Source organism: Hippopotamus amphibius, chromosome 4 (assembly GCF_030028045.1).
Source record: "Hippopotamus amphibius kiboko isolate mHipAmp2 chromosome 4, mHipAmp2.hap2, whole genome shotgun sequence".
Classification (NCBI taxonomy): domain Eukaryota; kingdom Metazoa; phylum Chordata; class Mammalia; order Artiodactyla; family Hippopotamidae; genus Hippopotamus; species Hippopotamus amphibius.
The window spans coordinates 6,961,422-7,104,119 of record NC_080189.1 but is presented as its reverse complement, the minus strand read 5'-3'; the positions used below and the strand labels follow the sequence as shown (position 1 = coordinate 7,104,119).

Genomic DNA, 142,698 nt, shown 5'->3' with positions numbered 1-142,698 from the left:
CGTGGGATCTTCCCAGCCCAGGGATCAAACCCATGTCGCCTGCATTGGCAGGCAGATTCATAACCACTGCACCACCAGGGTAGCCCCTCTGTTTGTTTTTTAATTTTGTAACATTTTAGTCCTGAGAGGTAACCCCTTATTGAGTGTTTACTTTGTTCCAGGTACTTCTAAGTGCCCTATTTCATTTAATATTCACACAACCACAGGAACAGGCACTACTGTTTCCTCCACCTTAAAGATATGGAAATAGAAGCTCAAAGAGGTTAAAGGACTTAATGACTTACATGTGATCCCACTGCTAGTAAGTGGTAAAAGCGTGACTGAAACCCAGGTCTGGAGTCCCCAGTCCTCTCTGACTCCAGGGCCCTAGCTGCTGCTGCTGCCGTTATTATTATTATTATTGTTACAATCCACTCACTTTGTTCTCTTGTTAGGCGTCCACTTTGTTTTCACACAATAACTCGGGTCCCCGAGACCAGAACTCACAGCAGCTGCACCCCCACTGTCCTCCCCACTGTCCTGGTGTCCTTCCCCAAACAGGATGACAGAGGTGGCTTGAGAGGGCAGAGAGCTGACCAAAGGTCAGCAGAGGGAGATTTGGGGAGGGCCAGAGGGTGGCCAGAGGGTGCGCTCCTTGTGGGGTGCCTTCCAAGGTCAAAGGCACCCCATGAGATCTGGACATTGGGGTGCATACCTTGGCACAAGGAGAGGTCTCTGATTCTAGAGCAGGCTCATGTGAAGCTGGGCCCCAGAAGAGGGGTTACCAATGACTAACCCTGGGTGCCTCACCCCTAGAAGGAAGACAGGGAGCCTGATAAATTGTGGGCTGAGGTTCCACCCGGGAGGAGGGGTAACCCAACAGGTACGTATTGGGTTCTATAAGGGGGGCGGGGGGCTCTGTTTTACACCGAGGGCCCATTTTGGAGGTTCAGGAACATTGAGGGAAGACAGGAGTCCTGGGTGTGACTGTCATGATCAACAGGTGAGTAGACTGAGCGACTGCACAGTGGGTGGAGGTGGGTGGCCCACCTTGGCATCCATATTGGGTGGGAAGGTGAAAGGAGGCCAGGAAGAGCTGAGCACCTGCAGGAAAGAGAGGGAGGAGCACAGGGGGGTGGGAGGTGAGGGCGGTGGAGGAGTAGAGACTGCAGTGAGGGGGAACCTTCAGAGGTCACAGTTTGGGAGGGGGGCAGTTTCTAGCAATGACCCGTCCCAGCCGTGTCCTCTGGCCAATGAGAAGCTGAGGTCAAGGCACTGAGGAACCAGGGATGGGGGAAGCTCACCAACATGGGTGCAGAGGTCACCCAGCACAACCAGAGATGCAGGCCTGGAGCAGGAGAGTGGAGGAGCAGAGGCCCACATCATCTGGGCTGGGGCGGGGGAGCCTCTAGGGGCCGCACAGCGACAGCAGTGGGGCTAGGAAGTGAGTTGTGCCAGTAGGAAGTGCGAACGTTTGAAAAGAAGTTCTTGAAAGACAGAATGGCAGCTGGAAGGAAATGAGCAGGTGGGGACCACGTCTTGGAGTAAGGGATAGTGAAGACTGGCAAATAGCTTGACAGTCAGAAGAGAGGGAGGCTAATGTCGACGGCTCAGCTGGCCTCAGGGAGCTGGGACGGCCTCCCAGGGAGGCTCAGGGAGATGAGAAGGGGTGAGTCACCCGGATGCCCAGAGCCAGGCACTGTGCATCCCAGAACCGCCGATGACTCCAAGGAATCCCTTCTGCTTTCTTCCGTTTCCCCATAAGGAGATGAGTGGACCAGGAGCAGCCAATGCCCCTTCCAGGTGTGGAAGCAAATGCTCTACCTGGTGCTGGCAGCTGCTGATGGAAGGCAAGGGGGTGGGAGGCCGCAGAGCTTAGGGGAAGGGAGGCAGTGGGAGAGATGAACCGGCCTGTGTGTCCAAAGCAGAGCCCAGAACCTCCCACCCTCTGCTTTTTCTCTCCAGGTAAAATACTAGTTCCTTATACTATTGCCAACACCCCAGGCAACCACCAATCTCTCCACAGATTTGTTTGATTTTTTTCAGATTAATTTTCTAGAATTTCATATAAATGGAATAGAACCATATGCACTCTTTGTGTGTGAGTGTGTGTGTGTGTTCTTTTTCTTTTCTGGTCTTGTTTCTTTCACTCAAGACAATTATTTGTGATCTATGCCTATTGTAGTAGGTATTGATAGTTCATTCATTGTTACTGACGAAAAGTATTCCCTTTATGCATGCACCACAATTTGTTTATTCCCTCACCTTTTGAGGAACATTTCAGTTTGGGGCTTTAACAGAAATGTTGCTGTGATGTTTGTGCGCAAGCGTGTGGATAAATGCTTTCATTTGTCTCCTCTAAATACTTAGGCATGGAACAGCTGGATCATATGCTAGCAGCATGTTTCACTTTTTAAGAAACTGCCAAACTGTTTTCCAAAGTGGTTGTACCATTGTACGTTTGCACAGCCGTGTGTGAATGTCCCAGCTGCCCCACATCTTCACCAACAATGTTATGGTCAGTCTTTCTGATTTACATTCTAGCGTAATATAGTAGTACCTCACCGTGGTTTTAATGTGTGTTCCTCTAATTATTAATGATGCTGAGTGCACTTTTAGGTGCTTACTGCAATCATATATCTTCTGGGTTGTTTGTTTTCTTATGACTGAGTTGTGAGCGTTCTTTATATGTTACCGTGCAAGGCCCGTATCAGCCGTGGCTTGCAGATACTTTCTCCCAGACTGACTTTTCTTTTCATTCTCTTAACAGTGTCTTTCAAAGAGCATAGTTTTGATGACGTCCAATTTATCAGTTGAGCTTTTGGCATCATATCTAAGAAATTCTTGCCTAACTAAAAGCCATACCACCAGCCCTTGATCTCAGAAAGAAACCAGTTTCCTTTCACTGTTGAAAATATGATATAACAATGAAACATTTTATGAAATTTGCTATGCAAAGTCAAAATATTTCTGTTTTATGGTATGACAACGTGAAAATCGCCAGTTTTTCCTCAACATAAAGTAGCGGTAACAGCATCCTTTGGACATTTTTGCAACAAACAGGTGGAGGACCCTCCGACCCCATCCTCTCACTCACCTCTCCCACCACAGGAACAGTTCCTGGGATCGCTGCTTAGAGAGAACTCTCCTCACCCGGCTGAAAAGCCCTAGTTCTTACTTTCCTGAGTAACTGAAACGTTTGACTGTGTTCGGTTATGACTTCTTTCTTGGTAACGACAGTTAACTAAAACAACATGGAAGAGCGGTCCCTTTCCCATCCCAGTGTCTTGGTGGCTTGGTCTTTCCCACAGACTGTCCTCAGCGTGTCTTCTCTTGGGGTCTTCCTTTCCACCCTACCTCCCAGGGCCGAGCCCAAGCAGAGGCGTCTCTCCCCTGGGCCTGTCCCTCCGAGCCCGGGGCGCACGCCCTTGGCTACTTCAGCCCCTCAAGCCCGTTTCCTAGCAGAGCTGCTGAAACACATCCTCTTCCCCGGGGGTCCTGGAGTTGCATCCGGCGTCATGCGGTGGAGACTGCGGCCAGGGGGCTCTGACATGGAGCAGGAGCTGGCTAGCAACCTCCAGCCAGGTCTCTGCCAGGGATGGTACCCACCAAGCTGGGCTGACCTGGGCTTGCCTGGCGAGAAAGAGGGTCCATATAGGCAGGTGTGGGGCCCCAGGACACCTGGTCAGGGGCCAGTTTCAGCTCCATCAGCTGTGCTGGGGGGCTAGTTGCCACCCTTTCCCCCCATGGTAGCTGAAACTGAAAATGTCACCCCTTAGGTCAATGAAGGGAGGCAGGGCACAGTGACCTCGAGAGAAAAGGAAGGCGCAGTAAGTGTGCAGTCAGCTTAGGTGCCAGGGAAGCTTGCCACCAACCAGCCCATGGGAACCAGGACCCTGCTCGGTATTTCTGGACAAAATAGCTACTGCCCCAAAGACTGTGAGCCTCATAGAAGTTTCTGGAGACTGCTTCCATGGGGAGAGGAAGGGTTGATGGGGGACCTGAAACCTGTTTTGGCTTCTCCATCAGTGGCTGGGGCATGGGCGCTCTGACTGCATCCCACGCCAGCTCCCGGCCCTTCCAATGACAGGACCGCCTCCTCCCTGACCGCCTCCTCCCTGACCGCCTCCCTGCTCCCGCTGCTCATGCAGAGATGCCTGCCCTCTGCTGTGGAGTTTGCAACCCACTGTCTTCCATGACCCAGGGGCTCACAAGCAAGTTATCATGGTGTTCTACCCCCTCCCCAAATCAGTTTTCTCCTCAAGACGAAATTTGGAGCTGGTTCAACTTATTTCTCCACGATATTTGCAGGTTGAGTGGATGAAGGGGGTTGAGTGAAGGAAGTGCATGGGGAAGGGAGAAGGGGGGTCGTCTGTGTCTCGGGGGTAGTGTCCTGGCTAGGTTCTTGTCCCCGCTCCCCTGCCTGTGCAGAGCCCTCTCTGCTCCTCAGGAGGGGAGGTGGGACCACCTTTCTCCGTTAGGTGGAGAAAGCCGACGACGGGCCATTGCAGGGCAGACGGAACTGGGGTGGCAGAGGTAAGCAGAGCCAGAGAAAATGGGAGGAGAGGGAAGGACGTGTCTGGCACACCGAAGCTGCTTAGTAGGTGTTTGGAGGTGGGTAAGTGAGTGAGTGAGTGATGGTCATGAGAGGATGGCTGTCGTGGGGCTGTCGTGGGGCAGGCTGCCTGCTCCCAGAGCTGGGCTGTAAGAGGCCAGAAACAGCAGTCAGGTGAACAGGTCAACAAGCGCAATTAACAGTGGAGGCAGGCTTGGGGGTACAGCTCAGGGGTAGAGCATTTGACTGCAGATCAAGAGGTCCCCAGTTCAAATACGGGTGCCCCCTTGCTAAGCTCACTTTTAACTGTGATAAGAAGTAAATATAAATAAATAAGAAATCAAATAAGAAGGAGGCAACTGTCACCCACAGCCCTGGGGCACCCCACCACTGAGTTCTAGTACACACGGTGTCCTTGATGTTATCTGGGCAAACCTGTGTGCATCCTCACGTCTAGAATTCGACAATGGGGGTTTTATTGAATTGCGGTTAGGGCTGGTTGTGGCATGTGTCACAGGCCTTCCTCCAATGACAGTCGTGGTGGGTGAGTCCCACTCATTAGCAGGAATCCAGACTCCCAAAGTGTCTCCTAGGTCGATGAGCACACTTTCTGTGTGACATCAGTTCCAAGCCTCTCTGAGTTCCAGACACACCTGACCCACTTACTCATCTGTGGTTTTACTCCTCCCTTGGCCGGAAATCCTCTCCAGCTGTTTCTTCCAGCACACTCCTTGCCCATCGCCTCCAGACCCATCACCTCCAGACGCCCCTCCTGACTTCCCAGGCAGGGTAGCTGGGACTCCATGCTGCCTCAGCTCTCTGCTTGGGCTTCTGCCTCTCTTTGGAAATACTTTAGTTCATGGGCTCGTCTCCTATTTGGACTAAGAAGAACAGGGACAATGCATTACTTGTCTCTGTGTCCTCAGCAAGGATGATAGGGGCCTGGCACCTAACATGCTCCTGTTTGCGGAGTGAATGAATGAATGAATGAATGAGTGAGGGAAACAGCGGCACCCTCTGTGAGGCCCCGGAGTGTGGAGGAGACTCTCCCGGCGCTGAGTCTAAAGACCTGGCACCAACCGCTCTTCTTAAATTAATTAATGTATTTATTTTTAGGCCGCGCAGCATGCCGGGATCTTAGTTCCCCAAGCAGGGATTGAATCCTTAGTCCCTGCGGTGGAAGCGCCGAGCGTTAACCACTGGGCAGCCGCGGGAGTCCCTTTTGTCTCCCCCCCCCCCGCCCCCCAACCGCTCTCGTCTTGATAACCACGTGCCGGCTGAGGTAGAAACACGTATAGACTCAAATGACTTTTCCAGGTGTAAAGGGTGGTACCATTACCACGAGCTGAGGAAGAGGAGGGCTGGAGAGGGGAAAACGCGACAGCGGAGAGGACTTGCCATCTCCTGGGATGTGCAGAGAAAGCAGTGAAGAACAGGCTCAGAGAAAGCCTGGGTGCAGCACCATGGGTGAAAAGGTGCTCGTGGAACACTGAGAGTGTATGGGGGTATAGCTCAGCGGTAGAGCATTTGACTGCAGATCAAGAGGTCCCCGGTTCAAATCCGGGTGCCCCCTACTTTGCTCACATTTTCAAAGACTGAAGCAGGGGCTGTCATTTCAGCCCTTTCCTCCCAGATTTGAACATGAAATTAATGTGCTATGTCTTGTTATAAAAATTTCAGACTAGGACCAGCTCCAAGTATCCTCCCCTGAACATCATGCAGGCAATAGGTACTGGGGTCGCGTCTCTCTGAAGAGGCTGATGGGGTTATCCCAGCCCACCCCCACCTCCCCCTGGGGACCCTTGTCCTCCCTGGCTGTTGTGGAGACTTCAGTGTCTCATTTCCTCAGCCTCGCTGTGATCTCCAGAAAGAAGGCTGTCTCTTTGCTTTTGCTGCTACCACTGCAGAAGCATGTATATACATCTTCCTCATTTCCAGAGGTGACTGTAAAGATCTGAAAACCACGTTAAATGTAAAACTTTCCTCTCCCTGGGAATTTCTCAGGGTTTTACCTCTACAACGGATTTGGACCACTGGATTTTCCCTTCTCCCTCCTTTCTCTCCTACCACTTTTACTTTTTTTTTTCTTTTAATTTTTTTGGCTATGCCCCAGGCCATGTGGGATCTTGTTTCCCTCACCAAGAATCGAACCCTCACCCCTTGCAATGGAAGTGCAGTCTTAACCACTGGGCTGCCAGGGAAGTCCGCCCTTTTACTTTTTGTAACCTCAATCAGTAGTTCCTTAGTGAGAATGCCTATAAGTAGACCCTACTTTATATGATAATATCTAAAAATCCAGATAAAATATTTAACAGCTATAAATGGTATAAAGAATCCTGCAAAAGAATCTCCACATTCTTTAATGCACAAGGTAATTTTAAACACTCTTTCCTATGAAAACAAATTAAAAAGCTGGAAAACTATTGAAAGTATCTCATTAAAAGAATCAAGGGCTTCCTAGGTGATGCAGTGGTTAAGAATCTTTCTGCCAATGCAGAGGACAAGGGTTCGATCCCTGCTCCAGGAGGATCCCACATGCTGTGGAGCAACTAAGCTCATGCGCCACAACTATGGAGCCCATGTGCTTCAATTACTGAAGCCCACATGCCTAGAGCCCATGCTCCACTACAAGAGAAGCCACGGCAATAAGGAGCCCACGCACCACAATGAAGAGTAGGTCCCGTTCACAACAAAAAAAGATCCAACATGGCCTATAAAATAAATAAATTTAAAAAAAATTTTTTTAAAAAGCATCAAAGAGCTAACTTTAGACAGAAAATACTAGGTGGAGATTTGAAAAGGATGGGAAACAGAAAGTTAAATTCCATACTACAGGCTGCTTTGGCCCTGAGTGTGTTTTTCAACCCAAAAGAGACAACTGAGAGGTTAAGCAGGACTCTTGGAAATCTCTCAGGACTAGTGGGATAAAGTCAGAATTCTGGGCCCACCTGGAGTGGGGACACTGGTAAAACTATCTCTGACTTTTGGCTAGGATCCCCAGGAGTAAGGGTGAACTGAAAGAAAACAGCCACTGCAAGAATTTGTGACGGGTCTCTGTGATATCTGAATGGCCCCAGAAAACTCAAGCCTTGACATTATGTTGAGGGTCCTTGACTGCCAGAGTCACTCGGGTCCCTGGAAAAAGCAAATGAAGGGGGATATTATTATCCCTGGCCCCAAATTAGTTCTACAAATAAATTTTTGAATACAATGTTCAACACATAGTCAAGGGTAACTACGTGTACAGGGAAGCAAAATGCCATGAGTGAGAATCGATAGAAACAATACACATGACCAAACACAGGGACTTCTTTTATTAGACCTGCCAGAAACACACGGTAGAATGACAGTGCTTGCTGTGTTCAAGGAGAGAAAAGCCAAGCTTGAACATTTCAGTAGAAAACTGGAAAGCATCAGAAGTGATTAAGAAGATTTTAAAAGAGAACAACATAGAAATTTTACATCAAAAAATCAATAACTAAAATGAAGCACTCAATGAATATGTCTAGTTCTACCCAGTGAATAGATTCAGCTAAAGAGAAAATCAATGAATTGGAACATTGGAAAGAAAAACTATCTGTAATAAAGCATGGAGAGACAAAAGTGTGGCAAACACAGAATAGAGAGTAGAAGATACAGAGGCTACAAAGAGATGGTCTAATGTCATGTAAATGGAGTCCTGGAAGAAATGAGTGAGATGCAGGAAGAAAGAGGCAAAGAAATCGTAAAAATATGAATAAATCTAAGTGAACATTGATTGTATAAAACAGCAACAATAATGAGGTTAAAATAACACACAGAATAATGTAAGAAACAGAAATGTATGTAAGATGGCAGGAAAGTAATTGGAGCTGAAGTGTTTGTATTACCTAAGAGGAGGATGTTATTGGTTAACTACAGACTTTGAAAAATAACCATGCATATTGAGTTTCTAGCATAAGCACTAAAATAGAACAAACAACATTTATATTTTTCAAACTAACAGGGGGGAAATAATGGCATTACAAAAATCTCAATCAATCAAACAAAAAAAAAGGAAGAAGGAGAGAAAAACATAAATAAGTGATACATATTGAAGCACAAAATAAGGTGGTAGGTTTGACTACAAACACATCAGCAATTACATTCAAAGTAAAGACATTAAATGCCCCAGGTTAAAAGATAACAATTATCATACTGAGTTCAAACAACCAACTAAATATGTTGTATTTACAAAAGACACATCTAACACTTAGGCATACAGAAAGATTGAAAGTAAAAGAATGAAAAAAATTCATGACTTGTAGAACATTAACAAAAAGAAAGTGGGTATATATTATTATCAGATAAAATAGACTAGAAGACATGAAATATTAGAGATGAAAAGGTCACTACTTAACAATAAAAGGCTGAATTTACCAAGAAGATATAAGAATTTTTAATTGTTATGTTTCTAATAATATAGCTTCAAAATATGCAAGGCAAAAACTTGATAGGATAACAAAGAAAACAAATCTAGAATTAGAATGGGAAATTTTCCCATACTTTTCTCACTAACCAACAGAATCAGACAAAAACATTATGAATAATTTAGAATTTCTTTGTTTAGTTTCTTTTCCCCCTCAGCTTTATTGAGGAATAGTGGCAAATAAAATTGTAATGTATTTAATGTGTACAATGTGATGATACGATGATATGATATAAATATACATTGTGAAATGATTCCCACGATCAAGTTAATCAATACCATCACCTCACCTTTGCTTCTGAGGGGGTGATGGGAGTGCTTAAGATCTACTCTCATAGCAACTTTCAAGTATATAATACAGTATTATTAACTGTAGTCACCATGCTGTACAACAGATTCTCAGAACTTCATCTTATAACTGAAAATTTGTATCTTTTGATCAATATCTCCCTATTTCCCCCTCCCCTTAGCCCCTGGTAACCACCAATCTACTCTCTGTTTCTATGAGTTTGACATTTTTTTTTAGATTCCACATATGATACCATTCAGTATTTGCCTTTTTCCATCTGGCTTATTTCACTTAGCACAATGCCCTCCAGTTCCATTCCTGTTCTCACAGATGGCAGGATTTCCTTCTTTCTAATGGCTGAATAATATTCCATTGGGTATATATATATATATATATATATATATATATATATATATATATACACCACATTTTCTTTATCCATCATCCATTGACAGATACTAAATCACTATTTAGAGGAATACTTATAGCTTTGAGCAATAGTACTAGAAAAGAGGAATAAATATAAATGAACTGAGAATCCATCTCAAAAGTCAGGGGAAAAAATTGGTTAAAAGAACACTATGAGAAATGAAGGAAATACAAGGAAGGGCAGAAATCAATGAAATGGAAAACAAAGACACAACAGAGATGACTAACAAAGCCAAAAGTTGGCCTTTGAAAAACCAAAGAAGTTTGATTAACTTTTGGTGAAAATGATAAGAAAAATAAGACAGTGGACAAAAATAACCAAAGGCAGAAATTAAAAAGGAAACCTGCAGAGTCTTTAGACTTTAAAATAATAATCACAGAACATTATGAAAAATAATGTACAAAAATTTAAATCTATTTAACAAACCTGTACAAAGAACTTAGCATGTGGCAGCCATCATTCTGTATACTTTTAAAATACTAATTTATTTATCTTCACAACAACTCCACAAACTAGGCACTATTATTTTTCTCATTTCTATTATCATGCCCATTTTATATATGGCAAAACTAAGGCTGTGAGGGTTAAACAACTTTGCCAAGTTCACTCCATTACGATCTAGAATTTGAATCCATGCATCATGTTTTAAGAGTCTGAGGATTTTACGACTATGTTATATGGAAATTTCTCAAGACCTTTAAAAACACTGCAACTTACCAAAGCTGACACAAGAAGAAACAGAAAAGATGAATAGTCTTCTAAGTTTTAAATAGTACTTTTATTAAAACAGTTACTTGAAACTTTGCCTGCAAAATTCAGATAAGATGGTTTCACTGGTGACTTTTATCACATACTTAATGCAAAATAACTCTATTTTCACATAAAAATCCAAGAATAGAAAAGATATATACATTCTACAACTTCTTTTGTGAGGCTAGCACAACCTTCACACCAAAACCCAACAAGGACAGTATAAAAAAATGTATAGGCCAATCTATTCATAAACATAGGTACACAAAATTAAATAATTATCTAATTGAACCCACAAATATATGAAAAAGATAGCATTTCATGACCAAGCTAGTTTTATATCTGGAATGCAAAGTGTGTTTAATTTTACAAAAAGCAATTAAGTGTAATTCATTATGTTAATAGACTAAAGGAGAAAAATTAAACGATTATCTTAATAGATGCAAAAAAGGAGTGGTTTTGAGAAAATTCTACATTGATCCATGATAATTTTTTTTTGCAAACCAGAAATAGAAGGAAAATTCCTTAATTTGATAAAGACCATTTATAAAAAGTGCAGTCTACATGTACTTAATGGTAAAATGTTGAAAGCTTTTCACTTGAAATCAGAATAAAACAAGATATCTACCTTTATTCAGCACAACACTTGTGGTCCTAGCCATTACCATAGGGTAAGAAAAAGAGAAAATAAGAATTGGAAAGAAGAAATAAAAATGTCAAATTTCTTAGATGACATGGTCGTCTGTGGAGGACATCTAAGAGAACCAACAAATAAATTATTAGAATTAATGAGTGTTTAGCAAGACTATCAGCAGATACCTTCCATTCCTGTATCCCCTTTTGCCTGGCAAAACTACAACTTTTAGAATGACACACTAGAAATTTCTGCATGCAAATTTTCAAACTCTACAGTTAATCAATATCTTCACCTTCTTTTCAAACTACAGAAAGACATTTTAACTCTTATTGGCCCTTTCCTAAAATATTGTTGTTAGCCAGTATTTTAGTTCTATCATTTTAAAAAAAAAACCTTATAAATTAGACATTAACACTATTATATGGACCAAAACTTTTAGATCTACTTGCATATCTACCAATTTCTTTGTTCAAAATTCATTTTATTTTATTTTATTTTTTAACCTTTTTATTGATCAACATTCTTTCTTGCATCTCAGATTCCTATATGGAATCATTTTACTTTACTCTAAAGTATACATTTTAGAATTTGCTTTAGTGAACGTCTTTTGGCCGTAAACTCTTCGACAGCTTGTGTCTGTTCTTGAAGGATGGTTTGGCTGGGGATAGAATTCTAAGCTGGGTGTTATCTTCTCTCAGCATGTTGCTTGTGTTACTGCACTATCTTCTGGCTTCCTTTACAACTGTTGAGAAGTCAGCCAGTAGTTCAACTATTCTTACTCTGTAGGTGATCTCAGACTTCTCTCTGGCTACCTTCAAAGGACAAAGTCCTCATTCTCAGCCAGGAGAATGGATTGCACGGTAGGCCAGAGGAGGGGAGAGTGGGACAAACACATCATCTGAGCAGAGCTGACTTGCTAGGGTCAGCAGGGTCTCCTCTGACTCTTCACCTGCTCCAGAAGCCAGATGCAGCAAGAGGAGAGGAAATTGGAACTCTTTACTACCACTTTTAGTGACTAAAAGGGTAGGGGGCACCCAGATTTGAACTGGGGACCTCTTGATCTGCAGTCAAATGCTCTACCCCTGAGCTATACCCCCAGCCATGCCAACATTGTCCAATGAACACATTTCCCTGTGCTGCCACACCCTGAGCTGCCCCAGATGCCGCTGCAGAACGAGTTGGCTGAGTTGCCAGACCTGCCCTATTGCTTCCTCATCTCCCTGCCTTAGTAGAAGCAGCAGGTTCCTTTCTCCCACAGCTCACAACCTCACTACTGTCAGTCATGGAGGAGGGCATCACCTGGGGAGCCTTCCCCCGACAGCTGGAAGGATCTATAATGACATCTCCATTGTGGTTTTTGTGCTGAGCACCTGAGACTCAAAGTTCCCACTGGCCTGGCCAAGCATGCAACCCCTCGAAGACCGAACACACATGGACTAGATATGGGTCAGAGCTCTCTGCGTAACGCCACACCCTAGCACGCAGGCTGGCCTCTCTCCCGTTGCCCCAAATCTCCATAGAGTCGACCCTTTCCCTGTTGGGTGAGATGAACTGTCCGAAGAGATGATTATGTCCAAGCTCCCAGTCTGCCTTTCTGTGCTCTGCCCTGTGATACTGTGTCTGGGACTCTGCAAACCTCACTTGTCCTTTGCCAGGTGGCTTCCTTGTTGGTCCTGCCAGCAGGGCTCTGGGGGGACACTGCTGGGCAGGAGCAGGAAGAAGCTCTGTCCTTCCTGCCTGCTGGGTTCCTGGCCGTGTCACCTGGCCGTGACAGTCCATCCCTGCGGCTTGGTGCTCACAGGGCCAGCTTTGTCATGTCACCTCAGGGACACTAGCACCATTTAGGGGTCAGGGTCCCAGATCCACAGAGACCCTCCCCAGGCTTGTAAGACTGAACAAGTTCATCCTCCTCCAGTTGTGTCCACAGCCCAGGAATAGGAGGGGCTTCTTGCAGGAACTCCCTCCCTGATACTTAGTCTTCCCTTCGCCCTTTCAGTTCTCTCTGATTTCTGATTGTTGTGGGTTAAATTGTGCCCCTCCTCCCAAAAAAAAAATGTTGAATCCTAGCCCCCACTACCTTAGAATGTGACCTTACTTGAAGAGGGGCATCAAAGATGTAATTGGTTAAGATGAGATCACAATGGAGTCGGGTGGACCCTTAATCCAATATGATGGAACCCTTATAAGAAGAGGAGAGACACAGGAGGAGAACGCGGCCACGTGAACACGGAGGCAGAGATTGGAGTGAGGCCTCTACAAGCCAAGGGACGTCGAGGATGGCCAGCAACCGCCAGAAGTTGGGAAGAGGTAAGAAGGACCCTCTCCCCGAGAGCCTTCAGAGGGAGCCCGGCCCTGCCCACACCTGGATTCCAGCCTGCAGAACTGTGAGACAATAAATGTCTGTTGCTTTAAGCCATCTGTTTTGTGGCACTTTGTTACAGCAGCGCTAGGAAACTGACACACAGATTAACAATTATTTACATTGTGTTCTCTGTTAAAATGACCACTGCAATTTTTGTCTCTGGAATGGACCCTGGATAATACATAAATTGGTACCATTGGGATCCCAGGAAAGAGACTCTCAAAGAGGGTTCTGGGGATGGATTTGGTCTTGCCTTGGTCTCCAAGGCAGGGCCCAACGTCTGACTGGATCCTGAATCGTAAGGGGTGGCCATTTAAGGTGCTGTAGGCTCCAGCCAGGCTCTCCTTTTGAGGGTGGTCTCTGTAAGATACAATATTGTCAATTCAGCTCAAGGAGGAAAAGGTAGCTTTCACAGGGGGCACCTGGACTTGAACCAGGGACCTCTTGATCTGCAGTCAAATGCTCTGCCACTGAGCTATACCCCCAATCAGTGGCTATGCTGTGTAATTAACAAACTTCTTTACACTTCCATTCACACACAGGCTACCCATTCTGCCTCAGTGGAGAGCTGTTAGTCCTGCTCAATTGTACATGTAGCCCTTTATGCCATAACTATCCTTTTCCAAAAAGCGCCGTCATTTCTTGGCACCAGCTTGGAAGGTCACTGAAGGTTGCATTTGAGACAACAAAGTCTGTACCTGACTTGAAATACAGGCAGAAGATGAAGCCCAGAGGTTCATAGGCAGCTTTTCAGTTGAGATCACTTTCACATAACCTATAATGTGGGACCAAGATGACCTTCTCTTCCAGCTCACCTCCAAATTCAGGAGGCACTTGAACTTTCAAATTGTTTAAGGTACTTGAACTTTCAAACTGTTGTTTTAGCCTTCTGCCTCATATATCCTTCCCCACACTGCTCACTTCTTCCTGTCTTTCCTTTAGCCAGCCCCTGCCCTCCACGCCGGCATCAATTTTCTAATTTTTTTTTTTTTTTTTGATTTCTCTCTCACCACCCAATCACTATGTTTTGTGTCATTTCCCAAAGTGGTCCAGAGGCTTGGTTGATTCTAGGGCAGGTGTCAGGTTGATGGCAGAAGGACTCAGCATTAGTTAGATGTTGGTGCATAACAACATACCCCTAAACTCAGCAGCTTAGAACAGTAAATCTTTATCATATGGTGCAGTTTCAGAGATTCTGGAATCTGGGGATGGCTTAGTTGGGTGGCTCTGGGGCAGGGTCTCTCCTGAGGCTGTGGATAAGATGTCAGCTGGGGACTTCCCTGGCGGTCGTGGTCCAGTGGCTAAGACTCTGCCTTCTAATGCAGTGGGATCCCTGGTGGAGAAACTGCCACAAGCTGCGCACCCTGCAGCCAAAAGGAAAAAGATGTCAGCTGGGGCGGCAACATCTGAAGGTTTACCTGGGGCAGGAGGAGCCACTCCAAGCTGGCTCACTCGCAGAGCTGTTGGCAGGAGGCCTCTATTCCCTGCTTAATGTATTCTTATGACATGGCAGCCAGCTTCCCCCAGTGTCAGTCTCATCCAAGAACACCCTCACGGACCCACCCAGAATGATGTTTGACCAAGTATCCCGGCACCCCGTGGCCCAGTCCAGTCGGCACACAAAATTAACCATCACATATATAGGCATGTATTTAGTTTTGTAAACTCTTACCAAACTGTTTTCCAGATTGGTTGTACCATTTTACATTCCTGGCTGCAATCTGCAAGTGATCCAGTTTTCCTGTACCCTCACTGACATCTGGTGTCATCACCTTTTTTATTTTGCTCATGCTGATAGGTGTGTAGTGACATTCCACTGTGGTTTTAATTTGCATTTCCCTAATGGGTAATGATATTGACATCTTTTCAAGTGCTTGTCATTTGTATATCCTTTTGCTGAAATATGTGTTCCTATGTTGTGTCCATTTTCTAATTGGATTTTTTGGGTTGAATTTTGACAGCTTTTTGTATTCTAGATACAAGTCCCATTTTTAATACTTCTACATTCAGCAACAATAATTTAGTATTGTTCTCTGTATCTTTTAAAAATCCAAATGGCATAATGCAGAATGTATAGCTCTGCAGGGATCTTAGTTCCCCCAACAGGGATCAACTCCCCGCCCCCAACCCCTCACAGTGGAAGCGTGGAGTCCTAACCACTGGACTGCCAGGGAATTCCTGCATCTTAAATTCTTTTGCACATGACATCATATTTTTGAGAGCTATCTTTGTCACTCTTGTCTTTGGTACATTGAACTTATAGGACTCAAGAGGTAATAATAAAAGCAACTTCATTTTTGCTTTTACTGTCCCTTTAAACTTTCTCAGTGAGCTATTTCTCTTGCCCAAGTGACTTTAATGATCACAGGTAGGTAACAGAAAGTCCTATGGTTGCTGTCTAAATTTTTAATTAAATTGTCCAGTCTCAGGAATTCCCTGGTGGCCTAGTGGTTGGAATTCCAGGCTTTCAGTGCTGTGGCTCAGGTTCAGTGAGACCCTACAAGCTGCGCAGTGCAGGCAAAAAAAAAAGAAAAAAAAAAAATCCAGTCTCATGTAATAATCAATACTCTGAAATTGACTTTATTTTTTTTCTTTGGCCACATGGCTCCCCAACCAGGGATAGAACCCAGGCCTTCAGCAGTGAGAGAGCAGAGTCTTAGCCACTGGACCACCAGGGAAGTCCTATGAAATTGACTTCAACTTCCCTCCACCCCTAGGAGTGGAAGAGTTGGGACATGGTCCTTCCTCTTTCTCCCCCACGAGCGTTCATTCCTAGTACTTAGGGTGGGGAGGAGGGAGGGAGGAGAAGACGAGAATAGAAAGCTCTTCCTTGGTCAGCACTGTAGTAAGACAGATTTGCTTTCCCTGGGCCTGGCGAGTGTTTGAAATTACTCCAGGGCCATTTCCACGGGATTCCTCCGAGGTCTCCACTGGGCACATTCGGCTGCTCCCGTGACAGAGAAGCATTTTTCTCCCAGCTTTCCGGGATCTGTGTCACACAGACTCCCGCTGTTGGGGTCCATGACCCATCCTCTTGTGCAGAGTTTGATTTGCTCCAAAGTGGCCGTGTGGCCTGCGGGAAATACTCATGTGCCCTTTATTCCCACCCACTCTGGTAGCACAGGCCGATTGCAAACAGCGGCCGGCTCCCCTCCACCTGCAGAGCTCCGTGCCGGACACACCTCACTGCATCCCCAATTCCAGGGCAAGTGGACCAAGTGGACTCCAGGATGCCCCTTAGCTAGACTTGAGTTAAGAGTGATATTCACAACACATCTCTCCAGAAATGTATTCCTCACTCATACTCTGATCCTCTTTTACCCTCAAGGTGCTAACTCATCTCGTCATCAGACCTGACTTTCACATTTCACAGGGCACATTTCATGCCTGCCTTTGGTATCTGATACCTATTTTATCTTGGACACTCAGTTAAAACTTCCTTTTAACTGCTTTACTTTATACATCATAAGAATCCAGGAAGTTTTATTTATCTAGTCCACTGTTAATGGAGATACTGAGAATGTTTCCTGTTTTTTGCAAATTAACAGTAGTGCTGCAACGAACATCTTTGTACATACCTCCTGACTCATTTATGCTAGGATTTCTCAAGGGAATGTACCCAGAGATGAAATATCTGGGTTATATGCACACTTTTAATTTTACAATTACAGTTTTATATAATTTTCATACTTATTTTACTATTTTTATTGCCAAGATTTTCTCCATAGTGAGTGTACCAATTATACTCCCATTGTTACCAAATGAAAATACTTTCAATCTAGTTAAACCTCAACTTAACTTTTGAAAGAGGGGTGAAAATGATGCCTCTTTATTATTTTCATTTACTTGGTTTCTAGCAAAGTTGAGCATCTTTTCATATTTATTTGTCATAAAAATAACCTCTTCTGTAAATTGCTTATTCTGTCTTTGTCCATTTTTTTCTGTTGGGTTAATTATTTTTTTTTTCTGATTGCTCTCTAGGAATTCTTATATTCTAAAGAATTAAAAATTTTAATTGTGGTAAAAAAAACACATAACACAAATTTTGCCATCTTGGCCATTTTTAAGTGGACAGTTCAATAGTGTTACGTATGTTCACGATGTTTTGCGACCCATCTCCAGAAACTTTTCATCTTGCTTATATCTGGTGCAAACCTATTCTCCACCATATGTGTTGCAAAATTCAGAGTCTTTGGCTTAAGGAACTTTTTGTCATATAAAACTTTCAATTTTGATACAATCAAATTTATCTTTTATAGTTTGTGACGTCGGAGTCGTGTTTAAGAAAGACTTCCCTGAGTTATACATATTCGACAGACAATGTTTGTGCCCTCACGCAAATTCATACATTGAAACCTAATCCCTAACATCATGATATTTGAACGTGGGGCCTTTGGGGGGAATCAGGTCATGAGGGTAGAGCCCTCATGAATGGGATTTGTTGCCCTTATTAAAGAGACCCAAGAGAGCGCTCTTGTCGCTTCTGCCACATGGGGACGCAGCAAGAAAGTGGGTTATCACCAGACACAAATGCGCCAGCACCTTCATCTTGGGCTCCGCAGCCTCCAGAACTGTGAGAAATGAATTTCTACTGTTTATGAGCCGCTGGGTCTGCAGTATTGGGTTATAGCACCGCAATGGACTAAGACAATTTTATTTTGTATATTCTTCTAAAAGTTCGAGTTTATATTTAGGTCTTTAATCCATCTGGAATTTTTTTGTAGTGGAGTGAAGTAGGGATGTTATGTGATTTATTTAGGAGCCAATTATCCCAGCACCATTTATTGTATAGTCCACCTTTTCCACATTGGTGACACTATCTAGGTCTTATAGTCTAAGGTCACACTTCATCTAGAGCAGCACTGTCCAATACAAATATAATGCGAGCCCCAAATGTAATTATATATTTTCTAGTAGCCACATTAAAAAGCAAAATAATTATTTTTTAAAAATTTATTTGTTTATTTATTTTTGGCTGTGTTGGGTCTTCCTTGCTGCACACGGGCTTTCTCTAGTTGCAGCGAGTGGGGGCTACTTTTCGTTGCAGTGTGCGGGCTTCTCATTGCAGTGGCTTCTCTTGTTGCAGGGCATGGGCTCTAGGCGTGTGGGCTTCAGCAATTGTGGCACATGGGCTCAGTAGTTGTGGCTTGGGGGCTCTAGAGCTCAGGCTCAGTAGTTGTGGCTTGCAGGCTCTAGAGCTCAGGCTCAGTAGTTGTGGCGCACAGGCTTAGTTGCTCTGTGGCATGTGGGATCTTCCTGGACCAGGGCTAGAAACCATGTCTCCTGTATTGTCAGGAGGATTCTTAACCACTGTGCCACCAGGGAAGTCCCAAAATAATTATGAAAGTTAATTTTAATGATCTATTTATTTAACCCAAAGTATCTAAAATATTATCACTACAACGTGTAATTAACACACAAAATTAATAACGAAATTGTTTGCATTCTTATTTTTGGTACTAAGTATTCAAACATCTAATGTGATTGCAAAGGACACTTCCATGTTTTCTGACTATGCAGAAACTTTTGAATGCCCTTGTTGTGCATGGAGAATTTCTTTCCTTGCAAGACCAGCACCCTCAAAAGAGGAGCTAGAAAACTCTGTTCTCCAGGCTCCTTTGAGTTTCTGGAATAGGTCCAGGCTCCAATAATGAGATGTACTTGTATAAGGTTTGAAGAGGGAAGAGGGAGGTATAGAGTCCATTTTGCTTGCAAGGATGGTGTCATTATCCAGCGTTTGGGGCTTGAGTATTTGGTACAGATGTGGTGCACGTACTGGTTTTCTGGTGGGAACAGAAACTGGCATCTCCAGCTAGGTGGCACCAGTGTGGTGGTGGTGGTTCTTCGTCAGGCCAGTTCTGCAGCTTAGCTTGGGGTACTGCTCCTGGAAGTTTAGTCTGAAATCTCATTTTCCACCACTCGTACCTAGTGAGATATATATATTTAATAAACATTTACAGCTTAGTCCACCTTCTGTGACTGGCACCTAAGGGTCCTGATGGCCACAGCAAGCTAAAGCCGAAGTGCTTTACTGCTCCAGCCCAAGGATGCTGAGAAACACACCGCCGAGGGTGTGAAAAAAAGCAGCAAGTTTCCACCTATCTTTGGTCAAGGACCAGCTTTATTTTTGTTTTCTTAAAAAGCTGTCACAGTTCAATACTAGTACATTAGACTTGCAGACTTTGAGACCCACCACAACCAGAGCTGGCCAGTGTCAGACTGTAGAATTTCTAAGCATCGACAAAGAAGTCTTGGGCTGGCCCTGGTCCCTGGACCTCACTTTGAGTAGCACCAGCCTGAGCGCCATGCTGACCCCGAATTCCTCTGGAATCCAGGGATGGCTTTATCACTCTGCTAAGTTAGTTATGCAAGAATTCTGTAGAATTGCCTTTTCCAACTGCTGGAAGGATCATACTCCACCAGTTAGGAACTTCATTCAGCTGCTGGTGACCCATTAGAAATGAGTGGCTATTGTGCTCCTGGGTATAGACTCACTCACCGTAGTACCGTGCATTTCTTTCTTTTTTTTTTTAATAAGTTGATTGATTGGCTGCATTGGGTCTTCATTGCTGCATGAGGGCTTTATCTGGTTGTGGCAAGCGGGGGCTACTCTTTGTTGAGGTGCGAGTTAGTGCAGTGGCTTCTCTTGTTGCAGAGCATGGGCTCTAAGCACACAGGCTTCAGTAGTTGCAGTGCGTGGGCTCTGTAGTTGTGGCTGGCGGGCTCTAGAGTGCAGTCTCAGTAGTTGTGGCACACGGGCTTAGTTGCTCCACAGCATGTGGGATCTTCCCAGACCGGGGCTCGAATCCATGTCCCCTGCATTGGCAGGAGGATTCTTAACCGCTGCACCACCAGGGAACTCCCTGTGCATTTCTTTTTTTTTAAACTTATTTTTAAATTTTATTGAAGTATAGTTGATATACAATGTTGTGTTAATTTCTGCTGTACAGAAAAGTGACTCAGTTATACATATATAACTGAGTAATATTCCACTGTATATATGTACCACATCTTCTTTATCCATTCATCTGTCAATGGACATTTAAGTTACTTCCATGTCTTGACTATTGTGAATAGTGAACATAGGGGTGCATGTATCTTTCAGAGTTTTAGTTTTGTCTGGGTAAATGCCCAGGAGTGGGATTGCTGGATCATATGACAACTCTATTTTCAGTTTTTTAAGAAAGATCCATACTGTTTTCCATAGCGGCTGCACCAATTTACATTCCCACCCACAGTGTAGAGGGTTCCCTTTTCTCCATACCGTCTCCAGCATTTATTATTTGTAGACTTTTTAATGATGCCGTGAGGTGGTACCTCATTGTTGTTTTGATTTGTATTTCTCTAATAATTGCTGATGATGCGCATCTTTTCATGTGCTTGTTGGCCATCCGTATGTTTTCTTTACAAGAAATGTCTATTTAGGTCTTCTGCCCATTTTTAGATTTTTTTTTTTTATTGAATTGTATGAGCTGTTTGTATATTTTGGGAATTAAACCCTTGTTGGTTGCATCACTTGCAAATATTTTCTCCCAATCTGTATGTTGTCTTGTACCATGCATTTCTGACCTGAAGGAAAGGAAGTTCCTGGTGGAACTTACAGGCAAGGAAGCAGCTAAATGCAAATGGTCCCCTGGGCCCTATCCCACAGAGAGGTGGGCTTGGACCAGGCAGACCTGGACGCACCATGGAACGTGCATCCGAAGAAGGACTTTTCTCAGGCACCGCTTTACCTTGTTACAAGGGAGCTGAGATGGCCTCGGGGCACCTGGTTGACTGTAACAATGGGAGGTTCCTGATGTAGGAAATGGCCTTGTTAGAAAAGCCTTTTTAAAATGAGTAACTCAGATCAACTGAGCCAGGTGCTTGATAAGTGGTTGATGGGGAAAGGGCAAGAGCCTCAGAATCGTCTGGATTTGCATCTTCTCTGAGGTATAAACAAGCTAGAAATGTCTCTTTCTTTCGAAAAAGAGTATGTGGAGGTGAGCAGACCAGGGCTGGCATGGCCACACCAGGACAGATGTTCTTCTTATCTCTCTGATCAGCCTTCCTTTAAATGTGGGTCTCCTTCTCTAGGTCGACTCATGGTCCAAGTTGGCAGCTGGCACTCCAGCCATCACATCTATGCTCCAAGTAGGAAGCATGAGTTAAGGCCAAAAAGGGGACATGTCATGTTTGTCTTTCTTTCAAGTTTTCCCAGAAATCTTGTCTGCTGACTGCTTCTTACCACTCATTTGCCTTCCCAAGCTAAAGAGAGGCCAGGAAATGCTCAGTATAAAATCAGAGTTCTATTACTATGGAAGAGCGAAGAATGTATTTTGGGTAGTTAACTACTGGGCTCTGCCTGCTATACACACACATATATACTTATACACATATGTGTGTGTAGCACAGTTTATGCTTTTTTTTGTAAAGGGGATAAAATATGGCCAATATCTAGGGTCTATATGTTGCATAACTCCAGGGACTATGTGACTGGTGGAATTGTGTAATACACAACCTGTGTGACTATACTTGGCTTCCCTGGCAATAACCATCACCTCTCCGACCTTCTGTCTGTAAACACCTCTCATGTGAATGCCTGCTGCTTTTCAGAGTTAATACAATATTTTGCTCAGTTGATGAACTGGTATGTTTTCACTTCTGTTTGATAACCAGGAAGCTCAGAGATACGTTCTATAATCAGCAGCAGTAGTTTCTCCTAACCTGGGCTCTTGGGAATGATAATTTACATCCTTTCCCAAATGTTCAGTTCTTGCCTTATATTTTCCCTTCCATTTTTAAAATTGTGGTGAAATATACATAGCATAAAATTTATCATGTTGTCTATGTTTAAGTATATAGTTAAGTGGTATTAAGTACATTCATACTGTTGTACAACAATCACCACTATCCATCTCCAGAACTTTTTCATTTGCCAGACTGAAACTCTGTCCCCATTCATCAATAACTCCCCATTCTCCCCTCCGCCAGCCCCCGGTACCTACCAGTCTCCTTGCTGTCTCTGTGATTTTGACTACCTCATATAAGTCAGCTCTTGCCTTTTAATACTTGCTCCATTGGTGGACTTTTATTGCATCTTTTATTGCAAGCTGCCTCAGATCCTATTTTTTTGAAGCTAGCTTGGTATAAACAAGTAAAATCAGGATGGTAATAATTTGGCACAAGGGAAGCACAGAGAAAGCTTAGGGCAGACTTCATCTATCCCTCTAGGAAATAAGTATGGCTGAGGATGTGAAAAAGTAGCTCATGAGAAATGTCGCAGGAGGAACACTGAAGTCTTTACAGCTTGTTGCGAATTTAGATTAGAAGGAGGGCCTCTGTATAAGAAGGAGGTATAACTTCAACTGGAGTGAAAAAAAGAAAAAAAAAAAAAAAAAAAGGCCCAATACAGGGGCATCTGGATTTGAACCCAGGACCTCTTGATCTGCAGTCAAATGCTCTCCCCCTCAGCTATACCCCTATAAACCTACTTGTTCTTCCTAAAATGCTTCCATAACTGCAGGTTTTCACAAGCTGTGCTCTCACCGTCCTGTGTCTCCCTGAGGAGCCACCTGAGCTGCTTCCCTGGGCACCTACCTCCACACCTGTCAAAGCTGCTCCCCTTCCTCAGTCTGTGCACCTGTGCCCACCCAAACATCCCTTTTCTCAGAGCACTTCTTACCCCCCCATTATTATTATTATTATTATTATTATTATTATTATTATTACTGCATGCAAGAGGAACTCTACCCAGCCCCTTAGCATCTAAGATACTTCATTTCTTTTTTCTTTTTTTTCCATCTCCCACTCTCTGTTTTGGGTTCCTTTCACAGAGACCAAGGTCTGGAAGCTATCGGAGGCTGTCAGCATCTTGGCTTACCCCAGGAGAGGCGCCTGGCCAAGAAAGCTGCAGCCCCAGCTTTCCGGGGGAGGACGAGTGGGAGGGGTGAGCCCAGATGTCAGCACAGCTACAGGGCCTGGGGTGGGGCTCCGGGCCTACTTCTTCTGGAACCCAAAGAGCCCCTGCTGTACAGTCATGTATTTTCTAGTATTGAGCCATCGTTGCGTTTCTGTTTGAGTCTTTCTTGGTTATATTGTACTATACAACTGGAAATGATTTTCTACTATTTCATTCTGATTATTCTGAAGTGAAATTGCCCTTCCCTGATAGAGGAGGGTGGTTCTTTGGTCAGGGGTATGGGAGTAGCTGCGCCCCTGCTAGACCCTCCGAACAAGCTCTCAAGTTTGTAGGAAAATGTAGGCTCCTGAAGCTTCCAAGAATCCAGACACATCCAATGAGGCACTGCATGTGGCAGTCTGCCTTTCTTAGAAAAAAAAAAAAAAAAATTTAAGAGTGTTGGCAAGGGGATGATTTTTTCCAGGATTAGAAAACAACACTGTTTGAACATGAACTTATATCTTGGCCCACTTCTAGGGTGATTTCCCCAGGACTGATTTCCAAGAGTGAAGATGCAGGGCTCCGAGAAGCTGGCTGGGTGCTGCGGCTTACAGCCGCGATCAGCAGTCACAAGTCCCCCGGGGTCCTCCTGCGCTCTGCCCTTCACTTTCCATCCCCCATGGTCCTGCCCTTCGCTGGAGTCCTAACCTGGCAGCACCTCGGTGTGGTCAGTAGGTATGGAGTGCGGCTCCCAGACCTGCAGCACCAGACCCCTGACTTTGTGGATGCAACCCAGTTCGACCCGGCTCTCAAGACCTCCCTAATCAGGCTCTGAGAGACGGATGCATAATAAGCTGGAATGCCCTCGACGTTACCCGGGAAACCAAATTAGCTATCAGAAGGTTGCTTCCTGAGGCTGCAATCAGAGCAAAGGGGAATTGAATGCTCTTGAGGGTTTCTCAGGCCACGGAAAATTATTATGCATTATTCCAGTTCCAAAGTCCCGTTCCTTCTTTAGAGGCCAGAATACTCAGTCACCGAGCCGGGAACCGCAGTGTGTCCTCAGGCATCCTTCCTAGATCTCTGCGCCCCCTCATCCCGCCTCCTGAACTCGCCTGGCTCTCTTCTCCTTCTAGCCTCTCAGCCCTTCGATCTGCTCAATGTGGATAGATCTTAATCCACAGATTGAGAGATAGAGGATAACTATATTTTCCTACACAACAACTTGATCTCTATTTTGTGTCCCATCCTACTGAGTGGCAGAAAATTAATCCGTCCACCTCAGGACTCCCCCAAACCCCACTGGCCCCCCGTGTCACACCCAAGATCTGAAAGGGCTTTCTGAGGGGGTGTGGGGGTGGGGTGGACATCTGGTCCTCTATGGCGTCTTGATCACGTTGTGACCTTCTGATCCCATGCGGGTCCCCGCTGTCCCTGGCTCTCCTGGCCACGCCCATGCAGCCCCGCCCCCCACCAAGGCACAGAGTGGGTGCCAATCTTTATTCCCCGAATCCCCCAGCACCCACACTGTTGGAATTTGACAGCTGAGCACTGACAACTTGCATTCTACAGGGTCAACCCTTCCCTGTGTTATAAAACGCACAAGACCTACCCGGCGGGATGGGGGAGAGGGGAGCGCAGCCTTCGAGGGCAGGCAACCTTGGTTACCAGCTCCAGGAAGACTCAGCTTCCTAACTGGTCTCTCTGTCTCCCCTCCATGTTCCCATTACTCTCCATCCTTCCAAGACAGCTCTTGCAGGCGTCTACCTAGGACATGGTACTTAACGCTTTTGTGAATCGTGGCCTTTCATCTTCACATCAACCCTATGAGATGTGTGTAACTATTATCCCCAATTTACAGATAAAGAAACAAAAGCTTAGAGAAATTCAGTGACTCAGATGGTCTAACTCTGGAAATAAAACTGGTGACCATATTGCAAGAATTCTTTCTAAAAACACAGATTGAATTGGGTCTCTGCCTGGCAGTGCTAGATAAAACATCAGTCAGTTCCTTACTGTTTGATTTCCTTCTAGACTATTTGGGAGGTAACAGCTCATCACCCACTGCTTTGGGCTGTTAGGTTGTGATACCTGCGGATTAGGTCAGAGCTCACTATTAGTGATACCCCAGCCTGAAGAGGTCACTGGGCCCCCTTCTCGTAGACACGCCTCTCAGGGGCAGTCCTGCTGGCTCTAGTTTCCCCTTCCCAGGGTGAAGTTATCTTCAAGTTTCAGGGGTATCACCATCCTGAATGTAAATAAAAGTGGGGCATTCTAGAAGCAGGAGGTAAGCATTTCCCCCCTAGTCTCCGGGTGAGATGAGCAGTGAAGCCAACCCCGAGGCAGGGGCCCACCTGGCCTAACAGCAGAGGGGCCGGATACTGTCCCAGATGTCATACATCTGTCATCGCATCTGTGCTGCTGGTGCTGCCACCGAGGCCGCTAAGGAGCCAGAAATCATAGTGACCAGTTCCGGGAATGTGCTTCTTCATTTCGCCTTGCTTTTCAGCAAAGTTCCTTGTAAAAGTGTCAGCCAATCTCCATGGTGCTAAGAGAAATGAAGAAAGGAAGTTCTCCCCTGCATACACCAATATGTCATTTATTAACGCAAGATACACAACCAAATCAGAACCAGAAAATGAAGACAGTGTTTGAATTGGGAGATTGGGATTACCATATATACAGTGATATGCATAAAACAGATGACTAATAAGAAAAGAAAAGAAAATTGTATACTTTAAATATATGCTGTTTATGGGATGTCAGTTATACCTCAATAAAACTTTAAAAAAATAGTGTTTTTTTATTTGGGGGGCATAGTGTCCTTCTGTTATAGATTTTAAAATGTGCCTATGAGAAAGGAATTTTTAAAAACTTTTATGATAGTAAATCTCAAATGTATACAAAGGTGTGGTATTTATCAATTTACAGAACCAAATATATACATATGCATATATATAATATATAATTATATCTGTATCTATAATGTATCTAGAGAGAGAGAGAGAGATTTATTTGAAGGAACTGGTTGATATAATTGTGGAGGCTAAGTCTCGTGATCTGCCACATGCAAGCTGCAGACCTGGGAAAGCTGGTGCTGTAGGTCCAGTCCTGAAAGCGCAGAGCTGATGGTGCAAGTTCTAGTCTGAGGCAGCAGAAGACCAATGTTCCAGCTCTGAGAGGGGGCAGCCCCGATCCTCCCGCCCTCTGCCTTTTTGTTCTATTTGGCCCTCAGTGGATTGTATGATGCCCACCCGCACCAGGGACGACAATCTGCTTTACTTAGATTTTTACCAATTCAAATGCTAATCTCACCTGGAAATACCCTCACAAACACACCCCGAAAGTACATTTAACCAAGTATCTGTGCATCCTATGACCCAGTCAGGTTGACGTGAAATTAACCATCACATTTAACACTTTTCAACATGCTGATCTTGTTAGATCTAGAGGCTTGATCAGATTCACTTTCCATTTTTTTTTTGGCAAGAAGACATCACCGGAAGTACTGTGTTCTTCCTTTGTAGAAGGATGTTTGTCACGTCTGCTTGCTCTCCTTTTGTGAAATTAAGATTAACTAGTGTTGCGGTGAGAATGGGCATCATCAGAAAATCCACAAACAGTAAATGCTGGAGAGGGTGTGGAGAAAAGGGAACGCTCTTGCACTGTTGGTGGGAATGTAAATGGATACAGTCACTATGGAGAACAGTATGGAGGTTCCTTGCAAAACTAAAAATAGAGTTACCATATGACCCAGCAATCCCACTGCTGGGCATATACCCAGAGAACACCATAATTCAGAAAGACACATGCACTCCATTGTTCATTGCAGCACTATTTACAGTAGCCAGGACATGGAAGCAACCTAAATGTCCATCAACAGATGAATGGATAAAAAAGATGTGGTACATATATACAGTGGAATATTACTTAGCTGTAAAAATGAATGAATGAAACTGGGACATTTGTAGAGACACGGATGGACCTAGAGACTGTCATACAGACTGAAGTTAGTCAGAAAGAGAAAAGCAAATATCATATATTAACACATATATGCGGACTATAGAAAAATGGTACAAATCAACCGTTTGCAAGGCAGAAATAGAGACCCAGATGTAGAGAACAAACATATGGACACCAAATGGGGAAAGCAGGGACGGTTGGGGGGGAGTGAATTGGGAGATTGGGATTGCCATCTATACATTACTAATAAGAAAAAAAACACCAAATTGTACACTCTAAATACATGCAGTTTTTTTGTATGTTAACTATCTCAATAAAAGTTCTTTAAAAAAGAAAAAAAAAAGATTAACTGGTGTGGGGGCTTCCCTGGTGGCTCAGCGGTTGGGAATCTGCCTGCCAATGCAGGGGGCACGGGTTAAAGCCCTGGTCGGGGAACATCCGACATACCACAGAGCAACTAAGCCCGTGTGCCACGTGTTCCACAACGAGAAGTCACGGCAGTGAGAAGCCCACGCACCACAACGAAGACCCAACGCAGCCAATAAATAAATAAATTTATTAAAAAAAAAAAGATTAACTGGTGCGTTGAGATGTTGTTAACCTCATTATGAATTTCCCCGTCAAACATAGATCTCATAGTCTTGGCAGGCATTGGTGATACTTACTTATGTCCATTTCCTTGTCAGGAGTTGCAAATGTGTTTTGTTCAAATTCTCTACCTCTATTAGCTTGAGCTTCTTGTATAAGGAAGGCTTTTATTTATCAACGATTTGGTTCTGTTGGAATATATGCACAGTTAATATAGAAGATGCAGAACAAATGATTGATTCTTTCGCTTTATTTACAAGTTTTCAGAATAATGAATCGATGGCTGAGCAGCCTCTAAATTTGACAGCGAGGGCTCCAGTAGTCTTTGAGAATTTCCTTGTTTTATTTATGGCGTGAGTGTGAACATGTATGTGTGTGTGTGTGTGTGTGTGTGTATACAGACAAAATGAAATTGCCAGGCTGGGTGGGCTGCTCAGGAGATGCCTTTAAATAGACATCAAGGCCCGTCGTGGTGGAAGGGATCAAAGGCCTGATGCACGGTGCAGGGAGGGGGTCCTCACGGAGGACGGTTGGTTGGAGCCTCCGGGGGTGTGGAGGGACAGTCGGAGGAGGTTGACTTCCAACAGCACACAGAGTCTTTGGGGTGAACTCCGGCAGAACCAGGAAGGGCCTTGGCAAAGGTCCTGGGTTTGGCCCTGAGAAAGTGGAGCCCTGGGGAAGCTGCTTGCTCAAAATGGCCTGAGCAGACCTGGGCTAGGAATGGGCCTCCGCGCCCAGCGGCAGGCTGCGGAGACACTGGATTTGGGCAAAACACAGCAGGGAAGGGGAGGATGTTCAAACTACCCGTGCTGGGCTCCCCACCAATCTCAGTGGGTGGGAGCTCATTGAATTGGATTAATTTTAAATTTTAAATTGTATTTTAAAAAGATAAATACAGAACTCACAGAATTCATAAGATGCAATGTTCAAAAGGTCCGAAAAAGTATGCAGTTGGAAGCAACCAAGAAGTCCTTCAGTAGGTGAATGGATAAATGAATTGTGGTACATCGGGCAATGGGCTATTATTCAACACTAAAAAGAAATGAGCTCTCAAGCCAAGAAAAGACATGGGGGAAACTTAAAGGCATATTACTAAGCAAAAGAAGCCAATCTGAAGGCCCCATACTGTATGACATTCTGGAAAAGGCAAAACTATGGAGACAGTAAAAAAAAATAAGTGGTTGCCAAGGGTTCGGGGAACAGAAAGAGATATATAGGCATAGCACAGAGGATTTGGGGGTCAATGAAAATACTCTATATGATACTATAATGATGGGTACACGTGTCCAAACGCATAGAATGTAGAACACCAAGAGTGAACCCTAATGTAAGCAGTGGACTTTGGTGATTATGACACATCACTGTATGTTCATCTGTTGTAACAAACGTACCACTCTGGTGGGTGAGGTTGATAATGGGGCCGGGGGTGGGGTGGGCGTTACGCCTATGTAGGGGCAGGGGATATATGGGAAATCTCTGTACCTTCCTCTCAATTTTTCTGAGAACCTGAAACTTTAAAAACATAAAATCTTAAGAATAAATACATAAGTGTAAAGAATAAAATGAAGAAAAAAAGGATGCTGTAAAAATTCTCCCTCTCTCATCTAACAAGACTCTCTGTTAGCGTCCCTGGGGAACCCATGTTAACAGTTTCTCATGTTCTCTTCCACAGATAGTCTGCGCATGTCAGTAAGGAATGCACAGTCTCTCCCTGAATTTATTTATAAACACAAATGGTAGCATAACATACCTATGCTATGGTATGTTGCTTTTTTCATCTAATTTAATTTTGCATAATGGCATCGCTTACCTGGAAACCGGCCCCCGGTCCTATGAGCAATGCAGCCTAAAGTAAGGGGGTTGGATAATTCCCTGGATAATTCCAGGCAGTAATGAGGGAAAGTTCCCACATTATCATCCTTGCTAGTTACACAGGAGGGGATACATTACCAGGAGCCCCAGCAAAGGGAAATTTGCGATAATTCCTACTAAAGGGAAGTTTGGGATAATTATAGGGGGCACCCGGATTTGAACCAGGGACCTCTTGATCTGCAGTCAAATGCTCTACCCCTGAGCTATACCCCCTGCTGGGATAGTTACCATGTATCCTCAGAACTTCACACTTTGGTAGTCACACCAAAGACACCTGTGATAATTTTAAGACCTGAGTTTATTGAGCAGTTATAATGTGCTAGATAAACTGTTCTAAGATGTTCATATACTGTATATAGTTAAAAAAATTATTGTGAGGCTTCCTAGGTGGCGCAGTGGTTGAGAATCTGCCTGCCAACGCAGGGGACACAGGTTCGATCCCTGCTCCAGGAAGATCCCACATGCTGTGGAGCCACTAAATCCGTGCACCACAACTATTGAGCCTGCGCTTTAGAGCTCATGAACCACAACTATTGAGCCCATGTACTGCAGCTACTGAAGCCCACGCGCCTAGAGCCTGTGCTCCGCAACAAGAGAAGCCACGGCAATGAGGAGCCCGCGCATCACAATGAAGACGAGCCCCCACTCACCACAACTAAATAGAAAGCCCGCGCACAGCAAAAAAGACCCAACACAGCCCATAAAGTAATTAATTAATTAATTAATTAATTTAAAAAATTATTGTGGTAGTGCTGTCTCCACCACCACCCTTATCATGGGTGACAATGACACAAGGGATTGAAGCAACTTGTCCCAAATCACAAATCCTGTAAGTGACAGAATTAGAGTTAAAGGCCCACCACTTTATCCTGCCTCGACGCAGCTGCCCTTGAGGGTGGGTCTCAGGGCCTTGCTGCCTCAGAGCAAAGCCTTCTCCCTGCCCTGTGACCCCAGCAGTCCCTCTCCTCCACCTCCCTGCAAACCCTTCCCCTATTATAATGGGTTTTTTAGGGAGGGGGCCTAACCCAGTGCCTTGAGAGGCCCCACCACAGGCTTCTGGAGGTCAGATTGCTTAAACTGAGGTTTGCTAAGTTTCTGAATGAATTAGCTTTTGTATGAGTAATGCTTTCGCCCTGCACAGAATTGAAAATGTACAAAATAGCAACCAGAGAAAAATCAAGACTCCATTCCATCTCTGTTTCCCAGCCACTACGTTACCATTTTACGGGTTTCTTGTTGTGTGTTCACCTTTGAAAGGGAACATTTTCTCTCAGTGCCCCAGGGTTAACTTAATTTTAGTTTATTGTACTGCTTGTACTGCTTATACCTGTAAAGGAGTGTGTACACAAAACTAGATGTAAATGCTTCGTACTTGCAGTTTTATACACTATTAAGACAAAACAATTTCAGAAATCAATACAAACAAAATCACAAACCTAATAGCATTCAAGTTAATAGCAATTCAGATGAAATTGTTTTGCTAGAAGAGGCTCTTTGAAATGTGCTTGTGAAGCTGCTCATGCCTGGAGACCCAGCCGTCCCCCAACTCCTCTGCTAACTGCCTCTGCTAACACACCCAGTGATGGCCTCTCGTGGCCCAAATCCATCTCTCGTAGGCTGAAGTTGTTACCAGACTCAGGGTTGGTTGCTCGCTGCTCAAAAGTCAATAATTGAGAGATGAGTGGCAGTAGAAAGGAAAGATGCTTTAATCAGAAAAGCCAGCAATCTGGGGAGAAGGTGGACTCATGTCCAGAGACCAACTCCGAAGGCTCGGCTCAGCCATGACCGTTTTTAAAGGGAAAAATGGGGGACAAGAATCTCAGTGAATCATTGAGGCAGGAGGTTGGGTTCTGCATCCTTCTCCATGCTGTGCAGACTGGCTGACTCTCTCTCCAGAGAGTAGCCAGTGTGATCTGCCTGCAGGACTACTAGGGGGCTGTTGGGGGTGGGGAGCCAGTCATTTTTAACCACTTAATTCTTCATTCTTACTTCTTTTAATCCAGGAGAAGAATCGACAGGTGAGACGAGGCATGGCGTGTATTCAGGAGAGCAGAGTCAGGAGTAGGTTAAACTGCCTCATGATCTCATCCCTGTAATTAAGTTCTTTCAAGGCTGGAGGGGGACAGATGTGGACGAACAGGAATAGGGCAAAAGAGCTGCTTTCAAAGTCGACCTCTGTTCTTCTGTCATCCCAGTATTACAGCACAGCATGGTGACAACGTGATCATAAACCCAGGGACATGTCAGCACTGGGCTCTAGAGTATAAGATGGCCATGCAAACCAGCCATAGTGTGCCTATATCTAAACGGTTAAGATTGTTATTAAAGTATGAATAGAAACTTTTAAAGAGTCTTAGGCAAACTCAGGAACCACTGAGAAGCACTGATCTGTTGTTCCCCTTTCATGCACGGCCACGTTTGGGCTGCCTACAAGAGACCAGGCCTCAAAGATTTCGATTTCTGCTCCAGAATCTAAACCTCAGGACTCCCCAGGAGCATGGCCGTCCTCCCCTCACTTTCTCCTCCCTGCTGTCCAAAATCTCCACCAGCCAGCGAGAGGAGCCTTTCTAAGGAACACCCATCCCAGGGAATACAGGTTGGAAAGCTGAGGAACTAAAGTCTCGTTAGGTAGGGCCCCATAAGTCTGTCCCTGGGGACAGTCCTGCTCTCAGGTCTGTTGTCCCAGCATCCAGCTCATGGAATCAAAGTGAAGCTCTGAAAGTTCATTTTCTCCAGGGTGAAATACCTGATTTATTGTGAAGGCTGTTATAAACTCCATTTAGGAATTCAATAGAAGTTAGAACTCTTTGTTTTTGCAATAATTATACAAGAATGCAATTTTTGGAGCACAGCATTGTAATATAAACAGTGTTCTTAGGAAGGAAACCGCCAGTAAGTTCTAAGCAAATTAAGCAGAAATGTCATTGGCACTGTGGTGCACATGTAATTCACAAGTGCATCCAAACAGGCTGTGACATTCTACCAATTCATATAAAAGCTGAATTTTTTTTTTAAATAAATTTATTTATTTATTTATTTACTGGCTGTGTTGCATCTTCGTTGCTGGGCACGGGCTTTCTCTAGGTGCGGAGAGCGGGACTACTCTGTTGCAGTGCACAGGCTTCTCATTTTGCTGAGCACAGGCGCAGGCTTCAGTAGTTGTGGCACATGGGCTCAATAGTTGTGGCTCACAGGCTCTAGAGAGCAGACTCAACAGTTGTGGCGTGTGGGCTTAGAAGCTCCGAGACATGTGGGATCTTCTTGGAGAGGGCTTGAACCTATGTCCCCTGCAGTGGCAGGTAGATTCTTAACCACTGCACCACTAGGGAAGCCCTGAATTGGTTTTTGAAAAAGTTTTTTAAAAACGAATTTATTTGGGGCGGGGGGGGGGGGGACTCGAGGTGGGGGGTCAAGGAAGGGAGGGAATACGGGGATATGTGTATAAAAACAGTTGATTGAACTTGGTGTACCCCCCAAAAAATAATAAATAAATAAATAAAATTTTTAAAAAAAGATATATATATATTTAAATATAAAAACAACAACAACAACAAAACTAATTTATTTTTGCGACACAACAGATTTAATACAAGGAAATATTTCATGATGGCAGTATGTATATGAAAGTACAAATAGCTACTGAGTAGAACTATTTTGTAGGTATGCCAATGTAATCAGTTTCTTAGACACATCTGGCCCCAATACCACTAAGATTTTAGAAATGTTTGAGCCTTTGAAGAACTACTTTGTGAATTAACCTAAGTGTCCTGCAATGGTATTGGTATTAAACTTTTTTTTGTAAAAACGCGCACCAAAAATTGTTGTTGTGTTTTGCACAAACCTGTTGGAAATCTTTAATCAAAGTTTTCAACAAATGGTGTGCCCCAAAATTTCAGCTTTTGAAAGCTTTAGAGAGTTGCAATGCATGAAAACAAAATTTGCAAAGAGGAAGATATTGAAATGTATTCCTGCAAAAACAAGAGAGAAACTGAACAAATTAAACAATGAAAGTTCACGTGGTGTACAAGATTTAACTCTGAATTTCTAAAATTGCCTTTGCAATATCTTTAAGGAATCTTTGGCTGAAGCTTCTCATTTAAATTGGATAATTCACATGCTGTACCTGAAGGAAATGAAATTTGCAAAGCTTATGATTTTGCAGCATCTAAATTTGGTGAAATATTCAAAAGAATTATACTCATTTCAAGAGCTTTGTCTTATAAATATTTTTGTGGAAGAAACGTACTTTGCATGGAAGCAAAAAGACAATACCGGTGAAAATTCTGGGGCTAAAATGTTTATATGTTGCAATACAAAAAACCAAAAACAAATGAACAAACCAAAAAAAAACAAACAAAAAAAAACCCACAACTAAGAATACTTTTTTAAGAGCTTTTTAATTTCCTGACCAGGGATTAAACCTATGCTTCACTACAGTGGAAGCACAGAGTCCTGACCACTGGACCACCAGGGAAGTCCCTGAGAGTGCTTTTCAACTGGCGTACTTTAAGCTTACCAGTTACTTCAGCACCTACATCAGAAGTATTTTCATCAAACGTATTTTGGTCTACAGAAAAAAGTCAATTGAAAGTGGCTGTCCAGGGGCCTGGAAATCTGTGAGTTTCCTCCGCCTCCCCAGAGCCATCCACGGACCCCGGTCTTGTCCTGTCCTATGTGGAGCATCCCTCCCTACTCCTGGCTAACACTCCTTGTGCTGGTGAGGAAGGTGGGGTGATGGCAGAGCTGGGACCAGAACCCCGACTTCCGACTCCTCCCTGGGGCTCTTTCCATCCACCACACTCTGGGGAGCAAGAGGAGCCTCCTGGGACCCTGACCAGGATGCCCCCCCCCCCCCCAAATTTCCTTGAAAACTGCAAGAAGCCAGTGAGGCTTCCCACACTGCAGAGCTCTCCACCATTCACAGGTGGCTGGCTCGGATGGGCAGGTGCCTTAAAACTGCAGCCAGATTGCAAAGCCTTAGTCCAAAAATCCCATAAAATGTAAGTATCTCATTTATAAATTTTTATATTGATCACATGTTGAAATGAAAATGTTTTGGATACACTGGGTTTAAAAATATGGAAATTGGTTTCACTGATGCCTTTTTACTTTATTAAAACATTTTTCCAGTTTTAATGAGATATAATTGACACATAATATTGTTTTAAAGGTGTACAACATAATGAGTTGATATATGTATCAAGAAATGATCGCTGCAATGAGTCTAGTTAACTTCCATCACCTCACATAGTGACATTTTCCCCCTTGTGATGAGAACTTTTAAGATCCACTCTCTTAGCAACTTCCAAATATACAAAAAAATATTGTGAACTATGGTCACCGTGCTGTACTGATATCACGTCCCAGGACTTATTTCTCATATAACTGGAAGTTTGTACCTTTTGACCCCCTTCACCCATCTCCCCCTTTTTACTTTAAATATGTAATGTGGCTGCTGGCAAATGTAAATTCAGATATATAGCTTGCATTCTGTTTCTGGGGGGTGTGCTGGTGTAGACCTTGGACTTGGCAAGACCAACCTGGCTAGTGGGGTGGAGGGGTTGCCTATGACCCCAGAATTGGGACAGTTGATGAAAATCCTGATCTTACATGCCTCCTATGAAGAGGAAGTAACGTGAACACACGAAGAAATCTCCCTCCAGATGGGAAAGAGTTGGTGGGTGTTGTTATCAGTGTGGAAGGGATGGTGGAACTACAGGGACCCAAGGAAGGAAGACTACCGTATCAGGCTCGCTTGAGTCTGAAAATTCCAAAACGGAACCCAGACAGGGGGCACCCGGATTTGAACCGGGGACCTCTTGATCTGCAGTCAAATGCTCTACCCCTGAGCTACACCCCCTGAGCTGACTTACATGTCTCAACTCATACCTTTATACTCCTTTAGCCACACCCAAGCCCTGCATACCACAGGCCCAGCCTCTGCCCTGGGCTCTAGACAGGCCTTCCTGCTCTGAACTCCAACCGATTTTCCTTCCCAGGTTCGGTGGGACAATTGACTTGGTCCCAGTCTTCTGCCCACAGCTGGAGATGACAGAGGTTCAGGGACCCCTCCTTACCTGGAGAAAACCCAGGCCGCCCGGAGACCTCTCACCACGCCAAGGTCCGTTCATCCTGCTCTACTTGCCCTTTTCGGTCCATCGGTCCCGTCGTCCTCCTCTTATTCGCCGCCCGTCTTTCTCTTTCCTCTCCCACCGCGCGGATGCCTCTCAGGGCTCTGCTCTCCTAACCGCCCAGACCTCGGCTGGTCCTGCAGCTACATCAAGCAGTCCCCTTTTCAGACTCCTTCCTTGAGAGGGAAAGGGAAGACCAGGCCTAGTAAATAAAAGATAAACCATTTATTTCCAAAAATGAAATAGGTGTCGGAAGCTAAGAAAACTACGAAAATAACAGGGGCGACACTGGAGGACTTTTCCCTTGTAAATATTAGAACATCTGAAACAGCGCAAGGACAGAACACCTGACCTCCAAACCCGGGAAAACACCAGAGTATATATACCAGCGTGATAAGAGACCCTCGCGAGTGCCTACTGAGCAGTGAGGACGTCCACAACAAGCCTCTGAGACCGGGCTGTGATCGGCAGCCCGGTTCCCCGGGTGCACAGCGGAGGAACCCGAGGAGCCGGGATGCGAAGTAAGCTGTCCAAGGAGACGAGATTAGTCAGCTGGGCTGCAAACTCAGGCCGCCTGGCGCTGGAGTCCACACGCTTCACCACGGCGATTTAGACGGGAAAGGAAAGGTTATATACATAAATCAAGGTGGGAGCGTTTAATTGGCCCATTGGGAAAAATAATTAAAGTAGCAACTAAACTTCTTTTCGTATATCAAAATACAGTCCAAGCGGATGACAGCACTGTGTATAACAAAACCAAACATAAAGTATAAGAGAATATAAGTGAATATCTAACTAATTTCTGAACAGCAGGGAAGGCATGGAAGAAATCCCAACAGAAAATATCAATAGTTTTGGCTACATAAATATTAAGAGCTTAGAATATGAACAAAATCAAAAAGCTAATAGCAAGTTGGGAAAGTATTTCCATCATTTATGACCAACAAAATATTACGAATAAATATCTTTAATATGTAAGGGGCCCACTCAGGCCATCAGAGATGTGCTCAATCTCAGTCAATCAGGGTAAATCTTAGTAAGACCAAAGAAATGCAAATTATAACATTTTTCATCTCTCAAATTAGGGAAAAATTAAAACAGTAATTACCATACTGGTACTGTAAACTGGGACTGTAAATTGGTACAATCTTTCTTGAGGGGAAGGGCAGTGAAAAACCAGAGATTAGTTAAAATAATTAATTCCCTTTGACTTGGTAGCAATTCCATTTCTAGGAATCCATCCTTAGAAAACGCCTGAAATATGAACCAATGTTGGCTCAAAGATATATGTCCTCTTAAGTGTTATTTTAAATATTTAAACAAATAGAAACTGACATGCCTAATACTAGAGAGGTAGTTAAGTGAAGTATGCCATGTCTCAGTGATCAAAAACTACTGGGACTCCCCTGCTGGTCCCCTGGTTAGGACTCCACCCTTCCACTGCAGGGGGGTGTGAGTCCGATCCCTGGTTGGGGAACCAAGATCCCGCAAGCTATTTAAATGTTTCATATAATTCACAAGAAAATGTGACATATACCTTAAGTCATGGTTCTCAATCCTGACCGTGCTAGAACCTCCTAAGGAGGCTTAAAAAGTTTTAAAAAACACTAATGCAGGGAGGTGGGGGCAGCTCAGTTGAGTGAGTGACAAGGACACTGGTATCTTTTAAAGCCAGAGGATTCTGTGTTAAATGACAGCATTATTTCAAATGTAAAAATAAATATTTTCAGTAATGTATTATTTTCATAAACTACTTAGAAATGCAAAAAAACCCCATCTTTTTAAGGACCTAGAAAAAGCACCTCTGAATCCAAATCGGGACCTCTTAATCTATAGTCAAATACCCTTCTTAGGCCACATCCCCAAAAGACCAGTCCCTTTTTGTGGGCCTCCTTCCCCTATTTCCCTGGCTTTTCAGGAAGCAGACCTGCCTGCTGGGATGCCCAAGTCATTGGACCTGCTGGCATCATTGTTTCTCTTGCCAATGCCTTTAAATGTGTATTGTTTGGGGCTTCCCTGGTGGTGCAGTGGTTAAGACTCTGCCTGCCAATGCAGGGGATGTGGGTTTGATTCCTTGCTAGGAAAGATCCCACATGCTGCAGAGCAATGAAGCCTGTGTGCCGCAACTACTGAGCCTGTGCTCTATTTACCTTCAAAATCAGAAAAAACAATAAATATTACAAACTTAAGCATATTCCCTTCTAGTAATTGCAAGCAACACCATTTACTATGATTTAGTTAATAAATAATTTCTTTAAGACAAAAAGAATCAATGGAATGCTAATTTGGGAAATATGCATTATAACTTACATATAACCCACTTAAGCTTTTATAAGGAATAATTATTTCCATTCTGCAGATGAGAACACAGCCTCAGAAAGTTTCTAAACACTAAATTTCATGACCTCTTGGTCCAAGCTCAGGGCTGTTAACAATACCACACTTCTCCCATCCTTTTGTGGTTAAGACTGGATAACTGAAAGAACATGAGGGTTGAATCACCCTCTGTAATCTCCTCTGGAGATCTGTAAGAGTTACCACCACATCTGCCATCTTGTCCCCCTCCAAGTTAGGCTGGGTATCAATTTAAGAAACTGATAATGGCTCCACTATGTTGCGTGTTTACTGCGTTGGAGGCACTGCACGTACCTCTTCTAGTCTGCTCTTTGAGGTAGGTACCATCATTCTCACCTATGAAGTAGCTCAGATTATCCCCATTTTGTAGAAGAAAAAACAGAGATTGGAGGGGTTAACTTTCATTCAGTCATTCAACAAACACTTAGGAAGCAGCCACTATGTTCCAGGTTCCATTCTGGCACTGAGGGTTCAGCAGTGAACAGTGCCTTCATAGAGCTTGTATTCCGAGAGGTTAGGGTGACAAATAGGAAGACAAACAAATGAACGAGACTGTCATAGATACTGAAAATACTGCAGGAAAATAAAGCAGGTGGATGTGATGGAAGATGATGGCAGTGGTGGGGAGGGGGGAGGAATGAGATGGGGTGGTCAGGGAAGTGACAATTGGAGCTGAAGTCTGAATGGTAACAGCCAGTGTGTAAAAATTTGGATGCAGAGCATTCCAGGCTGTGGGTAGAGACCGCCAAGGCCCTAAGGAGGGAGCTGGCTTGGCAGGATGGATGGGAGAGGGTAAGCTGTGCAAAGGGACAGCACAGGACAGAGATGTGAGCAGGGTCAGTGAGGTGGGGCAGGGGCAGCTTATAGAGGAGGGCCTTGAAAGTCATGGTCGGGAGGAAGGGTGGAGCCTGCACTGAACGCTGGTCTGTCACCTGCTGTATCCAGGGGCCACTGCCTTGGAGACCTCCCTGATGGGCCCTGCAGTGGGCTCGACACAGGGCCTGTCCCCTCTGGCCTGTGTTACTGAGACAGGCTTCCCGCATCAGTCTGTAAGTCTCTGTGGCCATGCATCTAGGCTTGTTATTGTTCAGCCAGGTGGCCTGGTTCCTGCCCTCACAGGGGTGACTTTCCCGCAGAGGAGGCACACATGAGACTGACACACTATGACTTAGGCTCTTCCTCAGATACCATTTGATGAGTGTCGTGAGCCCGTAAAACAGGGCTGGGTGACCCTCATCTGCGGGGTTCGTGAGAGCTTCTTGGAGGCAGTGACATTTCCACAACACTTTGCAGGAGGAGGGGACATGAGGTGGAGATGGGTGGCCCAGGAGGAGGGGTGGAGGCTGAGCCAGAAGAGTGGAGAGAAGGCCAGGACACTGGAGTCGGGGGAGACAGCCTCTTGTGGGTTGGACTGCGTCTCCTCAAATCCATGTCCTTTCAGAAACCTCAGATGTGGCACTCTTTGGAAGTGGGATCATTGCAGATAGTTAAATTAGGATGAGGTCTCACAGAATTAGGGTGAGGCCTTAATCTAATCTGGCTGTTGTCCTTATAGGAAGAGAAGAGACGCAGAGATAGACACAAGGAAACCACCACGTGAGGATGGAGGCAGACTTGGAGTGATGCGTCCACTAGCGAAGGGACACAAAGAACTGCCTGCCGTGAACTGAGGAGAGAGGCGTGGAACAGATTCTCCCTCAGAGCCTCCAATAAGAACCAATGCTAATGCCACCTTGATTTTGGACTTTTTAAAAACAAATCTATTTTATTTATTGGCTGTGTTGGGTCTCTGTTGCTGCACGTGGGCTTTCTCTAGCTGCAGTGAGTGGGGGCTACTCTTCGTTGTGGTGCGTTGGCTTCTCATTAAGATGGCTTCTCTTGTTGAGGAGCTCGGGCTCTACGCACCAGGGCTTCAGTAGCTGTGGCACACAGGCTTAGTTGCTCTGGGGCATGTGGGGTCTTCCTGGACCAGGGCTCGAACCCATGTCCCCTGCAATGGCAGGCAGATTCTTAATCACTGTGCCACCAGGGAAGTCCAATTTTGGACTTTTTTAACCAATAAATTTGTTGTGTGAAGCCAGGCAGCTTCTGGTACTCTATTACGCAGCCTTAGGAAACATACACTGCCCAAGATAGGGCTGGAGAGGCGGACAGAGCCTGGTGGGCCCTGATGGGATTTTGGATTTTAGCCCGAGAGCAAGAGGTGACCTGCATTTTCGAAGGATCCCTCTGGCTGCCAATGTTCTGGAAGCACTGACATCCACTGAGTCAGCCCCACTGTAAGACCCAGGGCGCTGTCACACGGACACTGCCCGCCTGGGCATCACTCACACAGTGCTGCTCCTTAAATGCCGGGTGCCTCTCAACCCCCAGCCCTCCCCACAAGAGGCCACCTTCCCAGTTCCCAGCCTGCCGGTACCCACCCCTACACCCCACAGAGAACGAGGTAAGCCGGTGGCCCTTCTGGAGCACGGTTTGCTAACAGGCATCAAAGGCCTTAAAAAAAAAAAAAAAGAGCCCATATCCTTTGACGGAGCAATTCCAACTCTTGGAAATAACCAGACGTGCTTGAAAATGTATCAAGACACAAACAAACAAGTCGAGCCCATCGTCAGGGCGCTTCCCAGGCCCGCCTCCGCGTGGTGTAAATACATCTGCCACTAGCTTAACCCACTGGAGCAGGAGAAAAGGGGGGGAAGCGAAGTGCCGCGCGGGAAAGGGTGTGCATCCCCAGGGCTCGGGTCAGTTCCAGGGGCCGCCCCCTCCTTCTCGGCCCCCGCGGCTCGCTGGGACTTCCTTTTTGCTCTTCCCGGAGCGGCCCTGGGCCTTCAGGGTGGGGCAGTGTCGGCGCGCCCGCCCTCCGCGGAGCCCCGAGGCCTCCCCCTGTCCCCACGGCTTCCCGCGCCGGGATCTGCACAAAGAACGCGCCCCGCGACGGGTCGGCGACGGGACCGGCCGGGCGCGCGAGAAAACGAGAACGACAAAGCGGCTTCGGCCCCAGGGGGCAGGCCTCAGGGCGCGCCACGACGGCGCGGGGCCGCCCGCTCGGGAGGAAGGCCGGGCGTGCCTCGCTGCGGCGCCCGCGCCGCAGACCCCGGGCTTCGGGCACAGCCCCTTCCTGGGCGCGCGACGGCCGCCCCGCGCCACCACCGAGAGGCCCCGCGTTCCTAGAGCGGCCGCGGGCGGCCAGGTGCGGCGCGGCGGCCTCCGGGCCTCCGGGCTCCGGCCGCCAGGGGGCAGCACGGCCCGGCCGCGGCCCCACGTGGCGCGGGCGCGCGAGCGAGGCCCAGGGCCCGGCGGGCGGCCAGCGCGCGCTCCGCGGGTTCGGCCTGTTGGGGAGCGGAGGCTCGGCCGAGGAATTAAAAAAAATGCAGCTCGCTATACATTAAACTTACAAAATGACATACATGTATTTAAAACGTAAATACATAAATCTATAGAAACCCAATTTTTTATTTAAAAAATAGTTTTTTTTTTTTATTAAGGCCTAACTCCATCATCCTGCAGCATCGCTTATGGGGCGCCTGGGAGACGGACGCTGTCTGTCGCCATTTCACAGGTGCTGACGTGGGGCCCAGATTTTTGAGGGAGTTGATGAAGTCTCAAGAAGAGATGGAGCTGGGGTTCGGCGAGGGAGGCTGAGGATGGGCAGGGCTGTCTCCCGGGAGCCGGGGCGGGCTCTGCGGGTCCCCAGTGAAGTCTTCAAGGGTTTGGGAGCCTGGGATTGAGAGAGGACTTTACCCAGGGGGTCCCGACGCCGCTATGTTGTGTTGTGTGCCGCCGCCGCTGTACATGGCAGGAAGGCACGGCAGAGCGAGGCCATTCAAAATGAGAGGAAGCCGAGTGTCGCTGCTGTCCTGTCCAAACAGAGGAGTGGCAATCTGACAGCTCAGCCAGCGGGAGAAGGGTGGGAGGGCTCCCTGGATGCCGCGGAGATGCCAGCTGCCCCATCCCCCTGCAGTCTAGCTCTGCTGCCTGTGCCCTTGGACCCCTTATCCAGGAGCTGGGTGACGAGCCTTCAAAGGGCAGGGCAGCCCAGAAGGATTTCTGTCATCACCCCAGCCACCCTGCGACTGTGGTTAAGAGGATCTGGCAGTGACCTGGGGACTCTACCTAATATTTGGGCTGAGATATCGGAGGGAATGATAAAATACATTTTCTATGTTATTTTTTAAAGGTTTGGATTAGCTTTATTGCGGAAAATTATCTGTATGCCAACTGGACAGAGAATAGAGGTATACTTGTTTCTCTTTCCTGCACATATTCACCTGTGTCTTATTCCCCTGTGCATTTAACAGCTGAAGGCCTCACCTGGGGCAGACCCGGGTACCAGGTGCTGGAGTAAGCACCGAGATACCCTGAAGCCTGCCCTTGAGAATGCCAAGCACACGTGCCACCTAGGGCCCATGGCCGTCACACACGGAGCCCAGGACAGCCAGGAGGAGGGAGACCCTCAAAGCCTCCCACAGTCAGGTTGTGTGGCTAAGGGTCTGGGGGCTGTAACGTGGCCCCATTGTCCCTTGCCTCCATAGTGTGTTTGCTGTAAAAATAGCTTCTGGTATCCTTGCAGCTTCTGACAGGGCTTTTCTGGACATCTGTGCTGCTATTTCCTTCTGCTTTCCAGGGATTCTTGGTGGGTGTCAGCTCGCTAGATTTCAAGGGTGAGGTTATAGGGACTCGCCATATAACCTGATATGAACATCTGCCTGGTATGGGGAGGTTATAGAGGATAGAGGTGCATGTATACCCTAGAAGGAAGATATAAACTTAAACCCTGTGCCCTATCGAAGTAAGCATGGAATGTGTCACTGGATAAATTAAATACACAGAGTTTGGATTGAGACTGGGAAACACTGAAACAAGGGAGAAGTAGGGTCCACAGGACTTGCCCCAGGCAGGGGGCAGTTTGAAGCAGTTTTCTCCCCAGAGACCCCTCAGGGCAGCCCCCAGAAGTCAGGGAGGGCTGAGCAGGTAGGTTTAGCAACTACCCCTCCCACTCCAACCCCAGCCCCTCTGTCTCCAATTATTTTACATATTTAGCTTGTGAAAGTGGTTTTATTTAAACAAGGGATTCTGGGGCTAAAAACAAAACCTTGAAAACACTGACAGGTGAAGTGCAGAAAATTTGGCTAATCATTATAAATTGGATGAAGGTTTTGTGTCCTGACTCTGAAAGAGATTCTAAAATATAATATTATGGATTTAGTTTCTACAGAGAGGGGATGAACTCTTCCAAGCAACCCACTTAATTTCACAGGTGCGGAGATGGTTAAAAGTCCTCGTACTGGGTGGTAAATAAAGTGAATTTCTTCTTGTACATTTACAGATGAGACTTAATACTTTCTCTTAGAGAAATAACAGCCTCATTCAATTCTGAGATAAGTTTTTATTGTTTGGAACTCAGCAGTTCCCTTTACAGTAAGAAAAAACAACAATGCTATTTTCATTTGGGGGAAAAGGGTTTTAAATTAAATTCTGAAATTCAATTATATGACAATAACATACTAATGCGAGTTAATCTTTTTGGTAAAATGAACACCCAAGCATGTTTGTATGCAGTTTAGTTTATGCTTGTTCCAAGATTCTGAAGAGCTGGCACGGATTTGGGCAAGAAAAATGTGTCTATTTCTTCTCAATGTGTCTACCATTTGAATTAAATGTACTAGAGGTTGGCGTTATTTGGATATTGACTTGCTTTTTTAGTACTACTCTGAGACATTTCAGGTTTGTTTTCCAAATTTATTTCAAAATGTATCACAAACCTTTGGCTTGGTAAGGTATTGATTAATTCAGGATAAGTGAAAGTGGGAAATGAATAATCATTTTAGTTGGACATTTGTTATTAAATTGCTTAGGGGTAGCTTTGCAAACCAACTTGCTGCCTTTACTTTTGGACAAAATTAATGTGGCAATTTTCAGCGACAATGACCACTGCACATAAGATGATACACCCCTAAAATGTTTATCTTAGATTTTAGAATGTGTATAATTGACCTGCAGAAAATTTGGTCATGGAACCATGTGGTTCTTGGGTCATACCTTCAGTGGAAGAATGGCAAATGTCACGCTTCCTAACCTGTTTCATTTTCTTAATTGAATTAAGCTTAAATCCAATCAATTTCAATCCTTTGAGGGCATAACTTTAGTATTTGTGTATTCTGTAAACAAAGGACTGATGGAACATAGTTTTGAAAAAGCTTTTATACTTATTATACTATACTGATTCTAAAAGGAAACGATTTGTTGTCCTAATACTCAATATTTAAATAAAATTGCTAGTGAGGGGCTTCCTAGGTGGCGCAGTGGTTAAGAATCCGCCTGCCAATGCAGGGGACATGGGTTCGAGCCTGCTCCAGGAAGATCCCACATGCCGCGGAGCAACTAAACCCATGCACCACAACTATTGAGCCTGTGCTTTGGAGCCCGTGAGCCACAACTATTGAGCCCATGTGCTGCAACTACTGAAGCCCACATGCCTAGAGCCTGTGCTTTGCAACAAGAGAAGCCACGGCAATGAGGAGCCCGCGCACCACAACGAAGACTAGCCCCCACTCACCGCAACTAAAGAAAGACTGCACACAGCAAAAAAGACCCAACACGGCCAATAAAATAAATTTATAAAAAAAAAAAATTACTAGTGAGGATAGAAATTTCCATTGGTACATTTTGTCATTAAAATTCAGCTTTTCATTACCCTAGTTAATAGTCAGTAGTGATGCTCCTAGCTTATCCTCAAGTTATTTTGAGAACTTGTTCCTTATTTCGTAAAGAGAAGCAGTGAGTTTCATTCATTGGTTGTGGTGGGAGGAATGGTGAGAACCCAAGAGGTGGCACAAGCCTGAAAGATTCGAGTCAGGGTGTGAGTGCCGTTTTATTGGGGAGCAAGTGCATTGTCCTTATGAAAATCCCCTTCGCCCAATTCCTTCTCTGACTGTTAAACAAATGGCTTCTTAGGTCCCAACATAAAAACAAACAGAGAAAGGGAGCCCCTCGCCTTAACAGATAAGCCTCTTCCCAAAGTCCCCACAGAAGAGAGGGGCTCGGTCTGAAATGGGGGCTGGCTTGACAGCCAGCCACCAGGGTGCCCGGCATCTGTTCTCCCTGGTTAGGTGAGCTGGGGTTCTGCTGTCCCAGGGTTGCTGGGCTGGGCTGGGCTGGTCTGTCTGCCAGGTCCAGAACCTACACACAGTGTCCACGGGAGAGTCAAAGCTGCAATTCGAGAAAAAGTACTGTTTTGCCTTCTTTATTAAGGATCCTCATAGAAGAAATTGGGAGGCAGTCTTCAACAGAGGTTAACAGCACACACTCTACATTTAAATTCTGGCGGTGTGACCTTGGGCTAATCGCTTAACCTCTCTGAACTTCATCTGTAAAAGGGGATATAATACCGATTTCACGGGTTGTCAAAAGAGAAAATGAAATGAAAGTGTTTACTTAGCACAGTGCCTGGAACATGGTAAGACCCAACCAATCATAGCGCTAATTATTATTATCTCTGGTAAACTCAAGGCTAGGTCTGATTTCTGACCAAAGTTTTCACGTCAGGCCACTTACTATCAGCAGTACTCGGTTTAACTTAGTTTTTTTCTTTTCTTTTTTCCTGCCTCCCTTCCACCCTTTCTTCTTTGCTCCCCGCCCCCCCCCACTCTTCCTTCCTTCCTTCCGTCCTTCCTTCCTTCCTTCCGTCCTTCCTTCCTTCTTCTTGCGTCAAAAAATTATTTTAGCCTGGAGTTAATTTTTGTAGAAAATAGAAACAGAAGGGTTACATTCTATTATGTTTTAACTAAAAATACCCATTTCAAGGAACCCAACTAGAAGTAGTCAGTGCAGAAATGATTTATTAAAAATTTAAATCTAGAAGTCCCCACTACGCCTGGGAAGCAGTAAGAGGCTTCGGCAGCTGAAGCAGCTTTCCAGAAAGCTGGAGGAGAGGCCTTGGCCTGACTCACTGTTGCCCTGGCAACAGTAGGGCCTGGAGGCCTCCGTCTCTGATCCCTTAATCTGAGGAGCCGCCACAACATCGCCTCAGGAAAGGTCCCCACAGACACCTGGCTAGTTAAAGCTACCCTATCTGAAAGGAGGGTCAGAGAAGAGATGGTGGCGTGGCTCTTCCTGCCCAGACAGCGGCCTAAAGGTCTCTGTCAGCGTTCCAGACCCCAGAGGTTCAGTCCAGAGAACTAGGCCGCAGCCACCACTGGATTCTAAGTGCTGTCAAGTGGAGGGCTTCCTAATCCTCTTGTGTTTCTCCATGGAGCGCAGTACAATGCTTTGCACACAAGGGGCGCCTAATAAATGTGGGCGTCTGGGTGGCAACGAGCATCCTCTAAAGCGCCTGCCCCCAGGCCTGCTCCGTCCGCTGCCCCCTCCCCAGTGAGGGAGCCCAGCAGCGACCACCCGCTCATCCGCGTCTTCTTTCCTCCAGTTGCAGACACGGGCTCCACCACACGAAGGCCTTTCTTGCCTCTAAGACTTTTTTTACTCTCTTACTGTGTTCACGATTTTGGCAAATGTGTGGCACAGAGCATGTTCTACTCGATACGTCGGTTCCCCTGTTTTTTTTTTTAAATTTATTTAATCATCTGGCTATTTATTGGCTGCATTGGGTCTGTTGCTGCACGTGGGCTTTCTGTAGTTGTGGAGAGTGGGGGCTACTCTTTGTTGCAGTGCACGGGTTTCTCATTGCGGTGGCTTCTCTTGTTGCGGAGCACAGGCTCTAGATGCGCAGGCTTCAGTAGTTGTGGCGCAGGGGCCTAGTTGCTCTGTGACACGTGGGATCTTCCTGGAGCAGGGATCGAACCCATGTGCTTGCATTGGCAGGCGGATTCTTAACCACTGTGCCACCAGGGAGGTCCCCCCCAATTGTGTCTTAAATTTTAAAATCTGAGGGTAAAATGGAATAATTTGAAAAAGGGTCTGACTTCTCTTTTGTCACTAACCATTCAGGTTATTCAGTTATGTGACCAAACACATGGGCTTTGGAGTCAAGACACTTGAGTTCAAATCTTGGCTCTGCGGTGTGGTTGCTGTGTGACTCTGGGCCAACTTAACCTCTCTGGGCCTCAAGCTCTTCACCTATAAAATGAGCATGCAGTTCACACATCTGAACTGAGGCCCTCGAAGGCACGTAAAGCCTTCAGAAGTAAGAAGCCTTCAATAACTGGCAGTTATTCTCTTTGGCACACAACTCCGTGGGGCCAACGACAACTGACAGCTCAGGAGTTTGAAAGTCTGGCTTTCTAATTAAGTTAAGGGCCCCGGAGGAAAGCGCCGTGAGGGTACCAGCTACCCGGGAAGGCAGGTACTACCCACTGCACACGCTGGCCTGTGGCCCAGACGAGTTAACCCCCTGTCTGCTCTGACTTCAGGACCAAGGGGTAGTTGCCTGTGTGATGTGACTTGAATGTCCTCACACCAAAGTGATTTTCTGCTTCTGGCTGGTGGGGAAATTGCCTTCTCAGAGATACATTCTTTTAGAACACAACACCAGCCGAAATTCTGCTTTTACTAAGTTAAGCTGTCAGCTAATCTGAAACTAGCAAACTTTTATTCAGACCTGAGGACGTGCCAGCATCTTTGCTACATGTTTACTCCATTGTTATTAAGCCTCAGAACAATGGCTTATTGCCCCCAGTTAACAGATGAGGACACGGTCTGTTCGTTAGCTTGTTCAAGGCCACACAACTATCACGTTTAAATCCACATCTGTTCGACTCCAGGGTCTGTCTATACTGTAGTGACCCCACTCTGTTGGTCTGTGACTGCTGTCGGAGGTTATGGCAGATAGAGAGAATCACGATGGGACAAGGGAGAGATGACCTGGAGTCCAGGGCGCTGGGCCGCGAGGAGGAAAGGCCCCCCTGTGAAGAGGGGGTTAGAGCTAAGAAGGGGGAGGTCGGGGCACAGAGGACCCCTGACAGCCCAGTTCCGCATAAGAAGTACCAGTCTTTGACTGTATTGAATCTTTTATAAACCAGATTTCCTAGGAAAAGAAAGGCTCACAGGCACGGTTCCCACGGACCCCACAGTACTCTGAGGATGCCCTGGTAACAAAGGAAGTCACTCCCTGAGTTTCCACCTTGGATTTCACCCAAAAACACCACGGTTTCCCGCTCAGGTCTAAACGCCCCGTCACCCTCCGGTTCTCAAATTCCAGGACTAGTAAAGACTTTGAGCAGCAGTGGCCTTCCACCAGATATCTCCAAAACACCTCTGCTCACATCTCTTCGAGGAGTCACACATCCGGGTGTTCAAAAGAGCCATTTCCCCTGTCACGCCTCCAACCTCCAGCACCAGATGCATTGTCCACAGACCACGGCCGGTTCCCCCACATGTGGGACTACAGATTGTTCCCGTCTCCACTGGCTGCAGCCTCCTGATACCTGCCTGCACCCGCCTTTCTCCTGCTCAGCAGTAGGCAATGGTATCTCCTACAAGATCAGATTCAAACTCCACACTCTCCAGTCTCAGATCCAAGACTCCCCTGCACCCCTGTCTACTCCCAGTCAGCCCTGTCTTCTCTCCACAAGCCCTTTCTCCAGTTCAGTGGGTTTAATCAGTCACTGATCCCAGACTCAGCTGGGCCCACTCTCCACACTTCTGCCTTCGAGAATACCCACAACTGGAAGGCCTTCCTCGTTCCTCTCATCTGTGAAATCCTCCAGCTTGGATCCCACCTCTGCAGAGAAGCCGTGCTGTGTCTATGCCGCCTCCTCCTGTGGTTGGCAGTGCGTTTATCACACGCTTGGCACTTAAGTGTTTCTGGCACACAAACCTATCGACTTGCTCCTAGATCTGAATCTACTCTCTAGCCGGTTCTGCAGGTCAGGACCCAGACTGGCCTCCTCTCCAGCCCTTCATGCCAGCCTGGGCCTCTGCCCCTCCCTCTGGCTGCCGGCCCTGACGTCCTACCCTTCTTTTAGAAAATTTCAGTGTAAACGAACAAATCATATCCTTTCCAATAGGTGCTCTTGGGCCATCACTTCCCCTCTCTGTGCCTGTCTTTATGCATATTTATAAAGGAAGGCGCTGATGACCTCTGGAGTCCCTTCAAAGTCAAAAATGTAGCAACTTTGCCACCAAATTCCCTTTCCTGAACCCCCTTTAAATATCTCATCCTCTACTCTCTGTCCCTAAACTCACGACTTAATCCACTACCTTCAGCAGCTCTTGGCTCTCAGGCTCTCTGCCTTCTGCAGAAGCCTGGCCTCCCAGCTCACATGGCTGAGGCTGGCACTACCCGAGCCTCCACAAGTTGACGCTTCAAATTGCCTGAATTCTCTCTGGGTCACCGCCAAGCCCAGGAGCAGAACAAGAGTACATCCTTCCCTGGGCAACGCAATACGTCCGCAGTTTCTCTTTTTGTGCCCCACTGGAGGGTGATTGGAAATGAATGAATAGCTAGCAAAATGAGGCTGCACTGGTGCATTTAACGAGTCAAAGGAGAGTAATTTTGGTGCAACATAATTTGTGGTTTTCCCAAAGATGGGCACCAGGTACCTCTGCACCCCTTCTCGATGCCTCTCTGCGCCGCCGGCAGCCACCCTTCCACCAGCTGCGTTTCGAGCTAGGCGGAAGAGCTGCCTGGTCCTGAGGGAAGCGCCCAGCTTCTGCTGTCGGTCTTTCTAGCGGCTTTCAAACCTGTCACTCTCCCTGCCTCCCTCCTGAGCCCCACTGTCCTCCCGACACCAGGGCGCAGGGATGGTCTGCGCAGGCAGCTCCGCCCTCCCGGAGGCTCGTTCACGTGAGGCTTGTTAGGCCTGCCTCCCCTTTCCGACTTTATAACGGCGAGATCTGTGCCCCCTTCCCCATCCAGCACGGGGAAGGAGCACAGAAAAAGGACTCAACAGAACCTGTCCACTGACACTAGGCACACGTCCCTCGGCCACCTTCTCAACCCCTCCCCTTCAAAACCAAACAAAAACGGCAAACAGGAAACGCTCGTCTTTTAAAAATTACTCTATTATTATCAAATAGAACCACAGTATCCAAAATGTAATTATAAAGTTCTATCCCCAACTAAGTGGCCCCGCCCCGCCCCTCCGAGTGGCCGGCGGCCAAATCACGCCCCCCGTGCTGATTGGTTTCATCCATTTTATTGTCAAGGAAATTAACAGCCCGAAGGGGTTCCCCAGGTCCGCGCTCCCCCCCTGGGGCCCCGGGGAAACGCGGCAGCCAGCGACCTGGTCTCGCTACCCCGCGTCCTTGGGAGGAGGGGCGAAGGGAGAGGGGGGCTCACAGCAAAGGGGCTCGGGGGCGCCCCGTCCCCGCCCGCCGGGCCCGGGCCTGGGCTCGGGCCGGGCGGCGGGGCGGGCCGCGCTCACTCGCCCGTGTGGGTCCGCAGGTGGTACTTGAGCGACTGCTTGTAGCGGAAGCACTTGGCGCAGTGCGTGCAGGGGTAGGGCCGCTCGCCCGTGTGCGCGCGCTGGTGCTCCAGCAGGTGGTGCTTCTGCGTGAAGCGCTTGCCGCACTCGGCGCAGTGGTAGGGCCGCTCGCCCGTGTGGATGCGCCGGTGCTCCAGCAGGTGGTGCTTGCGGATGAAGCTCTTGCCGCACTCGGGGCAGGCGTGCGGCCGCTCGCGCGAGTGCACGCGGCAGTGGTTGGTGAGCTTGGACTTCTCGCTGAAGCTCTTCTCGCACTCGGGGCACTTGAAGGGCCGCTCGCCCGTGTGAGTCCGCTGGTGGCGCAGCAGGTGCGACGGGCGGCTGAAGCTCTTGCCGCACAGGCTGCAGATGAAGGACACCTCGTGCTTGCCCGCGTGCACGCGCTGGTGGATGACCAGGCTGATGTGCAGGCGGAAGCTCTTCTTGCACTCGGGGCACGTGTAGGGCCGCTCGCCCGTGTGCGTGATCTGGTGCTTGGTGAGGCTGGACTTGTGGCTGAAGCTGCTGTCGCACTCGGGGCACTTGTAGGGCTTGGGGCCGCCGCCGCTGCCCGAGCTGGGCGACTTGGGGCGCGGCTTGAGCGCGTGCTTGGGGGCGAAGCCGGGCCCGCGCTCGGGCGACGCGTAGCCGCCGCGGACGCGGTGGATGCGCTGGTGCAGCGTGAGCTGCTGCTTGTGCCGGAAGCTGACCTCGCACTCGGCGCACTCGTACGGCCCCTCCTTGATGTGGTTGCGCTGGTGGATGATGAGGTTGATCTTCAGCCGGAAGCTCTTGCCGCACTCCATGCACGTGAAGGGCCGCTCGCCGCGGCGGTTCCGCTGCTGCTGGCTGCCCGCGCCCCGGCTCTCGCCCGGGTGCCGCTCGCCGTGCGACGCGGGCGCCAGCCTCTTCACCGCCGGGTTCCCCAGCTGCAGCGGCGGGGGGCTCTCCTCGCCCTCGGGGGACAGCTCCCCGGGCAGGGGGGTCGGGTACATGCCGGCCTCGTACCTCCCGGACAGCTGCCCGAGGGACTGCAAGTGCTGCGGCAGCTCGTCCTCCTCCTCCTCTTCCTCTTCCTCCTCCTGCTCCTCCGTCTTGATCACGATCCCCTCTGCTCCGGGGAGGGGGGAAGGGGTGGGGGGGGGGGTGGAGAGAGGCAAAAGACGCCGTTAGCTGCTGCCTGGCGCCCTAACCTGGATGAGGTGCGCCCCGCTTCGCCCTCGCCCACAAACACCGCGTGCGCATCGTCGGCCCCAAGGCCTTCTTTTCGGAAAAGGTGCCTTCCCGTCTCTGTGACCCAGTGAACCCGGGCCGGCCGCGCAGCTTGGCTCAGGAAAGAGTCGAGGCCTAACATGAGCCAGTCGGAGCCCTGTCTTGGAATTCTGTGCGGAGGAAGCCCGGACGAGGGGATCCCCGTGGTGGGAGTGGGCGCTGCCTGTGCCCATCGCCCCGCGCCGCTAGCGGACAGGGTCCAGCAGGAAAGAAGGAACCTGCACGCAGAACCCTCCCGGGAGGCACCGGGTCCTGGGCGCCTGAGGTTGGCATTCTCGAGGACCTCCCAGCTCTCCAAGTCGATAAACACCCCTTTCTAATTTAAGCCGCCTGAGGGTTCGGTGTCTACCGCGGGTTTCAAAAGGGCCTCGACTCATCCATTTCCCAACCTCTATCCCCCTGTGGTCTCCTCTCCCTAAACTCTGCTCAGCTCGCTGGACTCCTTTCCTGAACTCACCTGGAGAGTCCTCCTCAGGTGCCTTTACTGACCCACCTCTGGCAAATCCCCCCTCCTGTCTCTGGACCGTGTCGGTTACTTAATCTCCAGCTCCCATCCTGTCTCCTCCCGAAAACCATGCTTGACCATCCCAACCTGCATCCCTCAAGCCCCCCTGAGCCCCTAGCCTGTGCGGGGGCACTGCCTGAGGCGATGCCTCACCTGCACAGTCGGACTCTACCAGCCCTGACCCTGAAGCTGGGGTCGGAGGTTTCCTCTGCCTTTGCCACAAGCCAGGGTGTGCAGTGCCCCACACGTGGTAACTGTTCCACCAACACCCCAAATGGTGGATGTCCTCCTCCGCCCCAGCCCTCCGCCCTCTAGCCTGGCCCTTTAGGACCTAAGATGTTGTCTGATCTACAGGGTCCCAGGAGAATGTAAGTCCAAGAGAAAAGGAGAGGTCTCTAGCACCTATTTGAATTTTCTCAAGTGCCTTGAACTTATCTGGCCCTCCCTAAACACTTAATTGGGGAGCTCTATTTTTAGTCGCCAACTATGTATGACATGAGTCATTTACTTTTGAGTCCACCTGTGAGATGGAAGATGCAACACTGTCATAGTCTACATTTGTGGAACTGGCAAAAGCAAACAAATGAGAACTTTTTCAAAGCACTCACACCTATGCTGTCTCATGTTCACAGTATCTTATAGGAGAAGTCAAGCAAGAATGATCCCCATTTCACAGAGGTGGGGCATCCAAGCTTGGCGCTATCAAGTAATGTCTCCAAATAAAGTCAATAAAGTTAGACCTTTTCAGAACTTGTAGTTTAAGGACCAGCTAGTCTGTCCCCTCAACTGACAGGGAAACTCAGGCTGGCAGTGCTCGTGACCTGGCCAAGGTTCTGTAAGTTTGTCAGTGACCATGAGGCCACTGCACTTCCAGCTACTCCTCTGCACCCAGTAAGTGGCAGTGTTAAAATTAGAACACAGGTGTGCTGAGTCCCAGCTCAGGCCTCCCGTCATAAGATGCTGCTGCCTTGGTCCTGTCAGGACTCTCAGCAGGAAGTGACCCAGAACATCCCTGGAACACGATGCTTAAAAGATTAGGAAGGAGGAAGTAGCTTCAGAGGTTGGTAACTCTTTGCCCTGGTGTTTATCCTGAAAATAGGGTTCTTCATGAAAGGCAGAGGGGGAATATGGGTCTTGGAAGATTTAAACTCTCCTTGAATTTCCAAGTTGTTTTTTCTTAATGAAATAGGAATGAAACAGTTGGCCCTAAAATTCAGGTCTTGAAATCCCACTAAGAACCTTAGAATATTACTAAATGGTACTAATAAAATTAAGGGGGGGGGGGGGCCTTTCCTGGTGGTGCAGTGGTTAAGAATCTGCCTGCCAGTGCAGGGGGCACGGGTTCCATTCCTGGTCTGGGAAGATCCCACGTGCCGTGGAGCAACTAAGCCCGTGTGCCACAACTACCTAAGCCATGCACCTACAGCCCGTGCTCCGCAGCAAGAGAAGCCACTGCAATAAGAAGCCTGTGCACCACAACGAAGAGCAGCACCCTCTCGCTGCAACTAGAGAAAGCATGCGCATAGCAACGAAGACCCAGTGCAGCCAATGAAATAAATAAATTTGTAAAAAAAATTTAATGGAAATGTTCAAAGGGCAATCTGGAATTGTGGGGTTTTTTTTAACTTTTTAAAAAATTTATTTATTTTATTTGTTTATTGGCTGCATTGGGTCTTCATTGCTGCACATAGGCTTTCTCTAGTTGTGGTGAGAGAGGGCCACTTTTTGTTGCGGTGCGCGGGCTTCTCATTGTGGTGGCTTCTCTTGTTTTGGAGCACCAGCTCTAGGCGTGTGGGCTTCAGTAGTTGCGGCACACGGACGGGCTCAACAGTTGTGGCTCACCAGCTCTAGAGCACAGGCTCAATAGTTGTGGTGCACAGGCTTAGCTGCTCTGCAGTATGTGGAATCTTCCCAGAGCAGGGCTTGAACCTCTGTCCCCGGCAATGGGAAGTAGATTCTTAACCACTGCACCACCTAGGAAGTCCCTGGAATTGCTCTTATGAAGCTCCAATTTAACGAATGCTCACAATTTGCCTTGTGTCTTTCACTATTCTCTAATGGTATATTAAAAAGCTTTCTCAAATTTCATGTAATTATTTAAAAATAAGGAGTTAGATCCTTACCTACATCTTTATTCTTATCCACATCTTTTTTATTTTTATTTTTTGTGCCACACTGCACAGCATGCAGGATCTTAATTTCCTGACCAGGGATCTAACCTGTGCCCCCTGCATTGGGAGTGTGGAGTCTTAACCACTGGGCCACCAGGGAAGTCTCAGATCCACATCTTTTGTCCAAGAACAGTGTCCACAGTATTTTATTATGTTCAAAAAGGCAAATTGCAAGGGAATAAAATTAAATGATAAAAGTTTAAAATCATCAAAATAATACTTTTAAAAACCTAAATAAAATGGATGTGGATACATTTCTAGGTAAAAATAATGTATGAACAGATATGATGGCTAATGACTCCCAGTTCCTTTGGTAAGTCTGGTAAAATCTTAATGATGATTCCAGGAAAGTTCCGGTTCATTTCATTTATGAATATAGATGTAATATTCCTGAATAAAAAAATAGTAGCTAAGCCTAACAGTGTATTTAAAAAATACACCACGATGATCAGACAGGGCTTTTCTTAGGCCTACAAGGATGGTTCAGCATCAGAAAATAGACCACAAAAGATGTCCTGGTAGCACTGGGAGCCCACGTCCTCACTGTTTCCTTGCCCTCAGAGGGGGCAAGAGTGTGCAGAATGGGGACCCCAAAGCTTTACAATTAAACAAAAATGATGACTAGATTCTACCAGAAAAAAGACAGCATAGTCTCGGCCATTTACAAAGATGTGCAGTCCAAAGGTGGACATCTTCAAGCCAGCTGAGGCTTCTAGTATGACCTGGGAATGATCAAGGACACGGAGGAGACGGAAGTTGCCACTCGTGTGTGACCTTCTCTGCCTGTAGAGGGATGGGAACGGAGAGATGATCTCTGCCATCCCCTGAGGTCCTCCCTCATCGGACCTGGTCTTTGGCTGTAACACGCTTCTCCTTGCCCAAAGACGGATGCTTTTAAATCCCAAGGCAGGAAACCTGTACCTAAGGCCATACCTGGTTCTGTCACACCTGTTGAGCCCTCGATGTCCCACTACCTCTCTGAAGGAGACCACAGCTTCCCCACAGGCAGATCCCCACCCCAGCCCCGCGGGCCTGATGGTACCAGCTCCCCCCACTCACCTGCGCAGTTTCTCTGCTGCGCCAGCATCTGCTTGAGCTCGCTGAACTCGCCCGAGCTCTCCGTGGATGCCTCCAGTGGGTTTTCCTGCTCCTGCATGTCCAGGTCGGGCTGCTCGCCGCACGGGTCCCCCAGCTCCGAGTCCTGGAAGCCGTGCTCCTCCACCTGGCCCATCAGGGGCTCTGGCGTCTCCAGACTCTCAGAGCCCTCGTCGTTGGTCTGCACCTCGATCTTAATCACGATCCCGTCATGAGCTGGGGAGGGGGGGCCGGGGAGAGGACAAAAGAATCCAGAATGTGTTCATTCCACCTGTGCAGGTTTTTGCAGCCCTAGAATTTATATTTCAAAAATTCTTATTTTTAGAGACCCTGAAGAAATATTCTGAGTTGGCGGTGAGTAGGCATAGAATTTTCTGGACACTGTGTAGCCTTGCATATAAACTGGAGTTGAGTTCAAATAGATGCAGTTTATTTCCATGACCCCCTGTAATTTTAAAATAATACAGTCAGGATTTCTTTTAAAGAGATCTGAATTCCCTTTCTCAGGTCAGGTCAGCCAAAGCCAACAGCTTCTCTCTCTCCCCCTCAACCAAGCTGGATAAAGACAAGGCTAATCTTCTGGTCACCCCGCACACCCTTTCAACACCTCCCTGACAGGCATCCTACTGACCCAGAGGCCCCCCAGCCCCTTCCTGGCCCCCGTTTACGGGCACAAGAGGGGCTGTGGGGTTTGTTTTTAGTTAAACAGCACCCAATTACACATGTAGCCCTGGCATTTTTTTTAACTTGCCTATACATCTGTAGGTTAATTTCAAACATCATTACACACATAGGCATCACTTTCAATAAATGGGATTCTAGCGCACACTTTTGTCCTTTAGTGTAGTATTTCCCCCTTTTATTTGCCTCCTCTCCCCCTCACTCCCCACTTCACAGGTACGATCTTGCCAGGTAACTCCCATAACTGACCTCACACTTTTCTCTATGCTTATGTCATGATTTATCCCAGCATGTGTACATTTATGTTTTTCTTTTCTGGCTATTATTAGTTTAAAAGAAATAAAATTGCCTTATATATAATCCTCTATGTTCCTTTCCTCACTCAAATATCTTGTAGAAATCCCTTCACACCAATTTCTGTAGGCTAATGCATTCCTTTTAAAAGTTGAATTTATTCCACGGTGAGGATAACCCCGCAACATGTTAAACCATTTCCTTACTGACAACATGCACTTTTTGCTCCCAGGCTTTTGCCATGGTGAACAACACTGCCATAAACATGTGTTTATTTATATCTCTAACCATAAAATACTGCTTTTATTTTTATGAGAGTCCCAGGAGTGGGACTGCAGGGTCGAAAATTAAAAATATTTTAGATTCTCAAAGATGTCATCAGCGTGCTTTTCCACAAGGCTGTGACAATTCACATTTCTACCAGCCCTTTTCCCCACACCTCTGCCATAAACAGACACCACTGCTCTTTTTAATTTTCCTCAATTAGATGGGTATAAAGTGATAACTTACTGATACTTGAATTCCACTTCCCTGACAAGGGTAATCTGAATATCAGTTCTTTTATTTATTGGCCTTTTAGAGTTGATTCTGTGTGAACTGTGTTCTGTCAGTTGGTCAAAGTCCTTTGATTCCTGTATTAAAGATAACCATTTTCTCTTACTGGCATTTCAAATATTTCCCCCAAATTATTTGTCTCTGACTTTGTGTTACCTTCTATCACGTAACTTTCCTAAAGTCGTCAGCTTGTCAAATATGTCCCTCTTTCTTTTTACGGTTTCTGGGTTTTCTGTCTTAGTTAAGAGGGTCTCCTCTGGTCCTAGGTGGTTCATCTGATCTCCTAGATTTTATTCCCAGGTTTTTATTGTTTTATTTTTTATATTTAGCTCTTCATTGCGCCTGAAATTTATTTTTATCCTGGGTATAGTGTGAGGTAGGGGTTCAACTTTATTTTCTTGCCTATGGGCAGAGCTGTGCCAACGTAAAGCCCCTGACAGGGTGAAAATCGCTTGGTTAATTAAGGAAACTATAAACGTATATTGCATCAACATATTCATTCATCCTTTGAACGTTTATTCGATGGCTCTCTATTGAGCGCTGCCTATGCCCACACGTGTTGTAATGGTGGGGCACATCAGTGAGCAAAACAGGGCTCCCTGCCCGCCTACATCTCACATAAGGCAATAAACTTAATTAATTAAGTATATGGTGTGTTAGAAGGTGATAGTGCTGTGGAAAAAAAAAAGGAACCAAGAACCCAGAAAACAAAGCAGCAGCCCCTGCCTTTCAGAAGCCTCCTCACTGTCCTTTGCCGTGGTCTACTTGTCCCGCCCAAACTAAAGTGGACCCACCTTGCAGAAAGCAGACCGACTAGTCATGCTAGCAACTCACGCCACGTGACCTAAAACTGGGTTCTTTCTGATGCTTGGCAATCCTTCAATTCCTCTCTGACCAGCCAACTCATCGATTCCCAACTGCTGGGGAGCGGACCGCACAGAAAGCCACCCTCATGTCCCAGGTTGCAGTCCCCATAGCCTTCCACACAGACCTGCCTACTCTCCCTCCGAGCTGAGTCTCCAAAGATGTCTGCATGCTATTCTCTGTCTCACAAAAAAGATAAAGTCATCCACACCCACATCCCAGGCTTCCCCCTGCTCTAGCTGGACGTCATCCCCCTGCCTCCCCTTCCTCCCGTGTCCCTCCTCTGGCCTCCTCTCTTCTGGGCTCTGCACTACCTCCGCAACCATGACTCCAGCATCAGAAAAATACCTTCCCTGACTTCATAAACTCCTGAAAATATTTTGTTTGCCTCCTCCCTAAGGTAATTTTTTAAAACCATGTACCCGTTTGCACCTTTCTGAATAAATATATAAAATGCTTCAATCACTGTAAAACATGTAATTTCTGGAGTATTGTAAATATTGATATTTTAAAATAAACTCTTCCATTGCCATTTAATGTTGCCAATGGAATCTAAGAACCTTAGCAATTTAAAACCCACCATTATTCACTTAAAAAATACACGAACAAGTTCTTCTTTGATACTTGAAATTTTAGTATCATTCCTTTGCACCGTGGACTTCTATTTCCATTCCCACTTTACCCACAGAACTTTCTCCTAATAGAACATATTTTTATGCTTAGATGCCTTTTCCTGATCACCTCATCCACTGCCCTGCCACAGAAATGTGCATGGAAATGGAAAGATTAATTTTGCTTTCATTTCTAATAACCACAGGGCTCTAAGTGTTACTTTTCTGCCTGCCTTAAGTCATCCTTAGTTATTATTATTGTGGAATGAAAAATAATTATTCAAGATAGGAAACAAAAAACCTGTAGGAAATGTATCTCTTACAAGGATGGATAGGGACTTTTCCCCCATTTAGTTCACTTATCTGAGAATGAATATTCTTACTGCTTGAATGAGACAGAGTTCAGAATAAAATCTATTCCTATTTTTCATTTTTATAAATACAACCATTGGCAGTGCTCATTTACATAGATCTGTAGATGGGCTGGCAGGAGCTTTGTTATGGAATCATCACTCCATTCTTTGAACTTGTGAATTATAAATGCTGCGAAAGCACATGGTTAACATATCATCAACAATTGTTTTTAATGACCTATTAGCTGACAACTTAATTAGGTTCTCTTTCCATTTTGTTGGAAGCTAAGTATTCCAAATGATCTAACTTCCAAAAGAATTCACCATCTAGGCCCCCGAGCGATGCACTTCTGGTCCTGTCCCCCAACATTCTAGCTTGTCTCTTTGTTTTGTGACCCGGAGGGCTTTCTATACATCAGAGAAACACTCCATAATCAGGCAGGATGGGCAGGAGGTGCCCGGTCTTTTTCTTTCCAGCGGTGGGAGATGTGGGAGATGAGGGCCAGCGCCACAGGGACCACAGGCGTTGAGTGCCCTCGCTGATACGTTTTATGAAAGAGACCAGAAGGAGGAAGACTTGGAAGTGGAACCTGCAAAGCCATCTGTGTTGTGTCTTCTTCGAAAGTCTCTTGTACCCGCCGGGCATGGGTACTCCAGCCTGAAGACCACTGCCTTCCCTTCCCTACCCCTCCTTCAAGACCCCCACTCCACCAGACGGTCCCAGCCTGCTCTCAGCCCACCATGAGTGTGCCCTTCTCCGAACCCCAGGAGCTTGTCTGCTCCTCTCTATGACACCGAATTCTTTTTCCCTTGAAATGTGCAGTGGGTACACATTTTCGTGCCTCTCCCCCACTTGTTAGACAGCAGAGAAGCCAGTGTTTCCCACCGAAAAGGTCTCTCTGTCTCAAACAACTTTTGAAGGAGTTCTGACAACCAGACTGCATTCATAAGCAGTAATCTGTTCTCCCATTAAAAACATTAATCAAAGACACGTACACTGTGGGAATATAGTTTATGACCAAAGCTAGCGTTTCAAACCAGTGGGAAAAGGTTTAGGTAAATGAAGAGGAGACAATTGGCTTCCTGAGTAGAAGAAAAAAAAAAAAACCAAAAAAATCCATCTTCACATATCTCAGCTCAAAATAAATTACGGGTGAATCAAAACTTCAGACATAAATAATGAAATCATGCTAGGATTAGAAAAAAGCACAGCTTTTTCCCCCTCCCTCCCTCTTTCCTTCCTTTTGTTTTTTTTTTAAGCAATGCTGAGCTGAGGAAGAGGCTACCCCAAGACCCTCTGGGGCTTCAGAGATTCCTTCTGGAAGCTGTCTGGTCAGTCACACCAAACATATTGAATGTGCACAACGTACACCAGCTACAGTCTTTTGGTGTAAATTTTTTGGGAAAAAATTTTTGTAGTTTTGTCTTGGACATTGTTTGGTGATGAACATTTAATTTATGATTTGGTTTTTAATCTCTGTAATCACATTTCTTCATAATAATTGTTCTAAGATGGGAAAAATCTCTGCTACAAATTGTTTTCAAACGTATTAAATGTTTGTGAACACTAAATTTAATAATTAATGAAGCTGGTACAATGTTATACTGGGAGACAGTTAAACACTTAATTATTTACATTTTGTAATTTTCTTTTTGTTTTCTGGAGCAAAAAATATCTTATTTCAGCTTTTTGAAAAGCTCATAGGTCCAAGGCCTGTGACCACAATGCTTACTGAATAAAACAGGCTAAGTAAGTAATTCTACACTTGGTATGAAGCCCACCCACCATAGAAAATTTCTGGTAAATCTGAATACATAGAAACTTAAAATTAATAAATTTGAACACATAAAAAATTTAAACAGCTATGTCACAGATACACACAAAGGTAAACCACAAATTTGGAAACATATTTGCATACATAAGACAGACAAAAGCTAATATCCTTATTATTTAAAAAGCTTTTATAAATCAATAATAAAAACATGAATAATTCAAAAGAAGAATGGGCAAAAGGTCATTCATAAAATAAGACATACTGGTGACCATAGAGATATGAGAAGATGCTCAACATCACCCTTACAGATGTTGCATGAAAACATCAAATTATTGTCTTTTCTACCCATTACTTTGGCAAATAATAAAAAGATAAATAATACCTACCATTGGCATGGGTGTGGCGAAACAGGTTGTCCCATGCATAGATGAGGGTGTGTAAAGTGGAACAATTGTTTTGAAGGGTACTTGCTAATATCTATTAAATTTTTAAATGGGTATATCCTTTGACCCAGAAAATCTACTTCTAAATAAGTTTCAGACAAGTGCATGAAGATTTATTTATAAAGGATCTTTAACGAAGCACTGAAACTTGTAAAGACTCTAAATGTACATCAATGGGAGTTAAAAGTATGAAATCAATACACAGAATACTATAGTCTGCTATTTAAAAAACAGAGACATGTTTTTACACGTAAATATGTCAAAGATATATTTTTGGAAAAAGCAAGCTGCTAAATAATGTTTGAAAAAGAATTTTTTTAATAATGAGAAACTAAGTATTATAGGGAACTTCCCTGGTGGTGCAGTGGTTAAGAATCTACCTGCCATTGCTGGGACACGGGGTTCAAGCCCTGGTCCAGGCAGGTCCCATATGCCATGGAGCAACTAAGCCCGTGCGCCACAACTACTGAGCCTGTGCTCTAGAGCCCGAGAGCCACAACTATTGAAGCAAGCGTGCCTAGAGCCTGTGCTCCAAAACAAGGGAAGTCACCGCAGTGAGGAGCCTGCGAACTTCAACGAAGAGTAGTCCCTGCTCGCCACAACTAGAGAAAGCCCATGTGCAGCCACGAAGACCCAATGCAGCCAATAAATAAATAAATAAATAAAATATATTATAAAATTAAGGCTGTGTGTGTGTGTGTGTGTGTGTGTGTGTGTGTGTGTGTGTGTGACTACATGCACATATGTTGGAAGGAATAAGCTGTTGACTCTTCTCTCTCTTGATCTTAGTTCCCTGACCAGGGATCAAACCCAGGCCGTCAGCAGTGAAAGCGTGGGTCCTAACCACTGGTCTGCCAGGGAAGTCCTGAGCTGTTGATTCTTGAGAGAATTATGTGGGACTTTCACTCTCTCTGCATTTTTTCTTTTGGAATTATGTTGATGCAACTTCAGAGTTTCATTGGAAAGTGAAAACCAGTGTGGCCACATTAACTTTCTCCACCAGCTCAAAGCAAATAAATGATGGCTGCCACGGGCTTTCCAACCTTCTCGTGGCTACACTTTCTGAGATTTTTTAAAATTTTGGTATATTAATTTTTAAAATCTTCTTTAAAAAGTTATATATGCGAGCTTCCTTGGTGGTGCAGTGGTTAAGAATCCACCTGCCAATGCAGGGGACATGGGTTCGATCCCTGGTCTGGGAAGATTCCACATGCCACGGAGTAACTAAGCCCATGTGCCACGACCACTGAGCCTGCGCTCTATAGCCTGTGAGCCACAACTACTGAGCCCATGTGCCACAACTACTGAAGCCCACGAGTCTAGAGCCCGTGCTCTCCAACAAGAGAGGCCACCACAATGAGAAGCCTGCGCACCACAATGAAGAGTAGCCCCCATTCTCTGCAACTAGAGAAAGCCCGCGTGCAGCAACAAAGACCCAACGCAGCCAATAAATACATTTATAAAAAAATTATATATGCACATAGGCCAGAGGGTTGAAGAGTTCTTCAAAACTCATTTTAAAAAAGCTCCTCCCACCCCCCAACGTGCTCCCCAGATGCAATCACTTTCAGTTCTTCTGGCCGATTCTTTTGTCATTTACCTTCATAATTCTACGTAATGTAATGACGTTGCTACTCCTTGAGTTTTCAATTTTAAGCATCACCTACTAACTTCCAAGGGCTGGAGGTGAGGACCATCTCTCCCCCATCCATCCACATCGCTTCCAAATCCCTTATTCTTCCCAGTTTATAATTCTGGTTGGATTAATGATGGGTGTTTACATTCTTGGATTATGTAAATGCTATTTAAAATTGAACAACATAGCATACTGTAAGTACTTTTCTATGCCTGTAAACCTTTTTGCTTTTCCTGGAGCTAGTTTTCTTTTCTTTTGCTAAGCTTACTGTTAATTACCATTAAGTCAGCTCCAAAGTCTCCCCCAATCATGCTCTATAACCCTCCTCTCAAACGTCCAAACATAATGGGTATTTCTCAGCTTCACCTACTTAAAGAAACATTTTCTGGAACCTCTGATGTGCTCCAGTCTGGACTGGGTGCCCCCAGATCCACAGCTGTGTTTGGGGGGTCCCCTTCGGGAACACGCCAGGGATTCCTTCCCCTCTCCTATGTCGGAGCTCCTTACACCACTTTCTTGGTTGACGTCTTCATTTGGCAAATTACCTGCCCCAGCTTAAGAAAGGGCACATGGCAGACCCTGAACATGTCAATGTCTCAATTTCACTCTCATATTTAATTAGACTAGTCTGGCCAGATATCAAATTCTAGAATGTTGGAAAATATTTTCCGATTTTAAAATTTAAAGAATTTTAAAGGCATGGCTCTACTGTCTTACAGCTTCCAATACTGTTGAAAAGTCCAAAGCCATTCTAACTCTTGTTCCTTTGTATGAACCTGGTCTTTCTCGCAGAAGTTTGTTAGCTCTCCTGGGTCCTCAGTGGCTCTGAAATTTCTTGCTGAAGTATCTCAGGCGGGGTCAGTTTTCATCTGTTGTTCTGGACGGTTGGTGGGTTCTTCAATCTGGAAAGCTATGACTTTAAGTGCTGGGAACTTTTCCTGAAGTCTTTCACCACTAATTACCCTCCTCCCTGATTTTGCTATTCTTTTTTTCTATTATTTCTATTATCTGGACATTGGACTTCCATCCTTTAATTTTCTTATTCTCTCTGTATTTTCTTTTTTGTCTTTTTGCTCTATTTTCTGGGCTGTGTACTCAACTTGATTTTCTAACACTGCTACTGAGTTTTTAATTTATATTATTACATTTTTAATTTCCAAGAGTTTCTTTCTATGTTTTTAAAATAAGCATTATACTTCTGTTACGGATGCATTCACTTTTTTTCTCTAAGGAATATAAAAACTGTGTATTTTAAATGTATAAATATATGTAAGTATTTAAACATACTTCCCCGCCCCCCCCTTGGTCTCTGTTTCCTTGAAATTTATTTTTTCTGTTCTTTTTCCCCTTTGTCTCTGTATACTAGAGGCTTTTCCCAAATGTCTTGTGGTTCTTGGTTGTCTATGTATATTAAAAATAAAATATTTAAAAGAGAATTACAAGTTTGGTGCCCTCAGCTAGGGCTTGGCTTCCCAGCAGGATGGTTTGGCTCGGTCACTTCACTGGGGAATCTCTTGGGCTGGACCCAAGAGTCTCCAGATAAGATTCTTCCAATGGCCTGCCCTGAGGGTTTAATCTTGGATGTGAGCATCATTTTTGGAGTCAGGTAGGGAAGAAGGATGGAGATCTCCACAACTGTCTGTCAAGCTTCATTTCACTCATTCCCTTGTTTTCAACATGGTATACTCCCCCACCCCCCACACCCAATCGCGCCTGGTGTCCACATCCAGAGATCCTCTTGTTCACGTCTCCAGAGAATAAGCCTTGGTCACCTAGCAGGACTGGGTGAGGCAATGGGGGGAAATAGTAGTGTATAGAGGCCTCTTAAGATGTTTGACCAATGCTCTCTTTTTAGTCTCACCTTTACCCCTGTTTCCAAAGATGCCTGGAATCTCCTGCACTGCTAGTTCCCGAGTATTGAGTAGGGGTGGGGGTGGAGTGCAAACTGGGTTTCTTTCCAGCTTTCCCCAGCACCAATTTTGGATTCAGCTTTCTAGAACAGCAATCGCCCAGCCATCTGCTCTCACCCTTCCAAAACTTAGCTGCTGTTGTGTCCTTGTCCATTCCTTTTAAAAGTCCCTTTGTTCTTTTTTTAGAAGGATATGGGGAGGTGGAAGTAAACACATGTTCAATCTGCCACCTTTAACTTGGAGTCTTTCTTCATGTGTGTTTTTTTTTTTTAATTATTTTTACTGAATAAGGGGTAATATACATTCACTTCAGAAAATTCTAAAAAACACAGAAATATGATTTGGCCGTTTCCATCCAATTTTTTCCCTATCTTTTGTTAACATCGTTGACTTCCTATTGCATTTACACTATCCACTTCTATTTTTTCTTTTTTTTTTTTGGGCTATGTCTCGCTGCTTGTGGGATCTTAGTTCCCCCACCAGGGATCAAACCTGGGCCCTCAGCAGTGAGGGCCCGCAGTCCTAACCGCGGGACCACCAGGGAATTCCCTACATTATCTGCTTCTATGTCATTAACTTCCCGTACCAACTGGCTCATTTCCAGCAACATCTTAGGCAGGCTTTGGCAACCCCCATCTAAAGTAAACAAGACGCCCCACCCCGCCCGCCCCGCCAGCATTTCTTGTCTGCACCCACAGCTACACTGGAACAATCTCCACTTCCTCACCTCCCATCCACTCCTCAACCCACTCTACAGGCTTCCACACTGACCACATCACCACCGTTTCTCTTGCTAAGGTCACCGATGTTGCCAATTTGCAGATCCAATGGACACTTAGCAGTCTTTGCCTTACTAAACCACACTGCAGAATTCAACACAGTAAACCACACTCCCCCCTTCCGGACACACTCTCCTCTTGAAACACCCAACAACATACTATTCTAACTTCTTGCTACCTTTCTGGCCACTCCTGTTTCCTTTGATTCCTCTGGTTTCTCCTTCTTTTTTCCAAATCCTACAACAGTGGTTTTCAACCCTGGCTACACACGAGAATCATCTTGGAAGCTTTTAAAAAAAACAAAAAACAAAAAAAACAACTAACACCTGGGCCCCATCCAGACCAATATATTCCAAACCTCCAAATCTGCTCTGAAAGTCAGGGCTCCAAGGGCACAGACTGTCCTCTTTCTCTTCTCCCATCCAGGCTGGGAAAGCTGATTCCGTCCACGCTACCACGGCCCACATGTCTGCCTCCAGCTCAGGTCTCTGCTGCGAGCTCCACGCCCTTTCCTCAGCTGCTTTCTCAATGCCATCTCCTTGACGTGTCCCGGGATCTCACACCTACCATGTTCCCGTTGTTTCTCTGGGTCGGAACCTCCTGTTGTCCTCCACCTACCCTCTCACTCACGTCACGACCTGGGACTCATCCTGGGGACCCCCCTCTTCGTATTCAACATTCCCCAGCCAAGGATGCCAAAATACACCTTGCAAATATCCACTTCGCTCCCTGGGCTGTGCCAGGCCTCCTACCTGGGCAACAAAGAGAGCCTCCTCGCTTCCGGTCTTTCCTTCCCTCCGAGGAGTTCTCCTCTGAGCAACGGAACTCCCACTTGTGCTTCCACTAAAAATCCCACCTCCCCCGAGGCCTCTGCTGCTCGCCTGGTCTCAGTCAGGCCTTTGCTGCTGTCTGTCCCAGAGCCCCGGATGCCTGTCTCCACAGCACTGTCACAGTGGCCGACGGTATTTCCACATGTGTGGGGTGTTTAGTTTGTTAACATCAGTCTCTTGACATAGAACTTGGTACAAAAAATACTGGATGAACTTAATAACATCTTAGTCCATATTTTTGGATTCTCTTCCAGCCTACAGACTGTCAGAAAGGAAATTATTAGGTTAAGTAAATGAACATTTTAAATATTTAAAACATATTTTAAGACCAGAAAAGATCAAACTGCTTTTTAAAAAGACTGAAACTATGTACGATGTATGAGAACTTGGACTTCAGCCATGGCTCCTGGTTGGTTTGATTAACTCTGCTGGTTTGCTGGGTGACAGTGGTCCCTGGCTTCCCCAGGCCTCCATCCACCCTCACAGGGCCATGAACAGGAGCCCTGGGGTTAGAGACTTTAAGACAGGGTTGCTATCTGAGTTGCCTTCAGGTCTCCTTGCCCTTAGGGAACCAAATATTAAATAACAGCTTATCAAATGTATTTATTCAGCCAGTTCATAAAATTGTCATGTTCAGTGTATTTGGAACTATGAAAATTCTCAATTGGTATCACACTTTTGGGTCTGGCCCACGGCTGGCCTTGTGGCTGCCCTTCTAAGGGGGAGGACACACGAATGACGGGTGATCACTGGCTCTGATGACTGCAGACTCACAGGACAAGCCTGCTACCTGGAGGCCAGGGCCTTGCACGCACACAGAGGTGCGAGTTTAAGGCTGGCCCGTGGGGCAGTGGTTCCCATTACTCTCCTGTCCTCCCTCCAGTCAGGCTCCCGGTGGCTGAGACGGTTAGTGGAACAAATGGCACATTCCAGCCACACAAGGCAGCCTCTGTGAGGCTTCCACTGCCCACAGAGGCTCCGGCAGTGGACGCGCTTATGCCAGAACCAACCCCGCCGGGGGCCGAGTGGATTGGGGTTATTTGCTTTCGATTCTGGCCCTACTCTATGGGAGGCCCACCTGTGATGAGAGTGTGAGCAAGCAGACCGAGGAAGGGGTCCATGTTCCCATCTCAGCGCTTCTAAGAAGATGCTAGAAAAGCAGTACTTGGACCACAAAACCCCCACAGGGACACCACATGGGTTCTAGGATTTTTACCACAAACCACCTCTCCCCTATCTCGTTCTCTGCCTGACAAGCCCGCTTTCTGATTTCTTCTCCTTTGAATCTCTCCGTTCCCACTGACAATTGTTTTTGGATGTGGCCACTCAAAACTTTCACGTACAGACTTATTTTCCTCCAAATAAAAGATCACTCTGCCCCGTGCCACACCCTGTCCCCGACCCCCACTCTGACCTCATCTACTTTCAAATCCATCTTTTTTGGTGCCAGAATGAAATCAGGATCAGCCTCTTCCCTCCATTTACATCTCCAGGCAAATCTCTAGAAAGTAACGATGCTTTAGGGTTTCTCTGAAACACGCCAGCACTTATTTCTCCTCAGGGTCCTGCCTCTTGCAGAAGTTACCTCCGCTCTTACTCCATGGGGCTGACACGACTGCATGTGATTCTGGACCTCCTCCTGGTCCCAGAGTCAAAGCCATTACTTCACACAAGATCTGGCTGTTGGCCCCAGTGAGTTCTCCTGCTAGAGTATCCTCCTTTTTCAAAAGACAGGATCACCCATGACATTTGGCTACAAAGAACAAGGATCTGTTCCCACGGAAGACCTTCAAAGGAAGTGATGCAAGTCCAAGGGCAATTCCAAAGCAGGGGCTCCAGAACAAACCACAGCCCAAAAGCACTGCAGGGCAAGTGTGGGGGCCGCTGAGTGGCCGCTGTGCAAGGGACAGCTCCTCAAGCAGACGGATAGCAGCTGGTGCGTCCCGGGTCGCTGGAACCTACCAGTGAGCACGCCAGGTGCTGGCTATCAGTACCAGTCCTGTTTCACGGATGACAAAGCAGGCCTCCAAAAGGCCAAGTAACTACCACCACACGGCAAGCACACAGAGAAGCCGGGATCAAGTACAGGCAGCCTGATGCTGGTGTCTGCAGCTGAGCCCACGGCCAGTCCCGCCTGGCTTCTCTGCCCCCTGCGTCTCACCGCCTCGTCCAGACCCAGCCCCGCACGCTGGAGGACGTTTCAGGTAAAGTCCGTGTCTGTTCCTGTCCTTCCACCCACCAGCCACAGGGACGTGGCCCTTCTCTGGGGAGCTCGAGGCTGCACCAGCACCAGCATCCTGACAAGGGACCACCTTTCTCTTCTGGTTCTGTTTCTCGCAGAGTGAAGTGACGCTCGGTCATGTCAAAAGCTCCCCAAGACAGCGAACACCACGGCATTCCTAGTTCAGCCACTGTGGCCACTGGCGATCATGGAGGCTGCGGGCAGGTCCCAGCACCTGCAGGCCTCCCCGCCCCCTCGGCACTCAACCTGATAACACAGCCCACCAGGATCCACTGTGGGGCTGCGACACCCCTGCCAAGGCCTCCTGAGTCACCTGGCAGCCACTCACCAGCACTGGGATCTGCAGGCACCTCGCCCTCTTCAGAGTCCTCCTGCTCCTGCATGACCGGCCTCTCCCCGCGTTCCATCTGTGACATGAGGTCTGGTTTGGAAATTGCATAGTCTGGGCAGAAAGAAGAAAAAGAAGATGTTCTATGGGGTGAGGTCGCACTGGATGCTACAAAGGTGTCACCTGTATGAGTGTGACTCCAGGAACAGCTGCCCTACCCAAGGCCAGCAATGCTGCAAAAGGAAGGGCCAAGTTTCCAGCCCTTCTCCTCAGGGCACAAAGAGTGTGCGTGTCTGCACGTGCGTGTGTGTGTGTGTGTGTGTATGTGTGTTAACCGTGTCCTGGGTCCTCCCAATGGGACCAGCAGTGAGGTGCCACTTGCCCATTAATGCAAACTGGCTCTCTGTCATCTGTGGCTCACGGGTGGCCAATGGCCGCTCAGGTTTTCGTGACAGAGGCAGAAGATATTTGAAATTTTATAAATGAGAAACCTAATCCTGATAAACTCTAGAAGCCATGAAACAAAATACTGATAGGTTTTTCAACATTGCAAAAAGTTTAAATTTTTTGGAAATAGAGCTAAAAGATGAAGAAACTTGGCGGAAACAGCATCACACACACATTCGTAAAATATAAGGCAAAGGGTTAACATCCATAATTTTATAGAAGGAGCTTCTACAGTTAGTAAAATAAAAAACCAAAGATATGAATGGGTAATGCATAGAAAATACGCAAGTAGCCAATAAACATACAGACAAATTCCCTAATCATCAAAGAAATAACACATTACAATAATGAAGTGTCATTTTTCACCCATCGGAAAAGACAAATCTTTACAATAGGAGAATTTCACTTCTGGCTGGGGTGTGGAGATGGTGCTGTCACACTCTGTTACGTGATCATACACAGCCCTGGGGAGGACCCGTGGAAGTGCCTGTGACACTGTAAACGAGCACCCTCTCTCCTCTGCAAGCCCACCTCCTAGAATCCATAGTATTGAAATACTCGCACAAGTGCACAAACACGTAGAGATGCTGACTGCAACCCTCTGCAGTAGTGAGAGGAGGGACTCCGGCGGCACTCATGAGTACTTCAACATCAACAGCCCAACGGTTCATCCAGAACACTGCGCTGTCTCTCGAGCAGGCCTGTGTGCCTATGCGGAAAGTCATCTCTGATGACCGCTAGGTAAAATAAGCGAAGGATCCTATTTGTGCAAACCACAGAGTGCACAAAAATGAAGAGAAACGATATAGGCCCAAGGGTTCACGGAGGTTAGCTCTGGGGAGCAGTGCCGGCTGGAGGGCGGGGAGTGCTCTTTACTACACAAATCTCAATTGTTGAATGTTTCACAATTATGTATACACTTTAAAAAGAAAAGAAAAAAAAAAGTTATCCTGTGGAGAGGTATAGATGCATAAAATTAACAATTCCAGCAAGGATCAAATTTTCTATGCAACAGCATATGTAGTGTTTTTGTAATTTTTTTGTGCCCAAAGAGTTGCCCATATCAGAGGAAAGGGTACATATAAGACCAAAGCATGTTTTCCCATGTCTTCACCCTCAAACACTCTCCTTAACGAAGACAGCAAGAGCCCACAGACTGTGGGGTAAGACAGCTCCCAGTGAAACTGTGACTTCCTGGTAGGGACCTAGGACAAGCATTTAATCCCGGGTCACACCTCATCTCTGCATGAGGGGGACAAGCACTGGGGGATATAAGTCCTCAACTGATGACAGCGTCCAGCCACCTGGATGGTATGTCAGGAGGACCGGCGCCTGTCCTAGCCCCCGCACGGGCACGGGGTCAGGATTAAATGTCATTCTCATAAAGCACCTCACGCTCTGCTCAGGAACAGTTTGCTGGACAACCTAATTTTTTATTTATTATTTATTTATTTGGCTGTGTTGGGTCTTTTTTTTTTTTGCTGTGCACGGGCTTTCTTTTTTAGTTGCGGTGAGTGGGGGCTGCTCTTCGTTGTGGTGCGCGGGCTCCTCATTGCTGTGTCTTCTCTTGTTGCGGAGCACAGGCTCTAGGCGCATGGGCTTCAGTAGTTGTAGCACATGGGCTCAATAGTTGTGGCTCACGGGCTCTAAAGCACAGCCTCAATAGTTGTAGCACACGGGCCTAGTTGCTCCGTGGCATGTGGGATCTTCCTGGAGCAGGGATCGAACCTGTGTCCCCTGCGTTGGCAGGTGGATTCTTAACCATTGCACCACCAGGGAAGCCCTGGACAAACTAATTTTAAGACACACACACACACACACACACACACACACACACACACACACACGCCACGAGGAAAATAATATAAAGGTGAGAGACCACTGATGTCTAAGTCTGTCCCCTGGCCCCTGTGGCTTCTCCGAGGAGCGGTGTCTGTTTACAAGCTCTGCTGATCTGTGCTGCGCTGATGTACGTGGGTATGTGGGCATCTGTTCTCATTTGTTGTGCTCTTGAAAATTGTTTCTGAGAGTTCAGAGCTCCCAGAGGTTCCTAATGAACCCCCAGCTAGCGGGCAGGAAGCCACCGGGCGAAGCCATCTCCTTACCCATGGAAACCAGAGACTCGTAGTTGCCCCGCATCACGTTTTTGTACAGCTCCTTCTGCCACTCGGACAGGTTCCCCCACTCCTGCTCCGAGAAATGGACGGCGACATCGTCGAATGTCACAGGGACCTGAAACCACACAACAAGCTCAGCTCGGACCAACTGGAAGGCGTCATGGGCCCTCAGCTGCCAGATCCCAAGGGCGAGAATGGCTCTGGCCCCCTGGGCCTGGCTCAAAACACAGGCCCAGAGGCCCAGGTGTGGGTTTCCACCAAGGACCTCTCTAGAAATCAGGAGGCTTCAGCCACCATCCCAGCCTGAGAGTCAGGGCCCCATGATGTCTGGTCCCTTTCCTTCCTAACAGGACCATGCTCGCTGCTGTAAAGCCTGGTCTGCAGACCAGCAGCAACACCACCACCGGGGAACGTGCCAGAAATGCAGACTCTCAGGCCCCACTCATTCAGATTCGGCATTTAGTAAGATCCCCAGGTGATTCCTGTACACAATACACTCTGCAAAGTGCTGGCCTAGACAATACGGTCTGTGCATTTCCCCCCATGAGGCTGTGAAAACGGGCAGTAGCATCAAAGGACAGAAAGAAAACCAGTTCATGTTCAAGTGCTTTCCTCTGGGAAATAATATTAAAATCTAACCGTCCTCTGGGTTTTTAGGATACCTCTGGAAATCACATTTTTACTGGCATTAACATGATTTATAAGTTAACTGATAAAAGTGTTGAGCAGGACAGAGCCCTGTAACATTTCACCAAGCCCTCCTTCCACCCTGACGGGGAACCACACAGGTTCAGAGCTGTCCAGAGCTCGACCACTTAGCCTTCAATTTGCCTTCTATCCTCAGACATCATGGACTGAATGCCTTCTACACTGACAGCCCCTGTCACTAGGTCCTCTCTTGAATCTATAATGTACACTTTTATCAACAGGAGAAATCATTTGATTTTGGTGTGTCCTATTCTTAGTGATGTAAAGTTGGTGACTAGGTATCATCACGTTGTTTTCCTTCTTAACCACACCTTTCCCTTTCTTTGCTATTAAATTCCTAAAACACATTCCAGTCCTGGTCACTCCTTGAGAGGCCCCAGCTGGGATGAAGTTACCTTGGGAACTTCTCCGTTGCTGCCTGGGGGCAGCCGCAGGATCCAGAAGTTTCTGTTCTTCAGCAGGTTCTCCATGTTCTCTAGCCGCCTCTGCAGCAGCCCATACTCCTGCAGCAGGGTCCCCAGAACAACCCATTTGCTCTCCAGGTGGTTTGCAAACTCCACGGCCGTCTTCTCGCAGTCGGCTATCTTTTTCTCGTTTGTCCCAGTCCTGCCCTCCAGGGTCAGGAGCCGCATGGCTTGGGCCTCCAGTTTCCTCTCCACCGCTTGGACAGCAGCCCACACGGCCAAGCGGGTGATCTCTGCCGTTGGGAGTGGTGTGTCTTTCTGGGCTGCAGAAGAGATCTGGAAAGGGGTGTCCTTTTGGGAAACCGGGCTCTGGAGCAGGGGGTCCATGTCGGTCTCAGGAACTGTGGGGGAAAGGGTCAGGGGGTCTCTCTCGGGAACTTCAGGAGAGTGGAGTGGGGCTTCTTGATGGTGGGTGGAGTGGGAGAGAAGCGAGATCTCTTGTTCAGCAGCAGATGGAGGTGGATACGGGGTCTCCTCTTGGGAAGTGAGGGGGCCCTGTATCTGAGTCTCTTGCTCGGACGCGGCAGGATACAGGAGCGAGGGTCCCTTCTGAAGCGCATGCGACATTTGGCTAGGAGTCTCCTGCTTGGGAGCGCTGGGAATCTGGGGTAGGGAGCCTTGCCGGGGAACGGCGGGAGACAAAGAAGGAATTTCTTTGGGGGGAAGAACGTGGGATTGGAACAGAGTTTCTCGAGGGAGTCCAGCAGGGGCCTGACGTGGGGTTTCTTCTTGCAGAACGTTGGGGAACGACAGAGGTGAGGAGCGTTGGGTCTCCATGTCCAGCTGCTGGACCTGTGTTCCAAAAAAGAAAGAAAAGGACTGAAGGCCAGAATCTCCAGCTGGCAAATAAATCCCCCAAATAAGCACCCACATTAAAACGGCTTCAGCCTTCGTAGCAATAAGGTAAATTCCACGGACATGAATCTCTTCTGGAGACCCTAGCATCGACCTACACATCAATGACAAAACTACTATTAACAACAAATAAAAGATGCTTATGATAACTTCTGCTTCTATAGAGCCATCTCCTTTCTCACAACATGCATTTCACAGGTGTCATCTCATGAGTAGTGGTGTGGGAGACAAGAAGGGATACTGGCCTTGAACTGGAACACTTGGCTTTCAGGCCTGTCTACATCAACGCTGCATGGGTCGCCCTGGCCCATCCAGTTTCTCAACTTCTCTGTTCTCAGGGCCCCCATCCATCAAACAAGGGTCATAATATCTGACACACCTGCTGCCTCACTGAGCTCTTCGAGCACTGAGAAGTAAATAAAATAAACCTTTGGAAAACAACAGAGCAGAATTTTGCCAATGCCAGGCTAGCCTAAGACCGCCAGCAAGGTGGAGCTGGTTCTGTTAAGGGACTTACCCCAAAGATGAACTTGACATCCAGCCCTACTGCTTCTACTTGTATTATCAGGCAGTCGTGGCGCCCATGTTCTTTCCCTCACTTTGTCCAACAGCGAGGACACACAGATAGCTTAAGTTTCCCAGACTCTTTGATGAAAGCTGAATTGTTGACAACATTTCTCTACGGTAGAGGTTTGCCTCTGAGACACGCTGTATGGACCCAGCCCCTGCTGGAGAGGCTGAATGGGCTACCGGGCATTCGGGCTGGCTCCTGCTGTTCGCAGAGAAGACAGATACTGAGAAAGGTGTGGGCGTGGCAATTCAGACTCTCCCGTGGGAGCCAAGGTCCCCAGGGCAGATGGTCCCCGGAGGCAGGTGGACCCTGGCCACCCAGAGTCTTCCTCATGGTTCATGAGGTGGGGAATGAGGAGGAAAGGAGGCCTGGAAGAATGGGGAGCAGAGCTGAAGTCAGCCAGTTCTGGGACCTGTGTCCAGGTTGGTGGGGACTGGAACCAAAATAAAGACCGATTCGTTCAATCACTTGATGGGGCCTCAATTATTCACACACTCCCCATTCCCCACCTTGCCGCGTCCATGTTCAGGGAATACTTGTGTCATCACAGAGGTGAAGCTAAGGTCTTCTGAGTAACCAGCTCTGTATCTGTCTATCCAGACAATCAGTATGTTTATTGAAACTGAACAGAATTTCTTCTACATCAACGTTTGTCCATTTGCTCATACTCTTCCTTCAATGAAACTGCTGAATGGCCAATTACTATACGCCATATAAAAGCTTTAAAGTAACTGAAGTTTCCCTTTTCTTCGCTTGAAAATTAGCATATCCCTGGTGTCCAGTCTGAACTACAGTCTGTGCTCAAGAAATGTCTGCTGAATGAATAGTATCAATGATTGGGTTACAAAAATTATGAGAGTTAATAATGAAGTTCCTAGAGTCATTCATCTATCAAAGACTCATCTAAACCTATTTATACCTTCTATTGCTTTCTTTCTTTCATCTGTTCATTCATTCACTTCTGCGCAGCTTAACTGAGACAGCGTCACACTCTTAAGACAAGGATTGAAGATTTAAGGCCTTGTTCAGGCCAAAGGATTTTGAAGCAGTACAATCCAATAGCTTTTCAGGGAACCAGATGTGAGGGCTCATTCGTCAGGTAAAAGCTGACAATTATTTGGCATTTATTATGTGCCATGAACTGTGTTTTAAAGGGTTATCTAATGTACTCTTCACAAAATCCTATAAACAGGGATGACTAAAATCTGATCCACACTTAAGCACAAGCCGTTGTGGAGGCTTGGAGAGGCCAAGTAACTGGCCCAAGGTCACACAGCGCTCTGGCTCCAGAGGCTGGGCTTCTGCCTACACTGTAGGTTGCCTCTAGGCCACATCTGTTAACTGCGACAGCTGGTCAGTAAGAGTTCTGCATCCTTTTTACCTCTAAGATTTGGAGGCTTGGAGATTAAACAAAGACCTGTGGGAAGGCTCTGCCTGTAGACATTTCCATCTAATGCTGGGGTCCGGGAATGCTTTGAAAAGCTAATGAAAACTATGAACACTCCCCCTTAAAAAACACACGTGGGCACATAACAAAATTCCGCAAGCACTCTCAAGGGTGTCACAGACCCCTGAACCTGAAGGCTCATCAACAACGAAGCCGCATCTCAACCCTTCGCAGGTGAGGGCAAGACTGGATGACCCTCTGGGATGGGAGCCTCAGACACAGGGAAAGTGACCAGCGTAATGCAACACAATAGGCACATGTACCGCCCTGTCCTCACAGGGGGATTAGAGTATTTGCCTACAACTAGCAGGAAGAAGGGAAAATCCCCAGGGGCCAAGTCAGTCTCCCTGAGTAATGCTGGGGTTTAACTGAAACAATGAAGAAAAGCTTCAGGACAGTAAATACAGCCATTAGAGCAAGACGTCTTTACTAACTAGTCTAATCAGAGCTCAAAAGAAAATAACCAGTTCTCTGCTCTCTATTATTAGACTGTCTCTATCCATTTCCAGATTTGGAGGACTGTATAGCTGATGAGGGGCCACAGGAACGCACCCCCTCCACCACCCTCAAATAAAAGCCCCTTGCTGTAATTTCATCAGTCCCAGTAAACTTGTGGCTTAATATTACCCGAAGCAGAAAGAAATGGCCAGAGAGGTGGAGCTGTAAATATAATACATGAGATTAATAAGCTTGCATTCTCAAACTGTTGGGGGCAGGGGGCAGAATTCTTCTGGTTCTTATTTCACAGGATTTAACCCACCCTTCCTACCCCGAAGTATCCTAAACGGATGGGGTCTCCAGGATTCATTCATTAGCGGAAAAATATATAATCATACTTATCTGACTTATAAAGAAAGCCGTGCCTCTGTCTCATATGACCTAGTGTGGTTCACCCAGAATTATATACCATTCAAGGGTCCTGGAGACCTAAGCATTTAAAAATCATTTATCTTTCCAAGAGTTGTGCTGTTATTATTATTATTAGACCTGAGAGGCTCTTTAGAGACCCCTGTATGCCGACCCCTTCCTGCACACAACAGGAAACTGAGGCTCAGGGCACTGCCTCCCATGCAGCAATCCTCCTCCTAGCACGGCTACTGCATCTCAAAAAGCAGGTCTGCGGGGAGATTTTGAGGCTGATCTTTAAGAATGGCCCACTGATACAGGCAAACCAGCCCCCAAACCCTTAGTCGCTCGCTCCCCAGACCCCATCCATCCGGACACCCAGAGTTCGACCGGGCCCCCCAGACGCAGAGGCTGGAAGCCGAGGCGCCTGAGCCCGAGGGTCACCTGCTCCCCACGCCGGAGACGCCCGGCTGGGCGCCGCCTGCCTCCCACCAGGCCGTCACCTCCCCCCCGACGGGCCGCGTCCCCCGCGCGCCGGCGCAGACCCCCACCCCAGGGGAGGCCGCCGCCAGGGCCGCCCCCTCCCCGTCCAGGCCCGCGGCCCGGCGGCAGGCGTTTCTGCGGACGCGGGCGCCGAGCCACGGATGATTCGCTACGTGACCTTGGGGCAGGCAGCGCCGGTCGCCGCCAGGTGTCCGTGCCTCAGTGTCTCCGCTCTGCGAAATGGGGAGAGCCGCGTCCGCGCCGCGCTCCGGCCGCGGGAGGCTCGGCGGGGCCGAGCTCTGCGGAAAACGTGCGGCTGCAACCCCGACGGACGCGGCGCCGGCTCCGCAGGGAGCGAGGCGCCGCCGCCCGGGCGCCCGCCTCCGGGCCCGCGTGCGTGCCAGGCCCCGGGCGTCCCCGCAGCCGCGCCCGGACGGCGGCCGGCTCCCCGGCCCGGCTCCCCGCCCGCAGCCCCTCCTCCCGAGCCGGGGCGCGCGAGCCCGCCGGGCCCCCCGCCCCCACGTCGCGGCGTTTCCGTCCCTTACCGAGACCCCAGGCCGGGCCGCCGAGCCCGGGACGCGCAGGCCGTCCCCAGGGCCCCGAGTCCGCGCGTCCGTGCGCGCGCGGGCCGCCCTCACCGGAGCCGGGGCCGCCTCGGCCATGGCCTTGCGCTGTCCGGCCCGGGCCGGAGTCGCCGCCGCCGCCGCGCGGCCCCACGCAGGCCGGCCCCCGGCCTCTCCGCAGGCGGCGCCGGCCCGGCCCGGCCTTCCCCGCCCGGGCTCTCGCGGCCGTCGGGCCCGGCCTGCTCGGGGCGCGCGGGGCGGGCGGGGACGGAGCGGCCGAGCCCGGCGGCGGCGTCGGAGCGGGGCGCGCGGCGGTGCGGGCGGCGCGGCGGGCTGCGCCCCGGCCGCGAGCTGGGCCCCGGCCCTCAGCACCGGCCCCCGGCCCGCGCGCGGCCCCTCTGCGGCCGCGGCTGCGACCCCGGCTCCGGCCCCGGCCCCGGCTGCGAGCTGCGCTGCCGTCCCGGCGCCTCTTCAGCAGGGGAGCTGCACAGCAGCTGCCATGTTGATACAAACTGCATCCTGGGAGGCATGTCCCTCTCAGGCCGTTTAAAGAGAAACACTCCGAGGCTCGTCGGAGGCTGCAGGAACCCAGACAGCTCCATCTACAGCCGGTAGGAGCGAACAGTGTCGAGCGAGCAGCCAGGCGGCGACGGACACGCCCTGAGCCCCGGGGCCAGCCCGTCGTGCCGCCCGGGCCGAACCGCTCGGGCCTCCCACCCCCCGGGGCCCCCCGGCCTCTCACCTGGGGTCCTCGCCTCCCCGGGCACCCTAGGGCGAGACCCGGAGGCGGGAGAGCGGAGGAGAAGCAGCAGCGCGCGGCCGAGGCGACGTGCTGGGGTCTGGAGGCGGCTTGATTGGCTCCGACAGCCTTCCTCCCGCCGGATCCCCCCGCTCCTCTCAAACCCAGAACCCGGGTCGTTCCCTTTCAAAACCTGCGCTCACAAAGGGATCTAAGAAACCCGTCACACCAAAGAAAGCCCGGAGTTCATGTGACCGGCTCTGTGCAGCCCGGGTTCCAGGGGAGCAAGGGGGTTGGGTGCTTTTGTGAAACGCCCGAGTGTTGTTTTCGACCTGAAAGGACAGAATGCCGAGAATCAGAGAGAGAGCTGGGGCTGGAGGGGGCAGAGCCGGCGTCTGGGAGGAAACTGAGGCCGGGGGAGGAGGGGGGGGAGTGACTTGTTTACCCCAAGTTCTCTTACGGTCCCTTGTAGGAATGCCCTTTCCAACCAAGAGGGCGATCCCCAAAGGAGTGGGAGAGCCTGGAGTTGGCGACTCCCTTTCCTGGACAGCTTCACTTACACACATATTTAGGGAGTAGTTACAAGGTGGCAAGAACGGGTAACCCCATGAAAAAGAAAGAAAGTATAGGCAGGCCTCTTGGTTACAAGTGATGAAAACCCAACTGGAACTAACTTAAGGAGAGACAGAAGCAGAATATATTTGTTCACCTAAAGGGACCCCAGGGGAGTCAGGGCCAGTGGAGTTACCCTGGGAGGCAACAGGAGCAAGACTTAGTCTGCTGTCAGCTCAGATCTCTCTTTAAAAATGGGAAGGAACGGGTAGAGAGAAGGCCAGGGCCACGGAATCCCTTCCCTTCCCTTCCCTTCCTGGTGCTTTTCCTACCATGTGTCAGTAAACAGTGCATGCCACTGGTTTTGGTATTTAAATTTTTATGTGAATCATGTACTTCAATTCATATCCTTTGGAACTTGCTGTTTTTCATGCATCGTTATGTTTTTGAGGAGTCATGTTCAAACAAGCATATCTGGCTCATTCATTTTAACCACTATATAGTATTTCATTGAATAAATAAACTCCAGTTTACTTTCCATTCCCCAGAGGGGAATCTGCCTAAATGGCTCTTTGCCCACAGTGCAGAGTTGCTCTCAGAGGGACACCGAGACACAGAGACACTCAGTACTGGGGACAGTAGCACTTTCACCTTCCCTGGACTCCACAAAGTGCTCACCAAAGAGAGGGGACCCAGTGGCATCAGTGGCACTCCCGCCAGCGGTGCCTGGGTCCTGTTTTCACATCCTCGTCAACACTTACTGATAATGGACTTAAAATTTTGCCAGCAGAATGAGTGTGAAATGGCAGTTTGTTATTTTACTTTATATTTGTATTTCCCTGATTATTAAGGAAGTTGAACATCTTTTCATATTTACTAGATATTTGGTTTCTTCCTCTGTGAATTTTCTCTTCATATTCTTTGCCAATATTTCTGTTGTGAAGTCTTTTTCTTATTGGTTTATTGGTGTTTTAAAAACATATTCTGGATATTAATTCTATCACCAAACACTTAAGGTGGCTACTAATAAGATTGCATTTGTCTCCCATCTTACTTACCATAGTTGTTTTCTGTGTTCTAGGCATTCAGCGATACATTTTATTTATTTATTTATTTATTTATTAAATTTATTTTTTGGCTGCGTTGGGTCTTCATTGCTGTGCACAAGCTTTTCTCTCTAGTTGTGGCAAGCAGGGGCTACTCTTCTTTGTGGTGCCCAGGCTTCTCATTGTGGTGTCTTCTCTTATTGCAGAGCATGGGCTCTAGGTGCATAGGCTCCAATAGTTGTGGAATGTGGGCTCTCGAGCACAGGCTCAGTAGTTGTGGCACACGGGCTTAGCTGCTCCACGGCATGTGGGATCTTCCTGGACAAGGGATCCAACCTGTGTCCCCTGCATTGGCAGGCAGATTCTTAACCACTGTGCCACCAGGAAAGTCTCAATACTCTTTTCTTTTGCCTGCTTTCGGACTGAGTATTTTTTTTTTCATAGCAATTCTCTTTTCCTCACTCATTAGTTATACATCATTTTTAATGGTTGCTTCCATTTTACAATATACATCTTTAATTTTCAGCAGCCTACGTCACATGAATTATACCACTCCACCTGTGGCACTTTAACCTCACAGGCATTTATCAACTATCCTTTGTGGTGTTGTAAAAATACATTTTATGTTTCTAGACGGTATAATCCGCATAGTACATTGCTGGTTGTGCACATGGCAGATATCTTCTCCCAGTCTGTCTCTTGTCTTAACATTTTTCATGATAATATATGTTGCACAAATATTTATATTGAAATATAATCAAGTTTAGTACTTTTAAGGTTTGTGCTTTTATTTTTTGTTTTCTTCCCTACCCGATGCCTTAAGGATATGCCTCAATTTTCTTATTCTAAAATGTTTATAGTTTAGCTTTCATACAGTTAGATCTTTAATCTAGAATTTATTCTGTTAGCTTTTAATATAGCATTAAGTCACATAGCTTTAAATCCATTCATTTAAAGTGTACAATTCAGTGGTTTATTATGTTCACAGAATTATGCAGCCATCACCATGACCTAATTTTAGAGTATTTTCATCACTCCAAAAAGAAACCCTGTACCTAATAGCAGTCATTCCCCGTTTGCCCCAGCCACTCCCAGTCAGCCCTAGGTAACGACTATTCCACTTTCCGTCTCTGTAGATTTGCCTATTTTTGAACATTTCAAATAAACAGAATCATATAATATGTGGTCAGTTGTTACTGGCTTCTTTTACTCCCATAATGTTTTTAAGGTTCATCCCTGTTGGAACACGAATAGTATATCATTCCTTGTTATTGCCAAATACTATTGCATTATATGGATAGACCCAATTTTATTTATCACTTCATTACATGATAGACATTTAGATTTTCTCCACTCTTTGACGATTATCAAAAATGCTGCTGTGAACATTTGTGTACAGATTTTTGTGTGGGTGGATATTTTCATTTCTCTTAAGTAGAGTTCTAAGAGCAATTCTCAGAGTAGAATTGCTGGGCCAACTATTAATATTTTGAGAAACTGCTAAATTGTTTTCCAAAGAAGCTGCACCACTTTACATTTCCACCAGCAGTGTAAAAGGGTTCCGATCTCTCCACATTCTCACCAACACTTATTATTATCTTTCTTATTATAGCTATCTGTGGGTGTGGAGTGGTCTCTCAACATGGTTTTGATATACATTCCCTTAATGGCTAATGATGTTGAGCATCTTTTTATGTGATATTGGTCATTTGTATGTCCTCTTTGGAGTAATGTCTATTCAGAAACTTTGCCCATTAAAGTTTTTTTAAATTGTGGGAAAATACACATAACATAAAATTTACCATTTTAACCGTTTTAAAGTGTACATTTCAGAGTCAGTAGTATTAAGTACATTCACATTGTTGTATAGCCAACGTCCAGAACGCTTTTCATCTTGCACAACTAAAACTGCACACCCATCAAACAATTACTCCCCATCTCCCCCAGCCCCAGCTCTGGGCAACCACCCTTCTTCCCTCTGTCTCTATGAATCTGACTACTCTAGGTACCTCATCTAAGTAGAATCATACACTCTTTGTCTTTTTGTGACTGGCTTATTTTACTTAGCATAATGTCAGTTATCAAGATTCATCCATGTTGTAGCATGTGTCACAATTTTCTTCCATTTTAAGGGTGAATAATATTCCATTGTATATGTAGATCATATTTTGCTTATCCGTTTCTCTGTGGAGGGACACTTGGGTTGCTGCCACCTTATGGCTATTGTGAAAAATGCTGCTGTGAACATGGCTGTACAAATATCTCTTTGCCACCCCGCTTTCAATTCTTTGCGGGTATATGCTCAGAAGCTGAATTGCTGGATCGTATGGGTTCTATTTTTAATGTTTTGAGGATCCATCAAAATGTTTCCCACAGCAGCGGCACTGTTTTACTTTCCCACCAACAGTGCACAAGGGGTCCAATTTCTCCATATCCTCACCAACACTTACCATTTTCTATTTGTTTGTTTTCTTTTGTTTTTTGATAGTAGCCATTCTAAAAGGTGTGAGGTGGTATCTGGTGGTGCTTTTGATTTGCATTTCCCTAATGATCGGTGATGTTGAGCATTTTTTCCTGTGCTTATTGGCCATTGGTGTATCTTCTTTGGAGAAATGTGTATTCAAGTCCTTTGCTCATTTTTTAAATCAGTTCTTAAAAATGGTTTGCTTTGCCCATTTTAAAGTTGACAAAGTTCTATGTATATTCTAGATACAGGTTCCTCATCAAACGTAATGGTCACAAATATTTTCTCCCATTCTGTGGGTTGTGTGTTCACTTTATTGAAAGTGTCTTTTAAAGCACAGTTTTTTAATTTTGAGGAAATTCAATTTAATTATTTTTTCTTCTGTTGTTTGTGCTTTTGGTGTCATATCTAGGCAACCATTGCCTAATCCAAAGACATGGAGTCTTATACCCATTTTAGCTCTTACATTTAGGTCTGTGGCTCATTTTCAGTTAATTTTTGTGTAAAGTGTGAGACAGGGATCCAACATTATTCCTTTGCATGTGGAAGTCCAGTTTCCCAGCACCATTTGTTTAAAAGGCCATTTTTTACCCCCGTTGAATTGTCTTGGCACTTTTGTCAAAAAAATCAATTGACCATAAACGTGAGAATTTATTTTAATTCTATTCCATTGATCTACATGTTATCTTTATATCAGTACACATTGTTTTGATTACTGTAGCTTTGTAGTAAGTTTCAAACTCAGGAAGTGTGAGTCCTTCAACTTTGCTCTTTTTTTTCAAGATTGTTTTGGGCTGTTCAGGATCCCTTGAACTTCTATGTAAATTTTAGAATGAGTTTATCAACCTCTACAAATAAGCCAACTGGAATTTTGATGGGGCCCAGAAGTCAGCTCATCAGCTAATATCCCAATAAGAGGCTCCTAGGTTAACTAATTTATGATCATTCTTTTCAGATGAATGTAAGATGAGAAAGCCAGTATTATTAATTGTGGATTTCCTTTGGAAAATCCAAATGAAATAATAGAATAAAATAAAATGAAAGACTTCAATTACCAGCATAGTTAATTAACTGATTGGAGTCGATTTATCTTCCTTTGTCTTATAGACTATGTAAAAAGTGGAAAAATAAAATGTATCTTCCATTCAACACATTTAACATGAATTTAGTTCTATAACTACATATACTTTTGCTATATTTTCTCCCTCAAGATTACCAGCTGTATATTTGACACATTAATACTAAATATTGTGTAATCAGTTGAAGTTGTTTGTTATGAACTTGTTACAATAGGAATTGTTCTGAAAAACAAACATGTAAGGCAATATTAAAATGTGAGCAAAATGTGTTTTGTTTTTTCTTAAGTGGTTATTGTCTTTGAAAAACATTTTGTATATTTTATTATTTCTAATTTTATTGCATTGTGATTATAAAAAGTGATCTGAATAAACTTGGTTATTTGGAATTTGTTATGATTTGCTTTGCAGCCAATTTTTGTAAATATTCCATGTATATTTGAAGAGAACATAAAAATCTGTTTCCATAACATTAAATATGCTTTTCAAATTTTCTGTATTCTTACTAATTTTTGTCTTTTATCAATTACAGAGAAAGAGGTTTATAGAAACATTCCATTGTAGTTTTTTTTCAATTTGTTCCTCATAATTCTGTCATTTTTTGCTTTATATATTTTGAGATCATTCTCTTAGGTACATTATACCATACTTTTTTCACAATATAGTGACCTTTTTATCCTAGGAATGGTTTTTGCTTTAAAGCCAGTTTTGCCCAATAGTATTACTATGCCAGCTTTCCTCTGGTTAGTATTTGCTGGTGTGCCTTTTTTCCCCTCTCAGTTCTTTACTTTAACTGTACTATGTCCTTAAGTTTTAGATATCTCTTGTAAACAGCATGTGACAGAATGTCAAATGTCTTTTTGCCCTTGTCTGGGAATGGAGGCTAAGGCCCAGAGCTGAGGACAAAAGGCATAAACTACCCATTGTTTTGATTTCATGTGGCCAGAAGGCATTGGGACAGTCACTTACCTACAGAGCTGGCTAGGAGACACCACTTTAGAACTGACACTGTACCCCTGGCTGCCACTCCCTAACCCCCACAAAAACAGACTAGAGAGAAGGGTTTTCTGGGCTGTGCCTCCCCTTCCACCATGCGAGACAGTTCTTGGTACCCTTTGAGGAGCCCAGGAGTATGTCTCAGCGCCCTTTGCAGACTCCCTCTTCCGTTACAGGGAAGAAGAGGAGGGTGCTTGATACGTGTCCCCTGAAGTCTGTGGGCACCCTGGAACATGGAAGCAGACAGTTTTTAATGTAGAGATTTCTGAAGGCTTAAAAGCATCACTGGGAGAACAAGGCTACTCCCGCCCCATTCCAGTTCCCCTCAACCCCTGTGGTGCAGTGTAAGACCCAAGTAGCTTCCTTGTTTTCTTGTAAAGAGCACAGAGGCTGGGGGTGGGGAGGTGGGGCAGGGACTCAGCAGTGTCCACACGGCCACAGGCCGACAAGGCCACAGGCCACTTGATGGGTGCCTACCTCTGAGAAGAACTAGGGACAGACATTTCTAGTTACCCCACTAGGAGTGAGTCTCAGTGTCAGAGGTGGGCAAGGTGACGCTAAGCACTGCCCCAAGATAACCTCGCATACCGCCTCCCTGGAAACCACCATAGCAGCAGACGCGCTCGGCCCCAGGTGGAACCCAGCGGAGGGGGGGGTTCCAATTAACCCATACAACCACGTCCTCCTTCACCTCCTTTTTGAACGTTCCATGCTTTGGCAAAAAGTGAGGCTTGCGAAGGCCTAAGCTAGAGTGTGGGTGAAGGAAGCTGGGAAGGCCAGAGAGAGAGAGAAGGAAGGGTTTGAAGAGCAGACCACGTGCTCTCTTCACCCCAAGCCACTGGTGCCCCAGACAGATCTAGCCTGAACTGGAGTGGAGGGGACCCCAGCTCTGACTGAGTTCGAACACGGTTCACACTGAGGCTGGAATGAGACTTTCTGACAATAGAAAGCGCTGAAACGTTTTGGAATTTCAAAAAGATGTCACTGTTGTACTGAATAACCAGTTTAAAAAAAAAAAAGAAGGGTTGACATAACACAATTATGTGGCAGTCACTGGAGAAAGGGAACCTATGGTATGTTTATGCCCCCAATGAATTAATATTTCTCATATAACTTCAAAGCATAGAGCTGTATTTTTGTTTAGTTTTATAATCTGACAATTTGCCTTTCAACTGGAGAGCTTATTTTCTTTATATTTATAGTGAATATAGATATGTTTGGATTTTTTTCTATCATCTTATTTTGTGATCTTTATTTACCGTAACTTTGCTTCTTTCCCCCTTTCGCTACCTTCTGTTAGATTAATCAGGTTTTCTTTACTCACCTCTTTTCCCTCTGTTAGGAGCCATTCTACCTCTGTTCTTTTAGCAGCAATGATGAACGTGGTAAATTTGTATGTTTGACTTACAAAGTCTAAATGTAATTGCTATCTCTGCCCTTCTCTTGAAATCACTAGGACCATGGGATGCTTTCACTGAAGTCATGCTCCATCCTTCTTACATGTTGTCTGGTATAGTAGCTCCATTTTTTTTGTATCCCTCAAACTTGTCTTTATTATTGTCTCACAAAGTCAGCGCGTGCTGAGATTTTCCCATGTTCACTAAATTTGTTTTGCTCACCATTCTCCATGTGTCCCTCTTCTTACTGAGTTCAAGTTTCCTCTTCTCAAAGGATAGTCCTCAGTAGTTTTTCTGTGAGAGTTTATAAATAGTACATTTCCAGTTTTTATTTTCTGCAACTGTCTTGATTTGGTTTTGCTTATGTGTGATAATTGATCAGGGTATAAAATCTAGGTTGACAGTTATTTTCCCTCACCACTGTGTAGGTGTTCGTCCATTGTCTTCTGACTTCTGTTTTTATCACAGAAGAGTCTATTGTCAATCTAATAGTTCTTTCTTTGATGTCAATCTGTCTTTTTCTCTGGTTGCTTTTAGGATTTCTTCTTTGTTTTTAGTGTTCTAGTTTCACCACAGTGTGTATACATGTGGATTTACATTTGTGTCTCTTGGATTTGAGGATTTATGTCTAACACCAGTTCTTAAAGATTGTTAGTTACTCTTTAAGAAATATTTATTTTCTTCTAATTTTCTAATTATCTCTTTCTACATGAGAAAATCTGATTTGATAGGTGTATGGTAGGTGTTTCTAGACTATGTTCTTTTTTTTATTAATTAATTTATTGGCTGCATTGGGTCTTCATTGCTGCATGCAGGCTTTCTCTAGTTGCAGCAAGCAGGGCTACTCTTCATTGTGGTGTGTGGGCTTCTCATTGAAGTGGTTTCTCTTGTTTTGGAGCACAGGCTCTAGGCATGCTTGCTTCAGTAGTTGTGGCATGTGGGCTCAATTGTTGTGGCTCACTGGCTCTAGAGTGCAGGCTCAGTAGTTGTGGCAAGTGGGCTTAGCTGCTCCTCGGCATGTGGGATCTTCCTGGAGCAGGGATCGAACCCATGTCTCCTGCATTGGCAGGTGGATTCTTAACCACCGCACCACCAGGGAAGTCCCCCCTAGTCTGTGTTCTTAACATACCATATGTTTCCATCCATTAAAAAAAAATCTTTATTGGAGTATAATTGCTTTACAGTATTGTGTCAGTTTCTGCTGTACAACAAACTGAATCAGCCACATGTATACATATATCCCCATATCCCCTCCCTCTTGAGCCTCCCTCCCAACATCCCTATTCCACCCCTTTAGGTCTTCACAAAGCATCAAGCTGATCTCCCTGTGCTCTGTAGTAGCTTCCCACTAGCTATCTATTTTACATTTGGTAGTGTGTATATGTCAATGCTACTCTCTCACTACATCCCAGCTTCCCCTCCCCCCTGGTCTGTCTTTCATTCTGGGTACTTTCCTCATCTATCTTTCGTTTAACAAATTCTTCCCAACTGTGTCTAGGTCTGCTGTTTAACCATTGAGCTTTTTAATTTCTATTTTTTTCTCTTTCTTTTTGAAAAGTTTCTTTTTAATAGTATCTTGATTTTTCTTAAGGTTTGGTGATTTCTATTTACCTTGCTTTTTCCATGCTGCTTCTTCCACTTTTTTGCCCTTAGATTTTAGAAATTATAAAAATAGTCACATTATAGTCTATCTTGAATTATTTTACCTGAATTCAAGTTCTTGGATATTTACTCCTGCTCTTTTGTTGTGTTCTCACTAATGGTGGACCATTTCCTTGTGGGTTTTGCAATTTCTGCTTGTGAGCTCATATTGAGCTGGGCTTGTGGTCTTGATTGTGGGATAGTTCCTCCTGTTTTTGTTTCCTTCAACCAGAAACCTCAAGTGCTTGCATTGGCCCAGGTCCACTTTTTATGTCAATTTATCAGCCCCGAGGGCAATGTAAATTTGAATCCCAATCTCCATAAGATACTAGCTGTGGTTTTGGATTCTCAAGGAAGATATCACCCCATCCACTACCACCACCTGGAGCCCAGCCTGAGAGAGATAAGCTTTTCATCATCTGTTGCAGCCATAGAGATATGCCATCCAGATATGTTCAAGAGCTTACCATTCAGCCACAAAAAGTGCAGTTAACTGACCAGTTACACCTGAGCTAAGGCCATGATTTCTTGGACAGCCCCAGCCAATGAGTGTGCAGGTGGGGTCCTAGGCTTGGTTATTTATGCCCCAAATAGAACTCCTCTGATGGGCAATATTTACTCTAGAACCCTTTGTAAAGCTGGCTGAAACTTTGTCAGAGCTACATCATGGTCTCTTCTTGCTGCCCAAACCTGCTTCTTCACCTCTTTCCTTTCATCTGTGTCCTGGTCTAAGACTTTGCCTGTAAAATGCTACTTTCTCCTCCTTTTACCTTTCATAGGCATCATTCTCCAGTAATCCTCTTGTACTTCAAACTATGTCTCAGCATCTACTTACTGAGAACCCAAGTAACACATCACCTTTTGGCGTTAGGATGCATTTTTTCTGAACCATGTATTTTCTGAAGATGAGGCCTTGAAGAGACTTTATCTGGAGGTGTTAGTTCCAACTTTTCACCTTCATGGGCCCAAGGCCTACATATTTTTCTCCTCATCCCCCACTCCAGGAAGGTGCAACAGCTACTCATAGGCTTCCAACATGGTTGCTCTGTTTTGTCTTTGTTTCTTGCACAACAGGATTTCCCTTTATTCCTTTCTACATTAGCTGTATATTTAAAATTATGTTTATTATATCCCATCTAGAATTTCTAGGTATTTGTATCAGAAGTGTGTTCAGTATTTTGTATTGATTACTTTTGGACAAAGAATTTTCTTAAGACAGAAATTAAGTGCATATACTTAATATTTAAATTGTGCTTTTTAAAACAAATTTATTTATTTATTGGCTGCGTTGGGTCTTCATTGCCGCCCACGTGGGCTTTCTCTAGTTGTGGTGAGCAAGGGGGCTACTCTTAGTTTTGATGCACAGGCTTCTTATTGCGGTGGCATCTCTTGTTGCGGAGCATGGGCTCTAGGCATGCGGGCTTCAGTAGTTGTGGCACACAGGCTCAGTAGTTGTGGCTCACAGGTTCTAGAGCACAGGATCAGTAGTTGTGGCACACAGGCTTAGTTGTTCCGTGGCATGTGGGATCTTCCTGGAGCAGGGATTGAACCCATGTCCCCTGCATTGTCAGGCAGATTCTTAACCACTGTGCCACCAGGGAAGCCCTAAATTGTGCTTTTAATGTTATTAAATAATCATGTACAAACTACAATACTCAGGGTGATAAGAAACATGAGAATTATGCAAATCAGGAACTTTGTTTTACAGCTATCAGGGCATAAAGTCTTCCTTTTGATTTGTAAGTCTAATGCTTCTTTTTTTATTTTTTGAAAAATTTAAAAATTTTATTATTATTATTTTGGCTGCGTTGGGTCTTCATTGCTGCCCGCGGGCTTTCTCCAGTTGCGGTGAGCAGGAGCTACTCTTTGTTGATGTGCGTGGGCATGGGCTCTAGGCAGGTGGGGTTCAGTAGTTGCAGCACAAAGGCTCAGTAGTTGTGGTGCACGGGCTTAGTTGCTCCGTGGCACGTGGGATCTTCTCAGACCAGGGATCAAACCGGTGTCCTCTGCATTGGCAGGCAGATTCTTAACCATTGCACCGCCAGGGAAGTTCCTGCTTCTATTTTTTTAGATTGAAGTTTAGTTGATTTACAATATTGTGTTAGTTTCAGGTGACAGCAAAGTAATTTCAGATCTGTTTTTTCAATTTTTTCCATTATAGATTATTGCAAGATATTGGATATAGTTTCCTGTGCTATACAGTAAATCCTTGTTGCTTACCTATTTTATGTATAGTAGCATGTATCTGTTAATCCCATACTCCTAATTTCTCTCTCCCCTCCCTTTCCCCTTTGGTAACTGTTAGTTTGTTTTCTATGTCTATGAGTCTGTTTCTGTTTTGTAAATGAATTCATTTATATAATTTTTTAGATTCCATATACAAGTGATGTCATATAATATTTATCTTTGATTAGTATGATAATCTCTAGGTCCATCCATGTTGCTGCAAATGGCATTATTTCATTTTTTATGGCTGAGAAATATTCCATTGTATATGTATATACACCACATCTTTTTAAACCAGTCATCTGTTGACAGGCATCTGGGTTGTTTCCATGTCCTGGCTATTGTAAATTGAGGTGTTATGAACATTGGGATGCATGTATCTTTTTGAATTAGAGTTTTCACATTTTCTGGGTCTATGCCCAGGAGTGGGATTGCTGGATCATATGGTTACTCTACTTTTAGTTTTTTAAGGACCTTCCATACTGTTCTCCATAGTGGCTGCGCCAGTTTACATTCCCACCAACAGTGCAGGAGGATTCTCTTTTCTCTACCCTCTCCGGCATTTGTTATTTGTAGACTTTTTGATGATGGCCATTCTGACCAGTGTGAGGTGGTACCTCACTATAGTTTTGATTTGCATTTCTCTAATGATTAATGATGTTGAGCATCTTTTCATGTGCTTGTTGACCATCTGTATGTCTTCTTTGGAGAAATGTCTATTTAGGTCTTCTGCCCATTTTTTGATCGGGTTTTTTTTTTGATATTGAGCTGTACGAGCTGCGTGTATATTTTGGAAATTGACCCCTTGTTGGTTGCATCATTTTTACACATATGCCTTTATACACATTTCCAGGAACACATGATATACAAAGTAAAAGAGAGTCCCATAAGATGACAGATGGAGTCTGAGCAAGTGTCCAAGGGAAAACAGAAGAGGCCTCAATTGCACCTGCAGAGACTGGGGAAAGCTGGGTGACACTGAGCCATGACCTGCGGGGTAAGGGGTACACCAGGTAGCTGGGGCGGTGGGGCAAAGGGAGGGAGGACAGTGTCTGCAGCGGGAACAGCATGTGCAGAGATGAGGAAAAGCACGGTGCTCTGGGAAGGGCAGGTGGTTCAGTTATCTAGAAGGTGAGATGGAAAGGGAGTTGTGGGAGATGACGACAGGGAAGGAGCCACCTCATGAGGGGTCGGAAATGCTGTGCTAAAATTTAGATTCTCAGTGCAGGTGATGGAGTTGCTGGAAGACTTTAAACTGGAAAATGAGAGGGATCGGACCTCCCAGTTAGAAGGTCACCTTGGGCCTGTGCAAGGGATGGAGCAGTGCAGGATGGGACGGGAGTCACTGACTTGAGGCCCAGAAGGATTTCTGGCAAGCCTTCACTGATGCGGAAGAAAGACTGATAAATGACAGAGAAAAAGAGAGAAGGCGACAGGAACTTTAGAAGAGGAGGGGGCGTCTTCCCCAGGATGGAGGCATAAAAGAGTAGTTATGCGCGGCCATCATGATCTTCAAAGATCTTGATGCTGTTGAAATGGTTATAGTACAGCTGACCCACCTTGTCTTCAGACTGCCTGTAAACATGACAATGGTGTAGCACTATTACTTAACAATGGAGAGTTGGAAGGGATGGGGACCACCGTTGGAAGCATAGAAATGAGAACAAAGGTGTAAAAAGTTGATGGTAAAGAAAGATGTCAAGAGGAGGCAGGCAGCAGATAGGTACCTTTTGATGGGCAACAGAGGGTGGCTGAGAGGAAGGAATGACTGGGAATGATGAATCTCCAGTGTTCTCATTTTGGCACGTTGTTTCAGTGCCAGAACATACACGAGCATCCCAGGGAGGATTTGGCCTGGCCTCGGAGAAGTGATGAGGGCTGTTCTGAGATGTGGTGAGTCAAATAATGCAACGCTCCCCCCCGCCCCCCACCAAAAAAGCTGTCCACATCTGAATTCCCAGAACCTGTGACTGTGTAGCCTTATAGGATGGCAAAGGGGACTTCGCAGATGTGATTAAATTAGGATCTTTGGGATGGAGAGATCATTCTCGATCATCTGGGCCGGCCCAATGAAATTGCAAGAGTCTTTATGAGAGGGAGGCAAGACGGTCAGTCAAAAAAAGATGTGATGATAGAAGCAGAGGTTGGAGTGATTCCCTTTGAAGATGAAGGATGAGACCACAAGCCAAAGAATGCAGGTGCCCTCTAGAAGTTGGAAAAGGTGAGGAAATGGATTCTTCTCAAGTCTCCAGAAAGATGCAGCCCTGATGACACCTTCATTTTAGCTCCCTAAGACTCATTTTGGACTTCGGACCTCCAGAAATGTAAGATAAATATGGTTGGTTTAAGCCACAAAGTTTGTGGTAATTTGCTACAGCAGCAATAGGAAGCTAATACAAGGGACTACTGTGCTTTGGCCTAAGTGGGATTCAAGAGAGCAGTGGCAGGGCAAGGGTTCCAGGAATGTGGGGAACAGTGGCCCCGGTCCACGCGCTCGTCTGGTCTCTCTGACTGGTCACCCCTCCTGGATGTCTGAGGCTGAGCTCAACCTCCCCCTCCCCGCTGCCTAAACCTTTTCCTCACGTGCCCTCTGTCTTGGAGGCTACACCCGAGCCAGACCTTAGGAACCATCCATTCATGAGCCATGAACCGGGTTCTGGCACGACACACATGTGGTGTGTGGGCGAGGGGGCATGAGAACACTTGTGAGGATGGGCGGGGGTGCAGTGGTAGAGGAGGCGCCGTGAGCTGGGCAGGCACCGGAAGTGTCCCGGCTGACTTCCAAGCACTAGAGACATGTCCAGTGGGGGTGGCAGACCAGAAGCACAGGAGAGAGGTCAGGGCTGCTGAGAAGGAATGACACGCCAAGGCCTGTTCCCGCCGTCTCATGATGGGCCTGGATGAGTCCCACTCCCACGCCCTCCGTGGCAAATTCGAGTGGATTTTTTAATTTTAATTTTCTTAAAAAGACAATGATAAAAACAAAAGAGACTGAAAACAAAAATGAGATAGAATGTTCACAATTGTTAACTCTGGTTGGTTGGGAATATGGGTGTCAGCTGGCCTGGCTCAAACGCCAGACGGACTTCACTCCAAGACCAGGGTTACAGCCACAGCAAGCATCCCGGGTCCTTTCTTGGCTCTGCCCAGTCAAGAAAAGATGCAAAGAGAAAACATCCAGCTTCGGTGTTCCTTTGATATCCTGCAATTTTTTCTTCCTATCTTCATGTACATATCATATCATGTTAACCTCAGTGACAAAATCCATGGCTCCATCCTGAAGCAAGGCAACGGGATGTGGCTTTATTTTCCCTCCAGATGTCAGTTTTACCTCCACAGAGTCGAACTTCTCCGGATTCTCCCATCCCAGCTCTCAGGGACAGTCGCCTCGCTGGGTCCAAGACGACCCTGAGCAGAAGGAGGGCGAAGAGCAAGCTGACTGCACGGCTGCTTCGGGGGATGCGCGCGGCGGCACCAGCGCCAAAGATGCGGGTCTAAGAACGGAACCCACCAAACTGCCTCGGTGCTGGTTAGGTTTTATTTTAACAGCATGTTTCCTCTTCATTTGTTTTTCAAAATATCAGTTATATCAATATTAGAAGTGTAAACAGGTACAAAATATACAGTACATAGAAACAATCTTCTTAACTAGTCTATTGCCTAATAAAAGTACGCACGAGGGAGCTGAATGAACAGAACCCAGGGTCTCCCCCTCCTTGGGAAACAAGCTTCCCACGGGACAAGGAAGCAGTGCCTGCTTCAACAAAACGGGAATGGATATTCGTGTGGCAGGGACAGCACTGGGGAGGAATCAAGAAACCTGGGCCCGTTTCTAATTCCACCTCCAAGATGTCAGCCAGGAAGGAACACGCCCTGGCCCTGCCCCAGCCCCTCAGCCCTGGCCCTACCTGGGGACAGCACCCGCTGGCCATGGAGGCTGCCACTCGTCTAAAGCTTGAGGCCAGACTGTGTTGCTCAGGCAGACGTGGGGCAAATCTGTTAAAAGGGCAAAATGAAAAGCTTTCCTCCCCCAAACTGCTGTTCCAGGAGGCTGAGCTGAGTCTGACCTGAGGCTCTTCCCGACTGTCTGCACTCACCGTGAGCACGGGGGTGCAAGGCTGAGACGTGTCCCCCCTGAGTAACTTACCGCCTGATCTCTCACAGGAAGGATGCTCGTCCCTCGGGCTTCCCTAGGTCACAGTAACGACCAAATGAGACTCGGTGCAGAAGCGTTTGGACAGTGAGAAGACACACCACACAAAGAGAAAAGGGAACGAGCATCTGGCTGGAGCCGAGGGCAGCCCCCCTCCCCTGAGGGGGTCAGTAGGCCAGGCTCTGTTCCCGGCTCTGCTTCAGCTGCCCCTGCCTCACCTCTGCAGCCCTATGGGTGTTTTCAGACAACTCTCCATTATGAGGCCCAGGAGTCACATACTAGGGTGGTGGGGGCGGCAGGTGGCCTGCAGGGCCGGCACTGGTGCAGAGCCGTTTCAGACGAGAGGCAGGTGCTGGGAGGTGCCGGGCTGCTCCTGCTCAGTCCTCCTGCTGGCCAAGCTGAGGCTGGGTTTCCACGGTGCCCGGCTGGCCTCACTGCCCAGCGTGGCCCTGGGCAGAGCCGGGTCTCCACTCCCCTGGGGCTGTGTGCCGAGACCGGCCCATCCCTAGGGGTCACTGGGGCCAGGAGGGTCCAGGTCCCTCCTCACCCATTCCCAGCGGGCACACTCTCTGTCGGACTTGGTAAGGACACAGCCCACAACACACACACGCACTCCAGAAACCAAAGGTACACTGTAAAGTTTAAACTGGTGCTACTCCTATTTTCCAGCGTTTTCTTCAAGAATTAAAAAAAAAAAATCGTAATTAAATTACTTAAAATTCTATGCTGCTCAGTTGCACAATCAGAGAATTCTACTTTGTTTAGAGGTGGAAGCTGTATTGTCTGACAGTTTCTCTTGCTCCAGTGGCCAGTTCAGCAACTGGGAATCTGGTTCTCCCCCGGGCTCCCTTCCGCCTTGAAGCTCTCGGCACCACCCTGCCGTCTGGGGAAGCGACTCTTTACACCTGGGCCTGCGGGGGTCTGGAGGCCGGGGGGCCGGGCCGCGGGGGGCCTCACAGGTCCCCGCCGTCGGTGGGTCCCAGGACACTCAGGCCACAAGTCCAGTCGGTCACGAGGTCCGTGGAGGCCAAGGGTCCTTTGGCGGCGGGGCTCTTGAAGGGGTCGGGGGGCACGGGCGGCAGCGGCTGGCCCCGGGCCGGCTTGGCGCCCGCCGCGTGGTTGCGCTGGTGCTTGCGGAGGTGGTCCTTGCGGATGAAGCTCTTGCCGCACACGGTGCAGGTGAAGGGCCGCACGCCCGTGTGCGTGCGGTAGTGGTCGATGAGCTTGGAGCGCTCGGTGAAGCGCTTCTCGCACTCGGTGCAGGGGAAGGGCCGCTCGCCCGTGTGCAGCATGCGGTGCCGAATGAGGTGCGCCGGCCGCGTGAAGCAGCGGCCACACTCGCCGCACCGCAGGCCGCTGCCGTCCCGTGCGCCGCCCGCCGCCCCGGGGGCTCCGTCGGGCGGCGCCCCGCAGCTGCGCTGGTGCGCGCTCAGGCTAACCTGCAGCTGGAAGCTCTTCCCGCACGAGGCGCACGTGAACGGCCGGCCCCCCGGGGGGGCCGCCGGGTGCTTCTTCAGGCCCGGCTTGTGGCCGAAGCCTTTGGTCCGGCCGGGGTATTTGCAGGGGTCGTTGAAGGGTCTCGGGGCCTGGCCGGGGTCCAGCACGGCCTCTCCGGTGTCGGGGGAGGAATAGGGCAGCCCCTCGGGCCCGGTCCTCGGGTTCAGGCCCGCGGGAGGCTTACACCTGAAATTCCAGCCCCACCGGACCCCCCCGAAGAGCCAGTCCCCTGGAGGGGTCTCGTCCTGGGTCAACGCGGGGCTGGGCTCGCCCAGGTCGCGCTCGGGCCGGGCGGGCTCTCTCAGCCCCAGCACAGGGTCCTGGCTGGGGAAGGAGCTGCCCTGGCTCTCCCAGGCTCCTTCCTGGACAGGACTAGGGAAGAACCTGGTGGCTTGGCCTGGTCCAAACAGGGTCCCGTGGGCTTCTAGGTCAGTAGGATGCACTGGTGTGGCCACTACCTCCTCTTCCTGGACTTCTGTTTTTATCACAATTTTTACATCTGCTGAGAAAGACAGAAAGACCAGGTATCATTCTGTCCCCATCCCCACTTAGAAAGGGAAGATTTGATGCTTTCTTCTGGATGTTAGACCTCACTACAGCCACTCTGAACCCTAGTCTCCAAGCCTTTGGATCCAGCTCAGCAGATGCCCCAGGTGGTCAGGGGCTGCCTCAGACCGTGCGTGAGGACATCATGATCCAGAACCTTCACCACAGGTAAAGCAACCATTGCATCTGCTCACCTTGTTCTAGAACCTTCACCACAGGTAAGCAACCACTGCATCTGCTCACCTTGTTCTAGAATCTTCACCACAGGTAAAGCAACCATTGCATCTGCTCACTTTGTTCTAGAACCTTCACCACAGGTAAGCAACCATTGCATCTGCTCACCTTGTTCTAGAACCTTCACCACAGGTAAGCAACCACTGCATCTGCTTACCGTGTTCCATTTTCACTTTGGCTCTTAAGGCTAATCATGAAGTTATGCCAAGGAAGGAGCTCTGACCACTGGTGGCCCTGCACCCGGGGGTTGGGGGGTGCACAGAGCTGGGCTCAGGTGAATCGGAGACTGGCCTGTGGCTCCCACAGGGCAGCTGCGACGTCAGGCTCTGTGAATACCCTGTTTCATAGGGTTGCATGAAGAGTAAACCAGACAGCACACGTGAAAGCACTTAGCATGCTATTTTGCATGCAGTAAGTGTTCAATAAATGTAGCCAGCTAGCTAATGATAAAAAAAAAATTAGTGAAATAGTAAAACTGTGTTTGATTTTACATAAATGTACTTGAAGTTTCATGCCCTGAAGTTTTATATCAGGGATCCAGGCTTTTAGCACAATTTGGGGGTGCCAAAATATGAGAGAAATCATTACTGATAGTAACCAATAACTGGCTTTCAAAACAGAAGTAAATAGAAACTTAATACATAAATGTGGCAATTCTTCCCAGTTCGGCCCTGTGGACACCTGCCTTCAGTAGTGCTGATATCTAAGAAGCGGTTCTGGTTGGGTTTGGGTTTTTCCAGGTCAGAGAGGAGCCAGGGTTGCTGAGTCTGGGCAAGAGGTACATCCTCTTAAGGGATCAGCTTGTCAGGATTGACTGGTTAACACAAGAAAGGAACTGTGGGAAACACGGACATTCTCAAGAAAGACTGTTCGAGCCTAAGAATCTGGAAGGAGAAAAAAGGACAGACTGTGCAGTCTTCACATCACCAGCACCTATGTGCCTGCTGGCTGGGCCGTCGGGGCCACGGCTGAGGCAGCCTAGGAGGCAGCCGCGGGCCCGTCCCGTCCTCCCTCCACACCCCGTACCTTCCGTGGAGGCAGCCGTGCTGAGCTTCAGCGTCCCATCGGAGCAGGCGGAGGAGGGATGGTGGGGAGGGAGATCTGCCTGCCAGGAGGTGGGTGGGATAGTGGTGGAGAAGCTGGAGTGGACGCCTGCAGTGAAGAGAGTAGAGCCGGTGGGTTAGGGAAAGAAGGGGGCGGACCCTGTGGGAGAGGCGGAGCAGCTGCCCTGAGACCCCACCAGCGACTTTCCTGCCCGAGTGTAACGACCCCACCACTCCTGAACCAGTTTTCTTCTGCCCCCTCTCTGAGGCACCAGGAAGCCCAGATGTCACTGGCTCTTGTCATAACACCCTCTTTAATAGGAGGCAGCTGGTGATTTAAATGCCTGGTGCTGGGGCAAGAAGACCAGGAGTAGGGCTGGCGAGAGTGAGGCAGAGAAATACCAGGACAAGAGCATCACAGAACGCAGAGGCACCCGCAAGATGTCATTCCAGGCAACTCCTGCTATGAGGTGGGAAATCTAAACTAGTCAGGCCAGATGGTCCAGGGTTTACATCCCCCCACGATGCTTCCAGAAAGTCCTTCTCCCAGGCCCTGCCCTTGGTCCCTGCATCTGGTTCCCGCCATCTGCTCCCAGCCTCAGCCACTCACCTGAGGCAGCGTCGGTAGAGATGTCTCCTGCTCCGGAGTCCAGCTGGCTGAGGCCCCACGGCTCCTCCCCGATATCTGGCTGTCCAGCTGCCCACGCCTCCACGCCCAGAGCCTGTTGCTCCTGGAGCTGGAGCTCACCTTCTTGCTTGATCTGCATTAAGAGGTCAGGGGCAGGAACCGGAGGCCCCGAGCCTGAGGAAAAGAGAATGTGTGAATGACAGCATCAGGGCCCTGGGGCAGATACACATCCAGCCAGGGAAAGGCACACGGGGCCTTGGAAAGGTCAAACAGAAAAAGAGCCCAGTGGAAAGGGAAGGCAAGAGCTCAAACAGGGACTGTGGGGCCTTCTGGGCAAAGCATGTGGTCACATGGTATTGAGCACACGGGTCAAGTGGGAAAGAGTGAGGAATACATAATGCATTCTCAGGGCTGGATCTCTGGTCCATGGGCAAGACTGAGCTTCCCTAGGGAGGTCCTGCTTTCACTTGAAACACAGAAATGCTAGAGAAAATCTACCCCCATCCCCCAAACCTTACCCCTACACATGTATTTACACGAGCACAAAAGAAAGATGCCAGATATAAGAATCAAAGAAAAAACACAAAGTCAAATCAAGAGTTTGAGTGGGAGCCAAGTGGAGCTGTTGAAACAGGATGCAGGCCTTAGAGGCTGGGCTTTGATGTCCAAGTGAGGTGAGGGCAGAGCAGAGCTGCCTGCATCAGCCAGGAGCCGTGAGGCTCTGTCCCATCAGGGAGATGGGGACTAAAGCCCCATCTACCTGGGGGAGTTATAAGGAAGCTGCCTCTTGTCCAGGGCCGTGGGTGGGAAAGCCACCCATAAGAAATTAGGATCCCATGCCCATGTTAACTTCATGCTACCCACATGGTGTGGAGGCTCTAAGTTGAGAAATTTACAGAAAAACTGGCTGAGAACCACGGCAACCCAGAAGGCCCCCAAGCAAAGGCAAATGCGAACCTGCCCAGAGGGGCATCCCCATAAGGCAGGCCTTAAGGGGCCCCTACTAAAAAGCTAAACTTACAAACAGAAGAGGAGCCAAATGGTATGAGAGCCAAGGCAGAACTCACTCCCACAAACTACAGAAAAAAGGAATAGGCTGAAGGATACAGTAGCATAAGTATGTTAAAAATATTCAAAGAAATAAAGGAAGGAACAGAGTCTCTAAGGTAAGAACAGGAAATTATTTTTAAAAAGGCAGATTTGAAAGAGAACCAAATAGACATTCTAGAAATGATAAAAGCACTCATGGGAATGAAAAGCTCAATGGCTGGCTTAACAACAGAATGAACACAGTTGCAGAGAAAATTAGTGACTTGGAAGATGGATCTGGGGAAACAGTCCAGAGTACAACACTGAGAGATAAAGAAATGAAAATATAAAAGAGAAGTTGAGGGACTTCCTTGGTGGTGCAGTGGTTAAGAATCTGCCTGTCAGTGCAGGGGACATGGATTCGATCCCTGGTCTGGGAAGATCCCATGTGCCACAGAGCAACTAATCCTGTGTACCACAACTACTGAGACTGAGCTTTAGAGCCCGTGAGCCAACAACTACTGAAGCCTGAGCACCTAGGGCCCATGTTCCACAACAAGAGAAGCCACCGCAATGAGAAGCTGGTGCACCACAATGAAGAGTAGCCCCCGCTTGCCTCAACTAGAGAAAGCCTGCGTGCAGCAATGAAGACCCAACACAGCCAATAAATAAATAAATAAATAAATAAATGTATTTAAAAAAATAGAAAAGAAGTTGAGACATAAGGATTAAGCAAGAAGTTCCAACATATGCTGGTAGAAATCCCAGAGGAGGGAATGAGAAATGGATAAATGGCAACAGGTAAAGAAATAATGGCTGAGAATTTTCCAAAATTGAAGGTATGGTGAGCCCATGGTTTGAAGGAACACACCATTTCCTAAGTAAGAAGTAAAAAAGAATATAAACCTGGACAATACTCATTTGAAATGGAATAACAACAAAGACAAAAATCTTAAAAGGCACTAAAGGTAAAAGAATGACATTCAGACTGAAAACAGATTTCTATCAGTAAGTATGATGTCAGAAGATAATATCTTCAAAATGCTAAGGGAAAATAGCTGTCATCTCATTTTATGAGGCTGGTATAATCTTCATTACACAAACTAGAGAACAGTATATGAAAAAATGTATAAAATTATCATTTATAAACAGATATGCAAAGATTCTAAATGAAAGAGTTACAAATCAAATCCAGTCATATGTTTTCAAAAAAAGAAAAAGAGACAATACACTGTGAAAAACTGGATTTATCCCGAGAACTCAAGGATAAGCTACCCTGGGAAATGCAGTAACACAAACAAATTCATGGAGAAAACAATATAGTCATCTCTGCAGACACAGAAGCAGCATTCAGCTCTTCTGTTTCTGGCGTATGGCTGGCTAGCTGTGCAGAGAAACTCTTCTCAATATGGAATATCTAAAAATGATGGGTAGAGTGTTCACACACCAAAATTTTTAAGCATGGATGACCTGTAAGGACGCCTAAGTCAACTACGGTAAATTGTAGGGCATCTCCTGCTCCCCTGCTGCTGGGCTGTAATGGACTGTGCACACCTGGGGTAGATGAGTGTGAGAAGCCTGGGGCTCAAGCAGGGTGGGAGGTTGGGCTGGAGACCCCTCACCATCACCACACACGTAAGCCTGGGCCCAAAGGGCAGCGTCCCCAGTGCACTACACGTACAGGTGGCAACCCGCCCTGCAGAAGCAGACCGCCCATTCTGGCCTTCGGTCTTGGCTGAGTGGGGTGAACAGTCTCCCCTAGGAGCTGACACACCCCAGGCTGGTGCTCAAGGGTGTGTGGTGCCAGGTCTCGTACCACAGCGTGGCCCGAACACCTCCAGGCCAAGACTGTGCTGACCCGATGACCACTAGAGGCAGCCACAGATTCTCAGCACAGCATTTTAAACAGCTCTCAGGCGTTAAAGAACTCAGCATCACAAATCACCACCTCAACAAGAAAACCAGCCACCTCAGCCCATCAGAAATCATAAACTGCAGAACAGGAGCTGCAAAGACTGGATATTGAAATTCTCATGTACAGAATCTAAAGTTTAACAAACTTATAGAAATAAAAAGGGGAGTGAGAGCATGGTGAATAAGGGACTGTCAAAACTAATGGGATTTTGAAAAAGAATAAACTGGAGCTTCAGAATTGTAAAATTAAATAACTGAGATGAAAAAAACCCAACCTATGGGGTAAACAAGAGAATGGAAACAACTGGATAGAGAGAGGTGAGCCAACTAGAAGAGAGATCAGAAGAAACGACTCAGAGCTCAGCACAGGGATGGAGCTGAAGATGTGAAGAGACGTTCGAGGTTACGGAGGCCGATGTTCCAGAATAAGAGAGTAGAGAACATGGGGACAAGGCAATATTAAATGAGACCGCAATGCAAAATCCCCCAACTTGTTGAAAAATACCAGTGATTAAAGCAGGATAAAGAAAAAGAAATCCACACCCAGATATACGGTCGTAAAATTTCAGGTCACCAAACAGAGCCCTAAAAGGCAGAGAAAAAAGGCAGATTACCCACAAGAATAATGGCTAGACTGATAACAGACTTGTTGATAGCAGCAAATTATCTTCAGAGGGCTACAAGAGCCTAACAATCAAACTAGAATTACGTCCTTCGAAGGTAGGAATGGAACAAAGACATCTGCAGGCACATGTAAACTCACACACAAACCCACATAAACTGAGAACTACCACCAGACCCCCCCCCCCCACACACACAAAATAACATCTAAAAGGTGTATTTTAGAAGAGAAAGATTTCTAAGGTCACCTCTAAAAGAACAGAAACAGAATATATAACTTCCAAATTAATTAAAAATAACAGTAGTTTAAAAATAATAGTAATAATAGCTTGGGGAGGAAAACATCTAAATGAATAATTCTCAAGGCAGGAGTGGGGAAAAAAAGAAATACAGAAAAGGCAGGGCTAAGGTCTCACAGCACAATTTAAGATGGTGACTAAGAATCCAAACACAGTAGTGGCCATGGTCAATGTCAATGATCTAGACTAGTGCCGTCCAACAGAGATCAAGGTAGCTTTTATAGTAGCTACCTTAGAAAACTAAAAAGAAACAGGTGAAATAATCTGAACAATATTTAACTTAATATATCCAAAGTATTCATTTAGACATATGTGTATTTCATCTTTACAGCAGTTTTTAAGTGCTCGATAGTCACGTGTGGATGGTGCCTACTGTTTTGGACATTTAACACATAAAGAGGATCAAGCTAAAAACAAACAAGAAACACAGCTAGATGCTGTTTACAGGAGACGCACCTAACAGAAGGATGCAAAAGCAGTGTGAGAGAATAAAAGATACACTAAGTCAAATACACATTTAAAAACAAAAAGATGTGGTTATACCATATCAGATGAAAGAGACTTTAACAAGAAAAATATTCATAGAAATAAAAAGAGAATCACCGTGCAATGGTAAACTGACCAGAAAGACAAAATAATTCTATGATTTAAATCTAATAACATAGTTTCAAAATACAAAAAACAAAACTGACAGAACACCAGGAGAAATGAACAAATCCACCTCCTCAGTGGGGGACTGACATACCACTTTCCATAACTGATAAACCAAACCAATCAAAGATTATAGGAAATTTGAACAATACCATTAACAAACTGATCAAATGGACACAAGCAGAACACAAACACAAGGAAAACACAAGCTTCTCAAGCCACACAGAACATTAAGAAAAAAATGAACACTTTCTAGGGCATAAAATAAACTTCAGTAAATTTTAAAAGATTGGTATTTTACACATCTATTTTCTAACTATGACATCATTGTTAGAAATTAATAACAGATATCCCCAAATTCCCCATATATACTAAAATTTATATACATAGTACTTGCTTTCTAAATAATCCAAGGCTCTAAGCATAAATCACAATGCACATGAGAAACTATTTGGAACCCAATGCTAATGGAAATATTATTTATCAAAATGTATGGGCTGCGGGTACCTGGTACTTAGAAGAAATTTTATAGCCTCAATATATTTGTATTAAAAAAGAGGAAACAGGTAGAAAATTAAAAATTAAAAAAAAATCAAACGAAAGGAAATGCTATGAGAGTATAAATTAATAAAAGAAGAAACAAAGAACACAGAGAACCAAAAGCTGGTTCTTTGGAAAGGATATTAACCAATACATCTCTAGCAAGACTATCAACAGAAAAGGAGAAAGCACCAATAATCAACATGAAGAATGAAAAAGAGATGTAATTATAGACATAGCTGAGATTAAAAAGATAGAATATTATGTTATTCCAAGAAATCTGAAACCCCTGGGGAAATGGACAAAGTCTTTAGAAAAACTAGAACTTGCCAAAATTGATTAAAGAAGGTCCTATAACTATTAAAGAACTTAAATTAGTAGACAAAAATCTCCCCCACAAAGAAAAACATTCAAAGAATAGATAATTCCAATATTACACAAACTCTATGAGCAAATAAAGAGGGACTACATCATAACTTATATCTTTAATATCAAAACCAAATACAGTCTGAGAAAGGAAAGATATAGGCCAGTTTCACTCATGAACAAAGATTCAAAAATCCTAAACAGAATAATTAGCATATTAAGTTCAGCGATGTATATAAAGGATCATGACTAAGTTAGGTATTTTCCCCAAGATTGCAAGGTTGGTTCAACATTAGAAAATGACATAATTTACCATACTAGCAGGTTAAAGAAGAAAAATCATATAATCATCTCAATAGATATCAAAATAGCATTCCATAAATTTTCAACAGCTATTCCTGTTAGAAACATCTAGTCAACCAGAAATACAGAAAACTTTTAACCTGATAAACGGTACTGATCAACAAAACCTTTAACAAATGTGAAAAGTTAAAAAGCATCTTCTTTAACACCATGAACCAACAGGATACCTGTTGTCATCACTTCTATTTAAGAATTTTCTAGGAGTTCTCAGGCAGCACAATAAAACAAGAGAAAACTAAACCATAAAGATTTGAAAAGAAACATAAAATTCTTATTACTCATAGGGGATATGATTATCTTTTCAGAAAACCTGAGAATCATCAGACAATTATTAGAAAAGTTATTAACACTAGTGAGAATTTTAGCAAGGTTCTTAGATAGAAATATCAATAGATAAAAGGTCATTGTTGGGCTTCCAAGTGGTCTGGTGGTTAGGAATCCGCCTTCCAATGCAGGGGACACGGGTTCAATCCCTGGTTGGGGAACTAAGATTCCCACATGCTGCGGGGCAACTAAGCCTGTGCGTGCCCTCAACTAATGAGCAGGCCACAACTAGAGAGCCCACGTGCCACAACCACAGAGCCCATGCACGTTGGAGCCCTTGCGCCGCAGCGGAGGATCCTGCATGATGCAGTGAAGGTCCCACGTGCCACAAGTAAGACCTGGCTCAGCCAAAAATCAAATAAAAAAATAAATACCAAAAAAACAAAAAAAGACAATTGCATTTCTGTTTACTCTTAGGGTTTTAAGGGAGCCCAGCAATTACCATGTTTCTTCCCTGCCATGAATCTTAACAATCAAAGAAATAAAACAAAAAAGGAAGACTGGTGAGGGTAGAATCTTTTTATTACTGATAAATGAGGATGCAGCTTGTATCTGTGGGTAAGGGGGGTCCTCAATATTGCCCCTAGGATCAGGAAGTTGCCCACTGGACTACGGTGGAGGAGGCTCTCCCCAGCAGAGCAGCAGAGACCATCTGTCCCTGGGGTGGGCAAGGACCATGCTGGCCCAATCCGTGCCCCCAAGCTCCCCATGAGGTGCGTCCCTGGTGAGGTGCCTAACTGCGCGGGAGGGAATGGGATGTTACATAACTGAGCCCCTGCTGCAGGAGAAAAAGCACTGGGAAAGGGTGCTCCAACCCCCGCGACCCCAGCACACACCTGCAGCAACAAACAGAAAATGCACCTTAAAAGGAGGCACCACTGACAACAACAGTGACTTAAAAAATGCAAAGAACAGAGGAGTATGTCTAACAAAAACGAGCACAAGACCGTGTTTGAAGAAAGTTGTAGAACTTCACTGAGACATTGTAGACGAGCTAATGGAGGGACTTAACGATCTGCACAAAGAACACTCTTAATATTCTCTCCAAAGTGATTAATGGAATGAATGCAATTCCAACCACAATCCCAGATGGATTTTTCATGGAATTTGATAAGGCAATTAGAGAGTTTACCTGAAAGAGCAGAGGAAAAGAAGACCCAGAGTGCCAGTGAAAAAGTACGGGGGCCCCAACTCTTGTGGCCATAAAAGTCTGTTCCAGACGGATTAAGAAGCTGAACATGAAAGGCAACATTTTAGAATAAAATATAAAGTGGTGTATGACGGCCTTGAGGTAGGGGAAATTTTCTTAATTGTTTAAAAAAGGACAAACCAGAAAGGTAACAAATCAGAGAGTCCAAGTATCTTAAAATTTAAAGCATCTGTTTTTTAAAGCATACCATAGTGGAAAAGGTACACATATCCCTGACGAAAAAATTAATATTCAGAACAGTAAAGACCTCTTACAAATCAATATGTAAAGGGAAAACAAAAGAAAAACGGACAGAGGCATCAATAGGCATTTTACAGAAGAGGAAAGACATGTGGCCTACACACAGAGGATACAACGTTCGATCTCATTAGTTAGGAAAATGTACATTTTAAACTATAAATTTTAAACCATTTCACTCCCACCAGATGGGCAGAAATTAAAATGTGAGGCATTTCCAGGGCTGGTGAGGACGGGGTGCAGCGGGAACCCCACGCTGCAGGTGTGCGCTGACGGCACGGCCACTTCAGAGCACACTGAGACGCTACCAGGAAAAGCTGAGCACGCACTTTCCTATGACCCAGCAGTTTCACTCCCGGGTCTGTGCCTAAAGAAAGTCTTACACACGCGTAAGAATTTCCACCACAGCATCGTTCCTGAAAGCAAAAAAGTTAGAAACAACACAAACGCCCACCAATAGTAGAAGCAATAAATGCACTGTGGTGCATTCATAAAACAGAAACTATAAAGTGATGAGATCGCGAAAAAGAATGAACTACAGCCACACGACATCAACATGGATGACTCTCAAAAAGCATAAAGCCAAACGAAAAAAAAGCAAGTTAAAGAAGAGTATGTATGGTATGAGCTCCTTCATAAAAAGTTCAAAAACAGGTTAAACTAAACAATGTTATTTAGGAATGTATACATAGATAATAAAAATGTAAAGAAAGGGACTGATTTCATCTGTCTGAATTTTCTATCTATCTGTGGGAGAAAGGGAGGGGTATGGGGTCTGGGAAGGACAGTGCGGTCTTGCAAAAAGATCTGGTTATGATCTGTTTCTTTGGCTGGGAGTTGGGTATACGGGTGTTTACTAATTGTTCTCTAAACTTTATGTATTTTGTTTATGCTATGTATTTTCTTCTGTATGTATTTTATTTGTGTTATATAATATACAGTAACAGTGTATTAAAGAAATAAAACAATATTAAAAAAAGAAGAAACATTTGACACAATATAACATTTGTTCATGATTAAAAACTGTAGCCAGAAGTAGAAGGAAACTTCTTTTAAACTAACAGTATCTTCAAAAGTCTATGGCCAAAATCATCCTAAATGCTGAAGCTCTAGGAGCATCCCACAGACAAGGATGCCAGCTATCACAGCTGCTATTTAACCACGCCCTAACCCCACTGCTAAACCAGAAAAATAAAGTTACAAACATTTAAAAAGAAGAGAGAACTTTTGTGCTATCTATGGAGGGCACACATGTCTATGTAAAGAACCTAAGAGAATCTAAATTGACAAGTCATGAGAAGTAACAGAGTTGAGAAAATGTTTTCTTTTACTAAACAAAGTCAACAGCATAACCGCACACCTACAACAACTATTTAAAACATGTAATTAATTAAAAAATCTCATTCACAATAGAAACAACAACGATCAGGGGCAGGAGAGAATTATAAAGCCCTATTCAGGCACACACAGAAGGCTTCAATAAACAAGTCGTCCCACGGATAAGGGGGCTCCATACTGCAATGAGGGTAATTCTCCAGAAATGAAATCGTAAAAGCAAGGCAATTCCAATCAAAACTCTAACAGGATTTCTGAGAAGAAGATTCTGAAATTCATATAAGGAAAAAAGGTCCAAGACTAGACAAAAAAAGTTTAGAAGAACAAGCAGGGAAAGCTTAGGCTACCAGATATCAAGGCTTATTATAAAACTAAAACAGTGAATACTGGTGCAGAGAGAGACAAAGAGACCAAAGAAATGAGTAAAGAGCCCAGGAACAGCGTGTGCATGTACAGAAACCTGGTTCGTGACCAAATGGGCAATTACACATCACTGGAGAAAAGGAAGACTAATCAGCAAACTTTGCTGGAAAATTAGATGTCTTGTGGGGAAAAATTTTTTAAATTCTCCCTTGCAACCTACACAAATATTAATTCTAATTGGATTAAAGATTTAAATGTGAAAAGCAAAACTAGAGTTAGGCAGGAAAGGCTTTTATAAGACAGAAAAAGCAGAGGAAAAGTAGTAAAGGAAAAGACTGGTGTTTGTGACTACCAAAAATTAAGAGTTCTAAGGAGCACACAGTTAAAATACCTGCCACAGACTGGGAGAAGAGATTTGCGATGCAAATAACAAAGGGTTCGCATCCAGAACTATGTAAAGAGGTCCTGAATCAGTAAGACAATGAAAAGCAACTGCAGAAAAACAGAAAAACCTAATTCACTGGAGAAGAAACCAAATAAATATCTGAAGAAGATGCTCAGCTCCACTAACAACTGGGGAAATGCAAATTAAAACAAATTAAAACCATTTCACTTCCACCAGATTGGCAAACACCTAATTCTGAAAAGTGGGCAAGGAAGTAAGAAAACAGGGGACTGCTGGGGAGTATGTAAGCCAGTGTAACCATGGTGGGGGGGGGTGACGTGGCAACGGCACAGGTGCGGACAGGCATGCCCTCCACGCCGGGGTTCCTTCCTTGGGTCTATTCCCTGGAGAGGCATCAGCACAGGGACACAAAGGGACACCTTTAAGAATGTTCACTCCAGTACCACTTGTGACAGTGAAAAATTAGAAACAGCGTGAGTGCAACTCAATGGAGGGATGGATAATAAATTGTAATAAAGCCACTTTTGGAATACTGAGCATCCGTTAAACTGAGTGAACTTGATTTACATGCATCAACAGAGATAAGTATGAAATACAGAATACTGAGTGATCGGTATGATGACATTTATGTGATTTTTCAAAACACACAAAACCATATTATATATTGTTTACGGCTACATATGTACATAGTAGAAGCTTTAGAATGTGGATAGAAAGGACAAACAGCAGCTTCTGGACAACTGGTTACCCTGGGGAGGAATGAGACTGGGAGATCTAAAAAGGAATTTAAATCGTATCAGAGATATATTATTTCATACACATACGATTTAAATCATGAAACACAGCAGACATTCAACAAATATTTATTAAATTCCTACTCTGTGCTGGGCAGTATTCTAGGAGCCCAGGATGGTTATATCAGCAAAACCAGTAAAGTTCTTATCCTCTTGAAATTTACATTCTAATGAAGGTGGGGGTGTGACCAGACACACACAGATCTATAAATATGAAACATATATAATCCACAAATATGAAATGTATTATAGTTCTACATGTCATATCTGTCTATATAAAATCTACAAAAATATATAATAATCTAAAATATGAAAAATACATAAGAGATGATATCTGATATGGAACAAACCAAAGCAGGAAAGGGAGCCTGGAAACTCTGAGTGGGGAGAGGGACTGCCATTTTAAATAGGGTGATATTTAATATGGGAATGACTTAGGGAAAGTCAAATTTAAGCAGAGACCTGAAGAAGGCAATGGATAGAGTCCGGGTAATATCTGTAGAGCATTCCTGGCAGACGGCACTGCCAGGTGCAAAGGCTCGGAGACTGGACCAGCCTGGAGTGTTGAGGGGACAGCAGGAGGACAGTACGGCTGGAACAGAGAGAGCGAGGGACAAGCAGAGGGATGAGCCCGGCTGTGCAGGGGTTCTGAACAAAAGAACGCAGGACTCTGCTGTAAAGCAATCGCTTGGCCGGGTGGGGAGCAGAGTCCGGAGGGTTAGGGCAGGAGCAGGGAGACTGATGGAGGGGCCTGCCACAATCCAAGCAGGCACCCATGGGCCTAGGGGAGGGAGGATGGCATCAAATCTGGAGCGAGTGCTAGCAGGGTTCCCCGATGGTGGACTGGGCGTGAGAGAGCGTCAGAGACGGCTCCTGGGTGTGGGGCCTGCAGCCAGAGGATGGAGGCTTCCTACTGCAGAAGGGGAGTGTGTGGGAGGAGCTGGTTCTGACGGGCAGCTGAGGAGCTCTGCGAGGCACCTGCTCCAAACGGGGCTGTCCATCAGCTGTCCATGTGGAGACAGAACAGGCAGTGGGTGTGCAGAATTCAGGGGTGAGGTCCCAGTGAAAGTCCCTGCCAGGATGACGGTGTGTGGGTGCAGAGGGAGGAGGGGGAGGGCTGAGGGCATCCCAAGGCTTAAAGGTCAGAAAGGGCAGCAGGAAATACCAAAGGAAAGGTGGGAGGAAAACCAGGAGAGGCAATATTGAGGCGCAAGGACACCAGTGCCCTCCAGGCAGGGTAAGAAGGTGAGGAAAAGGGAGGAAGCAGCTCTCCACCGGGCAAGAATGGGCAGGACACTCAGGGGGGAGCCTGAGGTTTTGGGGAGCTTGCTGAGAATCGAATTCCACAGAGCACAGTGGGAGGGTTTAGGGGTTGAAGAGAAGTGGGAGAGGAGGCCTGATGAGGGGCTGCACCAAGCCCAGAGCCGGGGAGGGTGAGCTGAGGGTCCCAGCTTCTTGGACCAAGGTGGCAGGGGATGTGGGCCACCTGGGGTGCCTGCTGACAGGCTCAAGGCAGAGAGGGGAGCTCTGCGTGCCGGAGGTGGGAGCTGGGCGGGGACTTTCCAGAAGCCACCACATTTCCAGGCCCCTGTTCACTCTCATTACAATAAAACAAACCCACAGGGAACCTTGCACCCAAGGTAAGCAGCTGGCTGCCCTGCATGTCGTAACTGTCGTTTCCATGCAGACAGCACTCTTAGTCAATTTTTAGCTTACAGAACTGTCGCTGGCACCTAAAAGATTCTCAAAATACATCTGTTGACCTAAACTGGTGAATGCTTTCTGAACATAGCCTGCCCCAGGTAAAGGGAAAATCTAATTGTGATGACACAGCAAACACGGAAGACACATGCCGTGAATCACAAATTAAACACAGAAGACTTTTTAGTAACATAGGTGTTCAGATGAAAGGGAAGCCCCAAGGCAGGTGGCACAGATGAGGGGACTGGGGAGGAGGTGGCCTTAAGCCTGCAGGGGTGGGGCCTCCCTGGTTACGGGACAGACTGTCACTGACCCCCAACCCAGCAAGGTCTCCACATCAGCCACTGGCTTTTCTCACATGTCCACCTGTCCTTTCCTTAACTTTCAAAGCTGCTGACTGGCCCTGGAAAATCTGAGACGGTAGTATCGGGTATCCAGATTCACCTTAAATAAGTCAGTGGCTCTAATCCTATTGAAATGTGGCTAATGGGTTAATGGGCAGTAGTTCTGTGACTACTAATGCATTTAGATGAAATTTGGTTCTCGGGTGGAGGCAAGGCTGACTCTTCCTAAAGCTCTGAATGAATGAAATCCCATCTCTGTTTTTGTCTGCCTTCCTGCCCGTGTCCTCCTCCCTCTTCCCCTAATTCTGAACTCCTGGCGCCATCTCTTTCCTAAAAGACCAGGTTTGCTGCCTGTTTCCCTGCTGGGAAGTATGCCTGGAGTGTCAGCTGAACAGGCTACATACAGTCATAATTCAACGATAAGAAAACTCAGATTTAAAACACTGATTTCCTCCCTTGGTTCTCTGTGGAAAGAAGCTCACACCCTCCTTAGCCCCTCACTTTTGTTTCCATCTGATCGCCCGCTGTCTCCCTGGCCTTCCCCCCACCCCTCACCTGGACTCGGGTCCACAGGGACATCTGGAACCTTGGGGCCAGCGCGACGCCAGCTGCACGGCTCCTTCCCCTGTTCGATCTGGGAGAGGACCTCGGGCTTGGAGATGGCGTAGTCTGAGGAAAGACAGACGGGTTAGCTTTTGCCACGTTCCATTCAGAGCTGGGGACAGGCAGCCTGGGAAACGAAGATGACCTAGAAACTACATTTTTTGACTGGTATAGGGCAGCAGTTCTCAACCACAGGCAATGTTCTCTCCCAGGGGACATCTGTCAAAGCCTGAGACATGTTTGGTTGTCATGACTGGGGCTGGGGGAGAGATGCCACTGGCATCTGCTGGGAAGAGGCCAGGGAGGCTGCCAAACATCATACAAGGCACAGGACGGTCCCCAAAACAAAGCCTCATCTGGCCCAAAATGTCATTGCTGAGCTGAAGACACTCTGGTACAGGGTCTCCAGGTTAAGAAGCAGCACATTCCTGCGAACTGAAGCACGACCTCACCCCCACCCTGCTCCCAGCCCCATCAGCATGCCTTGTTGCCTTCAGACCCGGGGTCACACAGATACCACCCCAAAGAAGAAACGGTCCAGGCCTTCTTGGCGGCATCGCGTGAGGGCAGTGGCAGCAGCCCCAGGGTCTGGGGAAGCCTCGACATACGAAGGCAGCGCTGGCTGCGAGAAGCGTGGTCTGCCCACGTTCTCCACCACCTGGAGGAGCGACTCGGTTCAAGGCTTCACATCTCAGTAACAGAAGGTGAGAGAAAAAGGCTTTCTCAAATGTAGGTTGATCACACGGATCTGAGAGTGTAGGAACCTTCTTCACTCCAGGTCCCAGCAGGAGAACAGAAACGGCTGTGCTCTGAGCCTGGTCAGGAGAGGGAACACCACGCCCTCGGTGTGGTAACCCATGAACTTCACCAAGTAGAAGGCAGCTTTTGACTCAGTCACCCAGGGCTCATCTTTAGTAAAAGGGGGAGATAACTGCACAGTCAGGTTCCCAGTGATTTACGTATCCCTGGGACAAAAACCACCAGCAGGAAGAGAGAGGTTGAGGGCTCCCCAAATCACATGTAGCTGAGAAATGAGTCTCACGCCTTACCCAGGGAGACCAGCGTCTCATAGTTGCCCCTCATCACGTGCTTGTACAGCTCCTTCTGCCACTCATCCAGCTTGCCCCACTCCTGCTCAGAGAAATACACCGCCACGTCATCAAAGGTCACAGGCACCTGGAACCACAGTGTCACGCACGCTCACCCGCACGCTGACCGGCACGGTGCGGGCTGCCCCACCCCCCGGTGCCCAGGGCTTACCTTGGGGGCCTCGCCCTTGCTGCCCGGGGGCAGCCGCAGGATCCAGAAGTTCCTGTTCCTCAGCAGGTTCTCCACGTTCTCCAGCCGCCTCTGCAGCAGCCCGTACTCCTGCAGCAGGGTCCCCAGCACCGCCCACTTGCCCTCCAGCTGGTTCCCAAACTCCACGGCCGTCTTCTCGCAGTCGGCCAGCTTCTTCTCGGCCATCCCGGTCCGGCCTTCTAGGGAAAGCAAGCGGGCAGCCTGCGATTCGATCTTCCTCTCCATGGCCTGAATTGTAGCTGCCATTGTCCACGGAGAAATCTTTCAGAAACAGAGAGAAGACCAGCGTCAATCATCCCACCGCCGTGTTCCTTGAGCCCCTTGCAACCCCAGGCATCCGGGAGCTGGGTTGGGTGTGGGGAGCGCACATGTAGGAGGTGGGGGATGTCCTGTGCCACATTCCAGATCTCGGCCTAGGGCTCAGCTCCTCTCGGCAGGTGCCCTCCCTCTGGGCCTCTGCAGCACACCGTGCAGACCCCAATCAGGGCACTCACCGCCCTACACAGAATTCTCCCACCTCCGCCTCTACAAGCTCTCTGAAGGCAGTGCTGCATCTTTTCATAGCACAGTGAGAGGCCCGTGGCAGGCGCTTGGTGCCATTTTGCTAAATAAACAGTGACTTGGCCCTGCTGGGGTGTTTTAGTGGAGAAGTAGTAAACTGCAGATTTACTAGAGCCCAGCCAGCACCTCCCATCATAATCGCACAGGATCTTTCTACTGATGATGACCTAGCAAAAAAAACAGCTGGTTCACTGAAACGACACAAACACGAGCGTTGCTCAACTGCTTTTTTAAAAAGCATCTCGTGTCTCTTTAATAAACACGGAAATCTAATGACTAATTCCTTTCCACCCCAGGACAATCTGATTTTGTCCAATCACCACCCCCTCAAACGAAACATCACCATTACTGCACATCTCCCCCGGCCAAGCGTGAGACTTTTTGATATCACATGAGCCCCCTGCCCTTGTGAGATGGACTTTTTCTCTCACTGTTCCCATCCCTCCCAAGGGGCGAATGACGGTCTCAGACATTTTTGTCGCTGCCCCAGGATCAGTGACACACCTTACAGACTGGTGAGGAAGGTGAGACATGTATGCCATAAAGTTAGACTTTTATATGCACGGTAACCATCATAAAGGCATGGAGAGTCCCCTGACTTGCCTGTTGCTGGACAGTTCACATGGTGGCTGAGATGACTGGCAGTTGGGGACACTGGGGCAAGGGCACATTTTGCTTTGGGGGGGGCTGGACCACTCGACCTCCCCACACCCACATCTGAAGGTAGGAAGCACGGGTGAGAGAGGAAATCCTGAAATTTATACCTTCTGTCAGCGCCTGAGCATCAATGGTACCTTACAGCATTCTGAAAATTATTCCTAAACAAATGTTTGGTGACTATTTGCAAAATTAAAAAGTGACTAGTAGGAACCAGTGTGGATTCATTTAGAGAAAGTCACTGAGAACTAGAACAGGGGTGGACACCTCAGAAAATAGTGACAGGAGAGTCTGAGCAGAGGCTGAAAAAAGAAAACTGTCCAGGATGGAGCATCAGGGATTCTGTGGTTGTTTGGAAGGCAGCTGGGCCAGATGACCTCTGACCTGAAGAAGGAAGGGCTTTAGCTGGGTCTCAAAAGATGGGGAGGAGCTGGACTGGCAGAGAAACAACTGGATGTGGGTGGGACTCTTGCTCAAGAGGTACGTGGTTCTGCCCTAAGGCTGCCAAGACGGCACTGGGCTGGCACCTTGGGCTGGCTCAGCCCTGCCCCTGGGTGCAAGGCCACGGGTCTTCCCTTCCCCTCACTCCTCTCTGGATCAGTCCCTGACATACGACCCCAGCCTCTGAGCATGTGCTTCAGAAGTGTCCTTCCACTTTATCACCCAGCTCCCCATCCCCAGAAATCCTACTCAGCCTCCAAGAGCATCTAACTGCCATTATCACGATCTTTGTGTTGCAAGAAAAGGGCACCTGCATAAATTCCCACCTTATCAATAAGGCACATGTAGTTTTCTTACACGTTGAGAGGGCCAGGGAGCCTCGGGTAAGGCCTTCACACTATCTGGTGGGAGGTGGCGACAGTTTCTGCTCAAGCCCAGCTCCTCACCCAATGGTGAGTGGACAAGACAGGGCTGGCCTCAGACTCCCACCAGGGAAGCAGAAACTCTCTGCTTAAGAGAAGCTGATGGGAAGAGAACTCCAAAGCCTTCAATGGCTCCCCACCCACACGATGAAGTCCAGGCGTTCAAACCCCTTCCAACTCTGCCTGCAGCCTCCTCTCCCGCTGCCTCCCTACCGAAACCGTCTTTTCCAGGCAATCGGACTCCTTTCTCCTCCTTGACCATACCGGGCACTGCCTGCCCGGGTCCAAGCTTCCTCCCTACCTGAAAAGCTCCACCGGTCCAGCTGAGCCTGATGAAATCCTAGCCTTCCCTAAAAGCCCAGCTCAAATCACAGCAGCACAGGCCAGGAAGGTGCACGCACCTCTTTCTGCTTTGCTCTACCATCACCAGTCTGTCTGTCTGCTTCCCCCGAAGCGCCTGTGTGTCCCAGAACACAGAGCGACCCCATCTTTCCACACACTTTCTAGCAGTGCCATCCTGGGTAAGTTAACTTCCCTAGGCCTCGGGTTTTTCTTTTTTAGGACAGAGGATGAGGACCTACCCCCTAGGCTTGTCGTGAGGACAAAATCACGCCTAACAGGGCTGGTGCCGTGCCTGCCTCTACGAACCGGAGCAGCTGTCTTCCGCCCCGACCCCGAGCGAGCTGGGCACGCAGAGGGGACTCGGTGCCTGCGGAATCGGAGCCGCTCCGGACACCTCCCAGGTGCCACCAGGCCGCTGGGGGGAGCTGGGGGGTAGGGACCGCACGGCTGAGCGGCGGGCAGAGAAAGGAGCCGCGGGGTGGGGGGCGCGCAGATGAGGGGGCCGGCGGATGGGGCGGGGGCAGGAAGCCCGAGGGCAGCAGGAACTCGGCGTGGGGCGGCCTCCGGTGCGGGGACGGCCGGTTCCGCCCTGCTCGGGCTCGGCCCGGAACGGGGGGCCCGGCCGGCGGGCGCCTAGGCCCCGGCGGACCCCGCGTCCCGCTCGCCGGAGCCCCAGGCCCGGCGGTCCGGCCCGGCCCCCGGAGCCCCTCCCCAGGGCCCGCGGCGCCGCGTGCTGGGCCCGGGCCGCCCGGGCCCCGAGTCCGCGCGTCCGTGCGCGCGGGCCGCCCTTACCGGAGCCGCGGCCGCCTCGGCCATGGCCCTGCGCTGTCCGGCGCGGCCCGGAGGAAGTCGCCGCCGCCGCCGCCGCCGCCGCCGCCGCGCGCGGCCCCACGCAGGCCGGCCCCCGGCCTCTCCGCAGGCGGCGCCCGCCCGGCCCTGCCGCGCCCGCCGTCCCCGCCCGCGTCGCCGCGCTCCTCGCTGGCCGGCCCGCGCCGCTCCGCCCGCAGACGCGCCGCCGCCGTCAGCGCCCGGCCGGTCCACACTGCATCCTGGGAGCCGGCGCAGGCCCGTGAGGCTTCCTGGAGGCAGCGCGGCCGCACAGCCCCACCTGCAGCCCGGAGAGACGAACGGCAGGCGCGGCGCGCGCCCCGCCCGGCCCCGCCCCGCCCCGCGGCCCGTAGCCGCCGCGCCGCGCGCCCGCCCAGCCCGCCCAGCCCGCCCAGCCCGGGACGCTACCCGGCCCGCCGGCCTCCCGATCCCCGAGCCTCCGGCCCGGCGACCCGCCGACCCGCCGGCCCCCTGATCCACCCGCCCGCCGGTCCCGCTGGCCCCTAGATCCACCGGCACGCCGCCCCGATTCCCCGACCCTCGGGCCCACCTGCCCCCGACCCCCACACCCACCGACCACGGCCGGGCGCGCGCCCAGTCGCTGCCTGCGCTCGGCGCCGGACCTGCCACCGGCCGCGAGAGCCTCGGGCTTTGGTCCCCCGCGCCCCGAGGGATTCGGTGACCAAAAAGAATCTTCCCGCCCCAGCGACCAGCCCGGCGGCCCCCGGTGACCACGGCGACGGCGGCCGCCACCTCCTCCCCCCGCGAACCCCAGGAGACCCGCGCCTTCTCCCCAAGGGCGCCCTCCGCGTCGCCTCTGCTGCCGGGCGCTGTGCGCTTCTCGTGTGTTTACTTACTTGGACAGCTGTACCTCTTGCCTACCTTTGATCTGAAATGGCAAAAATTCTTCCAACAATAGGAGTATAGTTCACGAAATCCCGGGAGGCAGCCACTTAGAACTTTCCATAACGTGTGGATTACGTATAAAAAATATTTTTATTGGAATGGAGAACGGAACACAATACCATCACCTAAAATTATTTTGGTGAACTTGGTATGGGTAGATGTTCATGATATTTTAAGGGAAGTCTGTCCAGAATGATTATATTATTATACATATGATTATATATTATATATAATATATATTAAATGGCTAAATAGATATTATATATGTATATAATATCGTTGTAAGGTTTGGAAGCATATAGTCTTAAGTCGTTTTCTTTAACACTGAGACCACAAGCCGTTTTTATACATTTTCTAACTTAAATTTTTTAAAATTGCATAATAACAGTAATATTTTATAATATTTTGTATTTACAAGAGTATTATTTTTAAAACAAGGAGAGAAAAATCAATCAATCGGAAAACTTAAGAGGTGAACCCGGGCCGGCGGATGGAAGGAGCCTTTGAATGGCGCCCCCATGTGGCCGCGAAGATGCATTTCCCTTCAGAATTTCCTCTAAGTGGGACTCGGCTAAAGAGGGACCTGCGCACCACGTGCTCCGTACTGTGCCGGGCTTCGGGTCTGGTCGCCGGAGGCTTGAGGTGCCCTTTGTTTCCTCTTCATCAGCCTGGGCTGGACGTACCGCAAGGGGGTCATCCCGGATGCGTTCTTTGTGTATGAAAGTGGCATCTCCCCAGGAGTGGCGGTTGGGGGCGACACTTTACTGTTTAGGGTGCCTGATTTTCTTTGTCTCACTGATGCTACCCCAGCTGTTTTCTGATGCCCCCTCCCGCCGACCCTCAGCTCTCCGGGATTGCCTCTCAAATATGGGGGTGAGGGTGGGGGGTAGGGATTTCTCTTTGGAAGCCCCTGCACCCTTTTAAGTCTTTTGGAGGAAATTCCTGAGCAGGCAAAGTCGACCCACTCACTACAGGAGAATGTTCTGGAATCTGCCCCGAGGTCCTTTACCTTCCCCCCCATCCCCCAGCTCTTCTTCCACCTGATCTTTCCTTCCCAAATAACACATCCCCTCTACCAAAGGTGGACCCCTGTTTTGTGGGCCTGAAGCTTGTATAATCTGGGGAAACGTTAAGAAAAAAACTTCACAAAATTACAAATTTTAAAAAGTCGGTAGAGAGCTGGTATGAGGGATGCTCTCTGAAGCTTCCTTAGCTTCACAGTAAAGTCCTCGATTAAAAAAAAAAAAAAGCCATCAGAACATAGCCAAGTCTTGTCTAGTTTGGGCCTTGTGGCGCTGGGGCTACTGTGGGGGGAGGAGCTCAGATTCGAGGACCTGAAAGTTCTACCATTAACTGGTTGAGGTCCTTGGGCATGTCAGCCAGCCTCTCAGGGCTCTCCTTGCTATGTGTACGCGGAGGAGGTTGGATCAGGCTCTTCTGCAAACCTTCCTGGGTCCGGCCTTCCTTTTATCACTACCTGCCTTTGACTTTGAACCCAGTGGAAGGCCACTGCGCCCGCTCACTGTGGCCTGTTTGCTGGTGACTTGCGTGCTCACTTGCTTGCCATGTGTCTCATGACACCGTGTGTCGACCAGCTCCTGGATTACCCTGGAGAAGGGATGTCTTCCTTCTCAAGGAGACAGAGGTATTATCTCCATGGTGCTGTGACCCCTCGGGGTCCCAGTGCTTCCACAATGGGATCCATTACCTGCCTGGTGGAGGAGGAGAGCAGCGTGGGGCAGGGTGCAGCCTGGGCTTCAGTGACCATCTGTGTGGCCCTCGAATGAATTCTTCTCAGGAGAGAGGAGCCGATTGGGTTGGTTCTTCCATCTGATAGGCAGTGCCCCTTTTGAGCAGAGTTGAAAACCAAGGCCCCCAAAGATGGTTGAGGCCAGAACCTTTTGCATTTGGCAAAAACTGCCAGCAACTTTATGTAGAGAGAACTGCCGGGGGTTACTTTCCTCCATAGAGAATTGTGGGCATGAGAAACCTTTAGAGTTTGTGAGTCTTGTCCAATACATGGCCTCACCCCTACTCTGGCCCTTTGCATTGGGTACCTCTCTGGGCAAGGACAGTGACTTGCTCCTCTTTTCATTCCTCAAGACTGGTAAACCACCTCGCACACAACTGGTAAGAAAGTGTGTGTGCACGCGCGCATGTGCACATAATATGCTATCTATGTCTGTTTTTTTTTCTTCGAACAGAGTCAACTTTGTAAAGTAGATAACATTTGAACTGGATCTTGACGGATGTACAGAATCTTAATAATCAGAGAGCATTTCAGACCAGATGGTGGTAGTAGAGGTGTGAGCTGGGGAACAGCATGGAAAAAAGGGGGGGGGGCAGGAAGGTCCAAAGCATATTTCAGAGAAGGAATGTGGTCCAGCTAGGACTTTGAGTCACAGAGGAAAATAGGCTGACCCATATTGTAACAAGCTTTACAGACTTTATTCAGGCGAGGGGCTGGGTCGGAGAACTGCGGTTGAGCAGGGAATAAGCCGGTACAGCTGATGGTGACGTGCCGGAGGGGTCCAGAGAGACGAGAGCTTGGTCTGGATGCTGCTACTGCAAGAGTCCAAGCGTGAAGTGAGATCAGGTCTGACCAAATGAAGCAGGAGTGGGACAGAAAGGAAGGAACAGACTTGAGTAAGGAGCATTGTAGCCAACTGCTTGTGTGGTTATGTGAACAAGAATTCCAGGCCAAGGCTGAGGTCCCGAGTCTGAGTGGAGACAGAGGCTACCTGAAACAGAAATAACGTGAAAAGAGTAAGAGCTAGGGTTTACGAATAGGATTTTAAAAATTCAACAAATACGATTTTAAAAATTCAATGCCAAGGCCATTTCTCGGGGAAAATGACCTATCCTTGCAGAGTCTCAGACCAGCTCCATGAGAGTCTTTGGGGAAGCTTGTGAAGGACATGGCTTTCTGGATCCCATTCTAGAGCTACTGAATCAAAATCTCTAGGGATGGGTCCTTACTATTGTGGGGTTAGCTTTTTTAAAACAAGGTCTATTTTTAACAAGCTCCTAGTAGAGATTAGGGGTGGGGTGGGGGTGGGGCTCTGATACACACTGAAGTTTAGGAAATAACACCCAACCTTCCACCTAAGACAAGGATCGACGGCAAAGCATCCCTGCTAGCTGGCCCTCCAGCCTCTGTGTGCAAAAAGAACAAAGACAACCCCCCCTGGATTGATAGTCAAGACTTTTCATGGTCTTTCCCTCCATTTCCAACTTTGGGGCTCAGTATGTCCATATACATGTCATAAGCAGGCGGGAGAATTTCCACTCCCATTCTTTTCCTCACATTCTTTCTCCTCCTTTTGCCCACTTAAAGCCCCACATAGTCCCCAGACCAGTTCACACTGTAATTCTTCCACTAAACCTTTCCATCCCAATCAAGGCTGCAGCAAACTCTGCCTTGGCCAAGTTCATAGCTTTTAATATCAGTACCATTCATCTGGCACTTAGAGAAAAATTATAACAGAAAGTAATAGTGTCCTAACTCACCCCATAGATTATAAATTTCTTGAGAGCAGGGGCTAGATCTTAGTTCTCTTCGCTGCCCTACAATGTCTGATACAGGGTAGGTTTACAGAGCATCAAGTAGTCACTTAGGACAAATCTTAATTGCTTTTTCTATGTGATGTGATGAACTGTGGCCCCAAGAATTCATCACCTTCCTCTGATCTGTTACCACTGCCACCCTCACCTCCTCCACTCTCTGAGAAAAATCTAAGGTCACTGAGCATCTGCAGCTCCTCCAGAAGAAGAGCCTGGGGAGGCCGGTGGACATGAGACCACAGGTCAGCCCGGGGAGGGGAAAGGCCTGAAACATGTGGTCCAGACAGTCCGGATGAGAAGCCGCTCCCCGGGCGCCCCTGCAGGTACTTCCTGTGCTTGTGCACGGACCTTGATTATTCTGGCTTAGGTCTGAGGTTTTCCCTTGGCACCAGACATACAGCGTAAAGTTTCAGTCCCAGGCCCTTCAGAAAGGTTGTGGTAGTAATTACTGCCGTCCACCAAATGGCGAGATTGTGCTTCCTGGCCTTTTCTGGTTGGGTCAGGCCACGTGACAGGTCTGGCCGATGAGCGGTCATTTCTGAGCCGAACTTGCGATTACAGGTCAGACTCCAAAGATGCCTTTCCCTCCTGTGTGATGGCCGGCAATATTTGAGAAGGGGCTGTCCTATTAGCCCACATCCTGGAGGAGGAGACACTGGATAGACCTCCTGGCCAACCCTGATGAGCATGTAGCACGAGCGTGAAACAACCCCTTGCTGTAAGAAACCCCACGACGTTGGGGTTGGTGGTTACCACAGCGTACCCAGCCCATCCTGACGGGTACCAGGGCTTGGCGGAAGTTGGCCGGGCATCAGGACAGGTGTCCTCAGCTCCAGGTGGCATCGGTTCAAGCTTGACTCCTCTCTCCCACACGCCTTTCTCTCACCCAAGGGAAGAAGGCACCAAGGGCCCCCACAGAGGACCCGCCCCGCAGCTGTCAGGGCCGCACAGTGCTTGAGAACCAGCGGTTGGCTCTGTCGTCCCTCTGAGGGATGGGCACCAGGGCTCTTCTAGGATCGCTCAAGGAGACCCTCGGGGGGGATCTGGGGGGCTGCCTCCTTTCCCACTCTTCTGCTGGGAGGCTCTGTAAGTCTCTAGGATCAGCGGACTGTGGACCAGTGCTTCACAAACCCTGGACACCATGGCGCTCGAGGACAGAGACAAGACAGGGTGTGTCCTGTGGGTCTGGATGCTGCCTGAGACAGCCCTCAGCAAACTGGAAGTTGGATTGCGCAGTCGTGCTTTCCCAGTCCACATAAATCTTGTAGTCCTCATGGAATCGCGTAACACTCTCATGATTGTTTGAATTTTAAAAGATTGTTTGTCTTATGAACCACTGAAAAAAGCTGATGATTCCATGCTTCAAGTCCCCTCTCTTGCTCCCACCCCCCCATCACTCTGGGCCTCGCTCCTGGGGGGGTCCCTGCCTCAGCTCCCGTGAGGCTCCGTTTCCACCGTGGTGACAGCACTCTCGGCCAACCTGGAGGGAAGCTCCTGATGTGGCTTTGGAGACCAAAGGGCAAGGTGGGCATGTGGCAGATGTGTGGGGGAAGTTTCAGTGCCCTGGCATCCATGATCACCCTTCACGCTTTCTAGAACCTTCCATAGCCTCAAGTTATTCTGATATGTCGCGGTCAAAACTTGCCTACACTGAGGGTGTCAGTGCCTGACAATAGCTTAGACAGTGACCCATCCCAGGGCCCTTGCATCTTCCCTGAGGTCAGAGCTTTGAGCCTCAGGAATGAAGAACTGAACCCCAGGGCATCCCAGGCTCCCTCAGCAGAGGCAAAGACTCTGGGCCTGGACTCCCCAGGATAAAAGTGAGGTCACCTTGAACCAGTAAAGATGAGAAGTACAGCAAAAGAATTTCGGTGGGTCTTACTTTAAGGAAACTCCACATGTGGAAAAATCCAGACATATTTTCATATTTTCATACAAGCATCAGAGTTTGCTTTTAGATTTATTTTAAAGAATTCAATAACTAAAGTTATTGAATTTCCCCATAACGAAATTCCCCACAGCTTTTGAGAATAGTGTTTCCGTTAAAAAAAAAAATTAGATGTCTCACCATGTACACTCAGGAGCACTCACTGAGCAGAACATGGCCTACCCCAGCAATAACATTATTAATTATAAGAGAAACAAGCTTATTACTCAGATTCTGACTCATATTTACAAGAGATGTTGAAGTTTTATAAGGCTGACCCTTGAGTCATCCATTTTTGATGACCTCGTAATGAAAAGACTACCGCCTATGGCTTTCAGGGGGGAAGCCTGTCACATCAAAGGCTAGTCAGATGAAATTAGGAGTATTTTATAGGGACACCAAGTCCTTTCTAGCTTGGCAAGGGACAAAACTTACTCAGTAGAAATTAGTCAGCAAGTCCACACTGAGTACCTGCAGGTCATCAGCCTGGAGAGTACGTAATCAAAGTGACCATATTTTCTAAACAAAACTCCCAGGGTTTTCAGTATAACAAAGAATTTTTATGTCACTTTCTGGTGCTAAGAGATAGTCTGGGTAATGTCATTTGGACCCCAAAAATAGAAAAATCTGGGACAATTTATGGCTTCATCTGGTTAAAAGAGAATACCTGAAATGATAATTGTCCTAGAAAACAAGTAGGCAAGGCCACTTGATCCACAGCTACCGCTCAGGGTGAAGCACAGTGGTGACAGGTGCTGTCGTTGCCTCGCCATCTAGTGGGAGACGGACGTGAAAGCAGCATTTGGTCGCATGCAGGAGGTGTGCGAGGTCCTTCCTGGGTATCGGGGTGGCTTCTTGAAGCATACAACTTGAACCGAGCAGTGCAGGGTCAGTAGGAACTTACTAGGCAGACAGGAGTGGGGGAGGGGGGTGAGGAACATTCCAGACCGGGATCAGAATGTCTGAAGCATGGGGAATGGGCAATTATGATCCCCTCCTAAATAACTCACAGAAGTTAGAAAATACTTGGGAACGAATGATGATGACCGTAGAACACACATAAAGTGTGTGTGTTACACGTCAAATCACGCTTACGTGGACGTTTAAATCCTTAAACTCACGTATCAGAAAAGGAAGAAAGGCTGAAAAATCAGTAATAGAAGTAAGCATTTCAAGAAATTGGAAAGAGAACAATAAATTAAACCCAGAGAATGTAGAAGGAAGGAGATAATGAGGGTAAGAAACGGAAATGAACGTTCACAGATAAGGTCAACAAAGCCAGAGTTGGTCCGTGAAAAAACTGACAACATCTGTGGGCCCTTAGCAAGACTGATCAAGAGAAAAAGAGAGAAGCCACGCGTAGGTGGTCTGAGGGAGGCTGAGTGAGAGAGCACCGCAGATCCTGGAGACATCGAAGACATGAAAAAGGAATATTATGAACAACGTGATGCCAAAGAATACGAAAAGTTAGTTGTAATTTTCAAGGAAAATGTCAAATTCCTTGAAAAACATGATTTCTTAAAACTGACCAAGAAGAAACAGACACTTGAATCCTCATCTCGATAGACAGACCCTGTAACAAGAATCCTTCTCAGAAAGAAAACTCAAGGCTCAGACAGTTTCACTGGTGAATTCTTCCAAACATGTAAAAAGGAACTAATACTAATCTTTTATACAACCTTCCAGAGAATTAGAAAAATAAGAAATCGTTTCTAACATATTTTATGAGTCCAATGTAACATTGATATGAAAACCTGAAAAGACGAGAGAGGAATATTACAGGCCAATGTCTCTTAGGAACTAGATGAATCCAACAATATCTAAAAGGAGAAGACACCATGACCACTTAGATTTATTCCAGGAATTCAAGGTTGATTTGACATTTGAAAATCAATTAATATAATTCATCACAGCAATAGAATAAAAGAGGAGAATCATATAGTCATCTTAATAGACGCAGAAACAGCATTTGAAAATGTCAGCATTTATTCCTGATAAAAAAATCCCCTCTATTCACAGGTGGTGTAGATTCCTACTGCCGCTGTAACAAATAGTCACAGACTCTGTGGCTTAAAACAACACATTGATTATTTTACACTTCTGTGGCCAGAAGTTCAAAATCATTTTCACAGGGCCAAAATCAAGGCCTCAACAGCGATGCACTCCCTCCAGAAGCCCTAGGGGAGAATCCCTTCCTTGCCCTCTGCCAGCTTCCCAAGGCTGCCAGCATTCCTTGATCTGTGGCTGCATCACTCCAGTCTTGGCCTCTGGGTCGTGTCACTGTCTCCTCTTCTGTCTGTGTCAAATCTTCCTCTGCCTCTCTCCCATATGGACACTTGTGACTGCATCGAGGACCCACCTAGAGACCCCAGGATCATCTCCCAGCTCAAGAGCCTTAATTTAATCACATCTGCAAAGACCCTTTCTCCATATGCAGTAACATTTACAGGTTTCAGAGATTACAGCTTTTATCTTTGGGGGACATTATTCAGCCTTCCTATAGAAGGCAGCCTTATCAATCTGATAAAGGGTATTAGAAAACTTCTACAGTAGCATTGCGCTTAATGAGAAGATACTGGAACGTTTTCCTTTGAGACTGGGAAAGAGGCAATGACACCTGTGCTCCCGCTTCGGTTCAGTTGTGTTTCCAAGGTCCCGGCTAGCGCAACAAGGAGAGAAAAAGGAATCAAAATCACCAATGATAAAGTGGGAAAAGAATTTGAAAAAGAACAGAAAAAAATTAAAGTCAAATCAAATCACTAATGATAAAAAAGGAAGAAATAAGATTGTCATTACTCACAGATATTACTGTGCGTGCAGAAAATCCAGAAGAATATACAGATGAACTATTAAAATTAACAAGTGAATTTACCACATCACTTGATATAAAATGAAAATATTAAAAAAAAATTTCTATAAGACAGGAACTTAAGAGTTGGAAAACTTTCAAACAATTCTGTTTACAGTAACAAAAAAAACTACTGAAGAATAAAATAAAGATCTTTATTTTAAAATACAAATCTCTTTATGAAAAACTGTAAAACATCACTGAGAAAAATTAAAAGGCCTAAAAAGTGGTGGAATATACTAAGTTAATAGAGTGAAGAACAAAATACAGTAACAATACCAATTTTTCTCCCATCTTTATCTATAGATTCAGAGTAATCTCAAGCAAAATCACATAATTTTTTGTGGATATTTATACACTGATTCTAAAATTTGCATAGGCATCCAAAAGGAACAACAAAATACCACTACACTACCAGATACACTATATATAGTAATTAAGACAGTGTGGTATTGTATGTGAGTAAATATGCAGATCAATGGAACAGAATAGAAGGTCCAGAAACAGACCTACACACATGTGGGCACTTGGTTTATGACAAACTTGGTGCTGCAGAGTAGTGAGGGATAGAATGTTTTGTTTTTTACCCCGACAAACAACGGTGAGTTAGTTGGCTAACCATGTGGGGAAAAGGTCCAGACTCTGAGCGCAACAAAATTCCTATTGAACTGTAGCTCTGAATGTTAAAAATAAACAAAGCATGTTTCTAAAGAAAACATAAAAGAATATCTTTGTGATCTGGTAAAACGGTAAAAATTCACTAAAGAGAGCACCCGAAGTACTAAACATAAAGGACAAGGTTGATAAATCAGATCGTTACAATTAAGCATTTGGTTCATCAAAAAGCACTGTTAAGAGAGCTAAGGGTCAAAGAGGAGAGATTTGAAAGGCATGTAATTAGCAAAGGACTTACATCCAAATATAAAAGTAATGACTAAAAATCAGGGAGAAAAAAGACAGACAGCCTAATAGAAAAACAGGATTAGAGCAAGCACTTCACATACAACAATATCCAAATGGCCAGGAAATTGGTACATATGACCGCTTTGGAAAATTTATGTTGTTATCTACCAAAACAGAACAATTGCGTACCTATCACCCAGCAATTCTCCTGCTAGGCGTATACCTCACAGAAGCGTGTACAGGTGTCCATCAAAGACACGTACAAGAATTTTCATAGCAGCTTGTTCCCAGTAGCCCCAAGTTGGCAGCAAACTAAACTCTCCACAGTAGCTGAGGAAAAAGAAATAATGACTATTCATGTAGCAGAATACTATACAGCGATGAAAGGGAACAAACTGTTTTTACGTACGGTAGTATGGCTTGATACCACAGACATAATAAGGGAGAAAGATATACAAAGTTCAAAAATAGGCCAAAAATGGTGTCAGAAGTTAGAACAGTGGGGACTTCTGGAGAGAGGACATTAGAATGACTGGGAGGATGTCTTTGAGTGATGGTAATATTTTTTCTTTCTGTTTTTAAATTAAATTCTAAAAATAATTTTCTTCTAACTTCATTTTGAAAAATCTAAAATCGATAGAAAAGTTATAAAAATAGTACAATAAAAATTCTTCCTCTTTACTTGCATCAACACTGTTAACATGTTGGCACACTTGCTATAACTCTCTCTCTCTCTCTCTATATATATATATACATATTCATATATATATGTACATATATAATTTTTTCTGCTTCATTAAAAAGTTAGTTGAAGACATCCTGGCACCCCTAAATAGTTCAACATGTATTTTCTAAGATAAAAAGGCATTCTCCTACATAACCACAGTACACTCAGGAAGTTTATCACTGATGGAATCCAATCATCTGTTATGTGATCCATATTCTGTTTTTCAATTGTCTCAATAATTTCACTGATAGTTCACTTATTTCTAGTACAGGCTCCAATCAAGGCTCGTGAATTGTATGTAATTGTCATGCGTTTTTAGATCACTTTGATCTAGAATAGTTGCCTAAGTCTTCTATTTTTGTTCATGAAATTGACATTTTTGAAAGGTTTGTGCTTGTTGTTCAGCAGAAGGCTCCTGCAGCCAACATACACACGACAGCATGGCTGAATCTCACAAAAATTACACTGAGAGAGAGTGTATGTAAAGTCCAGAAGTAGGCCAAAAAGTGTGCTAAAAGTTGGGACGGTGGTTACCTTTGGGGAGAAGGATTTGTCTGATTATTTCCTCATTATTTAAAGTTCAACATTTTAGCAAAATGACTACACAAGTGACATTATGTCCTCGGTGCATTACATCAAGAGGAAATGACGTTAGTTTGTTGCATGATTGATGAAGTTGAATTTCAATAATCAATTCAAGTGGTGTTTGACAGATTTTTCTATACCCTGTTCCCTAATAATTTTCATCTAACAAATTTGGCGTCCATTAATGATTCTTAAAGTCAGTTTTTACAATCATAATCATAAAATGATGATTTTATTTTTCTATCCTTCTTTTTACATTTATTAGTTGACTTGTTGGTAAAGATTTTGTAAAGCTTTCCTTTCTCTACCTAAAAAATTTAAAAAAAACCCTATTAATATGGATTCATGGATTCTTTAATGAGCTACAACACATCCCTCTATTTGTTTTGAGACTCACATTGTCCCAAATTTAGCTAGTGGTGGGCCTCCTCAAGCTGGCCCTGTGTTCTCTTCACATGTTCCCATCAGTTTTTGAGCACTTTCCTACTTTCTGGCACAAAATATTCTATGGTTCACCTTTTAGGTTTCTTGCCCAGCCGTGGAATCAGCCAAATCCCCAAGTTTCTGGTTCTTTTTTTTTTTTTTAATTATCCATTTTTAATTTTTTTTATTATCTTCAAAAATCAAGACCAAAGCTTTTTTTTTTTTTTTTTTTGTTGGCCCTCCTTTTCTTTTTTTTTTTTTTAATTTTTTTTTTTAATTATTTTTTTTTTTTGGGGGGTACACCAGGTTCAATCAACTGTTTTTATACACATATCCCCATATTCCCTCCCTTCCTTGACACCCCCCCCTCGAGTCCCCCCCACCCTCCCTGCCCGAGTCCTCTAAGGCATCTTCCATCCTCGAGTTGGACTCCCTTTGTTATACAACAACTTCTCACTGACTCTTTTACAGTTGGTAGTATATATATGTCTGTGCTACTCTCTCGCTTCTTCTCAGTTTCCCCTTCACCCCCCGCCCCCTCCCATACCTCGAGTTCTCCAGTCCATTCTCTGTATCTGCTTCCTTGTTCTTGTCACTGAGTTCATCAGTACCATTTTTAGATTCCGTATATGTGAGTTAGCATACAATATTTGTCCTTCTCTTTCTGACTTACTTCACTATGTATGACAGATTGTAGTTCTATCCACCTCATTACATATAGCTCCATCTCATCCCTTTTTATAGCTGAGTAATATTCCATTGTATATATATGCCACATCTTCTGTATCCATTCATTTGTTGATGGGCATTTAGGTTGCTTCCATGTCCTGGCTATTGTAAAGAGTGCTGCAATAAACATTATGGTACAAGTTTCTTTTGGGATTATGGTTTTCTTTGGGTATATGCCCAGGAGTGGGATGACTGGATCATATGGTAGTTCTATTTGTAGTTTTTTAAGGAACCTCCAAATTGTTTTCCATAGTGGCTGTACCAACTTACATTCCCACCAACAGTGCAGGAGAGTTCCCTTTTCTCCACACCCTCTCCAACATTTGTTGTTTCCAGACTTTGTGATGATGGCCATTCTGATTGGTGTGAGGTGATACCTCATTGTGGCTTTGACTTGCATTTCTCTGATGATTAGTGATGTTGAGCATCTTTTCATGTGTTTGTTGGCCATCTGTATGTCTTCTTTGGAGAAATGTCTATTTAGGTCTTCTGCCCATTTGTGGATTGGGTTATTTGCTTTTTTGGTATTAAGCTGCATGAGCTGCTTGTATATTTTGGAGGTGAATCCTTTGTCCGTTGTTTCATAGGCAATTATTTTTTCCCATTCTGAGGGTTGCCTTTTAGTCTTGTTTATGGTTTCTTTTGCTGTGCAAAAGCTTTTAAGTTTCATGAGGTCCCATTCGTTTATTCTTGATTTTATTTCCATGATTCTAGGAGGTGGGTCAAAAAGGATCTTGCTTTGATGTATGTCAAAGAGTGTTCTGCCTATGTTTTCCTCTAGGAGTTTTATCGTGTCTGGCCTTACATGTAGGTCTTTAATCCATTTGGAGTTTATTTTTGTGTATGGTGTTAGGAAGTGTTCTAATTTCATTCTTTTACATGTTGCTGTCCAATTTTCCCAGCACTACTTATTGAAGAGGCTGTCTTTTTTCCATTGTATACTCGTGCCTCCTTTGTCAAAGATAAGGTGCCCATATGTGTTTGGGCTTACTTCTGAGTTCTCTATTCTATTCCATTGATCTTCCTTTCTATTTTTGTGCCAGTACCATACTGTCTTGATCACTATGGCCTTGTAGTATAGTTTGAAGTCAGGAAGCCTGATTCCACCAACTCCATTTTTCCTTCTCAAGATTGCTTTGGCTATTCGGGGTCTTTTGTGTTTCCATACAAATCGTAAGATTTCTTGCTCTAGTTCTGTGAAAAATGCCGTTGGTAATTTGATCGGGATTGCATTGAATCTGTAAATTGCTTTGGGTAGTACAGTCATTTTCACAATGTTGATTCTTCCAATCCAGGAACATGGTATGTCCCTCCATCTGTTTGTGTCATCTTTGATTTCTTTCATCAATGTCTTAAAGTTTTCTGCATACAGATCTTTTGCCTCCTTAGGCAGGTTTATTCCTAGGTATTTTATTCTTTTTGTTGCAATGGTGAATGGGAGAGTTTCCTTAATTTCTCTTTCTGCTCTTCCGTTGTTAGTGTATAGGAATGCAAGAGATTTCTGTGCATTAATTTTGTATCCTGCTACTTTACTAAACTCATCAATGAGTGCTAGCAGTTTTCTGGTAGAGTCTTTAGGGTTTTCTATATATATCATGTCATCTGCAAAGAGTGACAATTTGACTTCTTCTTTTCCAATTTGGATTCCTTTGATTTCTTTTTCTTCTCTGATTGCTGTGGCTAACACTTCCAAAACTATGTTGAATAACAGTGGTGAGAGTGGACACCCTTGTCTTGTTCCTGTTCTTAGAGGGAATTCTTCCAGTTTTTCTCCATTGAGAACAATGTTGGCTTTTGGTTTGTCATATATGGCTTTGATTATGTTGAGGTAATTTCCTTCTATGCCCATTTTCTGGAGAGCTTTTATCATAAATGGATGTTGAACATTGTCAAAAGCTTTTTCTGCATCTATTGAAATGATCATATGGTTTTTATCCTTCAATTTGTTGATATGATGTATCACGTTGATTGATTTGCGTATATTGAAGAATCCTTGCATCCCAGGGATAAACCCCACTTGATCGTGGTGTATGATTTTTTTAATGTGCTGTTGCAGTCTGTTAGCTAGTATTTTGTTGAGGATTTTTGCATCTATATTCATCAGTGATATTGGTCTGTAGTTTTCTTTTTTTGTGACATCTTTGCCTGGTTTTGGTATCAGGGTGATGGTAGCCTCGTAGAATGAGTTTGGGAGTGCTCCGCCTTCTGCTATATTTTGGAAGAGTTTGAGAAGGATAGGTGTTAACTCTTCTCGAAATGTTTGATAGAATTCGCCTGTGAATCCATCTGGTCCTGGGCTTTTGTGTGTTGGGAGATTTTTAATCACTGCCTCAATTTCTGTACTTGTGATTGGTCTGTTCATGGTTTCTATTTCTTCCTGGTTCAGTCTTGGAAGATTGTATTTTTCTAAGAATGTATCCATTTCTTCCAGGTTATCCAATTGATTGGCATATAGTTGCTTGTAGTAGTCTCTCATGATGTTTTGTATTTCTGAGGTGTCCGTTGTGACTTCTCCTTTTTCATTTCTAATTCTGTTGATTTGCATCTTCTCCCTTTTTTTCTTGATGAGTCTGGCTAATGGTTTATCAATTTTGTTAATCTTCTCAAAGAACCAGCTTTTAGTTTTATTTATTTTTCTTATGGTTTCTTTCCTTTCTTTTTCATTTATTTCTGCTCTGATCTTTATGATTTCTTTCCTTCTGCTCACTTTGGGGTTTCTTTGTTCTTCTTTCTCTAGTTGTTTTAGGTGTAAGGTTAGGTTGTTTATTCGATCATTTTCTTGTTTCTTAAGGTAGGACTGTATTGCTATAAACTTCCCTCTTAGAACTGCTTTTGCTGCATCCCATAGGTTTTGGGTTGTTGTGTTCTCGTTGTCATTTGTTTCTAGATATTTTTTTATTTCCTCTTTGATTTCTGTAGTGATTCCTTGGTTGTTTAAGAGTGAATTGTTTAGCCTCCATGTGTTTGTCTTTTTTGCAGTTTTTTTCCTGTAATTGATATCTAGTCTCATGGCGTTGTGGTCTGAGAAGATGCTTGATATGATTTCAATTTTCTTGAATTTGCTGAGGTTTGATTTGTGACCCAAGATGTGATCTATCCTGGAAAATGTTCCGTGTGCACTTGAGAAGAAAGTGTAGTCTGTCGTTTTTGGATGGAATGTCCTATAGATATCAATGAAGTCGAGATGGTCTAATGTGTCATTTAAAGCTTGTGTGTCTTTATTTATTTTCTGTTTGGATGATCTGTCCATTGATGTAAGTGGGGTGTTCAAGTCTCCCACTATTATTGTGTTACTGTCGATGTCCCCTTTTATAGCTGTTAGCATTTGCCTTATGTATTGAGGTGCTCCTGTATTGGGGGCATAGATATTTACCATTGTGATATGTTCTTCTTGAATGGATCCCTTGATCATTATGTAGTGTCCTTCCTTGTCTCTTTTAATAGTCTTTACTTTCAAGTCTAATTTGTCTGATATGAGTATTGCTACTCCAGCTTTCTTTTGACTTCCATTTGCATGGAATATCTTTTTCCATCCCTTGACTTTCAGTCTATATGTATCCCTTGGTCTGAAGTGGGTTTCTTGTAGGCAGCATATAGAAGGGTCTTGTTTCTGTATCCATTCAGCCAGTCTGTGTCTTTTGGTTGGAGCATTTAATCCATTTACATTTCAAGTGATTATTGACATGTGTGTTCCAATTACCATTTACTGAATTGTTTTGGGTTTGTATTTGTAGGTGTTTTCCTTTTCTTGTGTTTCCTACTTAGAGAAGTTCCTTTAGCACTTGTTGTAAGGCTGGTTTGGTGGTGCTGAATTCTCTTAACTTTTGCTTGTCTGGAAAGCTTTTGATTTCTCCCTCAAATCTGAATGAGATTCTTGCTGGGTAGAGTATTCTTGGCTGTAGGTTTCTCTCTTTCAGGACTTTCAGTATATCCTGCCATTTCCTTCTGGCCTGCAGAGTTTCTGTAGAAAGGTCAGCTGTTATCCTGATGGGTTTTCCCTTATATGTTGTTTGTTGCTTTTCTCTTGCTGCTTTTAATATTTTTTCTTTGTGTTTAATTGTCGTTAGTTTGATTAATATGTGTCTTGGTGTATTTCTCCTTGGGTTTATTCTGTATGGGACTCTCTGTGCTTCTTGGACTTGGTGAATTATTTCCTTTCCCATGTTGGGGAAGTTTTCCACTATAACCTCTTCAAATATTTTCTCAGACCCTTTCTTGTTTTCTTCTTCTTCTGGGATGCCTATAATTCGAATGTTGGTACGTTTAAGGTTATCACTGAGGTCTCTGAGACTGTCTTCTAATCTTTTTATTCTTTTTTCTTTTTCCTGCTCTGTGGCAGTTATTTCCCCCATTCTATCTTCCAACTCACTTATTCGTTCTTCTGCCTCAGTCATTCTGCTGGTTATAGCACCTAGAGTATTTTTAATTTCAGTTATTTTGTTATCCATTGCTGTTTGTTTTTCTGAGTTCTTATGAACTGTTTCTTGTACTTTCTCTATTTTGTTATTGAGATTTTGTATCATTTTTACTATCATTACTCTAAATTCTTTTTCAGGCATTTTTCCTATTTCCTCCTCATTTATTTGGTCTTGTGGGTTTTTTTCCTGCTCCTTTGCCTGCATGGGGTTTCTTTGTTTCCTCATGGTTGTCCAAACTTTTGGGGTTGCTTGTCCTGGTGATAGAGGTGTTTATAGAAGACTGTCCAAGCCTCAGACTAATGTCCAAGTATTGGATTAAACAAATATTAAGTCTAGAAAACACATACATGTATAAGACACACAATTACTGAATCCGTTAGGACATAAGGCTCTACAAAGACCTGACAGAACCCAAGTGTGTTATCAGATATTCAAAGAGAAACCCAACAGAAATTGACAACTGAAACAGAAGAAATCAGAGACAAAAGCAAAAGCAAACAAACAACAAATAACACCCTACACATACAAACATCAATCCAGGGAGATTTTGTAAGCTAGGATCAAATATAGAAAAGAGCTGGAGTACCACCAGAGAGAATGGAGATTCTCAGAATGTAATTAGACAACTGTACTAAGAACTAAGATAAAGACAAAAGCCTAATATTACATACCAAGGCAGTGCGTCATCTGGAGAATAGGGCAAGGAGTCTGAGCAGACCGATAGTGTTGCTTATAAGTATGTTAAGATAAAATAAACTTTAAAAGGCTGGAAGAAAGGGGAACAGAAGAGCGTAATGTGGTTGGAAATATGCAAATAAAAAGAAAGGAATAGAAATGTATAAAAGATAGGGATGAAAGGAAAGTATGAGAGATATTTTGTCCGTACTACCAAAATCTTAGCTAGATATAGAAGTATATAAAAAGGCAAAAAAAAAAAAAAAAAAAGAATAAAAAAATCATTAAAAAATTATGTTATAAAACTTGTAGATCCCTTAGGGCTAAGATCGTATTTAATAAATCAAAAAAAAAAAAAAAAAAAAAAGAGAGAGAGAAAAAAAAAAAATCCAGAACTGATCCCAGAATGGACCAGTTCAATAGGTATTGATACTACTATTTCTGTTTCCTTAGCGTCTCAGCTGTAAGTGTCCTTCTCCTTGCCTTGGGTTTTTTTTGCATTATTCTGTGACCAGCAGAGGTTCCTTTATTGTTCGTCTGTAAGCTTCGGTGTGTGGGGAGGGAGAGGGTACAATAGTGGCTCCTTCTCCTGGGAGTGAGTGAGCAGTGGCGCACTGTTGTTTCAGTCAGGCTGGGAGGTGCCTGTTGCAGAGGGCGCTGGTGGCTCAGGGGTAAACAGAAAGTCTTAGAGTTGGGCCTCTCTCGGGGTTTTTTTCTTTTTGATGCTGTTGTTTTTTTTTTTTTCTCTCGGCAGCCTCCCTGCTGCTGGCATTGCAAGGGGTTTTAATCTAGCCCTGCCCAAGTGCCTGAGGGTGCTTGTTATCCCTGAGCGCCTTAGGTGGCCCGCAGGGCGTCTCTCCACTGCCTGTTGCAGAGGCACCGAAAGAGAGGGAGAGGCTACGCACGCGGCTCCTCCCCCCCGCCTGTGAGCCTGCAGCCTCCAGCCGCCATCGTGGCCGGGCAGCTCTCAGGGACGGGCACTCCTCTCTGCGGACCTCCTCCCTCCTGTCCTCTCGGTCCGTCACCCTACCGGCAACAATGTTTCTCCCCCTGAACCAGCTCTCCGGTTCCCACGCTCCCGCTCCTGGACCCTCCGTTCAGCCGCGGATCGATGTCTCGGTCCGGGAACGCTGAGCTGCGCTGCGGACCCTCCGTATGTTTCTCACTCCCTCCCGTCTGCCACAGCTCTGCCGCTTCACCCTCTTTGAGCCCTCGTAGATGCCTTCCTACCAGCTACGTCGAGCTCCCCGCAGCCCTTTCTGGTGTCCGAGGCCGTCTGCTGGTGTTCAGCTGGTTCTCTGTGGGAATTACTGCGTCCTTCCGTGCATTCCCAATGCATCAATTCCCTGTATTAAATTATCTCTGTTGAACTGCCTAGTGTACTTTCTATTTTCCAACTATATCTTGACTGACACAATAATCAACAAATCTCTTTTTCTGATCTATGACTCATCTTTTTTTTTTCTTTTCTAACTTTCTCTCTGGAGATTTTTAGTACACAGAAGTTCTTAATTTCAATGAACTAGAATATATCAGTTCTTTTCTGTATGGTATTTATGTGTGTCATGATTAAGAAATCCTTCTCCTCCTCTAAGGTCATAAAAGTTTTCTCTTATATTTTCTTTCAAAAGTTTGAAGATTTGTCTTTTATATTTAAGTATTTTTTAAAAGAATTTTGTTGAGGTATAACTGACATACAACAAACTGCATATATTTAAAGTGTACAATTTAATGCTTTTTTTCTTATTAGTAAAGTACATATGGCAATCCCAAACTCCCAAAATTTGTCTTGAACCCTCCCGGAATTTATTTTGTGTACGGACGTCCAATTGTCTCAGCATCTTTTATCAGAAAGTCCACCACCTTCCCCTTTGCACTACAATGGCACCTCTCTCATATGTCAGTGTCTCTCTATGGATCGGTCCGTTTCCGGGATCTCTATTCCACTTTACTGGTTTTGTTTATCTATCCTTGTGCCAATACTATACTGTCTGACAGCTTTGTAGTGTAATATGTCTTCATATCTGATAGGACTCGTTTCCTTGTCCACCTCTCGTTCTTCAGGAAAACACTAGCTATTCCCAGCTCTCTCTTTTCCCACAAACTTTAACGTCAGTGTGTCAAAGACTATAAAAATCATAACTGGGGTTTTGACTGCAGTTGCATTCAACTTAGGCTAATCTGGGGAGCACTAACATCTTTACAAAATTGTTATTTTGTCCTACCCCAAAACAGAGCATATCTCTTCATTTTGGCCTCCTTCAATGTCTTTCAGCAAAGCTTTAAAATATTTTAGATCAAGGTTTTGTACAGCTTATGTTTATTCCTAGGGATCCTGCATTTTTGATATTATTTTTAGTGACATATTTTAAAATATTTTATTCCTAACTTCATTATTGTGTATAGAAGTAGATTTGATTTTCAATAACTGTCTTGCAATGTAACAAATTAAAATAATCTGTAGATTTTTTTGTTTTCTATCGAGATAATCATACTATCTGTGAATAATGGGTATTTGTTTCTTCTGTCCCACTTTTTTTTTTATCTTAATACATTGCCTCTGGTTTTAGGTACAATATTAAATAGAAACAATGCTAACAGACATTCTTGCCTTGTTTCCAGTTCTCAAGAGAAGCCTTATGATGTTGACCATTGGGTGTGATGATTGGTGGAGGTGTTTATTTGCTTTGTAGATGCTCTGATGGATATTTTTTGAGTCCTCTTTTTAAAAAAGATTTTAATTAATTAATTAATTTGTTGGCCACGCCGCACAACTTGCAAGATCTTAGTTCCTCAACCAGGGATTGAACCCCGGCCCCCAGTGAAAGTGTGAGTCTTAACCACTGGACCACCAGAGAATTCCTGAGTTCTTTTTTTTCAACAAGAGAAATTTTAATACGGGGATTCTTCTAAGTCCTTCCATGTTTTTTTAACTTTTCAGAAAGAGAGGGACCATTTCTAAGGGAGCCAGAAGACCGATGAGGGAGAGTAGCCAGCGAATGGGTGTCATGAGCTGTGAACTGGCTCACCTCTGACAAGAAGGAGTCAGGCCCAAATGCAGGGGAGTGTACACACACAAGTTTGGAGAAACAGACGTGAAAATACTGGAAGTGTTCATTTGGCTGGTGGTACCCGAGATATTTTACATTTACTCCATACTTAGATGTCTTTGCTAATTTTGCTATCTTTACTTCCATCTAACAAATATTTACTGTGTACCTACTTTCATGCTTAGTGATGTGTCAGGCACTGTGGAAAGATACAGAGAGATTACCTTTTTACTTTGCAACAATGTAAACAACATGTCACTAAATTAAATTGATGGATAATGGGGGGATAGTCCCTTTGTCCTTGTCCGGGGTTTCCTTTGGGAGCCCCTGTGCATTCTCAACTTTGGTCTCCTGGACACAGGTATAACAGGCACTTTCACCACCTTTGGGCAGTTGTCTTTTCTCTACACTTTTGAGGTCTATGTGGCCTTTAGATCTTGGGGTGTTGTTGGCCAGGGGCTAGGTTCACGCCCTAGGAGTGCAGTGCTGTGCCTCAGGCCAGGAGTTCATCCAGCAGAGGCATCCCTGGTCCTGATTCTCAGGGAAGTCCCTACTGCTCCAGCTGTGCTAACTTTCTGGTTTGAGGCCCCCTGAGACAGCTGGGGTGGCTTTCTGAGCCCCAGGATGGGGGTTGTGGCTTCTTAGGCAAAAAATTCAAATAATTTGTCTAAATTCAGTCAAGACCCTGCCCAAAGCCAAAGAGTAGCTGTGATGAGAGGGAAGAAGAGCAGAGAGGATAAATCGGGCAACGGAGCCCCCAATCCACCCTTCAGGATAGGGGTGAGCGTGGGGAGGAGGAATAGAGTGCTAGGGGCAAGTGGAAAGCAGGTGGAACTTGTCAAGGGAGGCAGGAAGGCAGGGGTGGTCCAGCTCTTAGCAAAGATTTTGCCAGCAGGTGCCTTCTAAGTGGTACCCAGAAAAATGAGACTGCAGGATTGTGAGCAGAGAAGGTTTCTGGGGGCCAAAATTGGGAGGGGGATCTCTGGGGAATAAGAGAGTCAAAAGGTGCTAATTTTCTGTAAGGCAAAAGGCAAAATTTCCTTATCTTCAGAACTTTCTGAGAATCAATAGAAATCAGCACACAATGGGTGTGGGCATTTCAACACAGGTGAAAAGGTGTTTATTAAACACTTGTAACAAGCAAGGGGGTATAGCTTGGGGGTAGAGCATTTGACTACAGATCAAGAGGTCACTGGTTCAAATCCAGGTGCCACCTGGAGTAAGCTTTGCTTTAGTATCTACACCTAATGGCACCTTCAGGTGGGCTCTTCTTACTCAGCAGATTGAGGGGTGCAATAGTTGGTAAGGGAGGTGGGGGGAGGGTAGAAAAGAAGCTTGTCTAGCTCATCTCCTGGGCTGGGGCAATGGAAAGTCCCAGAACCAGAAATGTGGATCTAGCCAAGACCATGTGGAGTCAAGGCTCACCTGAGCACTAGAACTACCTGGGATTGTGGGAATGTAAACATACACATCTGCTGACCCCACCCCCCAGCACCCCTCCCCCCCACCAAGACTCAGATTTTGTTAAGCCTGAGAAGTTTTACTTCTCAACAGTACCTTCGCTTCTTTTCATCCACTCACATCACAGAAATATGAGATGATGTTCCCAGTGCCACACTTAGCAACTACTGCCGTGGGTCATTCTAAAAGCCCTTCTAGGGGAACATCAGTGGCTTTAGATGACTTGCCATGAATTGGAGGGAGGAGAAGCTGCAGGGCTGGCAGGTGGGAGCGGGTCCGGGCATGGGGGAATGGGTTTAGTTGGCAGTCCTCATGGGCAGATGGAAAATAAACAGAGGTGCTGATGAGGCTACACAGGTGCTTATGAGGCTACACAGGTGCTTATTAGACAGTTATAACAAGTGAGGGGCCTGTGTGGTTGAACCACACGGACCCCATTTTGTCAGGTTCATCTCGGGCCGGCAGTCCTACGCCCTCCCCTCCTATGTGACTAGGCTTTAGCCTACTCAAAAAGGATGCACCCAAGACAGATAAGTTCCCTATCAACTTTTACCCTTGAGATGAACACTGGAAGAATGATTTTTGCTAACCTAGGTGGTTAATGGTCATGAGATCCCCAGGGAGAGGTTCCCATCGGTGTGGACACGCTTCTCCGTTAGTAGTCAGATTCTATCTTTAGCTTTGGCCCCTTTAAATCCCCTTGTACCCCATCAGCAGTGCAGAGGGCAGCCGCCAGTGTTTCAGGATCACCGTCCACCAGATCCTACCCTATGTAAAGTTATCCACAATAAACTTCGCATTTGTACTTTGTGCAGTTTCCGGCTTTGTTTTTCAGTCTTAAAGTTCCCTCTCAGTTCAGAGGATATTATTCAATATCTCCACCTTCCAACAACCCCTTTCAGTTTTCTATGATTGAAGAAATGCCTTTTTACCTCTGGGTCCTATGGAATTGAGTCTTCATAGGACAGAAGAGAGGTTGGACTGTTCAGATCTTTGCCAGAAAGCCTCTCTGGCTTCTTGCAGCCCCAGATGAACTTCTCCAGGGTTGACCCGACCCCCACCCCCATTAACACTTATCTTTAGAGCCTTGCAGATGTCACCTTCCCTGCGGGCACGTCCCACCTCACCACACACAGGTACCACCGTGGGGGGATGTGGGAGCTTCGATGCCGCTTGCACACTTCCCCCATTACCGAGCACAGGGCTGTGCTTGCAGAAGACCCCCAGGGCTCCAGTCGCTCCATCCTGAGCTGCTTCAGCAGGGTTTGCACAGAGCAAAGGGACTAAAGAAAGGGCAGCAAGGGGGGCTGTGAAGGGAGCCTGCTGACTGCCGGCACCTGGCTGCTTTATATTAGGAGCTGCAAGCCACTTTCAATCACGAGGCCGTGTGCCACGCCTGGGGGCTACTTCCCTGCCCACACATGGACCTCAGTCGCCTGCCTTGAACAGGGACCCTGGAAATGCACCGTGGGTATCTGCTTCCAGTCTGAGCAGCAGAGATTCACAAGGGTCCATGGGGGTGAGTGAGCTACATGGTTTCTCAGGAAGATGAACCAGGTGACGTGCTCTGGAGGGTCTTGCGGTGCTGACCATGGAATATCAGAGGAAGCTGGCAAAGGCACTGGTCTCCATTCTGTTCTAATTGGGGCTCAGTTATTCTCTGTGGCAGCATCTAGATGATGGACCAGTTGTCTCTTGAGGGAGCTCTTATTTCAGGTCAGTAAACCCACACCATGACCGTGTGGGGGCGCTTCTAGCTCGTTCACTCCTGCAGTTCACAGCCTTCAGTGTGAGTTTACTGCCCTGTTTTACTCCACTTGAAATTCTTATTCTGGAAGCCAGGGGACCTCTCACTCCACTCAACCTCGTCATACCCTCAAAAACGATAGGTAAAGCAAAAATCTGAAGTCAGTCCTACATAATCCCCAGCAGGTTTTCTCCTCCAAAGCAAGGGACTAATAATAGCAGATAATAAAATAATTGTAGCTGCAATCTGCTTACTTAGATAAAATATTAGCCTAAGAGACACGAGGTTATCACTAACTTCAGGAAAATTAAAAAGATCCAGGTTAGGGACTGGGAAGTCCACCAATGCCCCCAGCTGTCCCCACCAGCACCCTGGGGTTTAATGCACAGATACACAGACTGAAGAGACACCTTCTGGTGCAGGTACTGCACGTGTTTCCAAAGAGATTGGCAGGATCTCTTCAATTTGCTGTTTTGTAGTGCAGGACAAAAGAAAAACAGACAGACAAATTCTAAAGGCCCTTCCAGTAGTAAATAATGCTCCTCCAGGCTGCTGTGGTCACCACACACTGAGGAAAAGGGGGTGATGCATACATGTGAAGAGGTAGGGTTGTGGGACTCTGGGGCCTGGGAGAAGACCTCTCTGGGCTGAGTCTGTGGAGGAAGAAGTTGCTGGTCTTACCAGCTCTCTAGAAATAAGTAGAAACCTTCAGTATGTTACAGGAGTCTTGGGTGTGAGCATAAAGGTGAAAGGTGGTTATTAAACACCTATGCTAAGTAAGGGGGGTATAGCTCAGGGGTAGAGCATTTGACTGCAGATCAAGAGGTCCCTGGTTCAAATCCAGGTGCCCCCTGCCATGTTGGATTTTCTATTTATGGAAGTTGTTACTCATTTCATTTTCTTTCATCCACCAATTAGGATCTTCCCTGAAACTGGAAGCTACAGGTCAGCCCTGTACAACAGAAATCTGGGTGGAGAGCCTCTTCTCCTGTCTTCCTGCACTGATACTCTAGGTATCTGTCCTCCTCATGGCATCTGGGTTTTTTTCTTCTGTATGTTTCTTATTTCTCCAACTCTGTTGGGTTCTCAAAGAGAAGGCAAGTCCCCTGATGCAGACTGCTGGGCTTTTTTAGGGCAAACTAGAGAGCTGCAGATACAGCTGACTTCCCAGGAACAGACAATAAAGGGTAGCCCTAAATTATCACCCTCACTCTTCCTTCCCACCAAAACGGTTGGCACAGTGGCGTGTGTGTGGGGGCGGCGGGGGGAGGTGATGGCCAATTAGACCTGTGGAAGCAAATGTCTGGGAGCCCCGGTAGGGGAGGTGGGTAGTTTTGGAGACCTCTGGCCAGCTCTTGGGCTAAACCACGGCAATGGGAAATGGGTTGGGGGTTCATCAGGCAGCTTCTCTCCTTTTCTCCTTGCCGATGACCCACCCAGGGACTGAGGCCTGGAAGCTGCAGACCTGAGGGAAGATGTCTTAGGAGGAGCCTGGTCTGGAAGTTTCCAAAAAGTCAGTCCTGGAGGAGACCTATAACTTAATTTTGCAGAGGTGAGTGTTACCACACAGATGAAAGATGTTAATTAGACTATGCTGGTGTTCCTGGGGGGTATAGCTCAGGGGGAGAGCATTTCACTGCAGCTCAAGAGGTCCCTGGTTCTTGCACTGGCACAAAAACAGACATGTAGATCAATGAAATAGGATAGAAAGCCCAGAGATAAACCCACTCACATATGGGCACCTTATCTTTGACAAAGGAGGCAAAAATATACAATGGAGAAAAGATAGCCTCTTCAACAAGCATTGCTGGGAAAACTTGACAGCTACAAATGAATGAAATCAGAACATTCTCTAACACCACATACAAAAATAAACTCAAAATGGATTAAAGACTTAAATGTAAGATCAGATACTATAAAATTCCTATAGGAAAACATAGGCAGAGCATTCTTTGACATAAATCACAGCAATATTTTTTTGGATTTGTCTCCTAGAGTCATGGAAATAAAAACAAAAATTAACAAATGGGACCTAATTAAACTTAAAAGCTTTTGCGCAGCAAAGGAAACCCTAACAAAACCAAAAGACAAGCTGCAGTCTGAGAAAATATTTGCAAATGATGCTACCAACAAGGGATTAATTTCCAAAATATACAAACAGCTCATACAGCTTAATATCAACAAACAGACAACCCAATCAAAAAATGGGCAGAAGACCTAAATAGACACTTCTCCAAAGGAGACATACAGATGGCCAACAGGCACAGGAAAAGATGCTCAGTATCGCTAATTATTAGAGAAATGCAAATCAAAAGTACAATGAGGTATCACTTCACACCAGTCAGAATGGCCATCATTAAAAAGTCTATAAATAATAAATGCTGAAGAGGGTATGGAGAAAAAGGAACCCTCCTACACTGTTGGTGGGACTGTAAATGGGTGTAGACACTATGGAGAACAGTGTGCAAGTTCCTTGAAAAACGAAAAATAGAATCACCATATGATCCTGCAATCCCACTCCTGGGCATATATCTGGAGAAAACTCTAATTCCAAAAAAATACATGCACTCTAACATTCACTGCAGCACTCTTTACACTAGCCAAGACATGGAAGCCATCTAAGCGTCCATCGACAGATGAGTGGCTAAAGAAGATGTGGTACATATATACCATGGAATGTTACTCGGCCATAAAAAGAATGAAATAATGCCATTTGCAGCAACATGGGTGGACCTAGAGATGATCATACTAAGTGAAGTAAACCAGACAGAGAAAGACAAACATCACAAGGTATCACTTATATGTGGAATCTTAAAACACGATACAAATGAACTTATTTACAAAACAGGAACAGACTCACAGACATAGAAAACAAACAGTTACCAAAGGGGAAAGGGGGCGAGGGATAAATTGGAAGTTTGGGGTTAACATGCACACATAAAATAGGTAAACAAGGACCTACAGTATAGCACAGGAAACTATACTTAATATCTTGTAATAACCTGTAATGGAAAAGAATCTGAAAATGAATATATATGTGTGTGTATATATATATATATATATATATATATATGAAACTGAATTAATTTACTGTACACTTGAAACTAACACAACATTGTAAATTAACTATACTTCAATTAAAAAGAGAGATCCCTGGTTCAAATCTAGGTTTATGTGCAATTTTGGTAGCTAAGTTAGCCACATGCATCTCACATGGGCCCTCACTGCAGATATAGGAGATCCCCATTCATTGGGGTTTGTAGGAACAACCCTAGAGCCTCCCTCTCAGGGTGGCATAATAGGAGGCCATGTGATGTCCCCGGATGGGCATGCGGCTCACCTCCTTGACACCATTCTAATTATTAAAGGGATAGAAGGCTTTAGTCCCATGCACACCTAGTAGGT

At 46.1% G+C, this 142,698-nt stretch overlaps 2 protein-coding genes, 1 long non-coding RNA gene and 7 other non-coding genes across 15 annotated transcripts; 4 read left to right on the top strand and 6 right to left on the bottom strand.

Annotated features, from left to right (window-relative positions):
• Nucleotides 1-6,035: 6,035 nt before the first annotated feature.
• TRNAC-GCA (transfer RNA cysteine (anticodon GCA)) lies at nucleotides 6,036-6,107 on the top strand. The gene has a single exon. It is a non-coding gene; the product is annotated as a tRNA-Cys (tRNA).
• Nucleotides 6,108-12,112: 6,005 nt separating this feature from the next.
• Nucleotides 12,113-12,184, bottom strand: TRNAC-GCA (transfer RNA cysteine (anticodon GCA)). Its single transcript has one exon. It is a non-coding gene; the product is annotated as a tRNA-Cys (tRNA).
• Nucleotides 12,185-13,862: 1,678 nt separating this feature from the next.
• Nucleotides 13,863-13,934, bottom strand: TRNAC-GCA (transfer RNA cysteine (anticodon GCA)). The gene has a single exon. It is a non-coding gene; the product is annotated as a tRNA-Cys (tRNA).
• A 15,959-nt stretch (nucleotides 13,935-29,893) lies between these two features.
• TRNAC-GCA (transfer RNA cysteine (anticodon GCA)) lies at nucleotides 29,894-29,965 on the bottom strand. The gene has a single exon. It is a non-coding gene; the product is annotated as a tRNA-Cys (tRNA).
• Nucleotides 29,966-35,540: 5,575 nt separating this feature from the next.
• On the bottom strand, nucleotides 35,541-35,612 carry TRNAC-GCA (transfer RNA cysteine (anticodon GCA)). The gene has a single exon. It is a non-coding gene; the product is annotated as a tRNA-Cys (tRNA).
• Nucleotides 35,613-35,726: 114 nt separating this feature from the next.
• Nucleotides 35,727-39,972, top strand: LOC130852162 (uncharacterized). The gene is made up of 3 exons (XR_009053304.1): nucleotides 35,727-35,873; nucleotides 36,130-36,404; nucleotides 39,794-39,972. It is a non-coding gene; the product is annotated as an uncharacterized LOC130852162 (long non-coding RNA).
• Nucleotides 39,973-50,178: 10,206 nt separating this feature from the next.
• ZNF777 (zinc finger protein 777) lies at nucleotides 50,179-77,635 on the bottom strand. 2 transcript variants are annotated; one of them, XM_057733214.1, is made up of 6 exons: nucleotides 77,425-77,635; nucleotides 72,609-73,469; nucleotides 71,494-71,620; nucleotides 68,942-69,055; nucleotides 55,605-55,856; nucleotides 50,179-51,708 (listed from the first exon to the last, which is right to left on the bottom strand). In XM_057733214.1, the coding sequence occupies exons 1-6, from the start codon at nucleotides 77,539-77,541 to the stop codon at nucleotides 50,555-50,557; spliced, it is 2,625 nt and encodes an 874-aa protein (XP_057589197.1). In that variant the 5' UTR covers nucleotides 77,542-77,635; the 3' UTR covers nucleotides 50,179-50,554. The 2 variants fall into 2 exon arrangements, with proteins under 2 accessions (XP_057589197.1, XP_057589198.1); XM_057733215.1 differs by lacking the exon at nucleotides 77,425-77,635 and adding an exon at nucleotides 74,050-77,010 and having other exon boundaries at nucleotides 50,245-51,708.
• Nucleotides 77,636-93,103: 15,468 nt separating this feature from the next.
• Nucleotides 93,104-115,540, bottom strand: ZNF746 (zinc finger protein 746). 5 transcript variants are annotated; one of them, XM_057732878.1, is made up of 7 exons: nucleotides 115,295-115,540; nucleotides 112,041-112,340; nucleotides 111,830-111,911; nucleotides 110,733-110,846; nucleotides 97,663-97,854; nucleotides 97,036-97,161; nucleotides 93,104-95,731 (listed from the first exon to the last, which is right to left on the bottom strand). In XM_057732878.1, the coding sequence occupies exons 1-7, from the start codon at nucleotides 115,316-115,318 to the stop codon at nucleotides 94,686-94,688; spliced, it is 1,884 nt and encodes a 627-aa protein (XP_057588861.1). In that variant the 5' UTR covers nucleotides 115,319-115,540; the 3' UTR covers nucleotides 93,104-94,685. The 5 variants fall into 5 exon arrangements, with proteins under 5 accessions (XP_057588861.1, XP_057588858.1, XP_057588859.1 ...); XM_057732875.1 differs by having other exon boundaries at nucleotides 111,830-111,956; nucleotides 115,295-115,435; XM_057732876.1 differs by having other exon boundaries at nucleotides 93,104-95,728; nucleotides 111,830-111,956; nucleotides 115,295-115,435.
• Nucleotides 115,541-137,229: 21,689 nt separating this feature from the next.
• On the top strand, nucleotides 137,230-137,301 carry TRNAC-ACA (transfer RNA cysteine (anticodon ACA)). Its single transcript has one exon. It is a non-coding gene; the product is annotated as a tRNA-Cys (tRNA).
• A 2,773-nt stretch (nucleotides 137,302-140,074) lies between these two features.
• On the top strand, nucleotides 140,075-140,146 carry TRNAC-GCA (transfer RNA cysteine (anticodon GCA)). The gene has a single exon. It is a non-coding gene; the product is annotated as a tRNA-Cys (tRNA).
• Nucleotides 140,147-142,698: the final 2,552 nt, after the last annotated feature.

Bases quoted from the DNA above. Each gene is read 5' to 3' on its own strand.
- ZNF777 (XM_057733214.1), bottom strand. From the start codon at position 77,541: ATGGCCGAGGCGGCCCCGGCTCCGGTGAGGGCGGCCCGCGCGCGCACG. The intron at 73,470-77,424 runs GTAAGGGACGGA...TTTGGAACACAG, and splicing joins CGGCCCGGCCTGGGGTCTCG to GTCCAGCAGCTGGACATGGA. The intron at 71,621-72,608 runs GTAACTTCATCC...GTGTGGTTTCAG, and splicing joins GCAACGGAGAAGTTCCCAAG to GTCCCTGTGACATTCGACGA.
- ZNF746 (XM_057732875.1), bottom strand. From the start codon at position 115,318: ATGGCCGAGGCGGCCGCGGCTCCG. The intron at 110,847-111,829 runs GTAAGGCGTGAG...GTCTTTCCTCAG, and splicing joins TGAGACGCTGGTCTCCCTGG to ACTACGCCATCTCCAAGCCC. The intron at 97,855-110,732 runs GTGAGGGGTGGG...TCTTTTCCTCAG, and splicing joins CCCTGTGGACCCGAGTCCAG to GCTCGGGGCCTCCGGTTCCT.